The sequence below is a fragment of the Aquarana catesbeiana genome, linkage group LG11 (assembly GCF_042186555.1).
Source record: "Aquarana catesbeiana isolate 2022-GZ linkage group LG11, ASM4218655v1, whole genome shotgun sequence".
Taxonomy (NCBI): Eukaryota; Metazoa; Chordata; class Amphibia; order Anura; family Ranidae; genus Aquarana; species Aquarana catesbeiana.
Genome location: NC_133334.1, coordinates 81,887,784 through 82,031,606, shown reverse-complemented (window position 1 = coordinate 82,031,606; position 143,823 = coordinate 81,887,784). Strand labels below are relative to the sequence as shown.

Below are 143,823 nucleotides of genomic sequence, written 5' to 3'. Positions count from 1 at the left end.
CACAGACAGTGCTGACAGGGGAATCTCTCCTGCTGAGCAATTGTCTTTTCCCAGCAGCCGCCAGCAATATTTGCAAGAGAATCCGGCAGGCTGGTTGTACCCAAGTTGATCGATCAACTTGGTATATTCAGCCTGCCCATTAACAGTTCGAATCTCAGCCGGTTCCTGCTGAACCAGCCAAGATTCGAACCGTGTAATGCTGGCCTAAGGGTTTGGCAGACTTTGAATGCCAAGACTTGCAGGTAGACTGACTTAATGTGGTTGTCAAAGTGGAAGCACAAAAGGGTCAATGCTCTTGTATCTTGATAATGCTGTTAAGAGTTCTTCCAAAGAGTCACTGTCCCTCGAAGGAATGCAGATCAAATGCTTTTTACACAAGTACTCTGTAGTCAATTTGGCCAAAGTTCCCTAAGCATATGTCCTTACTATACATAAGAGAAAATGAGGCTTCCAGGAAATCATCACAGTTTAAATTTAACACTACAGCCATCTGCTCGACTACAAATGAGGGTGAACCACTGTGGATCAGGTAAGTATCGCCTTTTATTGTTCCCCTAGACAAAAACAAGCAATTAACCCTTGCAAAAGTGGGCACAGCCCCACTGCAAGGAATAATATTTTATCTGCCTAGTGTTAGGCTTTAAAGCATAGATTTTAAAGTGTAAAGCTGGCCATATATTATACAATTTTCTTGTACAATTTTCCCTTAGGCTGGGTTCACACTATTGCGAATTGGATGTGGGGATTCACAATATCAGAACATTTTGACCGGCTCTCAATGAAGCCGGTTCACATATCTCAGCTGCGAATTTGCATAGGAGCCCAGTGCATCTTTTGGTCCTTTTCAGGTTTGATTTCAGCCGAAAACTTGGGCTGAAATCAGACCTGAAATGGTGAACAGGGACGCACTGGACCCCTACTGTGGGCTGCATGCAAAGATAGTGTGAACCCAGACTAAGGGTCCTTTCACACTGGGGCGGTTTGCAGGCGCTATTGCGCTAATAATAGCGCCTGCAAACCGACCCGAAAGTGCCGCTGCTTTGTCTCCAGTGTGAAAGCCCCGAGGGCTTTCACACTGGAGCGGTGCGCTAGCAGGACGGGAAAAAAAATCCTGCTAGCAGCATCTTTAGAGCGGTGAAGGAGCGGAGTATATACCGCTACCTTCACTGCTCCTGCCCATTGAAATCAATGGGACAGCGCGGCTATACCGCCAGCAAAGCGCCTCTGCAGAGGCGCTTTGTGGTGGTTTTTAACCCTTTCTCGGCTGCTAGTGGCCGAATACCGACGGTAAAGCGCCGCTTACAATAGCAGCGCTTTACCGCCGATGACGCCCCCGCCCCAGTGTGAAAGGACCTTTAGATTTACCAAAACCATATACTATGAGGTCAAACCTAAACATTCAATTTGTATGTAATCAGGCAGGCCTTTGCACTACATAGTTGAAGGTAAATCTAATAGGAACAGAATAAGAAAATTGTATAATGTATGGCCAGCCTAAGAGATTGTTTAAAAATTAATTCCAATTTAAAGATGTTGGCAATGTACCATATATGAAATAATGTTAAAAAAGGCTTGGTTTTGCATATATCAAGGACTACATTTGGTGGAAAAGCAGCAAGAAGTTATTTGAATCTACAAAATACTGACCTTTTCTAAAGCATATATACATTAGGCTAGTAACATCTGAAAATTCAGTGGTTAAAGAAGACTGTACAACTCTCCATAGCTATTGTCTTAACGCGGGATGCTGCTTTGGCTGAAATTCAGATATAGTGATACAGAAACACAAAGATGTCAGTGCTTGATACATATCATGTTTGGATGGTTACACAGTCTATTACACATACAGTATAACCCTTTCACACCTAAGCCTATTTCTGACATTTGTTGCTTGCAAGTTAAAATCCGTATTTTTTGCTAGAAAATTACTTAGAACCCCCAAACATTATATATATATATATATATATATATATATATATATATATATATATATATATACCGTATTTATCGGCGTATAACACGCACTTTTTTCCCCTTAAAATCAGGGGAAAATCGCGGGTGCGTGTTATACGCCGATCCCCTGCAATCCTGACCTGTCAGAATTAAAAAATCGCTGACCGCGATTTGAAAATGGCGCCGCCGGCGCCGAAATACACAGTGCCGGTCCTCGGCTCTTCTCGGCGGCTTTCGGTTTCACTCGAGCGCCGCCCGAACCTAGCCGAGTATACTCGGCTAGTTTCGGATAGCTCGGATAGCTCCGCTCACCGTCCGAGTGGAACCGAAAGTAAACGAGAGCCGCCGAGAAGAGCCGAGGACCGGCTCTGTGTATTTCGGCGCCGGCGGCGCCATTTTCAAATCGCGTTAGGCGATTTTGAAGCTCACAGGCTTCAGCAAGGCTGGACTGGGGCAAGGCTGGACTGGACACTGGGGAAGGCTGCACTGACATGGCTGCACTGACATGGCTGCACTGACATGGCTGCACTAGCAAGGCTGCACTGACATGGCTGCACTGACATGGCTGCACTAGCAAGGCTGCACTGACATGGCTGCACTGACATGGCTGCACTGACATGGCTGCACTAGCAAGGCTGCACTGACATGGCTGCACTGGCAAGGCTGCACCGGCAAGGCTGCACTGACATGGCTGCACTGACATGGCTGCACTGGCAAGGCTGCACTGACAAGGCTGCACTGGGCAAGGCTGGACTGGGGCAAGGCTGCACTGAGAAGGCTGCAATGATGGGCATTTAAATGTAAGTTTTTTTCCCTTCAACTTCCCTCCTAAAAGTTTTTTTTCCTTAAAATTCCCTCCTAAATTGAGGTGCGTGTTATACGCCGGTGCGTGTTATACGCCGATAAATATGGTATATATATATATATATATATATATATATATATATATATATATTAGCAGAGATCCTAGAGAATAAAATCTCTACAATATTTTATGTTACCCGGTATTTGCGCAGCAGTCTTTCAAGCGCAATTTTTTGGGAAAAAAGACACTTTCATGAAATAAAAAAATAAATACAAAAAAACAGTAAAGTTAGCCCAATTTTTTGTATAATGTAAAAGACGATGTTACGCCGAGTAGATAGATACCTAACATGCCATGCTTTCAAACTGTGCACACTCATGGAATGGCGACAAACTACGGTACCTAAAAATCTCAATATGCGACGCTTTAAAAAAAATTAACGGTTACCAGGTTAGAGTTACAGAGGAGGTCTTTTGCTAGAATTTTTTGCTATTGCTTTCACTCTGATGATTGCGGCGATACCTCACATGTGTGATTTGAACACCTTTTACATTTGCAGGCGCGACTTACGTATGCGTTTTTTTTGGTGCGTGAGCACGCGGGGACGGGGACACTTTTAAATTTGTATTTTTTTTTTCTTATTTATTTTATTTTATTTTTTACATTCACCCTTTAAAAGAAAAATTCTAAACACTTTTTATTGCTGTCACAAGGAATGTAAACATCCCTTGTGACAGTAATAGATGGTGACAGGTACTCTTTATGGAGAGATCGGGGGTCTAAAAGACCCCCAAATCCCTCCTTTGCACTTAAAAGTATTCAGATCGCCGAAATCAGCGATTCTGAATACTGTCATTTTTTTTTACTCGGCGCCATTGGCAGCCGAGTAAATCGGAAGTGATTGTGACGTCAAATCAGGCTTTGTTTGGACCTCAGCCTAGGTGGCGGATGCGCCGGCTGGTGGCTCGAGTTTCCCGGTGGGACGAGAGGCCCAGAGATAGTGGCGGTAGGTAGCGGCAGTGTTAATTTTTATCAGCTAATTTCAATATAGTTTTAGTCTTAGGACTAAAATGGCATTTTAGTTTTAGTCTCATTTTAGTCTTCTGCAATTGTTTTACTTTTACTCATATTTAGTCGACTAAATCTCCAGGACATTTTAGTCATCTAAAATCTAATGGGTGTAGTTAAATTGTAATGCATTATTTAAGCATTTCTCTACAATTTCCAAACTCATTATATACTGCTGGAGTGAAAAGTCTAATATGTTATTATTTATGGTATTGAGGTATGAACATGCAATGCAGACCAGTGTTAATTTTTACATCAAATTTCAATTTAGTTTTAGTCTTAGTCTTTTGACAAAAATTGCATTTTAGTTTTAGTCCCATTTTAGTCTTTTGACTAAAATGCCATTTTAGTTTTAGTCATATTTTAGTCAATCGTTTTAGTTTGTCATATTTTAGTCTACTGAAATGGTATTAAGTTAGTCGACTAAAATGTTTTAGACGCTTTTAACCACATCGGTTGTTATCACTAAGAAGCCAACCGCTGGCTCTAAAAAAAATGGTACCGGGTTGATTCCTGCAGCTGTAGGCATCACGCTGGTTGAACCCCTTCAAGCCATGAATGCAAATTTGCGTACTGTCTGTGTGAAGGGGATAATCGATAATATACAAAGTAGCCAAGGGCCTAATGCAATGGACTTCCAGCATATGGCAGTGGCTAGAACTTCTGCCTAGCAGCACTAGAGTCATTAGTTTGACTCTCAACAGTAGCACTATGTGCACAGAATTTCCATGTTCTCCCTGTGCCTGTGTGTTTTCTCCCATACTCCAAAGACCTGCTGGTAAGTTAATCGGCTCTAGTCTATGTAAGAATGTGAGATAGGGATCTTAGATTGTAAGCACTTGAGGGCAGAGACTGATGTGAATGATATATATATATATATATATATGGATATATATATATATCCACACACACATATACACTCACCAACCACTTTATTAGGTACGTCCTGCTAGTAGCAGGTTGGAGCCCCTTTTGCCTTCAGAACTGCCTTAGATCTTCATGGCATAGATTCAACAAGGTGTTGGAAACATTCCTCAGAGATTTTGACCCATATTGACATGATAGCAACATGTAGTTGCTGCAGATTTGTCAGCTGCACATTCATGATGCGACTTTCCCGTTCCACCACATCCCAAAGGTGTTCTATTGGATTGAGATCTGATGACTGTGGAGGCCATTGGAGTACAGTGAACTCATTGTCCTGATCAAGAAACTAGTTTGAGATGATTTGAGCTTTGTGACATGGTGCATTATCCTGCTGGAAGGAGCCATCAGAAGATGTGTACACTGTAGTCATAAAGGGATGGACGTGGTCAGCAACAATACTCAGGTGGGCCGTGGTGTTTAAGTGATGCTCAGTTGGTACTAAGGGGTCCAAAGTGTGCCAAGAAAATATCCCCCACACCATTACACCACCACCAGCCTGAACCGGTAATACAAGGCAGGATGGATCCATGCTGTTTACACCAAATTCTGACCCTCCCACCTTAATGTTGCAGCTGAAATCAAGACTCATCAGACCAGGCAACATCTTTCCAATCTTCTATTGTCCAATTTTGGTGAGCCTGTGCAAATTGTAGCCTCAGTTTCCTGTTCTTAGCTGACAGGAGTGGTACCCAGTGTGGTCTTCTGCTGCTGTAGCCCATCTGCTTCAAGGTTTGATGTGTTGTGTTTTCAGAGAAGGTATTCTGCATACCTTGGTTCTAACGAGTGGTTATTTGACTTACTGTTGCCTTTCTATCATCGTGAACCAGTCTTCCCATTCTCCTCTGACATTAACAAGGAATTTTCATCCACACAACTGCCGCTCACTGGATATTTTCTTTCTCGGACCATTCTTTGTAAACACTAGAGACGGTTGTGTGGGAAAATCCCAGTAGATCAGCTGTTTTTGAAACACTCAGACCAGCCCATCAGCACCAACAACCATGCCATGTATAAAGTCACTTAAATCCTCTTTCTTCCCCATTCTGATGCTCGGCTTGAACGTCAGCAAGTCATCTTCACCTCGTCTAGATGCCTAAATGCATTGAGTTGCTGCCATGTGATTGGCTGATTAGCAATTTTTGTTACCAAGCAATTAAACAGGTGTACCTAATAAAGTGGTCGGTGAGTGTATATGTAAAGTACTGTGCAAATTGACAGCACAATAAAGTACCTGTAATAAATAAGACAATAGGTCTAGATACATAGCAAGTGCGGTGCTCAGAAAACCTAAAATGATAAGATTAAATAGTAATGAATAATAATCCTATGAATGACAAAGATCTTACCATCCAATGTCTCCCATCCAAGTACTAACCAGGCCCAACCCTGCTTAGCTTCCAAGATCAGGCACATTGAGGGTGGTGTGGCCTTACATGTGACCACTCTTATATGGAGGGTCGCATTATTTGGTAAGCCTGGTGTGTGACCAATGACACCTGGGAGACCTCACATGTGTTTGATGGTGACAGCTTGAGGAGCTCATCTTATTTTCTCATCACGGCTTGTGGGACTCTTTTTATTCTGTCCTACTGTATTCTCTATTGTAAATGACTCTGTGTGAATTCCTGGATTTAAGGACTTTGTTGATTTATGTTTTTGTATATTACCACTATATCTCAGTTTATGGAAATCATTTTGATTACAAATATTGCTGGTAACAATAGATGCCAGTGTAAGCCTTCAGGCCACACCACCCTGAATGTACCTGATCTCATTTGATATCATAAAATAAGCAGTTGGGCATTTTCATTACTATTTAATTATAGTTTTGGGGGTACCGCACTTGTTATATACAGTGAGGGGAAAAAAAATATTTGCTCCCCTGCTGATTTTGTATGTTTGCCCACTGACATAGAAATGATCAGTCTATAATTTTAATGGCTATATGGAATAGGCTGCGCTGCTTAATAAGTAAAAGTAATCGTGACCTATTAGTATGACCATACCAAGAACATTCTTAGTGATAAACAACATTAAAAATAAATTAAAATGAATTGCAAACAAAACAGATGTGTGAATGCTGATAGAACAGTGTAGACTTGAAACCACAGACTGCACGAATCAGATAGTGGATAAATAAAGTAAAAAATCAGAGTCAAAGACCAAATGGTGCTATAAGTCCATACAATCAAACAACAGTCCTTCAGGGAAAAACAACTTTTCTGATAAAGAAAGAAAACACCAATCTTCAGCCAGAGTGAGGCATGCACAGAAATGTCTCCCTGGGGAGCGTGATGGTATAGGGAGTTCCTCCACCTCAGACAAAAACGCCCCTTACCAGATTGTTAGATCTCCTGTCACAGAGATCGTGCAAGCAAGTGGCTGTGTCCCCTGGGTCTCTGTTATGAAGTGTCTCAAGGTCCCCGCTTAGGAGTTCCACAGGATAGGGGTATTAACTCAGATCCTGCAAAGTATAGTACCATGGGCAATAATTTAAAAGGCTAAAAAAAAACAATATGGCTCACGACTAAAGTTGAAAAAGCTTGCATTGGAGAGTAGCTACCAATAGTGATCCCTCTCTTTGGTGACCCAAATCCACAGTCTACAGGGCTTGCAAGGAGCCACGCATTTGGACCCAGTAGGGAAGGTGTAGGGCGAGGCACTTGTTGGTTCTGACCCTTCCTGCATGTGTTGGCAGCCATCCAGGGATCACCATGGCTCCTTGCAAGCCCTGTGGACTGTGGATTTGGGTCACCAAAGAGAGGGATCACTACTGGTAGCTACTCTCCAATGCAAGCTTTTTCAACTTTAGTCGTGAGCCACGTTGTTTTTTTTTAGCCTTTTAAATTATTGCCCATGGTACTATACTTTGCAGGATCTGAGTTAATACCCCTATCCTGTGGAACTCCTAAGCGGGGACCTTGAGACACTTCATAACAGAGACCCAGGGGACACAGCCACTTGCTCGCACGATCTCTGTGACAGGAGATCTAACAATCTGGTAAGGGGCGTTTTTTGTCTGAGGTGGAGGAACTCCCTATACCATCACGCTCCCCAGGGAGACATTTCTGTGCATGCCTCACTCTGGCTCAAGATTGGTGTTTTCTTCCTTTATCAGAAAAGTTGTTTTTCCCTGAAGGACTGTTGTTTGATTGTATGGACTTATAGCACCATTTGGTCTTTGACTCTGATTTTTTTATTTTATTTATCCACTATCTGATTCGTGCAGTCTGTGGTTTCAAGTCTACACTGTTCTATCAGCATTCACACATCTGTTTTGTTTGCAATTCATTTTAATTTATTTTTAATGTTGTTTATCACTAAGAATGTTCTTGGTATGGTCATACTAATAGATCACGATTACTTTTACTTATTAAGCAGCGCAGCCTATTCCATATAGCTATTTGAGGTGGGGGTTGTCTCACATTTGTGGTTGCAGCAGCAAAAATATGTTTTTGTTCTTCACTGACATACTGTTAGAAGATTAGTTTGAGGGATAGCGCAGTATAAATTTTTTGATTTGATATAATTTTAATGGTAGGTTTATTTTAACAGCGGGACACCGAACAACAAAAAACAGAAATCCACATTTCAAAAAAGTTATAAATTGATTTGCATTTGAATGAGTGAAATTAGTAGTTGACCCCTTTGCAAAACATGACTTAGTACTTGGTGGCAAAACCCTTGTTGGCAATCAGAGGTCAGACGTTTCTTGTAGATGGCCACCAGGTTTTCACACATCTCAGGAGGGATTTTGTCCCACTCTTTGCAAATCCTCTCCAAGTCCTTAAGGGTTTGAGGCTGATGTTTGGCAACTCAAACCTTCAGCTTCCTCCACATATTTTCTATGGAATTAAGGTTGGGAGACTGACTAGGCCACTCCAGGACCTTAATGTGCTTCTTCTTGAGCCACTCCTTTGTTGTCTTGGCCATGTGTTTTGGGTCATTGTCATGCTAGAACAACCATCTACGGCCCATTTTTAATGCCCTGGCTGAGGGAAGGAGGTTCTCACCCATGATTTGAGTGTATGGCCCATCCCCATCAACCCTTCAAAGTTGTCCTGACCCCTTAGCAGGAAAAAAAAAAAAAAAAAAACCCAAAGCATGTTTCCACCTCCATATCTGATGGTGTTCTTAGGGTCATAGGCAGCATTCCTCCTCCTCGAAGCACAGCGAGTTGAACTGATGCCAAAGAGCTCAATTTTGGTCTTATCTGACCACAACACTTTCATCCAATACTCATCTGAATCATTCATGTTCATTAGCAAACTTCAGACAGGCCTGAACTTGTGCTTTCTTGAGCAGGCAGACTGCAGGATTTCAGTCCTTCATGGCATAGTGTGTTATCAATTGTTTTCCTGGCGACTATGGTCCCAGCTTCCTTGAGATCATTGACCAGATCCTTCCATGTAGTCCTGGGCTAATTCCTCACCATCATTGAAACTCCATGAAGCGAGATTTTGCATGGAGCCCCAGACCGAGAGATTGAGTTATTTTGTTCCATTTGAAAATAATCCCACCAACTGCTGCCACCCTATCACCAAGCTGCTTGGCGATAGACTTGTAGCCCTTTCCAGCCTTGTGTAGGTCTACAATCTTGTCCCTGACATCCTTGGATAGCTTTTTCATCTTGGCCATGGTGGAGATTGGAATCTGTCTGTGGACAGGGATTTTATACAGGTAAAAGCTGAGATTAGGGAGAACTCCCTTTAAGATAATGCTCCTAATCTCAGCTCATTGCCTTATGACACACCTGGGAGCCAGAAACCTTGCTGACTCATGAGTGAAATAAGTATTTGATACCCTATTAAAATCAATTTATAACTTTTTTTGAAATGCGTTTTTTCTGGATATGTTATTCTGTTTCACTGTTAAACTAAAACCTACCATTAAGAACAGATATTTCACTTATATTTTTTTAGGTCTGCCATGTGAAACCTTGTTACCACAGTGTTTGGAAACGGACCTCCATTTTGAAACCTAGCCTGCAGCGATTTATGGAATCTCAAATGTTGCCATGTACATTTATCCAATATCAGTCTTATTCACACCCACCAGAGCAGTATCGCTTAAAGTGGATGTAAAGCCACTTTGTCTTATTCCTAGAATGCCCTGTGTTAGCTTAAAGTTGTGTGCCCCAGCGTATGCTTTATAAAATATGCAGCTTTCTTATTTCAGGACCCCTCGCGTGACCGCCCCCAATCTGAGAACTACAGCAGGAGGGGCTGCAAATCCCCCGCTGATATAAGCTGGGAGGATGAGGAGAGCGGCAGTTGGTCATGTGAGCACCGAAAGGCGCTCTGAAATTATATAAAGCTGCATTCTTTTTTTTATAAAGCACATAGGATTAATCTAATACAGGGGATTCTAGGAATAAGTTATTTTTCCGGGATTTAATCTAAACAGCAGGAGGTGAAAAGCATATCGGCACTGAGATTTGCTGACAGGCAGCGAGAGCGGTCTGCCGAAGGCACGTAAACTAACCACAGTATCACTGACCAGCAGCCACGATAAATGTGGTCAGTTTACAGAGGGGAGGGCAGCACCAGCACATTTTATATTATAGAAAGGGACAAATTAGACACCGATAGAAAGAATTGATGGACTACCACAGTGCCCTGGTAATTCATTGAAAACCACAAGTCAACCACCAAAGGCTGTCAGTATGTTAAGGGCCAGTCCACACCAGGAATGTGGATTCAGTTTGGTGTGATTGAGCCTGTGCATTTTGAATGGGCTGAATATAGTCCAGTAGGACTGCAGCAAAAGTAGTGTATGCACAGCAGCCAGATCATATGGTACTTCTGTACCATGCAACCTGGTGCAGGCAAATGCACTGCATCTGCATACAGGGTTTCATTACACACCTGTTGCAGATTTCAACTACTGCAAGTTTTGAACACTTCTCCCTCCCTCCCCCCCCCCCCCCAAACACCCCAGATGCTGGCTTCCCACATACTGTTGGTGTGTACAGGCCTAGAAGGAGGGGGGGATTATATATTGCAGCCACAGCATCCATGTAGGGATGCACCAATATAATCGGCTGAAAAAAGTGTTCTGCAGATAATGAGATAATGGCATGCTGCGTCCCATTGACACCAATGCAAAAAAAAAAAAAGTTTGGCAAAATATCCTGAATTTTTAATTACAGTCCAGAATTCATTTTGGTGCACCACTACATCTATGCATTGATAAAGCTAAGATATTTATTGGTGTTTAATATCACTTTAAAAGTTTTAATTAACACATGGCAGGCAAAAGTAAACCATTATGCCAGCGAAAGGAAAACCATGCTGGCCTCCACTGCAGACGTAAAAGGTTACCTGCCTGGCCTCCTTGCTGAGACAATGACTTAATACTTACAGCACTGCTGTATGCTCATTTCAGATAAGCAAGAGACTAGAGGCCAAAACAGCTTCCCACTTCCAAAAACCATGACTGTATGCATCTTTATGGAAGCCACCATGTTAGGACATGCCTTGATCACCTGTGTTGTGTAAAAATGGTTAAACTTACTCCTGCATGAACATGAATCCAGTCATAAAAATATTGGGTGGTTTTAGATAACATTCTGGCTGTAATCCAATAGTTTAGCAACCACTTGTCCTGGCACATAAGCTACTCTCCCATTTTACACAAGAATGTTTGTCAGATTGGAGATGCACTTCAAGAAACTGGAAACTGCAGTCTTTGCAAACATCTTGTTTATTAGCTTTGATAAAAAAATGGTCTTAGCATAGCAGCATGCAAAAAACAGACTATTCATCTAAGAACCTATTGACCAAACTCAGATACCAATAAGTTAGCCACCAATTAATCTTTGAATGCGTTACAGAAGTATGGTCCACCCAGCTGTTCTGCCAGTAGAGTTGTAATGTCCCCATTTAAATCAAAACTAGCTTTGCACATCTAAAATCAGACAATGTGCAAGGTTGTACACAATTCTTACTACCACATATGTACTTCCATAAGAAAAATTATCATGGCCCAAAAATGTATCTGCTGAAGTTAATTCAAGTTTGTCAAAGCCATAAAAACCTGTGTTCAAATCATCCACACAAGATTTAACTTCTGTATACACCATCTAGGGGAATCTGTTTAAGTGTTTAATATTGTACACAATTTCATATTTAAGGGCTGACCATTTTCTGAGGGTAATACGCGAGACCTTCACTGACCTAGTTCATTTATATTTAATAAAGCAGGACCGACAAAGAATTTGTGTATAGCCAAGCACAACTGAGTTGTATCCTACTGCACAGAAAGTTAGGTTTTTTACTAGTCCCTAGTATTATACCCTAAATATCTTCTGCATGAAACAGAAAAACCCCAAGAGCAATGAATACAGAATCCAAGTATATAAACTAAGGCTGGCACCATTTTAGGCCTCCTTGTCAGTGGAAGCACATGTTCCCTTGCTTCAAAAATGTCTATCAAATCCAAGACAACTTACCTCCCAACCCTTACATGTACAGACTCATTATGTAGTCTACACTTATGTATGCATCTCTAGATTACAGTTATCCATACAGACATCATGACCACTACAGGACACCTTGTACAATTTTATTAGTGTCAAAAATATAGCAGAGAAACAGAAATAAAGATTTCACAAATAGAACAGAGGGCAGGAAGCAGGACAAAGCTCAGTCATGGGACTCTCCTAGTGTGTGTTTGTCAAAGAGGTATTCAGCCATGCCATTTTGTGGGGCTCCCATCTTGCGCAGGTTGGTCACATGATCACCAAGCTCCTTTATGGATTTCACTTGCTCATCCAAGTAATGGGTTTCCAAGAAGTCACAAAGCTGCAGGGCAGAAAAACAAAATCACGTTTTACCAGAAACCATTAACAATACTTGAGAACTGAAAGGGAGAAGTTTTAAACAGTGGACTCCCTGAAGCTCTCCTTACAGAAGAGCCATGAGCTTACTTCCTACTTAAATAATGCAAAATATTGCTTGTAGCAGGCACTGTAAATGGCAATGTAGCAAACCCAAAAGCCTGAAAGCCAACAGTTTCAGCTCCCGGGCTTAGTACTAAACCCCAGCCATTACTGACAACCAGCAGTTCTTGCCTCAACACTAGCCAAGACCTGCCAGAGAGTCCCTGTGCCATTTTAAAACACCTGGAAATTGCATGGTGAAATTACGTAATGGCCTGCAATCTACTTTTCTGGCTATGAAAGTGCTGTTTGGAAGATTAGCCCTTACTACAGGCCTACCAAGAACCTTCCCAGCCCTTCTAATTCACCAAGTCAAGTAAAGCAAATACTGAATGTTGCAATTTGTTGGAGGGGATAGGGATTTGTTTGCCTTTATTAACCACTAGGTGCCAGCGCTATAGCTGAAAGACAGCTACAGCACTCAATTGCCAGGAGGACATCCCTGGATGTACTCCTTCCCTGCGCATCAGGGAAAATCTGTGTTGGCTGTGTCCCTTGGACACAATCACAGATCGTGCTAAATGGCCAATCACAGCAGCCATTTAGCACTCGATTGGTGTGTCCAGTGAGAGATGATATCAAGTGTAAACATGAGATAATCTCATATTGCCGGCTCTCCCTCCTCACACAGACCATGTGTGAGGGAGAGCGACTTGTGCTGCAGATCTGAGTGAACACTAAAAACAGTGCCCACAGTACCCATCAGTGCCATCTGTCACCAGTGCCACATGTCATTGTCCTGGTGCTCCAGGGCCTTTAAAAGTGTAATAGGCAGTCAAGTTAGATGTGCAATTTATGCTCCTAGAACACCTGATGGTGCTCCCTGCATGTTAAGCCTGTGGCTAGGCTGTGAAAAAGTCCTACATATCTGGTATCACCATACTCGGGAGGAGTATCCGAATGTATTTTGGGCCATTTGTGGCCTACACATGCCACGTCAGAGAAATAACCTATTACAATGACAAATTTTTTTTTTCCCCCCCACAAAACACAAAAAACCCACATGCGACATTAAAAACCTCACCATCTTACTATACCTTGGAAAGTCCACTTTATAAAAAAAAAAAAAAAATTGGTCATTTGGGGGTATTTGTTCTTTCCTGGCTTGTTTGGGCCTCAAGAAATAGGGCACCAGTACATCAGGTGTGATCTATTTTTGTGATTTGCACCACAGCTTGTAGACTAACTTTCACACAGACCAAATATCCACTAATTTGGGTTATTTTTTACCAAAGATATGTAGCAGTGTAAATTGTGGCCAAAATTAAAAAAAAAAATTTAGCAAATTAACTTCATCACAGAAACTAAAAAAAGCGTTTCAAAATTTTTGGTCTTCTCATTTATAGCACAAATAAAAACCCAGAGGTGATCAAATACCACAAAAAGAAAGCTCCATTTGTATGAAAAGAAAAAAATTTGGGTACAGTATTACATGACTGAGTAATTGTCATTTAAAGTGTGAGTGCTGAAAGCTGAAGATTGGGTGGGTGGGGGGTTTAAGTGCCCAGTAGGCAAGTGGTTAAGTATGGGAAAAACCCACGACAAACATTCATACTCATAGGTGGACACAGCATCAATCCAATGTATGTATGTATGTATGTATGTATGTATGTGTCCCCTGCCAGCTCCAAGACAGAACTGAGTGAGCAAACACAGATGATCACTCAGCTCTGTCTGCAGAGAGCTGGTGACCATCAGTTACTGGCTCCCTGCCGCTCCTGCACTGGTCTGTGCAGGGGCAGAAACTACTGGCTCAGTGACTCACCGAGGCTGGTCCAGGCATCTGGGTGGATCCTGACCATATAAATAAATTATTCAGAGCCTGGACATGTGTTGTCAGCTGAAAACAGGACACAGAAGCACAGAACGAACTACACTCCTGTGATACCCAGAAAAAGTAGGGCCAAAATAGCTTTGGCTATGTCTTTAACATGGTTGCAAATTTAACTACATGCCAAGTATGACAGCAAGTCAGAAATTTAAACATTCAAACTGAATTTGTGTACTCACATGAGGGTCATTGCGTTCTGTAGCCAATTTGTGCACATCCAAAAGGGACTGGTTAACATTTTTCTCCAGCTGCAGAGCACATTCAAGAGCCTCCAAACCACTGCCCCACTCATCACGGTCTGGCTTCTACAATTCAGAAATAAAAGACCCTTTTAGAAAACATTGGTTTAAGCCACTTGTGTCTACAAATTAATAACAGCTACATCTAATAAACTCTAAAGAATTCCTACAGATTCAGGTAAAGTGCCACATCCATCGAATCCGTTTATTATTCATTGCAGATAATAAAAAAAAACTGAACACGTAGAGGTTAAAGTATGTGACAACTGACACGCATCTTCCATTTTGACCTGCTGTAACTACCGTATTTATCGGCATATAACACGCACTTTTTCCCCCTGAAAATCAGGGAAAAATCGTGGGTGCGTGTTATAGGCTGATCCATCACTTTGTTCGGATCGGAGCAATCGTGGCTTTTGCCGCCGATATACACAGCTGTGTGTAAATTCAAATATGGCGCCGAGACTGCAGGGACTCGGCGGAGCGGAGATGCACATACCCGAGAGTCCTCGGCTTTTCTCTGCGTCGCTCATTCCCGCCATTGGACCTGTGTTATGTCCATCATAGGGCGGGACTGGGCGTGACTGAGCGGCACCAAAAAAAAGCCGAGGACTCTCGGGTATGTGCATCTCCGCTCCGCTGAGTCCCTGCAGTCTCGGCGCCATATTTGAATTTACACACGGCTGTATGTCGGCAGGGATTGCGGCGAGCACTGGGGCAAGGCTGCACTGACATGGCTGCACTGGACACTGGGGCAAAGCTGCACTGACAAGGCTGCAGATGGACACTGATAACGCTGCATTGATGGGCATTTTAATGCAAGTTTTTCTTCCTTAAACTTTACTCCTAAAAGTTTTTCCTTAAAATTCCCTAATAAACTTGGGGTGCGTGTTATACGCTGATAAATACGGTATTCTGGAAAGCAGCTACAAAGTGAAAAAAAAAAAAAAAAAAAAAAAAAAGCACTTTGTTCCTGAAAGTCCTGCAGTACATACCTTTGACATTAAACCTTTTGGGTACAAAAAAGGCCAAATCCACCCAAAATGCCATTTCATTACTGCATGCATGGAACATACTGGCTGCTGCTCTAACTGCACCCACGATACACATTCCAGGTAAAACCCACTGCATGCCATAGACGAACAAACATCACAGCAAAATATTGTTGCCAATGAGATAGCTACATCCAATCTGAAGTTTCCAGCATAGATGTAGAAAGGATAATTTGATTGTAAACCCTTAGTTTTTCAAATTTGTTATACTTGCCTGCTGTGCAATCATTTTGCACAAAACAACCCTGATCCTCTTCTTGGGTCCCCCCACAGCACTCCTGGTAAAAAAGCCTTCAGACCCACTTTAAATATCCAGATATATTGTCTGTGAATCTATGCCATCAGTGACCATTAATGTACTGAAATGAACCTCAATCCCCGTACACACAGGCAGAATGTCAGGAGACATTTGCCGTTAAACATTTTGCTGTGTATGTCGGTCTGTCCGTGCATGCTGGAAAACCAGCAGCCAACTGGCACTTGGTCAGTGCTCTCAGCCAATGGCCGAAAGCTCTGATTGGAGGGGGGCCTGTCAGAACAGCTCAGTGGGGGAGATTGCTGGACTAACCTTGCATGGTTAGTACAGCAGCTGACCAGAGAAAAAACACACCCCAATAGTGTGTACCAGGCTTTGAGCAAAATCATAAAACCAACTTAATCGTCAAAAGAAAAACAGTGCAACAGGCAGCCAGCATTATTCCATCAATGCGATAGTTGGTCTCCAACACCACATGACACCAAAAGCCATGAAGTGTACAGCTTCCCAAATCCACTGGGAAGAGTGTCTGCTATAACCTGTGACTAGTATAGACCACAGAATGCATTTATACACTGTATAGGTTTTATGGAAGCCATGGTTAAATGTTTTTTGTACCTGCCTATACTTAAAACCAATTACTTTTGTTGTGATTAGCAATTAGGGCTCTTGTACATGACACTCCTATTTGAGCATCTACATCAGACTTTGTATGCATTTGCACAAGATGTGTGAAAACGTATTCACGTTTTTATTCTGCACAATGTTGGTGGGCATTTGTGCGATATTGCATGCATGAGGTGTAAATTACTAATCAAAAGATAATTTCTATTTTTTAATGTTACAACGCACAGCTCTTGTTTATACTCCTGTGTGCAGACACATTACAATGGGCTGTATTTTAGGAAAAAGAAAAAAAAAAAAAAAGAAAAAAAAAAAAAAAAAAAAAAAAAAAAAAAACTGTACTGAGCTTTAAGCTGCAGTGTGCAAGAGACCTTACAGTTTGTAGTTTCCCTTACAGCACATCTATGACACTTCATTTGCAACGTCAGATTCCTGGAGCCAACACAACTCAGTCAGAAGAGCACAAATTAGATTAGTTGGCATGCTCCTGTAAATCCAGAATGCTAGTTTTCACTGGTGTATGACAAACAGCCAATGTCTAGATAAAGCACCTGTTTTGAGCAACATTGCACTTTAATTACAGTGTTGCAGACTAAAATTTGCTCAGTCACTAAGATTTATGTACCTAAAGGCCATAATTCAGGCTTACAGGTAGTATTTTTAGCCATCTGCTCATTTGTTGCATAATGTTTACTGTGTAATCAAAGGTTGCAGTAAACTCATTTGAGTAAAGTTAGATTGTCGAATGTGTTAAGGCTCGTTTACACTTGCTTCAGCTTCACACATTAACAGCTAGTTTACACTTACTTCAAAACAAGGCTTCGGACAGGCTGTTAAAGCTCTGAACGCTGTCAAATAAAATGGATAGCTTGCAGTCCTGTTTACACCTTACTCCAAAAATTATACCCCATATAGCTTTAGTGGTGCTTCAAAGCCTCAATAGAAGTCTATGGCAAAGCTCACTTGAAGCCCCATGCAAAAGCAGGTGTAAACAGGACTGTAAGCTAACCATTTCATTTAGTGACGGGAGCTTTGACGAAGTGTGTCCGAAGCCACAGTTTGAAGAAAGTGTAAACTAGCCCTTAGGAAGTTTAGACAATTTTTTTTTTTTTTTTTTTTCACAAGAAGTTTATCAACCATTTATTACCTTTTCCAAACTGGAGATTTCCCCCCCTCCATACTAAAGGTCACCCAGACTAGAAAGTCTTGTGTTCACATTGGGGAGGTTTCCGATACACTCAAGTTATTGCCATCTCACTGCCTGGCAAAACAGATACCAGCCTGCATGCTAAAACAGAGGGAGGAGAATGGGGTAAATCGTATGAGCCAATCAGCACTATTGTTCGTGTTATCTAGTGCTCCAAATGGAATAATCCTTAATGTGTATAGTCTGGCTGCAATAGCTGGATTGCGATGCAGCACAAGTTGGGTGGTTGGAAAAGGGGTATTAAGGGTTAAAGAGGCAGGCAGCCATCTTTCAGAGTGTCCAGAACTCTGCAAGACATGGGGGGGGGGGGGGGGTTGAGGAAAAAAAAAAAAAAACCCACACTTACAAGATGATAGAAGATGCATGCTTGTTAAAGTAAAGTGCATTCCTGGCATTCCACATGGCTCTGCAGGTCCCACTGCTGTTCTGGATAGCTGGAAAGGATTGGGCAGCTGGCTGGACCAACTTCATGTTCCACAGTCCACACTGGTCAGTGTGGAGGTTCCTGGAGAAACACTGATCCATTCCAGCCAGCTGCCCAATCTTTTCCAGCTGTCCAGAACAGCAGTGGGACCCGCAGAGCCATGTGAAATGCCAGGACTGCACTTCACTTTGACAAGCATGCATCTATCATCTTGCAAGTGTTTTTAATCTTAAAGTCATCATGCTTTACTCTGCACAGTTTATGAAAGCCATCTTGTTAGAGAACAGGCATTACTTCCTCACATCAGCAAGTAGTCAGCACCCATGAAATTAAATCAAATCTAAGATTAGCAGTTAGACATCATTGCCTTGATCTCACTGCAGATGCACGAAACATTGTATTCACATCTGTCCCAAGCTGTGTGCAGACAACCTTTAGAAGTAGATGCAGCAGCTGGACAATCCCTGTCAATATTTGACAGATGTGTAGGAGCACAGCTTGGACTGCAGTGTGCGTTTGTGGCCACACCCATTTCTGCATGCCTGTCAAGTCTTGATACGTGCAGCTGCTGCATCCACTTGTATAGCTGCTTGCAAGCAGCTCAGGACAGATGCAATGTGAAATACAATTAAAAAGGTCAATCTTCAGGGTACCAATTGAGAACTAACTTTTTTTGGATATTACCTATAACTCAGCAAACTGAGTTCAGGTCTTCTTTAATTGCTTGTTTTACATGGATGGATTGGTTTCTGGTTGAACAGCATAGTGGAGTGGTTTGAAAGACCTTTGCTTGCCAACAAACTTTAAAAGCCTTCTCACCTTCACATCCTGCAAAAATATCCTTCCTCCACGTTGGTTCTGCATCTTCATAAGTTTTTCTGCATGCTCACGTTCTTCATGGGATTGGTGCAGAAAATATTTTGCAAAGTTCCTCAATGCCACATCGTCACGATCAAAGTAATAAGACTGGAGGAAACAGACAAATAGGACAAATGAGTCATGCATGTCAAAGTCTAGCACACAGCCAAAGATAGTGTACAAGTAACACCAATCATAATTAACAAAATTCATCGGGGATCAATGTGTGGCTGTCCCTGTTTGATAGAAGTCAATCACTGAATCTACTGCAAGTTGGAAAATCATCAGCAGCTGCAGATCAGTATTGACAGCAGTGAGCCTCTGTCAGAATGTGTGACACCATGGGGGAATGGTTGTCTCCCTACTATCACATTTGTGTTCCCTCTGGACAATTAAAAAAAAAAAAAAAAAAAAAAAAAAAAAAAGTGTACAGCAAGTGTAAACAGATGCTGCCACAACCAGCAATAGACACCTGCACATACAGGCGCTCAAGGACCCCAGGAGACCTGAAACCTGCACCAATCCATACCGTGACCACAATAGACAGCCAAGCACTAGCCTACCTCTCATACCTCATTAAGAGAAAGGTTACCATGTACCCTGTCTGTAGGCCCTTTTCAACCAAGCACTTTCAAGGAAGTTATATTTGGCCACAACAGAACATTTTCAGAAGTCAGAAATGGCAGCCTCAATTCTTAGCACAGTATATTTGACATGCTTGGATGACCAAGCATGCCTGTTATGCACACCCTTTTTTTAAAGCCTGGTAATTTGCAGGAGGCTTTCCCAATACTGCCATACCTGGAAATTGTTATTTGATGAGGTTTTAATTGGCTACCCAAGCACAGTAGCCTGCTGTGCAGTTCTAAACATTACTTTTAATGTACATTAGTATAGATCAAAGTGGGAATCACAAAAAATAAATAATCATACTGATGGATCATGATGGATGCAGCACTGATCCCAGCTGCAGCTGTCCCCTTCTGCTTCCAAGACTGAGAACTGAGTGATCAAACACTGATTGTTCAGCCAAGTCTTCAGCCTGCAGAGAGCTAGTGACTGTCAGTTACAGATTCTGTGTGCTTTGCCCCTCCAGTGATACCTGGGCTGTGGGAGAGGCTGACTAAGACACAGCAGCTCACTGAGAGGCTGAGCAGGCCAAGTCCAGGGTTATAGGTGGATCCGATCACATGGTCAGGGTCTTTTCAGAGCCTGCACTGGCATCAGCTGACAGACTTTAGCCAAAAAAACTTTGGCCATACTTTAAAAATTTAGCCTCAGACCAGGGTGGATTTGATTTAAATTGCAAATTTTAAAGAGCAAATTGTCATCTGACCCGCTGTTGACTCATTGACAGCCCTAGTCACTTTAATGGGCTTAGAACGCATAAACACTATTTAATTTTCTGCAGATTTACCAAATCCATATAATTTATGAGGTCAAACCTCAAGAGTTTCAATTTGTATGCAGTCAGGCCCTTACACTACATAGTTTTGGTAAATCTGAAGACAAAAACCTGCAGAAAATCTAATAGTGTGTATGGGGCTTTAATGGCTGGTGATGCAGCAGTGACAACAGTGTTCTGTCAAAATAGCCAATCACATCACTTTCGGTTACTGTAAACAATCAGTAATTGGAGACTGACAACTTGGTGCTTTGACACACCCACAACACTGGTAGACGATATTATAAGCAGACATTGTTAGTCCGCTCTGATACTAACCAAAATGGCCGCTTCCTTGAAAACAACCTTTTCCTCCTTACCCGCTATGTGTACTGGAGTGTACATGATTGCTGGTATTGTGTCAAAAAGCAAGTCGTTGAAATCTCCAATTACTGATGCTTTACAGCAGGCATGTCCAAAATCCAGCCCGCAGGCCAAATCGCAGCATGTGTTGCGGCTTCGGACAGCCCGCCTGGTAATTCGGACGTGTGTGTGTGTGTGTGTGTGTGTGTGTGTGTGTGTGTGTGTGTGTGTGTGTGTGTGTGTGTGTGTGTGTGTGTGTGTATGTATCTTTTGTGCCCCCCCCCCAACAAATCCGAGTGCCGGGGGCCACAAAAGATATGCTGGCTGCCAGGGAGGGGACGGGATGAGTGCCATACATACAGGAGTATTTCCTGTTTACACAGCAGCCTCTGTAAAAGGAAGTCCTGTCTCCTGCGCTGCCATTGGAAGACTGTTCTGTCCATCATAGGAGGTGGGACTTTCTATTAAAGAGGCCTCCGAGAAAACAGGAGTTGGCTTTACAGTAACCAGAAGTAAAGTAAATTGGAGATCTCAATGAACTGGCCATTTTAAAACAGCAGCAGGTGAGTGGATGCCGGCTAACAGGCGCTCTTTAAAAGTAAGGACTCATTTTTGCTGGTAGTTAGAATCTTTAATATTTGCATACAAAATTAAGGTTTCCCATTTAGAATAAGGCTGTCAGATTAGTAAAACAGCAATATCAGAACTGATTCAATCATACAGTTTGTAGTGTACAAAGATTTCCAAAACAAAGGGGATAAAAAGGAATATTCCTGAATTTTGTATTTTTTTTTTAATCCAAAGGGGAGGACACAGGTGCACCATCCAAATATGAGACTGACATCTACTGCAGCTAGACAGGGCACCTAGCTGTATAAATGTTTAGCATAGTATGTATCCAGGGACAAATCCCCCAGAACAGACATAATTCACACTGCCCTAAAGGATTTGTACAGCTAGGTGCATTGTGCAGCCACAGCAGCTGTCAGCCTCAGTTTGACAGGCTCCCTGTGCCCTCCACCTACAGCTTAATGCCAGAACCCCATGCACATGGCTAAACACCCAGTGTGCATGGGGCCTGCAAGGAGTCTTGCTGGAAAATACAGATGACTTGTGGCCTGACCCAATCAACTCAGGTCTGGGATTATCTTTGACCAGCATTTAGGCTGATCAGTCAATGCAAGGGGTGTTCTAATACATGAACTGTAAACCTTTGATCAGAAATTAAAAACCTGTTTGCCTTTATTATGTAGGACTTCTGCTCCCAAGCAGCTTTGGGTAAAATTTGTCTTAAAGGCCAATTACACTTAAACCCCAGTTTCAGGTGGACCCAAGTCACTGCAGGAGTTCTTAAAAGGATTGTAAAGTCTTGTCGTCCCCCCCCCCCCCCCCCCCAAAAAAACAAAAAAAACCCACACATGTTATTATACTTACCTGCTCTGTTGCAGTGGATTTGCACAGAGCAGCCCGGATCCTCCTCTTAAGTCCCTCCCTCCTGTTCAGTGCCCCTACAGCAAGCAGCTTACTATGGGGCACTGGAGCCGAGTCACAGCTCCCTGAGTCCAGACATGGAACTCCAATCCAGCCCCCTCTCTGGCAAAGTCAGCTAGCCAATGGCACCGCTGCTGTGTCTCAGCAGGGGGGGGGATGGGTAGCTGGACAGAGGGACAGCCAGTAAGTGGGGCTGATGCACACATGTATTTTATTGCATGGAATACATTAAGATTTAAAGAAGCCTCCTGCCTTCACAACCCCTTTAAGTAACCCAAAGGAAAGACGTCAGCTGTCACAATGCAGTCACTTTAGTGACACCAGGTATCTGTACATACAAATCTTGTATGAATATGGCACCATTTAGTTGTGTAATATTTTAGGGCATGGGTGCGCAACTTGTTGAACTGCATGTCACAGGAGACATTGCAAGCATAAATCCCAAAGGCAGAGGCATGATGGGACTTGTAGTTCTGCCACAGTTGGGGGGCCACAGGTTGAGCAGCCATGTTTTAGGGAATTACATACAAGTGGAGATTTTGGTGGCCAAAAAACAAAAAAAAACCTCAATCAATATTCCCAAAATGGGATCAGATAAAGTGATTATACTTAGTGCAAAATGTTGAGAATTCATGGAAACAAGGCTAAAATGTTTTGCAGTATTGCCAATGTGGGATGTCAGATGGAGAGCAGCATCTAACCATGCAGTCACTGCGTCCTAATTGATAATAGGACTGCCTGCATGGTGATGCAAGAAACACATGTGAATGCCTGTACATGTAAACAGCTCCCCATGGAGGCAAGCTTTAAAAAACAGAAAGTAGCACAAGCAAAATCAGAATGTCATGTTTAACACCAAGTTAAGCTGCACTGACAGGTACACTCACTGATCACATGTAACAAAGTACTCACTGAACCGAAGTATATGTAAATATCGCAACCTTTCAGCCTGACATCCTAAAACCAACAGTTAACCCTTTAACCACTCAAATGTTTACACCAAATATTCACCCACCTATAGAGATTTTAATACTATGTGAAACCAGTCTGAGGACTTTTGAATGCCCAGGTGTAAAAAAAAAACAAAAAAAAAACCTGCTCAGTTATTGCAGGGGATATCCAAATCTGCCAGTAAGGATTCCGACATGTCTGTAAGAGTTCAAACTTGTGTAAATATTTCTAATATAAGCCTTTCAGCAAGACCATGCTGTTACACACTTGCTCACAGCGCTTGTAAGCATTTGGTACGGCATTATGCCCACCAGAGGGCTCTGCAATGAGCAAATATTGCCATCCATGCATCCCACGTGATAGTTGGACCCACCCATCACATACACAAACCTTCTTAGAGGTCAGAGCGTCTTTGTCAGAATCTGCCACGAGGCAGTAAGATCATAGTGTAATCAATACTCTAAACCGCTCAATACCACAATCTTGTCTTTAGCTGGATAGCTATGTATCAAACCTAATTCACTACAAAGCTGGCTGCTTTTGTATTTAATCTTGTGTACCATGGAAGACAATAAGTGATGGACTTGGCCACACTTGATACCCATTCTTATTCCCCATTTGGTAGTGCAGCTTTAAATCTTTAAGCAACAGATGTCCATATTTTAGAAATGTAGACAAATTAGGTTCAATACTTTATGGAATAAACCCAGTCTGACAAGTATTGCCTTGATTTCAGTGCACTTCATCCGTGGGCAATAGTTAATGGCATTTTGTCTGCAGTATACAAGTCCCTGAGGTCCTGTACACCTTGGGCCTTGTATCACTGATGTAAGCCACCCTGAGGTCTAATGCTGACTGCACCATTACTCACTTTCTCTAGGTGTTTGCAAACACTTTAACATGGAAGCTATATTTACAAGTAGCTGAAAGTCATATCAAGTTCATCAAACTGCCTCCTTAACGCAAAGAAATTTTTACTCTCCTGTGCCATTTTATAGCCTTCTGCTGGATGTATTCGATTATGAAACACCCTTTATCTAATCAAGTTCCTTAAATGCCCGTTTGACTAGGATATCACAACGGGCCTCATACTACATCATGCGACTAGGAGATAAGACTTGTTTACTCCGGGAACAAGGTGCAGCATTTGGCTGATCATGGACTCACATATGTACAGTATGTGCATAACATGCTCCCAGAGAAGGGTGGTTATTGGTGTAGAGATGTCAGTGGTATTAAACAATTTGCTTCAAAGGCGAGAATATTCAGACCCCTCAGAGGCAGAATCAATGTGTAAGACATTTCATGATTTTCTATAGGGATACAATTACAATGGAAATCCACATCTTTTCTAGAAGCTGTAGTTCAATTCTACTAAACCAAAAAAGCAGGGCAAGCGATAAGCTTAATGTTTGCATCTAGTGAGCAAATGACATGTACTGATGTTTTCCCCTCCGAGCAGGAAAATACTTTTTTATTAACACATGCTGCAGCACATTGCACTACATCAAATGCAGCATGTTCCATCCCCACTCAGCATGCACCAGCGTAATGCAGTGGTGTGAAGTGGGTATTGGAAACAATTTCTTATTATGTTGAGCCTGCGTCAAGTAATGCATATGGCATGAAAAGATCTATAAAAATGCCTGTCAAACCTCAGCAAAAAGGGACGATAATAAACTGGTGCACATAATCTGGTGCAGTTGTGCATAGTAACCAGCTTCTAACTTCAGCCTGTTCACTTAAGCCAGTGTTTCTCAACTCCAGTCCTCAAGGCACACCAACAGGTCATGTTTTCAGGATTTCCCTCAGATGAAACGGCTGTGGTAATTACTAAGGCAGTAAAACTGATCAAATCACCTGTGCAAAATAGTGGAAATCCTGAAAACATGACCTGTTGGTGCACCTTGAGGACTGGAGTTGAGAAACACTGACTTAAGCTGACAATAAGCCCCCCGTTCACACCGAGGGCAGATATGAAGTCGCACAAGTTTCACTGAAAGACATTTGTGCAGGTTCATGCACAGATGCCCAGTGACATAGCCCCTCTGCGACGCTGCAAAGTCGGCATCACACACATATTTTTGGACGGTGCCGTTGCCGGAAATGGGCTCTGATTTGATATGTCAAATTGGCCCAATGCGAATGGGGGCCAGAACCTGGGAGTGGATCATGGGCAGTTTGCTTTATTGAATAACCAGATATCTAAAGCAGCATTTCTCAACTCCAGTCCATTGGGCCAGCTTCTGTCGATGGAACATGACCAAAAAAGGTCAACCAGTCGCTTCCCAATCAGTGCTCTCAGCCAATGGCTGAGCAGAGTGTTCTGGCAGGGGGTGTCCCCTTGTCAGAACACAATGGCATAGCAGGGGAAATTGCTGTATTAACATCTCCTGAGCTGTCAGTTTTTTCGTTCAGCCCTGCTGGGTTGAAGAAAATACTAGCGCACAGGAGGCTTTAGAAGCTGGCTAGCATAGAACTAGCTGCAGAAAATTCCACCTGGATTGTAAAGCTAGCACAGTGATTACAATCTGATTGTACAATCTCTTGTTCTACCAAATTAAATGCAGGGACCTACTTGACTGAATATAAACTAAGGATTGTTGAAGGCCATCTTACAACATACTTGAGGAATGCAAGGATCATACAATTTAGGTGAGGAATCCAAAGAGGATTGTACAATAAAATGACAGATGTGATCATCCTAAGGGCCAGGCAGGTTGGTAACCAACACTACTATAAAATTATGAAAAAAGCCGAATTTTAGGAAACAAACGAGTCTAGCAGTGGGGCTTCCCTAGCACTCAAGGCTCCAAAGAGGAATAGCTGACACTACCTTCTCCCTCACTTCCCTGGCCCTCTACCTCTCAGATGCTCCCACAGTGTGGGTGGCCCTCATTTACAAAGCAGGACCTCATATGCTCCATTATACAATCTCAGAGCGACCGATGTTGCAGCATCAGGGGACAGCTGTGAAGCTGGGAGGAGGATTGCAGGGCACGGATTCAGGCAAGTATAGGTACTTTAGGTTCTCTATAGGCAAAAGCATTTAATGGAGGAGCCCCATTGCAAGGGTCTTTATCACCTAGAGCTCAGGTGTGGGGTAGAAGAAATGAGCTGTAAGGCTTCTCTTATTCCAGCAGACTACCTACAACCTGTGCTGCTGATTTCAAAAAGCCCTTTCAAGTACAATGCAGGACTAAGTCCTGAATTGTATGCAAAAATGCTGACGGTCCACCCACAACCTTGAGCATCAGATTAGAGTGCCAGGGGAGCAAGGAACATGTCAATTACAGCCTTCCCCTTTACCCCTGAGCTTTAAAGTAGTATGGTCAAAGCTTTTTTTAGGGCCACACTTCTCTTGTGGGTCACAGGGGTGTACTTTTGCTGTGACTGAGTCAGCTGAAGGAGCAGACCCACCCCAGGATCTAGAAGAATCCACCTGGCACCACCTCTGCACAGCCAAAATCCTGAGCCAGCGGCACTCACCCTCTCCTGCTTGGAGCTCCAGGGAGCATTGAAAGGTACAAAGCTGAGAGCAGTGACCGACAGTCACCACTCCTCGCAGACCAAGAACTGAGCGATCAGCACTCATGCAATCACTCAGTTTTCAGTCTTAGCGCTGATGTGGGACAGCTGCATCATCACATAAATGCTGCATAATAGAGAGGCGTATGTCATTTTTTTACCTCAAGCTTAGCCTTTAACCTCTTCACACTGGCGAAACAAATGCGTCATTCCAGCAACCCTGTGCAAGCACTTACAATGCTGAGAGCGCACTCCCAGTACACCAGCCGGGAGTTACCAGAAAGCTCCAGGTGCATACTAGTGATTGGGAGCTTCCCGATAATGCAACAGCCAATCAGTGGCTACATGACCCAAATGCCCAGTCACATCTAAATCCCTTAAATGGCCAGCAGGAAGGGGTTAAGTGGAAGTTCAGGATATAAGACACCCGATTAAATGCACCCTCCCCACCGCCCTTCCTACTGTATACAATTTAGCATAAAACACAAATGAAATACCGTTCTTACCTCATTTTTCTATGTGGACACATGACTGCAGAGCACCATCTATGTGCTTTTCAGCTGATGGGAGAGACCACCCCACCCCCCTCCAAGGACCTTGGCCAGTAGGAATCAATAGGGGACATCAGTGCTTTATGGTAGTCTGTGGTCCACCCTGCACATTACACCAATTGAGCTTTACAGTCAAATGACATCATAGCAAAAATGAGGCAAAAAAGTATTTCAATTATGCTACAGTGTAGGGAAGGGGGGGGGGGGGTGCATTTGGAAGGTGGGTAAAGCTAACCCAAAAGTCCACTTTAATCCTTGTAGGCAAGCCCCACAACAAGGGGGATTATACCCAATAATTCAGCCTTAAAGCCATTGTAACTTTAACATACATGTCATACTACAGTATTGCTCACAGCAGCCATGATCCTCCTCATCTGGTGTCCCCTTCCTCCTCTACGCCACCATATAAATCCACTTCCTATTAGGGGGGCTCCCTCCCAAGCTGGGCTGCATGCATCTATAGACACAGATGGCACAGATCTGCCCCCTCAAAGGATTTGATTGGCAACAGCTGGAACCAATAGGAGCCAAGGCCCATGCAGAGAGCACTGCTGCAGATGCACACAGTGCTGGACTAGGATTCAGGTAAGGGGGAGGGGGAATTCAACTGCCTGGACTACAGGGAATGCATTTCCATTTTAATATGCCCACCCGCCATGCAGTGTAAATAATTTACTTGTGCCATGTGACAGGAGGCCTCCTACACACCTCACGAGGCTGCTGTCACTGCATACAGCCCCCCTCTCCTCCTCCAAGGGCTGCACTGCAGCTGCTGTAGAACTACAAGTCTCAGAACGCCCCCTCCTTGGAGAAGTCCGCTATAACGCGCCCCTGGCACACAATACTCACCATAGAGAGGTACACGTAGGAGGCGTACAGCTCCAGGTTGACCTGCCGGTTGAGGGCGGCCTCGCAGTCCTGGTGGAAATTCTGACGAACCTGGGAGTTCATGGTGTCCAATGGCGGGTTCCGTTCAATCACTGTTGAAGCGCCAACCCAATAATCTTTACAACGAACGAGCACTCTGACTCAGAGGTTCTCTGCCTGCCCCTTATATTACAAGGCGGTCCCGCCCCCTAGCGCGGCAGCAGTCCGCCCACTGGCGGTGACCTGAATGTGAGGGTGGGAGCGGGCAGCCATGTTTGTTAAGGGAAAAAAATGTGTTGTCGCATTGAGTAATATTACCGTAAAACATTTTAGCATTAGACTAAATAGAAGGACAGGCTTGTTAGCATAAAGGCAATTTATTGAAGCATAGCGTCCTCAAGTTGGCGATACCAGAAGTTTAAGTCAAATTGTTCTGCCAGTATCAAAGATGAAGTGCCCAGGTTACAGTCACGTGGTCATGGCTTACAAAACAAACATGTTTTTGTAATACTGATCAGCACGCTGGAGAGTCATTGCATTACATAAATACTGATTGCTTTCGTAATGATAGAGTAGACGTGTTTTCATTATTACAGTTCTACCAACCAGCCACTTTACCTACATTTTAGACACTTGTAATTTATTCATGGTTAGACTACATACACGCGGGGCGTTTTGCCCATGTGCGCCAAATCCTGGCGCTTTCATGCACTCAGGAGGCACATGTGCAGTGTCCAGACCTCCATTCCAGGTATATGTGTCTGGACCCATACAGCCTTAAAGGTTCACACTGAACGTGGGTTTGAAAGAAGTTCAGCTGAACTCACACAATTTCAAACCCGGATTTCAGTGCGAGTTCGGGGGCGATTTGAAAGACATGTGTGGGGGGTTCATGCACAGATGTCTATTAAAATCGACTCAAAGTCGCCAAAAGTAGTGCAGGAACTGCTTTTGGAAATCGGTGCGGTGCCGCAAAGTCGGCATCGCACCAGTTGGGACAGTGCCATTGCCGGCAATAGGCTGCGATTTGACATGGTAAATTGCATGTCAAATAATGCCGATGTGAGTTCCAGCTTGTTTTTTTTTTTTTTCAAAACACCCCCACAATGGTCACAACTAATTCAATACATTATGGAATTAGTAATAAATGTAGGTTTTCTAATTCCTTTTCTATTTTAAAAACTCACTGTGCTCTCCTATCTTCAGTGTGGGCATCTGAAGCACACTCGTTGCTCTTTCTGGGATATGGGGCTACTGGCTACCCAGCATGCACCTGCTGATCTTGCGCATATCGTACAAAGGGCGGCACACTCATTGTGTTGCAGGTTGCCTGGCATTGCGTCATTTCCGGTTTGGAAATACCGTGATGCTACAAGCAGAGGATGCCCACTGACTTCTGGGATTGATGACACTCATATCACAGGAGCCAATAGGCAAGCAGACATGACGTACATCACCGCAGCGAGGTAGCCCGGAAGAGGAAGATCCCGCTTGACATATAAGGTAAACAGCTTTAGGGGAAAAAAAAAAAAGTCCAATGAGTCATTTAGATGTGATCACGAACTCAGGAGGGCAAACTTTAAAAAGTGGACAGAACTCCGCTTGCATACTGGGGCAATCTTTTCATTTTTTGCATACATGTTACCATCAGCATTTTTTGCTAGAAATGACCATAACTCCCCCAAAAAGTATATCATTTCTGAGAGCAGAGGCCCCCGGAGAATAAAATGATAGTGGATGCAATTTTTTTTATGACACACAATATTTGCGAAGTTATTTATCAAACGCAGATTTCATAAAAACATTTTTTAGTGCAGACCCACACAATATAATACCTGATTTTTTGGTAAAATATAAAAGATGGGGTAGCATTAAGTAAATAGATACCAAATATGTCAAGTCTTAAAACTGTGCACACCTATGGGATTGCAAAAAACGATGGTACCCAAAATTTTCAATAGGCAACGCTTTAACCACTTTAGGACCACCCACCTGCATTGTACTGCAGACAGGTGGCTTCTACAGGCGCAGCAATGTACCTGTACGTCGCTGCCCTTTTCTGGGTTCAGGGTGCAAAGCAGGGAGAAAGAACAAATAGATTGTTAATAAAAAGCACCACATAATGCACACATTAACACTTATTGGGCACACACCTAAAATGGGTTTAAAGGCTCAAGGTTTTGCACTTTCATGCATTCTATGTGTGCAGAGCCGCCCCCCCCCCCCACTAAAACTTACCTGAACTGCCTCTCGATCCAGCAATGTGCACGAGAGCTGAGCTTCTCCCGGGTCTCTTATTCCTCATTGGCTGAGGCAACAGTGGGAGCCATTGGCTCCTGCAACTGTCAATCACAGCCCGTGAGCCAATAAGGAGAGAGCAGGGGCAGGGCCGAGCCGAGGCTTTATGTGTCTTATGGGTGCATAGAGCGTGGCTTGGGAGTGAGCACACACCAGTGCCCCCAGAGCAAGCAGCATGCTATAGGGAACATTGGCTGAAGAGGAGGCGCCAGGAGCGTGGGTGAGGGACCCGAAAAGAGGAGAATAGGGGCTGTTCTGTGCATGTGTGTTTGTTATTTTTTATTTTATAAAATTAGCTTTTAATGTCACTTTAACCCCTTGATTACCCCAAGATGGGGCTTCTCAGACAGTGTTTATTAGTACAGTAACAGTGTATAGTATTATCACTGTATTAGTGTCACTGGTGATGTCAGCGTCAGTTAGTCAGTTCCCAAACAGTGTCTGTTAGTGTCAAATTTCTCGCCACACTATCTCAGTCCCACTATAAGTCGCTGATCACTGCTATTACTAGTATAATAAAAAAACGAATAAACATGTCATAGTTTGTAGACTCTATAACTTTCACACAAAATGTGTTATAAATATGATTTGCGTACAGTGTTGCATGACTGCGCATTTACCAGTTAAAATAGTACAGTGCTAAATAGCAAAAAATGGCCTTACCCTTACAGTTCATCAGTTTAGTTAACCATGAACTATGGACCTAGAATTATTGCCGTCACTCCAATGTTAGTGAAGATTTTGTGATAGCATGGGCAATGACAGGTACTCTTTATGGGTCTATTAGACTCCCATTGTCTCACCAACCCTCCAGTCCAACTATTCAAACACAGATCGCTACACTAGCCGAGGAATGGCAGCTGTGACCCCAGAAGTGATGTAATACACGTCACTTCCAGGGTCATTCGTTGCAGGAGAGATTGGGGAACAGAGTTCCAGGAGTTTCTATTGCACTCACTAGGAAAGCGACCAGCTGGGGATGGGACGGGGACGGGGGGGGGGGTGCTCCCCTTTGAGAACCCCATAAAAAGGCTCTAGAGCAGTGGTTCTCAACTCCAGTCCTCAGGACCCACCAACAGGTCAGATTTTAAGTATTACCTTGGGGAGTTGCAGACTAGAATACTGCAATCACTGAGCAGCAAGTGATATCACCTGTGATGTATTTCAGCTATCTTGCAAACCTGGCCTGTTGGTGGGTCCTGAGGACTGGAGTTGAGAACCACTGCTCTAGAGCCACCTAATTATTTTTATCGGAAAACCCTTTGCCAGCTCCTAAAGCCTATATCAATTACACAGCAGCAGCAGCTGTGAGCTTGATTTAACCACTTGTCTACCATGACGTTTATAAACACACATTGGGTAGACAAGTGGTTAAACACAAGTATAGAGTCCAGCTGCCATGCATATTAGCCTAATGCTGGCCATACACTATACAGAAAATCGGCCGAACCCATTTTCGAAAAAAGAACGTTCGACCGTGACCGCAAATGATCGTGCTATCATATAATGACCGATAAATTGTTCAGTGGACATGAATAAATAATTTTTTGTTCGTTTTTTTACATATACCTAGTGCAGACAGTTCGGACGGGAAACACATTAACCTTGCAATTTATCGTACGTTCGGCAGAAATTTTCCAAACTTCCCGTTCGTTTTTTCCCCACAAAAACGTCACAAACGATTATCGATTTGTGCCCATTAACTTGCCGAAAAACGAACGAAGTGTCTATACGAACGATTTTTCGGCCGATTTTTCGTATAGTGTATGGCCAGCATTATTTTGACTGCACCTTATCCTTTCAGGCGCCTGAAAATGTCAGGCTTTGAAGCACAGGAACTAAATGCCCAGTGTACATGAGGCCTGTAGATCAAACTCAATCAGACACATACTGAATCAGCAAAATGCTACAGAAACCAAGAGTGACTATAGACTAGAAGATTATTTATAAAGGTGTCATTTACAATTTAAGTTTCTGATAAAAAGTCTGTTTAAGTGCTCTTTTACATTTGCGATGGAGTGTAGTGCCCTCCGAAGAGCGATTCACATGTAGATCATTTCTCAAAGGGCATTTGACAGGCGGTAGGAAGCGTTCTATAGCCTCCTAATCACCTGATTAAACCTATTCTGCACTACCTTGCCTCAATCACCTATCAAAACTCTTCAAAAATGCCATGGGTGAGGCATGTGTACAGCCTAGTCCGGCTATTATTTGTACAGCTTGGGTAGGTGGCTCAGCCGCTCCTCTTTTCCGCCACCCCACCCAACAGCTCATCTGAAAGAGACCAATTTATTGAATTTTTTTGGAGTGGGTTAGAAATTGCATAATGACTTCTCTGTGCATGCAATACTTAGGTAACTTAGCATGATTCAAATTGGCACAGGTAGCAGATGCCCAGATCAGCTGCCAACATTTCTATTATGAAATAAGTTTTAGTGGGTCATCAGCTGAACGTAAACATACCACCAGCCTGTTGAGGATTTCTTGGCAGTAACCACAATTGACATTTTTCATCATCTGGCAATTACAGCCTGTTGAGAAATTGTCATTTTACGGCTACGGACTGTTGTTGACCCTATAAGTTTTGCCAGGTGGGAGTTTTTGTGGTTTTTTTTTAGTTGCTGCGTGCCATAAAGGTGAATGCAGAGTGATTGTAGCTGGAGAGCTGACATGAAACACTGCTCAAATTTAATCATTGATTGGCCAATTGCTGCCACATGGGTGAGTCAGCTGATGACCCACTAAAACTTATTTTGTAATAGAAATGTTGGCAGCTGATCTGGGCATCTGCTACCTGTGCCAATTTGAATCATGCTAAGTTACCTAAGTATTGCATGCACAGAGAGTCACGTGCTTCTTCCATACTGGGTATTTATACTGAGGCGCATCCATACACAGGGCTGTTTATACCATAATGGAGTTCATGGGCCGACTGCCAAGAGAATAAAAGAAAGCTGTACAAAGCAGAATTAAACGCAAAAACAAAAAAAATATATATTGCACATAAAAACATAAACGTGATGACTTAATTTTTTTCCCCCTTTATTATTACCTAGTGATCTGGCTAGTAACACACTTCCTGTCTAATGTGGGGTACACACTATAAGAAAATAAGGCGAACGATCGTCTGATTTTCCTTGTTGTTTCACAGCAAATCGGAACTGATGAAAGAAACTTCGTATGAAAATTCTCGTATGACAAAGGCTTTTTTTTTGTTGTTTATTGTTTCTGATCATGTACATTTCTGATTTCTCTCGTACAAAAATCATACGAAAACGGTACACATTAAACGAAAATCGTTGGTTCTATTCCATTACGAGAACAATTTTGGAGCTTGCCCCTTCAGAAAATTTTGTTCAGAAGGTCGGAATCGGCTGTAGAAAGTTGTGTACACACTATGCGAAAATCGGACGAAAGTTCTTTGGACGAAAATTCTCGCCCTATTTTCTTCTACAGACGAAACTTATGGAGACGAAACGCATCGGGAAGGTCCCCACTGCTGCCTATTGACTTTGTACAAGCGCTTTTTTATCCAGTACCATGTGAGTGTTTTTCTATATTAAATAAATTTTACTGTATATTACGGAATTACGCTATGTGGTCGTTTTCTACTTTCTCCTCTGCCACCTTTGCCCCTATGGATGTCTGAGAAATCATTCTCCACGTGTCCTCATTAGAGTGTGAACAGGGTATATCCAGCCTACAGAAACCCGCACCACTTCGATCCCTCCACCGCAATACAAGCTTGTTTGACACGCAGAGCGTATGCCCTGGCGTGTTCAAACATTCTGGTAAGCCTCCTCTACTCATGGTGGGGGTTTGATTACAGTCACTAATTCTCACGGATATACACGTTTTCCGTTTGGAACTTTCTGATGCTAGATTCCACTATCCTATTTCCACAGATTTGGATTTCATTCAACTGGAGTTTTTTTGTTATGTGATTTCACATGTATCACTTATATATGGACACTACTTTTTATATCCATTCACTGTGTCAGTTTGCAATAATTTCATTCATATGTGATATTATCTTTAATTACTTCACTTATATCTTATATACATGGACACTATATTTTATATTTATTCACTGTGTTAGTTCGCAATAACTTTATTTTTCATTGATGTTTTTGGGTTTTTGAACCCACCTTTATATAGCGCTACACTTTTATTTCTACGTTTTTTTGCCATTTATCTAATTTGGTGTGTTAGCTGCTGAGTATTTAGAGTAGCGTGAAATTACTTTCTTTAATTTATAGTGTGTACGAGTCTTTAGGCTCAGTTGACATATATGCGAATGGCTGCAGGTGCAGGAATTGCAGCGATTCCCGCACCTGCAACCACCCGCAGTGAAAATGCGCTGCTGCGAGAAAACGCGTGGGTTTGCCATTCATTCCGAATTGTATTCCCATGCATGTAAAATACACAGCGCGTTTGTGGGTGCAGGAACCACAGGGAAATTGCAGGGTCAAAATGACCCTGCGATTTCCCTGCGGGCCACGTTTTGAAAATAGTGCATGCACATTTTTCTGCGGGAAACAGAAGCATGGCAGCCCATTCAAATGAATGGGTTGCTGTGCCCGAGCAAACGGGGCCTGCACACACGCAAAGATGTGAACCAGGCCCTAGAGTGTCTCCACTCTACTGGAGGAGCCATGGAGACACCCTGGTAAAGCAGATTTGCATGGACTTAATTAAAAAATTGAAGTTAAACTCCAGTTCAAATTTTATAAGAAGTTACAGCAACAGTTTTTTTTCTGTTTTGTGATAAATGTTTTACATAAATGAATATTCTGCCTCCACAGTCTAATACCCAGTACACACAACCTGAAAATCGGATTTTCCGTTTTTTTTTTTGCATGTTAGTTGTATATCGAGTGATGTCATGTATTGTAGTGTATTTGTATTGTATTTTCAGACGACAACTGTACTGATTAAACGGAAATTGTACAATCTGGTATCATACGAGAAAAAATATTGTGTTTGGATGTTTCTGTTGATGAACTGTTGTGATCGGCTCTCGAAAGCTCTGTACTAACGATCCGATTATCGTACGATCACGTTGAAAGCTGGATTTTTTGTCTGATTTTCTGATTGCGTGTACGGGCTGTAAGCAATGAACATGTGATCTCTATAACTTATCAAGTTGGGGTGGGATAGCTCAAGTTCAATCTAGTTCAAGAAACATCAACCATCTATTCTTTATTGGCCTGTACAAATAAAAAGTACCTGTCACTATACTGTATATAATAGAACACGCTAGCATTCGTATTTAATAAAACTTCCATGATATAAGGGACAGAGCTTGTATGTAACAATGTCATCATTTATGTGTGCTTAGAACAGAATGTTGGAATAGGACCTTTCACAGGGACTTCTACTGCTGACCTCTCCTCCTGAAAATACTATATGTATTGCTGTCATTCTGACAGTTTTGCTTCAATATTTTGAGTTACTGCCACAGAACAAGTATGTTAAGATTCGAGAAGCACTTCTAACATTTCCTAAAGAGGAACTATACTCACCTCCACTCTGGCAATGCAGTGTCCAGGAGCTCCCAGCCAGCCGCTGACCCCTTTGGCCAGTCTTCTTCTGGATTCCAATCATTGGCCATTTTGAATGGCAAGTCCAAGACGACATCACTCCCACACGTGCGCAAAAGTTCATTCGTCTTGGCAAATTTTAAAATTGTACGTTGTACACAGAGCTGTACGTGGGGAGAAGAGAAACAGTTAATCTGTTCTGTAATAAAAGCCTACCAAATCACAATTTTGTTTTAATTAATTTAATGTAGCACCTTTCTAGATGGGTGCTAGGATTAGGTAAACAGATGTTAGGATTAGGTAAATTTAGTTCTGGCTCACTGTATCCAGTGGAGTTGCATTTCATTGTTAGGAAAATTTAGTTTTGGCTCACTGTAATCAGTGTAGCTATGTTGATTGTTCTGGCCTGTTCTGTTTCAGTGGCTGCAGGATTGACTGCTTCCCCCTGGGAATTTAGCAAGCAGGAAGAGTCTAATCAGTAGCTGAATATTCATACAGCCCTGGCCAATCCCTGGGGAGATGTGCCCAGATGGTGACTGGGAGTCTGTATAAATACTCTGAGACTGAGAGCTGTCTGGTCTTTTTTCCTGAGGAGGAGATCACAGCCTAGGGGTGCTGCTAGCCTCCTAGGCCATTCTGCCATGTGCCTGTGGGGTGTCAAGGCTTCAGTGTGGCTACCTGGGGGTCTGCTGCTGAGAGTTGCTGATATTGGAAGGGGGCAACCAATTTTCCAACAACATCTGTCAGTACAGATTGGTGATAGAGATCCTATAGACTGTGTGCTGTGTCCATTGTTCTTGTGCTGGAGTCAGCGGGTTTAAAGGAGACATTGCATTCTGTGTGTTCTAAAGAGCTTAGTCTATTTATTTCTTAGTGAAAGGACCTTACTTGGACTGTCCAGAGAGGAAGACAAATCTATTCAGGCTGCTACTACAAAGCTTCTTCCACCCTTTATTTGTGCAAGGACTTGGCTCACAGTTCTACAAGAGAACGTTCAGTGTCCTCAAATCGTTAATAAGGGTTATTGGAGTATGCTACCTTTACCCACTATCTATCCAAGTTCCTATTAAACCATCAGAAAAAGCATACCCCTAGACTGGTTAATGAGCCTGAAGTATGGTTGCCACCTCATTCCTTTAAACCCTAACACATATTAATTAAACAGGTTTTGTGGCTGATTAAGGTGGTAATTAAACGCACTTAGTGCCTTATCTGCATTTAATTAGCCTCAGAACCTGTGTAATTCATATGTGTTCAGATTTAAGGGATGAGGTGGCAACTCTAGCCTGAAAAGTGATTGAACTGCGTGTTTTGCTGTGAGGAAACTAGTGGGAAAAGGATCCAGGCAAACTACTTAGTGACTCCTATGGGGGGTAGCTTAACATTAAAGTGGTTCTAAAGGGAGGTTCTGTATGCAGGAGCCCCCCCAGCCCCCCTAATTGTCACCCAAGCCCCATTGCGATCCATCGATGTATAAGAGAGCCTCGGCTCTCCAGGGACTCTCCCTCCTCATTGGCTCCCGCTGCTGTCAATCATAGCCAGTGAGCCAATGAGGGGAGAGAGGGGGTGGGGCTGAGCCGCAGCTCTGTGTGTGAGCTATACAGGTATTGAGCAATTCCTATGAAAGTGAGATGGCCGCGGGATAACGTCAACAGACAAAGCTCCGCCCCTATACACATTACGTCAATAGGCGTGACTTCTTCAGTAGGGGGTCAGAATATAAGGTGAGCGACCAGAGCACACTGGTGGTGGCGAGCACTCGCACATTCAAATGATTTTCTGGCACATCTTGGTGGAGCAACACGTTTGGATGTCTGGATTATTTTTTTGAGGTTTGAGACATTTTCTATGTATGAATACATTTTGATCACTGTATCACGAGATTATTAGTTACTTTGTTTATGAACTATTTTTTGCATGTTTGTGATCATTATCACTATGTCATGATTATTTAGGTATATACTGGTAGCGCAGAACTGTTTTTTCTTTATTGCCTTTAATATCACTTTAATTTAATTAATGTGCATACATTTTTAGCCAGGGGTTCCATCAGTACTGAAGCCAATGGGTTAGCAAAACAGCCAAGCACCTAGTATCTCCAGAAGGAGGTCAGCAACAGCAGCAGCCACACGTGTATATGAACTTTCTTGGAATACACGTGCAGGTCTTTGTATAACTAGTAAGTCACGTTATAAAAGTGTTACTTACACAAGGAATATGGAGAGACAGCTGACTCTGTTGTGTAACTATTGTAATCAAGAACAGAAGCGTGATTGGAGCTGATAGCAAAGGTGTGTTCTAATTGGAGCATAAACGTGTCATCAGTGCACTGGCATCCAGGGAATCCTTGTGACAGGTAACTATACAGTACATAACATACAGATAAGAATTAAAACACACCTCTGTATTTAGTCTCTTTGGAAACATCCACTCCCCAATTAAAATGTTATATATTATGTCTATGACAGCTTGCCTCAGTTAATAATTTAGTGGCACTGCCCAGTGACATACATACAGTACATTAATGCCACATGAGTTGGAGACTATCATCTGGTATAAGAAAGACACTCATGAGTAACAGGTATTTTGAGTTGTGCACAGACTACAAGCTCATACCCTTAGGTTCACACTGATACAGTGCGATTTGAATGAGTTTTCTGGTGTGATTTCAAGGATCATGGCCGGTGCGAGTTCAGCTGCAATTCCAATGCATTTTGCATGCGATTTGGATGCAGCTGCGATTTAGATTTATGGCCTGGGGTCTCTCTCCCCCTCTGTAAAGCAGCTCAGAAACACAGTACAGACTTCTACAAAATGCAGTGGAATCGCATTGTCTTTGAACAGCTATGCGCTTTGTATGTGCTTTACATTCATTTCTTTGGAGCTCAAAATCGCAACGCACCACTCTAAAGACGCACAGGCCCCTTTTTAAAATTTTTGGTCGCATTCAGACTGTATATTTGTGAATGCCCTTCATAGAAGATCATGTTATTTCACTTATCGTGCGATTCCATCCATTCTGGAACGCATCCGAGATCACATCAGTGGGAACCAGGGCTTAGAGGGCTCTAGGGTTGCCACCTCATCCCTTTAAACTCGAACACATAATAATTACACAAGTTCTGACTGATTAAGGTGGTAATTAAACTCACTTGGTGCCTTATCTGCATTAAATTAGCCTCAGAACCTGTGTAATTCATATCTGTTCGGGTTTAAAGGGAAGAGGTGGCAACTCTAGTGGGCTCCTTAAAAGCAGTATTTACCTTTATTCCCGCCCATGTGACCTGCTTTGCGCTCCACAACCTCTTCATGAAAATCTTCACTGTTTCATCCTGCTCCTCCCACAGGTATATGTTGTGATCTCCATTCCACTTACAGTGCCTTGAAAAAGTATTCATACCCCTTAAAATTTTCCACATTTTGTCATGTTATAACCAAAGATATAAATGTATTTTTTGGGAATTTATGTGATAGACAAACTCAAAGTGGCACATAATTGTGAAGTGGAAGGAAAATGATAAATGGTTTTCAAAATGTTTTACAAATAATTATGTGAAAAGTGTGGTGTACATTTGTATTCAGCCCCCCTGAGTTAATACTTTGTAGAATCACCTTTGGCTGCAATTACAGCTGCAAATCTTTTTTGGTATCTAGAGCAGTGTTGCTCAACTCCAGTCATCAAGGCGCCCCAACAGGTCATGTTTTCAGGCTCCCCATTATTTTGCACAGGTGATTTGATCAATTTCACTGCCATAGTAATTACAACAGCCGTTTCATCTGAGGGAAATCCTGAAAACATGACCTATTGGGGCGCCTTGAGGACTGGAGTTGAGAAACACTGATCTAGAGAGTGACATTTTTGACCATTCTTCTTTGCAAAATAGCTCAAGCTCTATCACATTGGATGAACAGCGTCTGTGAACAGCACTTTTCAGGTCTAGCCACAGATTCTCAATTGGATTTAGGTCTGGACTTTGACTGGGCCATTCTAACTCATGAATATGCTTTGATCTAACCCATTCCATTGTAGCTCTGGCTGTATGTTTAGGTTCGTTGTCCTGCTGGAAGGTGAACCTCTGCCCCAGTCTCGCATTATTTGCAGACTCTAAAGCCCCGTGCACACGATCTGACTTTCCGACGGAAAATGTTGGATGTCAGGCTGTTGGCAGTAAGTCCGACCACGTGTATGCTCCATCAGACAATTGTTGTCAGACTTTCCGCCAACAAATGTTGGCTAGCAGGTTCTCAAATTTTCCGCAGACAAATGTGTGTTGTATACAAGTCCGTCGGACAAAAGTCCAAAGTACAAACACGCATGCTCAGAAGCAGAAGCGGTTGGTCTTGTAAACTAGCGTTCGTAATGGAGAATTAACATTCGTGACGTGGCAAATGATGAAATCTCCAAATGCAGCGCACATAAGCCCTACCCTGAAAATAAGACCTACAAGGACTTTAACTAGGGCTTATTTTGGGGGTAGGGCCTTATATTGCAGCCATCACCGACAATCATGCTAGGTCTTATTTTCGGGAAACAGGGTATGTTGGTGTCCCTTGTCAATTTTACATTGAATTTTTTTAAATGTAACTGCCTACTCCCAAACTGTCATTTGAAGTAAAACACATAGCCAAGTATTATTCTCCACAATTTTTTTATTGTGCATTAAAAAAAGAAAACAAATAAAATTAGACATGCTATCTGCCAATAGAACTTAACCAAAAAGTGCATTCTATGCATCCAAAAATATAGAAAATATACCAAATCAAATCATTATTCAACCAAAAAAATAATGTCAAAGCAAGAACTCCAAGGCCAATAATAAATAACATGTTATCCCCTCCGATTCCGCAAAATGTCTGGTTGACGAACGGCCGTTCAGAAAGGAACTGAAAAGTGCAAAATGAAAAGCACGAAAATGAAAAATGCGAAAAGAAAAGCACGAATCAGCACTCACCAAACTTCTACTAACATGAAATTTGCAGAAGGAGCCCAAAGGGTGGTGCTAAAGAGCTGAAAAATCACGTGGTACGTCTAGTATGTCACTACATTCGTAATTGTTGGCCAACATTTGTGTGGCCGTGTGTATGCAAGACAAGTTTGAGCCAACGCCCTTCTGACAAAATTCCACGGTTTTGTTGGTGAACAATCCGATCGTGTGTACGGGGCATAACAGGTTTTCTTTTAAGATTGCCCTGTATTTAGCTCCATCCATTTTCCCATCAACTCCAGTTCCCTGTCCCTGCTGAAGAAATGCATCCCCACAACATGATGTTGCCACCACCATGTTTCACGGTAGGGATGGTGTGTTCAGGGTGATGTGCAGTGTTAGTTTTCCGCCACACATAGCGTTTTGTTTTTAGGCCAAAAAAATTCCATTTTGGTCTCATCTGACCAGAACACCTTCTTCCACATGTTTTCTGTGTCCCCCACATGGCTTCTCGCAAACTGCTAATTGGACTTCTTATGGCTTTCTTTCAACAATGGCTTTCTTCTTGCCACTCTTCCATAAAGGCCAGATTTGTGGAGTGCACAACTAATAGTTGTCCTGTGGACAGATTCTCCCACCTGAGCTGTGGATCTCTGCAGCTCCTCCAGAATTACCATGGGCCTCTTGGCTGCTTCTCTGATTAATGCTCTCCTTGCCCGGCCTGTCAGTTTAGGTGGACAGCCATGTCTTGGTAGGTTTACAGTTGTGCCATACTCTTTCCATTTTCGGATGATAAATTGAACAGTGCTCCGTGAGATATTTAACCACTTCCCACCAGGCCTATAGCAAAATGACGGCTGGGCGGTCATTTTGACACACCTGTCTGGTGTTTTCCTTGGCCTTCATGATGCTGTTTGTTCACTAAGGTTCTATAACAAACCTCTGAGGGCTTCACAGAACAGCTGTATTTATACTGAGAATAAATTACACACAGGTGGACTGTATTTACTAATTAGGTGACTTCTGAAGGCAAACGCACGCCACACTTTTCAGTTGTCAAGTGCAGGAATCAGTACATTTTTGCCTCTGGGATTCACAGTGTCGATAAACGCCCGTGTGAATGAAGCCTTAGCCTATTAACCTCTGACCGTTGTTTAAAGAGACATTTGTACTTTGCCTATTCATGGCAAAAGTGACATGTTTGTAAAGGCTCCAACCCTCTATGTACTGATACTCAATCCACAGCACTCCCAAGCCAACCCTTCTTCCATCACAGGCGGCAACAATACTTGGGGCTTCCAGTTATGGGGAGAGCATGTGACCTCCCCTGTGACAGTACTCAAGTCTAGTCACCAGTTGCTAGGCCCAAGCACTGTCACATGCCCAAGAAGTGACATCATCACTCCACTTAATGTCTGGCACCAGAACAAACAAAAAAAAAAAGTAAAAAAAAAAAAAGCAAAATCAGCAACAAATAGCTAAGGAGGGAAAGAGGAGTTAATCAATTAGGACTAATTAGGGTTAGTCATTTTTAGCTAGGTCATAATGGCAAAAAACACTCACTATAGATAAATCAATAGTGCCTGATGCTACAAGCTGTTATAGTAATCAATGAAGAAGGACCCGAAAGAGGCCCCTGTGCAGTAGGCTGGAAAATTGGTTGTACAACTGACAGCAGGTCGTAGGAGAAGCTCACACAACAAGAAGGGTGGGTGTTGTAGGTCTTAGGACCAGATTCCCCCAGAAATTATGTTGCTGGTGGAAACTAGCCAACAACAACATTACTAAAAGCAGAATGAACCTTCATCTGTCCTTACAGTTAAACTGTATGTAAACACTCGCTTTGTAAAACAACTCTTTCAGTTTAAAATAGAGATGAAAGGCAAAACATTTGTGTATAGATATTAAAAAAATTATAAATACCTTTTTTTCCCTTTTTTATAAGTGGTCAAATACCCTCTGTTCTCAGCTGTAGATGGGGCTGGGGGTGGAGAAACAACAGCACACTGATCTTCCGAGTGAATGGATGTGCAGAGGTGGCATGCCAGCACAAGCCTGATTATTGGGTTAACTCCCAGCACAGCCAGAAAACTGACCATGCTGTGCTCTCATATGTACTGTTGTCAGTTTTTAATAGGAAAGCAAAGGGACTGGCAAGAACACCAGGGATTTCACACAAAGGAAGCAATACAATACAAAGAAAACGGATACTTTTTTATACAAGTACATGGTACAGCAGGCATATCAGGAAAATGAAATGTTGGGTTTAAATACTCTTTAAGCTTCCTTGCCGGAGGCGACCTGCTGGCAGATGTGTGCTCTTTAGTGATACTGTGGCTGGCGAGTTGTCCCCAGCAATAGGATCGCCAATGTGATATGACCCTTAGGTATTCTCTGAGGATTGATTGCAGCCTTGCAGAGCTACCTAGTACACTGTTAGTACACAAGTAGTTAAAGCATATGTCTGCTTCCCTTGTTCCTGCAGAAAGATTTGCCAACTCATCCCTTTAATTACTGACAAACTTATACTGCGCAAGTTATTTGTCTTATTTGATTTAGTCAGTGTCTTATCTATATTTAATTGGGTGCAAAATCTGTATAATAAGTGTGTCAGGAATTGAAGGATGAGTTGGCAACTCACGGGATGCTCTACCCTCTTCCTGACATGCCACCAGGTGACATCATCAGGATTAAAGTGGCAATAAATTATTTTCTTACACGTCCACTACTTAATGGCTATGTAATCTACTTTTCATGAAATGGTTTCTCATGCCGCGTACACACGGGCGGATTTTTCGACCGGACTGATCCGACGGACTTTCGATGGACAAAATAGTGGACAATATAATTTTTACTTTAGCTGTATATTTCTTGCCATTTCCATGATCCACCACCAAAAAAACAATCCTGACATGTACACAGATACCACATATGTGTGCATTATTTGTTGTGTGTACTTTTGCTTTTTTTTTATTTACCTAACACATATTGACACTGACACTAAGGCTGGCCATAAATTATACAATTTTTTTATACAATTTTCTTTCCTTCCAAAATGGGTGGAAGGAAAGAAAATCACTCTATTTCCCCATCAACACTGAGAGTGTTGATGGGGGAATGCCTCCGCTGCGCTATTCTATTCTGCCAGTGAGGGGCACGGAGAGCATTCCCCGCCAGCAAAATACAATGGTTATAGTCACTGGTAGTAACCATATGTAGAAAAATTTGACATTCTGGTTCAACCCAAGGTAATCAATTTATCAACTTGGGTACAATCAGCCTGCCCATATATGGTTCAAATCCTGCTGAACCGGCCGAGATTCAAACCATCTATGGCCGACTTAAGGGTTTGTTTACACATGCGGTTGGGAAGAGGGGGTGGTTAAAAACAACGCCACCCCCAACCATTCCCCCATAAGATGTGGTGGCAAGACTTTAACCCCTTGTTGCATTTGGCAGGCAGTACAGCCTGCCTAAAACAATGAATTCAAGTAAATAGGGTCATGCCGCAACCATGTGCAATTCACACGGTTGCTGCATGGTGGTGTGGGGTAAAACAGGTGGTGAGGAGGCAAAATAACACCTCCTTACTGCTTGTTAAACACCCTCTGAAAAGTTTCAACCAAGGACTGCTCTTTGGAGAGCTAACACTAGTGTAAACTAGCCCTAACACTGATGTGGACACAAAGGGGTCTATTTATGAAACATTTGTTGGATGAATGTTACAAGCATACTTGAAGAGTGTGTGAAGTCTCCCCATGTTTTCTCTAATAAGATGGGGTTGATTTACCAAAACTGGAGAGTGCAAAATCTGGTGCAGCTCTGCGTGGCGGCCAATCAGCTTCTAACTTCAGCTTGTTCAATTAAGCTTTGACAATAAAACCTGGAAGCTGATTGGTATCTATGCAGAGCTGCAGCACTCTCCAGTTTTATCAATCAGGATGATCATCATTGAGGGAAATAATACAGCAGGATGACAACGTTGCTAATGATTGCATGGAAGCGGCTTGGCGTTGTCAGCCTAAAACAGGAAAGGCTGATACTGACAGGATCTCCAGGTAAGACATTTACAGGTAATTTACAAAAATAATTTGGTTACAAAAAAAGTTACTAAAAGATACTAAATATAGAATTTGGGTTTATATACACAGGAAAGGTAAAAATATAGTAACTGGAGTGGTGTTTTTAACTTTCATAAATCTGGGAACTTTCTTTCCACAGAGCAGTGAATGGATTGCACATGTTGTGTTGTTAATGTCTACGAGATGTGACCTAGGTAAATGTAAAGCTCACAGCAAAGACAGATGACGCACTTGTTTGAGCAACCTTAGATTTCAAAAACAAGTCTGAGAAATAGTGGGATTTCCACCAGCCTCTTCCCTTCGTAAATACGTAGATCTGTGGTCTGGACGCTGAACAACTCGGCTGTCACCATTGTAAGTTTAACTCTGTAACATCTACACAATGACTGCATCATTTTTTGGAAGTCTGATGAAACAGCACTTCTCTAATTCAAGAGATTTCTATTAATTCATTATTTTTCAGGGTTTTTTTTTCTTTTGTAACATGATTCTCCTCCGTGGAATAAATAAAGCAGAGTTAGTATTGCCTTTCACATTTATGAGTGAGAAGTGAGGTCATATTTCAGTTTCCATAGCAGCTAGTTTGGAAAATTTCAGCTTTCCTGAGTTACAGCACTCAAGTTTATAGCTTAAAGTGAACCAGTTATCCATTTTCCACTGTGAATGGGCAAACCCAGTGATTTTCTATGAGACCAAAATACAGATCTGCACAGTTCCTTCATTTACAATGCCCTCTGCTGTATACTGTAAATATAAACTGCTTGTCAATGCAAACAAATATGGCTGGATCCGCTACCTTCTACGAAAGGGGTCTCCAAACTCTCTAAACAAAGGGCCAGTTTACTTCAGACTTTAGGGAGGCTGGACTGTGGCCAATGGGAGTATAAAATGTCCAATGTGTCGGTGGGAGTAAATAATGCCTCCAGGTTGGTGGTCAGTGGGAGTGGAAAAATGACATGCACAGTGCCTGTGCTTATTAGAAGGAGATATAGTGCACCATCTTTGGTATCAGTCGGAAGAATAGTGCCCCATCTTTGATATCAGCTGGAAGAATAGTGCCCCATCTTTGGTATCAGCCAGAAGAATAGAGCCCCATCTTTGGTATCAGCAGGAAGAATAGAGCCCCATCTTTGGTATCAGCCAGAAGAATAGTGCCCCATCTTTAGTATCAGCAGGATGAATAGAGCCCCATCTTTGGTATCAGCCAGAAGAATAGTGCCCCATCTTTGGTATCATCAGGAAGAATAGAGCCCCATCTTTGGTACCAGCCAGAAGAATAGTGCCCCATCATTGGTATCAGTGGGAAGAATAATTCCCCATCTTTGGTATCAACCGGAAGAGTAGTGCCCCATCTTTGGTATCAGCAGAAAGAATAGTGCCCCATATTTGGTATCAGCAGGAAGAATAGTGCCCCATCTTTGGTATCAGCTGAAAGAATAGTGTTCCATCTTTGGTATCAGCAGGAGGAATAATGCCCCATCTTTGGTATCAGTGGGAAGAATAGTGCCCCATCATTGGTATCAGCCGGAAGATTAATGCCCCATCTTTGGTATCAGTGGGAAGTGGGAAGAATAGTGCCCCATCTTTGGTATCAGCCGGAAGAAGAGTGTCCCATCATTGGTATCAGCCGGAAGAATAGTGCCCCATGTTTGGTATCAGCCATAAGAATCATGCCTCATCTTTGGTATCAGCAGGAAGAATAGTGCCCCATCTTTGGTATCAGCCAGAAGATTTGTGCCCCATCTTTGGTATCAGTGAGAAGAATAGTGCCCCATCTTTGGTATCAGCAGGAAGAATAGTGCCCCATCTTTGGTATCAGCCAGAAGAATAGTGCCCCATCTTTGGTATCAGTGGGAAGAATAGTGCCACATCTTTGATATCAGCTGTAAGAATAATGACCCAACTTTGGTATCAGCCAGAAGAATAGTGCCCCATCATTGATATCAGCCGGAAGAATAATGCCCCATCTTTGGTATCAGCCAGAAGAATAGTACCCCATCTTTGGTGTTAGTGGGAGGAATGGTGTTCCATCATTTACATCAGTGGTAGGAATTATGCCCCATTGTTCGTGTCAGCGGAAGAAATAGTGTCCCAATGTTGGTGTCAATGGTAGGAATTATTATACCCAACTGTTGGTCTCAGTGAAAGGAATAATGCCTTATTGATGGGGTCAGTGGGAAGAATAGTGCCTTGTATAGGTAGGAGGAATATGCCCCAAGGGCCAGATAAAGGTAATCAGCTCTGCAGTTTGTGGACCACTGTTCTACGACTAGGCTTTCCATTTCACAGTCAAATGATATGTAATCCACCCATGAGGACAGATCCCACCCCAAGAATGATGGGCAGGGTTTTATCTGCATGCCCTCTAACAGTACCAGGGTTCTCTGCAATCATTATCATTTGCTTAAAGAGGCACACATAGGGTGTTTCAGTGATGTTCACCATAGAGTGACAAATTAGGATCAGCAACTTTTTGAACACCTTAACAAATCTCTATATGCTGTAATTAGCACCTTTAATTGCCTTGAGTGCTTGTTCTTGCAAGATGCAGTACAGAAACAGCCCAATAAATGCAATTATAAAAGAGTTTTGCTGGCTTTTATTGAACTGTCTATGAAAAGAGTATGCTCAAAAGAGCATCAGGCTGCCTATGGGTACACTTTGCTGGAAAAAAAAAAGATGGCTTATGAACTGATCATTTATCCAGTGAGAATTTTCTATTTTTTTTTTTTAAATCTCCGAGTGGCCCAACCAATCCCTCCCTATCCTCAATGAGAAGGATGCAGTAAACCACATATGAGCCACTTCAAGTCATTCAAATACAGCAGTGGGCATTCAATGATGTCACCCCAATGAGGATGGAGACAACTACCCTGTTATTGCCAGTCTTTTTACCCTCCACTCTTTGTCATAATTCCTTTACCATAAAAAAAAAAAAAAAAAAAGACTGGAGCCTTGCTAACACAAGCTAAAACGAGAATTGTGCGCACATACCGCAAATTGTACATAGTTTGATCATCAGCTCCATCTAGTGGCCATAATGCAGTATTTTAATGAATTACTTCAACTAGCAAAATACCACATTACGGACACTAGATGGAGCTGGTGATCATAGGAAATAGGCATATTAGGCAAATTATGGCGATTATTTGTGAAGGTTGTGCAAGTGCTTAAGACATTCACACAACATTTTTTTTTTTTTTGTAAACAGACCCCCTTGTGTTATATTACTAGTACTGGTAAACTGTAGTACTGTTATATTACTTACTGGTAAATTGAAAATACTATGATATTCGTACAGGCAAAGCAACACATCTGATCATCAAGCAACAATAATTTTGATAAGATGAAAAGCTTTTTAAAATCTGAATTCCAGGATAAGCAGATATTGTCTAAATACAGGAATCGTGTATTCTCAACAGAATCTTGGTATCCTTTGTGTATTTTTTCATATATAAAATATCTGTACAAATATAAGCATGCTGGGGGGCCCCTTTTGTATAATGAAGTTTGTGTTCTAAAATGCAGTCTCACATATAAATGTTTCTTTCAAATGAGCCTTGAAATATTGTGAGCTGCATATTACCACCTATTGGCCTTCAGTAGTAATGCAGCATTTACATCTCCAACTCCAGTTTACCAAGAAATATCTTCTCGGGAACATTACCAGGTATTATTTTAAAGGCATAGTCCACTTTTAAGACCATTCCTTAATTTAACAACCAAATCTAGGGTGTAACATGAGACACAGTTGCATTCATCATCCCCCGCTCTTGACCCCCATTATACCAAACACACTCGCCTGAATCGCAGGATTCTTCTCCCTGTAGTATCCTAAACTTTTTTTAATGCAGCGCAGCTTTGTGTGGATGTGACCTCACAGTTGCATCATTCATTCACAGGGATCTTTTCAAGGGAAGACTATGGGCCTTTCATATTGCTCCGTTGAAAAAATACTGTAAAAATGCATATGCTTTTTTTTTGCGTTTCCTGTGCGTTTTCTGGTTGCCTGACCCAGCTTGCACCTGTGAAATATGGACATATGACTGTAAAAGGGTACCTTAACCATCTGACCTTGCGACACTGTACCCAAATAAAATGTATGTCCTTTTTCCATACAAATAGAGATTTCTGTTGGTGGTATTTGACTACCACTTCGCTTTTTATTTTTTTGCGCTATAAACAAAAAAAGACCTACAATTTGGAAGAAGAAAAACTTTTTTTTTTTACTTTCTGCTATAAAACATATCAAATTAAGAAATGTAAAAAAATCGAATTTCTTGATAAATGTAGGCCAATATGTATTCTGCTACATGTTTTTGGTAAAAAAAAATCCCATTAAGTGTATATTGATTGGTTTGCACAAGAGTTATATCGTGTACAAACTATGGGATATATCCTGGAAATTTTATTTATTTTACATTTTTTTACTAAGAATGGCGGTGATCAGCGACTTATAGCGGGACTGCGATATTACAGCAGACACTCGGACACTAACTGACACCTTTGACAATTTTTGGGAACCAGTGACACTAATAAAGTGATCGATGCTAAAAATATTTACTGTCACTGTACTAATGACACTGTCTGGGAAGGGGTTAAACATCTAGGGCGATCAAAGGGTTAAATGTGTGCCTAGCCAGTGTTTTAGTGTAAACAGTGTGCTGCTTCCACTAAGGCAAGTAATGGATTTTAGTCCCTGCTTTGAAAATCCATTTCTTCCCTGCTGACAGGACAAGGCTCTGCTTTAGCCTGGGCTCTGTCCTGTGTAAATTCTGGACGATCGGTGGGTGCTGGCGGTAATCCATTGGCCGGCACTAACTGATCGACATCTGCTGTGTTTAATCGCGCACACGCCCCCCATCCAGAAGTGTCAGATCACTTACCTAGTACATGATCTGGCGCAGCATAGACACCTTGCTGCCGTATATCTATGTTATAGGGTCAGCAAGCAGTTAAACACAGCTGCAGCGATTGTTTGATACGTTTTTTATGTGTTTCCTTTCATTTCAATGAGAACATGCATTTTTGGTGGGCTTTAAAAAAGCCCACCAAAGATGCATTATGCAGGAGTTTTCAAATCACACCTGCAGCGGACAAGTGTGCAGAGTACCATAGGATTTAGAGGGGAATATTTTTATTGCATTTTTCTTGCACTTTAAGAAAGGTCAAAGTGCAGTCAGCTCAAACGAGTCAGTGTGAAAGGGCCCTACAAGTCCCACCTGCCACCGTGGCAGAAGGACGCACGAATCATGCCAACGGTAAAGCTGGCCATATATTATGCAATTTTTGTGTTAAATTTCCTTTATATTTACCTTAAACTATGTAGTACAAGGGCCTGCCTGATTTCATACAAATTGAAAGTGTTTAGGTTTGACCTCATATTATAAGGTTTTGGTGAACCTAAAGGAAAGTTGTGGAATGTATGGCCAGCCTAAGGCGGTGATTTCACAATATTTTTAGTTCATAGTCTACTTTTTCCAGCCCCATAACAGAAGGTGCGTACCTCCATATACTCATGGGGCAAGGTGTAGACAATGCAGGAGTCTGTGTATTGTAGCACAATGCATTAAAAAATAAAATAAAGCCGCTTATGTCTGCACTTGTGTTTGATGTATGCTTTCTGTTCTCTTGTCATCTCCATGTAATTTCAATTCCATTCAAATTTCCCTAACCTCTGTTTTTTTTTTTTTTTCATTTTTAGGGTGGCTCTGTTCCCTTGGATGGTCCCCTGGAGCCACTTTATGAGAGTGCCCCTGCCTGGCATTTCAGCCGGATTTGATGACGCTATACATACAGGGCTACACATACACATCACATACTACTCATTCACATGAGCGTTGGTTATTTGGAGCATTTGACAGGTGGTGAGGAGGCATTGTAACGCTTCCTCACCACCTGCCTTAACCCCTTGAAGCCCAAATTAGTGCAAACCATGTGCGTTGCACGTCATTGTGTGGTACTTGCAGTGCAGCCCCATCCACTTGAATAGGTCATGTTCAGGGGGTATGACTCCTGCCACAGCTGTGAAGCTAAGCATCGCTGCTGCAGGATGTGTACACCCCTGGCCTCTGCAGCTAAAGAGGGTAGCGGCGGTAGCGTGGCTCATCTTCAGGGTTTTACCACCCCCCAACCTCACATGTGAGCAGCCCTAAGGCTTGGCTCACATCTATGCAGTTTGCTTTTAATCTGTTTCTGCAGTGTTTTCATGCGTTGCATTTTGTGTTTTTGCTCACGAATCTGCAAAAAGTTTGTTAAAATCCCTGCAATGTACTTACATCGCCTATAGAAGGGATGTTTATTTCTCGTCATGGAGTTACTCTTTATATAATCTTTATTTCAGTTTTCAAAAATAAAGGTTTGACATACAATAGATAAAAAAAAAGGGGGGGGGGACATATAACAAAGGGTAGTGAACCATGCATCACCGGTCTGCAATATTAGATTCAGAAAAGCCTTTGGTACATACAAACATAAGCAGCAGATGATTCCAACTTTTGTAAACCATATAACATGGGGGGTGTTGTAATAAAACCAGAGTACCATATCGGGGTTACGTACCCATGAGCAACTCTAAACATCGTGTGCCGGCTATGACATGGGGAAAGGAGTAAAGGGGGAAATTGGATATAGAAGATATAATAGAAGATATAAGGAGAAGGCAAGAAAGGGGAATAGAAGTGAGAAAAAACAGGGAGTAGAGGGCAAGGGCCCTAAAAACACTGAAAACAGGGGAAGAGACCTCTAGCACTTTGTCTAGATTCATGAATAGTGCTAAAACAAATATTTCGGGGATCCGTAACATGCAGGCCTCTGCCTCTAACTGAATTACATGAGAACATTACCGTTTAGATCTCCGGTACTACTGACCAGGGCATAAAGGATCTAGGGGTAGTTGGCTATGGCACTGATGACATAGTAGAGTTGTAATGTATCCAAGTGGCCCATATACTATAACATTTTTCATATCTATTCTTGCACTTTGCCATCCATTCCTCCGCTACCATGATATTATTAACCATTGGTATCCAGTCAGATCTTCCAGGAACATGAGGCAGCATTTAAAATGTGTGGCAAAACCAATGTACGGTATACGCTAAGAGGCATGGATGGCACGTGAAGTAAAAACTCCAATGGGGAGTCATTCATATCTATGTCCAGTATAACCTTCACCTGAGCTCTGATATCCTGCCAAAAGGGCCTAAGCCGCGGGCACTCCCACCATATATGTAGGTAGGTACCCCGAAGCCCACAGCCTCTCCAACAGGCATCAGAAACTGCTGGGTAAATTTTAGCCAACGCGGCCGGAACTCTGTACCACCTGGTCAAAAACTTAAAGCTATTTTCTTGCATCTTCGAGTCCACAGAGCTCTTGTGGGTAAGGCTATACAGATGTTCCAGTTGTGGTAATGTGAACTTATGCCGCAGGTCTCTCTCCCACTCCTGTATATAAACCAGCCTACTCTGAGACTCAACCGACTGCAGCATCCCATAAACCACTGAGATAGAATGGGGAACAGGTTTCACAGCCATGCATCATTTCTCAAATGGAGTTAGGGAAGACGGGGGCCGGATGGTATGAGTTAAGCTTTGCAGCTCTCTGAAGCTGTCTGTAGCACCACTCCTCCATTCGGAATGGAGTTACTCTTTAAGCTAGGTTCACACTTGCGGATACAGCAGCCCAATTTTTTGAACGGGCTGCTGTATCCATGAGAAACATGGGTAAAGATGTTCTGGAACTTTTTAAAAACAAATGTGCTATACGGAATTGCATGGTGCTGCGGCACCATGCAATTTTGCAGCCTTAAAAGTGCAAGCATTTTGCTGATAAATAGGCCAGTAAGAATAAATGCAGGCCATTTCCTGCAGGCCAGGAACATGCACAAGCATTCACATTCCCATTCCCCAGAAGTGTGAACCTAGCCTTAGGCTAGGCACTGTAGCGGGTCCGGGAACGTGTGTAAATTGCATGCATTACCTGACCTGCAGGCAACCATAGGCAAAACGCGCTGCACTTTTGCAGATGTGCGGGGGTGCCATGAATACTTATGGCACCCCACACACATCAAAAAGGCTTTTTTTAAAAAAGGGTCAGAGACCTTTTCCCTACGTATGACCCGCAACACATAGGACCCTCACAGATATGAGCCTAGCCTAAAGCCCCGTACACACGGGCAGAATGTCGGGAAACAATTGCTGGTACAAAAAATACCAGCTGACATTCTGCCTGTATGTATGCCGGTCTGTCCAATGGCAGAGATCGCTGATCAGAGTGTTCTGGCAGGGAGGCTGTCCCCCTGTCAAAACACAACAGCTCAGTGGGGGAGATCTCTGGACTAACCTCACATGGTTAGTACAGCGGCTCTGACCTAAGCTGTGAGTTTTTTTTCAATACACTGCAGCCCATTGGCTGTGCGTGCTGATCGAGCAAAAATTTTTCAACAAGCCTGTTCATAAAATTAAATCGACAGAACGATTTCACATGAACAGGAACAGCCATACATGGATCGAAACTTGGTCAAACTTGATCCATGTATGGCCAGGTTAATGCCCCGTACACACGATCCGAAAATCGTACAAAAAATGCCGCATTCGAAACGATCGTACGATAATCGGATCGTTAGTACAGAGCTTTCGAGAGCCGATCAGGACAGTTCATCCGATATTATTCTATCGGACATGCACGGAAATTTTTTCCGTACGATGCCCGATCGTACGATTTTCGTTTAATCGGTACAGCTATCGTTCGAAAATGCAATACAAATGCATTGCAACACATGACATCGTTTCCGAATTTTTATTCTGTCGTACGGGAATTTTCGGGACTCATCAGATTCGATGTGAGATTAGCAGGCAAACAAAAACGGACGATCATTCGTCCGATATTCGGATCGTGTGTATGGGGCTTAAGTGTGCCTTCATTCACAGAGCAATCTCCCTATAGTGAAATGTTACAATGTGCGTACATTCCTGAGCTCAGGGCAGAACATATCCTCACTGATACATTGTTATACTTTTTACGTACTGGCCACAGTTCCCCTCATTGTTATTTTTCTACATTTCTGAAATATCGACTTCCGGAACCATGAGACAAATAAGGAATGTGTGGGGTTTTTTGGGGGGCAAATTGACTTTAGGCTCAGTTCACACTGATGCGCTGTGAATTGTTCAGTTTTTTGTCCTGTGTGAGGTGCGAATTTACCGCGATTTTAGTGCGATTTTGCCGTGATTTTACAGCGAATTTCAGGAGTTGGACATAGCTGCGATTGATATTCTAGCCAATGGAATCATAATGTAAAAAAAAAAAAAAAAGGTGTTAACTTCCTGTGTACTTCCTGGTTCTTGTGGAAAGTAGTGTGGTGGAATTCGCACATATGTGAACCATTAATGGGATTCAAGAACGATTTACATTGATGTCTATGGAGACTAAATTCGCAACGCAACGCAATAAACTCGCACAAGACCCTTTTTTTATCGCTTCGCATTCGTAGAGGCATCGCAACACATGTATGTAAATGACCGTCATTGAAAACAATGACTTTAAGGATGACATGCGAATTTAAAGTGTTTTTGCCGCATCACATTCGCTATGAACTCGCATCAGTATGAACCGGGCCTTAAAGTGGTAAAGGTAAAAGATTTTCTGCGTTCTCTGCATTAAGGTAAAAAAAACAACTTTTTAAGATCCCTAGCCCCCCCCCAAATACTCACCTGAGCTCGGTCCAGTGCTATGCACCTCTGCAGCAGCTCCTCTGCCCTCTCCTGGCTCTCACAGGCTTTATGTTGGGTTTTTTTTTACTCCAAGAGTATATCATGAGTTTGGAAATTCTAGAGAAATGCTGAAATAATGCATTACCATTTACCTAAACCCATTAGATTTTAGAGTTCATTCACACTTGTGTGACTTAAAAATCGTGTGGTTTCCACTGCGACCTTACCCTGGGACTTGATGCAACTTTGATGCGATTTTGATGCAACTTTGGATGAGCGCGACTTTGTTACGACTTTGACTTTGACCAATGTGATGGTTTTGTTTGTGTCGTTACAAAGCTGTTAGACATGTGCACCGACCTAGCCACTTCTGTCTACAACACTTCCATTCTAGCCTCACTGGACACACTAGCCCCCCTCACTACTCACAGAATCAGGCCCCGTCCCCTTCAACCCTGACAAACGGATGATACTAGAAGTCTGTGGTGTAAGACAAAGTCCGAGAAAGATTTCAGCCAGTATAAATCTGCCCTCCAAAAATACAATTCCCCCCTCCTCACTGCCAAACAGACCTATTTCATCACTCCCATTAAAAACGTATCATCCCGTCCCCGTCAACTCTTCTCTACCTTCAACTCTCTACTTCGTCCTTCACTGCCTACACCCACTAACTCACTCACTGCCCAGGAGATCGCCAATCACTTCAAACAGAACATTGATACAATTCGCGAGGAGATCTCTACTGTTCAGATACCCTCCATGATTTACACCTCATGCCCACAGGTAGAATCATTACATGCCTCTTTCAACCCCACCATTATAGACGAGGTTGCTAAATTACTTGCTAACCTCCATCTTACCACCTGCCCTCTAGCTCCTGTTCCCTCTCAAATGCTACATTCACCCTCTAGCTCTATTCTACACTCTCGAACCCACATCTTCAATCTCTCCCTCTCTTCTGGCATCTTCCCCAACTCTTTAAAACATGCACTTGTCAGCCCCATACTTAAAGAGCCCGCACTGGACCCATCCAATCTTAGCAACCTACGCTCCATCTCCTTGCTCCCCTTTTTATCCAAACTCCTTGAACGTCTGGTCTACAACCAACTGAGCGACCACCTGGCTGATAATAGCCTTCTTGTTCCCTTTCAGTCTGGATTTCGTCCTCAACATTCCACAGACACTGCTCTCCTAAAACTAACAAACAATCTACTAATGGCCACAACTAAGGGACGCTATTCTGTACTCCTATACTCCTGGACCTCTCTGCTGCCTTAGATATGGTCGACCACCCCCTCCTCAAAAAAAACCTCCACGTCTTTGGTCTCCGTGACTGTACTCTTCGCTGGTTCTCTACCTACTTATCCAACCACACCTTTAACGTTACTTACAATTCTACTTCCTCCTCTCCTCTTCCTTTCTCTGTTGGGGTCTCCCAAGGTTCTGTTCTTGGACCTCTCCTATTTTCAATCTACACCTCCTCCCTGGGTCAGCTGATAGCCTCCCACAGCTTCCAATACCATCTCTACGCTGACACTCAAATCTATTTCTCTACCCCTCAACTCACTCCTTCAGTCTCCTCTCGTATCACTAATTTACTATCCGATATATATCACTCTGGATGTCGCACCACTTCCTCAAACTTAATCTATCCAAAACCGAACTTATCATTTTTCCTCCCCCATGTGCCTCTTCCCCTGTTCTCTCTGTCAAAAGCAATGGTACAACTATCAGCCCATCCCACTTGCCAAGGTCCTAGGAGTAGTCCTGGACTCTGAACTCTTCTTTAAGCCCAACGTCCAATCACTGTCCAAATCTTGTTGCCTCAACCTCCGCAACATCTTCAAAATACGCCCTTTTCTAACCATTGACACAACAAAGCTCTTAATTCACTCCCTGGTCATCTCTCGCTTCGATTACTGCAACCCCCACCTCATTGGCTTACCTCTGCATACTCTATCCCCCCTTCAGTCCATCATAAATGCTGCTGCCAGACTCATCCACCTTACCAACCGCTCTGTCTCTGCTACTCCCAGGGCTTTTTCTCAAACAATAGGTGCTGGAACTCAACCACGACCCCCCAAAACCCATCCACCCACACACACCCTCCAAATCACATCAAATAGTGGGTGTGGTCAGTCAAATTTCACGAACAGGAGGAGGGTCTTAAAGGGGCATTAAATACCAGGATTGCATTACATACAGAGTGCAGAGTTCAGGGGGGTTACACAAAGAGTGCAGAGCTGTCACTTGTAACACACAGAAACCAGACTACTGTGTTTACAAGTGATTGTGATGAAGACTCCCCCAAGGGTCTGAGCCAGAGGTGGTGGAACTGAGTTCCACCAAGTTCCCCCTGAAAAAAAGCCCTGGCTACTCCTCTCTGTCAATCCCTCCACTGGCTTCCGCTCACCCAACAAATTAATTTCAAAATACCATCAACTACCCACAAAGCCATCCACAACTCTGCCCCCAGCTACATCACTGACCTAGTCTCAAAATACCAACCTAATCATTCTCTTCCTTATTCTCAAGACCTCCTGCTCTCTAGCTCTCTCATCACCTCCTCCCATGCTTGTCTCCAGGACTTTTCCAGAGCCTCTCTAAGCCTATGGAACTCCTTACCCCAACCTGTCCGTCTATCTCCTACTATTAGCTTTTAGACGATCCCTGAAAACCCTCCTCTTCAGAGAAGCCTATCCTACAAACATCTAACAACTGTATTTTCATTTTGTCCATCTGATCATCCCCCACAGCTACTACCCTTTGTTCCACTTGACCCTCCCTTCTAGATTGTAAGCTCTAACGAGCAGGGCCATCTGATCCCTCCTGTATTGAATTGTATTGTAATTGTACTGTCTTCCCCGATGTTGTAAAGCGCTTCACAAATTGTTGGCGCTATATAAATCCTGTATAATAATAATAATATTGTGCAGAATGGAAAAATTTGTTTCGTTTCAAAATTCCAAATTTTCTGAATGATCTGAATTTGCATCGGTCGAAAATTGATTGACCAGTTCGAATTCTGTGTGAAGAATAGCTGGTTGTTAAGGAGCAGGCCAGGAAGCCAGCCACCGCGTCCTTAACAACCGATGACTAATCAGCTGTCAGTGGGGTTCTCCACTTACAGCTGAATGTAAAAAAAAGAATGCTGACAATGAAAAATAACTGAAAAAAATGGCATGGGGTCCCCCCAATGCATACCAGGCCCTTCAAGGATTTTGGTGGGGACTCCACACAATTTAGCTTCTTAATTTTTGAGTGCAGCCTGGCAGGCCATGGGGGGGGGGGGGGGGCGACGAGTGAGCGATCCCCCACCCGCACCATACCAGGCCACAAGCCCTTAAAACGGGGGGTGCTTTGAGGCAGGGGGGCTCTGCCCAGCCAAAGCACCTTGTCCCCATGTGGATGGGGACAGGGGCCTCTTCTCCACAACCCTGGCCGGTGGATGTGGGGGGGTCTGTGGACAGGGGGCTTATCAGAATCTGGAAGCCCCCTTTAACAAGGGGGCTCCTAGATCTCACCCCCATGTGAATGAGTACACCTACTCGTTTACCAAAAAAGTAAATAAAAACACAACACAAGTTTTTGACTATTCCTTTAATAAAAGAAAAAAAAAATGTCCCCCATGTAGATCCATCATCAATCATGACGCCCCCAAAAACCCCCAAACCTCCAGTCCTGACAAAGGCTCCCGCTGTCTGCCAGCAAAGCCCTCGCTTGCTTGGATAAGGGCCTGGTATGCATTGGAGGGGATCTCCATGCCATTTTTTTCATTGCCGGCATTCTTTTCACAAGTCACACCCAAATCGCATCTATGTCATGCAGGTGCAACTTTCATGTGAATTTTGAGGGTTTACATTGAGGTCTAAGTTGTCATAGGGAAACACGGGGGGAAGACTTGGCAGGCAACTTTGGGGTCCAAATTTGCATGACAAGTGGCATAAGTGTAAATGGGGCCTTAGGCCAGCCATACACGGTTCCAATTTCACGCAGTTCAGCAGGAAGCGCCGAGATTCAAACTTTTAATGAGCAGGCTGAATGTCCCAAGTTGAGTGATCACTCAACTTGGATACAACCAGTCTCCCAGATTCTTTTACGATTATCGCTGTCTTCTCCTGTCTGGGATGGCTTCCCCCACCCGCCCCTTCGCTGGGAGCAGACAATTGCTTGGCAGGAGGGATTCCTCTGTCAGCACTATACGTGTTGATTGGGAAAATCCTGCAAATTTCTTTTATGCAACCTGTATTTGTGGCTAATGCCGCGTACACACGAGCTGACTTTACGTCAGACTTTGCCCGGCAGACGGGATTTGGTTGGACAATTCGATCGCGTGTGGGCTCCAGCGGACTTTGTTTTCTCAATCGAGTCCGGTCGAAAAGTCCGCCGTCTGTATGCTAGTTCGACGGACAAAAAGCCACGCTAGGGCATCTATTGGCTACTGGCTATGAACTTCCTTGTTTTAGTCCGGTCATCACGTACGAATTTGACGGACTTTGGTGGATTGTGTGTAGGCAAGTCCGTTCATTCAGAAAGTCCGTCGTAAAGTACGTCGAAAAGTCTGCCGGTCAAAGTCTGCCATAAAGTCCGCTCGTGTGTACGCGGCATTAGTCGACTAAAATGTACTGGAGATTTTAGTCAATTAAAATGTAATCCCATTTTAGTCAAAAAACTGTGATTAAAACCAAATTGAAATTGGATGCCAAAATTAATATTTACAACCATTCTCTATCTATGGAAATTAACACAGCCGTATTGTTTTCAATGGAGATATTCACACAGGTGTGTTAACATGCACTGCATTCAGATCTGTAACCAAAAAATCTGATTCTAAGGACATACAGCATGTATACATGTATGTCAGATGCAATTACTGTAAAAAAAAAAAAAAAAAAAAAGGAAATTTTACATAAATATTTACTGATCATTACGGAGGAACTTTTGTGCTAGAAAAGAATGTGTAAGAGGATCAGTAAAGTTTTACGCCCATGTGAATGTAGCATATTTTTTTATTGCCTTTAGGCCTCATTCACACAGCTGTATTTTTTACAGATCTGAACACAGCTGCATTGTTTCCAATTGCTACATTTACACAGGTGCATAAACATGAACTGCGTTTAGATCCATTACCCAGAATCCAAACATTTGCATCCAAGGACATGCCTATACACGTATGCCCTTAATAAAAAAAAATTTAAAAATTAAAAAAGGACTATTTTATGCATTCTATTTACTGATCATTACGCAGGAACTTTTAAAAAAAGGTGAAAAAACTGCGCTATTGTGTAACCTCATGAACAAACTAAATATAAGCAGCAAATCTCTTGTGAGATATAAACACAATACATAAATATTAAGTCTTATGTACTCCTGGTATCATGCTCCACCAACCACCACCTTTAGTGATCTTGTGCATCAATGCCTCCACCAACGGCTAAAAAACTTGCTTACCAGCTCCTGTGGACCCCGTCTGCGCTTTTGGGCTTTTGGGCTCCTGTGGACCCTGTCTGCGCTTTTGGCTTAATACCCAGCCAGGGCCTTTCTCCAGATCCGGTAACATCCTCGTACTGCAACACCCTTTATCTCCGTGTCAAATGGATTAATATCTTCAAAGAAACAAATTGCTCCACATAGTGTAAAAAAGCTTTTCAAAGTTTATTAAGACGTAAAATAAGCCCCTGGACGACATCAACCTATGACGAAACGCATAGAGCGGAGCGACGCGCTGATGTCACCAATTCCTACGTGTCCTGGAAGGACTTGTTTGTTTGTGTGCCGGTCAACACACCAAACTTAAGGCGCATTTAATCAGCAATGCTGTGAGTGCAATATGTTACGTCTTAAAGCGGGGTTCCACCCAAATTTTGAACAATATCTGTATGTATTCTCTTCCTTGCCTAGATGCTGACATGCCGTTTAAAAAAATTTAAATCGCAGTAATTACCTTTTATTTTCTATTCTTCTTTGCACTTCCTTGTTCTCCTCCCATGGGAGTAGGCGTGTTTCTAGCCTCTCCCAGACTCCGCACAGTCTCCTGGGAGCTAGTCTCAGGCTTCCCAGGATGCCACTGAGCATGTGCGGGAACGAGCGGTGAATGCTGGGAGCACAGCATTCACCGCATCCAGGAAATAAATGCTTGTGGGCTTCAAATGCCCACAATGAAGATGGAAACTGCCTGCAGTGAATAATATAAGTTATTCTTTCCGACGAAATCTGACACAGGCGGACATATTACACACAATATAATATTAAAAATTTTCCTTCGCGATGGTAGATGTAAAAATAAATAATAATAGTGACTAAATAATAAAGAGAATGATTCTATCAAAAAGGTGTAAATATTGCAGCAAAATGAGGGTGTTCACACCAACACTTGGTACAGTAGATATTAAAATGAATTTCGCGCAATATTACCAATGCTCAATAAATGTGCGTAAAAGTGTGTAAACATAGACAAAATAAAGACTTTTATATAGTGGTTGCTGCAGCTGTAGGATCAACGATCTCTGTGTTGTAACATATAGCAATTCCCAATGTTTTTCAGTGAAGTGATGGTGCTATAGTAAAGTGAAAACGTGCAGGTATCTATGATAATATTGTGATATAAATGCCATGAATGAAGGCAGGCTAAAATATCATGAATAAATTATCGTGAACTATTACACGCAATATGTGAGTATGTAATGCTGGAAGAAAAGTTTGTGAATGAACTCAAAAAAAAAAAAACGATAGATAGGTGGACCCCCGCTTTAACAAACTTTTAAAAGCTTTTTTACATTATTTTGAGCAATTTGTTTCTTTGGAGATATTCATGCATTTGACACGGAGATAAGGGGTGTTGTAGTGTGAGGAGGTTACCTGATCTGGGGAAAGGCCCTGGCTGGGTATTAAGCCATAAGCGTAGACGACCCCTTGTAAAGAGAGTTCCACATGAGCTGGTTAGCACGTTTTTTAGCCATTGGTGGAGGCATTGACGCACAAGATCACTAAAGGTGGTGGTTGGTGGAGTCCGAGACTTATTATCACAACACTTGTGGACTGTTTTTTGCAATTTTAATTTGACTATTATTGTCATTTGTTTGATTTAGCGCAATTCTATATATTTTTTATGCAGGAACTTTTGTTCCTGAAAAGTGAATGTTTATGGCAATGTTACGGATTGTATTTTGGGATCAGCATTTCGACACATGAAAAAAAACCAAAAAACTCCCAAACCTGCATTAGGAGAAGAACTTATGAGCATAGTTTACAAGCGTAAACACGCATAAACGCGCACTTATGCATGTTAATTTATCCTAGTGGCTGGAATATTGGAAAAAGCTGTAAATTAATTTACGCTTATACACTGCTAAATGTCATACGCCTGTAAACACATACAAACGTGTATAAACGTGCGTAAAAACACAACATTAGAGGCAACTTCTGGCAGCATAATTGGAGCATAAATTCATACGCATCTAAACGCAATATACGCATATGTACACAGGTATACATACTTTAACCACTTCAGCTCCGGAAGGTTTTATCCCCTTCATGACCAAGCCATTTTTTGCTATTCGGCACTGCGCTAGTTTAAGTTTTAATTCTGTGGTCATGTGTTTTAATTGTGTGTTTCAAATCGTATCCCATTCGCACCAAAATGGTGCAGGACCCTTCTTTTGGTCCGCACTGGAATCAAATCACATTGGATGTTCACGCCTATGCAATCAGATTCCTGCTCCATTTCACAGTTCGCACTGCGATCTGCGAAACCATCTGGGAGTGTTATTAACTTTACATTGACACCCCCAGTGGTTCGCAGATCCCAGTGTGAACCACTGTGAGTTTTAGGTGTGATGTGAAAACCCGCACTGGATTCGCACCAGTGTGAATCGGTACTTATATGTGTAAAGTGTGCTGGTTTTACAGGGATAAGAAACACAGAGATTGCTCCCTGTGTACAGAGCTCTGTGTTGTTTGTCAACACAGCCATGTACACAGCCGATCAGCAGATCCCGGTCGTGAATTATTGGCCTGGATTTTCTGACAGGTTCCCTCTGTGTACAATCACAGCGGGTGCTGGCAGGGGGGTGCATGCATGCGTGTGCCATAAACCCAGAAGTAAGCAACCGCTCGTCCGCAGCACATCTTCTGTCAGCATATTTGGGGCATGAATTCATACACCCGTGTGCATGAGGCCTAACATGTTAAAGCGGTAGTAAACTGCTGCAGAATAAAGAAATTAAAAAACACCTGTAAGACAACTACATTGCATACTAGAACATTATGATACCGCTTTAAGAGCTCATGCACATGAGCAGAAAAATGCCACTGCTAGGTACGTCTGGCGTTTTTTTTGTATGCCTCAGAAAACATCTCTAGGTTATTGAATATGTACAGTATCTCAAAGAAGTGAGTACATCCCTCACATTTTTGTAAATATTTTATTATATCTTTTCATCTGACAACACTGAAGAAATGAAACTTTGCTACAATGTAAAGTAGTGAGTGTACAGCTCATATAACAGTGTAAATTTGCTGTCCCCTCAAAATAACTCAACACACAGCCATTAATGTCTAAACCGCTGGCAACAAAAGTGAGTACACCCCTAAGTGAAAATGTTCAAATTGGGCCCAAAGTGCCGATATTTTGTGTGGCCACCATTATTTTCCAGCACTGCCTTAACCCTCTTGGGCATGGAGTTCCCCAGAGCTTCACAGGTTGCCACTGAAGTCCTCTTCTACTCCACCATGACGACATCATGGAGCTGGTGGATGTTAGAGACCTTGCGCTCCTCCACCTTCTGTTTGGGGATGCCCCACAGATGCTCAATAGGGTTTAGGTCTGGAGACATGCTTGGCTAGTCCATCACCTTTACCCTCAGCTTCTTTAGCAAGGCAGTGGTCATCTTGGAGGTGTGTTTGGGGTCGTTATCATGTTGGAATACTGCCCTGCAGCCCAGTCTCCGAAGGGAGGGGATCATGCTTTGCTTTAGTATGTCACAGTACATGTTGCCATTCATGGTTCCCTCAATGGACTGAAGCTCCCCAGTGCTGGCAGCACTCATGTAGCCCCAGACCATGACACTCCCACCAAAATGCTTGACTGTAGGTAAGACACACTTGTCTTTGTACTCCTCACTTGGTTGCCGCCAAAAAGCGTCTGGGCGCACACTAGAGCTGCAGGATTTTGGATAAAATAAGAATAACAATTTTTTTGCTTAGACTAAAGATCATGATTCTCGGCGTAACATCATCTTTCACATTATATTAAAAAACTGGACCAATTTTACTGTTTTTTTAAAAAAAATTAATTGAAGTGTATTTTTTTCCCAAAAAATTGCGTTTGAAAGACCGCAGCGCAATAACAGTGTGACATAAAATATTGCAATGACCGCCATTTTATTCTCTAGGGTCTCTGCTAATATATATAGATATATATATATATATATCTATATATATATATATATATATATATAGATATATTCATAATGTTTGGGGGTTCTTTTGGGGGTTATTTTCTAGCAAAAAATACTGATTTTAACTTGTAAGCAACAAGTGTCAGAAAAAGGCTTATGCCGTGTACACGGGCGGACTTTTCAGCATCAAAGGTCCAACGGTCTTTCTGACGGACTTTTGACGGACTTCCGACGGACTTTCGAACGAACGGACTTGCCTACACATTATCACACCAAAGTCCGACGGATTCGTACATGATGACATACGAGCGGACTAAAATAAGGAAGTTGATAGCCAGTAGCCAATAGCTGCCTTAGCGTCGGTTTTCCTCCATCGGACTTGCATACAGACGAAGGGATATTTCGACCGGACTCGAGTCCGTCAGAAAGATTTGAAACATGTTCCAAATCTAAAGTCCGTCTGATTTTCGACCGAAAAAGTCCGCTGCAGGTCTAAAGAAGCCCACACACAGTCGGATTGTCCGACGGATTCGTCCCGTCGGACCAGTCCGGTTAAAAAGTCTGCCCGTGTGTACATTTTATTTACGAAAGGCAAATCCACTTTGCACTGCAAGTGCACTTAGAAGTGCAGTCGCTCTAAATCTAAGGGTTAAGATCTGAAATGAGTGGAAGCTCAGCTGATTTTATCATCCAATCATGTGCAAACTAAAATGCGTTTTTTTATTTTCCTTCCATCTCCCCCTCGGATCTACAGTGACTTTGAAGTGCACTTGCAGTGCAAAGTGGATTAGCCTTTAGTAAATAACCCCCTTAGCAACGTTCCACTCAGTTTTGTGTTTATTTAAAGTCAGCAGCTACAAAAAGTATAGCTGCTCACTTTTAATAAACATTAAACTTGTGACTCGCGCTATTGACAAACACAGTAAATATAATATGAAGGTGGTGAAACATCACCTTGAACAAAATACAAATTTTTGTTTGTCAATAGCGCGAGTCACAAGTTTATTAATGTTCAAGTTGTGTGTTTGTGTCACATATAGGATTTTGCAGCTTTTTTTATATTAATTTTATTTTATTGATGCGCAGTTATTCTCCACGTTTCTTTTGACTTTTAATAAACACACATTCTTCATATTATTGATAATTCATATTATTGATAATAGTTTGAATAGTATTTTCGTGAATACCTTATGCTGAATATGCTGTAATGCTGATTTGTTTATTAACCACTTCAGCCCTGGAAGGATTTACCCCCTTCCTGACCAGAGCACTTTTTACAATTTAGCACTGCGTCCCTTTAACTGGTAATTGCGCCATCATGCAATGTTGTACCCAAACGAAATTTGCGTCCTTTTTTTCCCCACAAATAGAGCATTCTTTTGGTACTATTTGATCACCTCTGCGGTTTTTATTTTTTGCGCTATACACAAAAAAAGAGCGACAATTTTGAAAAAAAAAAACAATATTTTTTACTTTTTGCTATAATAAATATCCCCAAAAATTTTTTTAAAAAACAAATTTCTTCATCAGTTTAGGCCAACATATATTCTTCTACATATTTTGGTAAAAAAAATCACAATAACTGTATATTGATTGGTTTACGCAAAAGTTATAGCGTCTACAAACTATGGGAAAGATTTATGGCATTTTTGTGATTTTTTTTTTTTTTTACTAGTAATGGCAGTGATCTGCAATTTTTAGCGGTATTGCGACATGCGACTGACAGATTGGACACTTTTGACACATTTTTGGGACTATTGACATTTATACAGCGATCAGTGCTAAAAAAATGAACGAATTACTGTGTAAATGACACTGGTAGGGAAGGGGTTAACACTAGAGGCGATCAAGGGGTTAAATAAATGTGTGTTCCCTCAGTGTGTTCTAACTGTATGGGGATAGGACTGAGTAGGAGAGGAGACGTTTTGCTGTTCCTACTTACTAGGAACAAACAACATGTCTCCTCTCCTCTGACAGCATAAGGATTTGTGTGTTTACACACACAAATCTCTGTGCTGGCGCTCGTGCACGTGATCGCGCATGGCCGGCGGCGATCGCGGCCTCTGGCGGCTCTTAAAGGAAACCCGTAAGGGGTTTTTCGCGCAGGGGAACCCCCATAAAAAGATGTGAGCCGGTTGGGAACTGGTTAAACTTTTCTGTTAAAAAAAGTGACACTTACCTGTCCCATGGTCCAGCGATGTGGCCGCCTGAACACTCGCTTCTCTTTCTTGGTTCTCTCCGGCGCCGGCATCACAAGTGTGGGTACTTGTAACTTCACAGCTGGGTGTGCACTGTGCATGCGCAAGTCGCGCTGTGTCTTCTCAATGGCCCGGCAATCTCCTGGGACCTGTGACATGTCCCAGAAGATTGCAGGGAGGGAGGGGGAGAGGAGAACTTCCACTCGAGTCGCCTAGGTGGCACGAGCAGAAGTGGGAGCTAGGAACCTGTCAAAACTAGGTACCTGCCCCCCCTCCAACACCAATAACATCCCAAATGTGGCATGTCAGGGGGTTAAGAGTCCTTAAAGCGGAAGTTCCACTTTTGGATAGAACTCCGCTTTAAGTGGATAAACTGACCTCATTTGTAGACCGAAGTTCATCCCTTTGATCTAAGGCCCCTTTCACACATGCAGACTGTTCAGATCTGCCTGTCAGTTTTTTCAGGCGGATATGAACGGTCGCTGCATACAGCTCTATGGAGCGTCGGATGTCAGCGGTGACATGTCCGCTGACATCCGATCCACCGCGCAAAATCCAGACAGATGGATGTCCTATTTTCCATCCGTCTGGCGGATCGGATGAAAACGGACAGCTGGCCTGTAATCATCCGATCCCCCCCATAGTGGAGAGTGGACTCTCTGACAGGTCCATCCCTGCACAGGGTACAGAGACGGACTTGTCATCCGCCGGCTCAGCGGGGATCAATGGAGTGATCCCCGCTGAGCAAGCGGAGTAGTGAAAACGGACGTGCCCTGTGTGAAAGGGGCCTAAAAGAACCAAATGACCCCCAATGTTTCTTTTTTTTCTCTCAGCCCTGAGCAATGTTGTGATAAACTTTGCCAGCTGCTTTTTTTTTTTTTTTTGTGACAGTTGTGAGCAGAGAACTGCTCTGCACTTGATATGCCTGTGTGTATGAGAATTTGGTGACTGGGTTTACAACTACTCAGTTTAGAACTATTGTGATGTTTTTATTTTTCATATATATATAAATGTTACTGTGCTTGTACTACTTGGAATGATATAATGGTTGTATGAGAATTCAGTGACTGATTTTACAAATACTCCTAAGTTTGAAACTATTGTAATGATTTTTTCTTTATATATATATATATATATATATATATATATAGCTAGATGTGTGTGTGTGTATATATATATATATATAGTGTACTGTGCTTGTACTACTTGGAATAACGTTGTATGAGAATTCAGTGACCGGGATAACAAGGGCTTTCCAGTTTGGAACTATTGTAGCATAGAACACATCAGCCCAACCAACAGCGTTCCATTCCTTTGTTGCGTCTCGCGAGTCCTCCAGCGCCCGGAAGGCGGGGCTCTTCTATCCTTACCCCGGCTTCCTCTATGGTCTCCGGCTCCGCCCTCTGACGTCGCGCCGTCTGGCTTGCAGCCGTTTGGATTTGAACAATTTGAACGGTTTGAGCGGGAGAGGAAGGAGCTCCTGTGACGGGGGAGCCAGAGCTATAGAACAACAACACCGGGGACACGGAAACTCGGGAGACAGGGGCACGGGACAGGTGAGCGCCGTCCTCCATTAACCCTTGTATGGAGAGTTAGTCACAGTATAGCCGGGCGGTGACTTGTCACAGGCGCCGGTCAGGGGTCTTTAATCCTGGGTGAGCCCAGCATGGCCGCCTCTGTCATCACCAGTGTCCTGCCCGGGCCCTGCAGTGTGAGGAGGGGTCAGCTGACCTCATTCCAAGCATAGGCCGGGGCTGTGTGCTTCTATCTGTTCATGGAAGTGTCCCTGATCTTCACAGTGTGTGCGGAGGATTATTATTCTGCATGATCTTCTCATCTGTTACTGTGGGTGTTATTATTTACTAAATAAATACTGACATGATAACAGTGGTGTGTGTGGTTGGGTGGTTGCAGACAGTTCTGAAGGATTCAGGTTTATCTCACTGTTATAAAATCCTGTGTTGTTGTTGTGGAGGATGATGATGATGATAATATTGTTTCTCCTAAAGAGGTTTTCTTATTCCTGTTAGGCCAGTTATGTGATACCATGAAAATCGCACACCTTCCCACTGACCAGACGAGGTGATTCTTTGCAGACGGATAGGGGGCATTCTTAATAGTACCCCCTTGCTTCGGTGTCTTCAAGTGCATAAAACGTCATGGCGCAAAAGCACACTGCTGTTTGCATGCAGTTGCGCTGTAGAGAAGACGCAGGGATCAAAGGAATGAGCTGCTATGCCCATGCAAACGTGGCATGCACAAGACGCTATAGTGTTACCCTAGGTTTGTCTTGTTTCCTGGGCTGTCCTCTAAAATACACCCAGGCTCATTTAGATATGTGGTTGGGGGTTGTTAAAGTGTAAGTAGAGTCCACTATCATTATTTTTTTTTTTTTTTGGCACCCCAGGTGGGTTATGCCATAATGTGCTAGTATGCACAGTGTATTAGTACATTATGGCAGACCTGCCTGTCATATGGTGTCCTCGGCGCACCGCTGGGACCGATTCAGCGGGGACACTGGCACTTTTAGTTTTGCCTGGTCTTCCTTCTGGGTCCCGTCCCTTTCAGCCACTTGATAGGCCAGGCTGTTTTAACGCCACTCCCATGCATGTGCGCGACTCAGTGAGCATGACAGCTGACAAGCAGACAGATGCATTTGTGGCAGAAGAGACCTATAGGGTCATTAATACCCTGCCTGTCAGCCATGTGTTGATAAACCAGCTGTACTTCCACTTTTAAGCCCAGGTTCACACTGACTGCGGGAATTAAATCATGCACGTTCAGCTGAACTCGCACAATTTCGTTCCCGCATGTTAGTCCCGACTTCGGGGGCGATTTCAGAGATATCTGTGCTGGTTTCTGCACAGACGTCAATGGAAATCGCACCTTGAAATCACCAGAAGTAGTGCAGAAACAACTTTTGGGACAAATGCGACGGCAAACTGATTCAGACACTGCCATTGCCGCCAATTTGACATGCCAAATCGCATCAATGTGAACCAGGGCTAAAGGCATGTGGTTGAGCTGGGTTTTTTTGTTTGTTTTTTTTTTAGCATGCACGACTTAAAGCAGTAGTTAACAGCAAGAAAAAAAAGTTTGAGTATAATGTGCTACTACGCTTTGCATATTAGCACATTCTGAAAGACTTCCCTTAAAACCAATCTCTCCAGCTATATGCTTTCACCCCTGACAGGGCTTCCATCTTCACGCAGGTTTGTGGGGTCTGGCCATTCATGCCTGCATTAGTGATGACTGCAGCACAGCTCATGCCGTCCATTGAGAGCGTAGTGTGCATGTGCTACTAAAGTAAATATCTCCTAAACACCATTTGTAGGAGATAGTAACTGTACCTACAGGTAAGCCACCTTATTGTCTTACCTGTAGATAGTAGAAGTCCACTTTTTTTTTTTTTTTTTTTTTTTTTTTTATCGCTTTAAGCTGGTTTGGTAGGGACAGCCTGAATTCCACTCTGTGTAGCCCTCCTGGTTTGACAGAAGACAGTTGTTAGTTTCTGTCAAACAGTCCTGCTGGAAAACCTCCTTCAATCAGAGGCTTGCAGCCAGTTGGCTGCAGAGCTGATTAGTGTACTCTGACAGTGGAGGATTCCCTGCTGTAAAAATACAATGGCACAGGAACTATTCAATCCTTGTGTGGATTTAGGAATCTGTTAAACTTTTTTTTTTATCACAAAATAATGCCCTGTACACACGGTCGGACATTCCGACAACAAAATCCATGGATTTTTTTCTGACGGATGTTGACTCAAACTTTTCTTGCATACACACCGTGACACAAAGTTGTCGGAAAATCCAATCGTTCTGAACGCGGTGACGTAAAACACGTACTTCAGGATTATAAACGGGGCAGTAGCCAATCGCTTTTGTCTCTTAATTTATTCTGAGCATGCGTGGCACTTTGTGCGTCAGATTTTTGTACACACGATCGGAATTTCCGACAACGGATTTTGTTGTCGGAAAATTTTATAGCAAGCTCTCAAACTTTGTGTGTCGGAAATTCCGATGGAAAATGTGTGATGGAGCCTACACACGGTCGGAATTTCCGACAACAAGGTCCTATCACACATTTTCCATCGGAAAATCCGACCGTGTGTACGGGGCATTAGTGTGTACCCAGCTTTAGCCATACTGATCCCATCAGTGCAGCTCTGGTGTAGTCAGCTGCAGGATGCTGGGTGCTATGCTGACATTTTAGGTATGTCATCGGGGAAGGGGGCAGTTGTCTCTTCTGGTTTGTTGCATTCAGCCCACTCATGTGTGGCAGCTAATGTGTGTTTTTAAATTGCCCCTGGTACACACCTGTAGGTTTTTAATTTTCATTCAATCCAGTGGGCTGAACGAAAAACTGAAGAGCTTAGGAGGGCTTCTGTACAAACTATGCAATGTTAGTACAGCAATCTCCCCTGCTGTGCTATTGTGTTCTGGCAGGGGGACTACCTCTGTCAGAATACACCAGTCGGCATTTTCAGCCATTGGCTGAGAGCGCTGATCAGATGCCGATCAGCAGACCTTTTTTTGGTCATGCCCAGCTGGACCGGCTGCTGCACACACAGGCTGAATGTCGGCTGGTTTCTATTGAACCGGCCAATGCTGCCTGATATTTGGCCGGTGTACGGCCTCCTATGTCATTTTAGTATCTGCAGTTTCTTGAAAGAAGGGCAAGAAGCAACATTGTTTGAAGGATAAGAGCCCCTAACCTCCGCCCCCTTCCGGCCATGTAAACTTCTGTGGTGTAAACATCCCTGGAAGTGACAGCTGTCAGATCTCGGTGAAGCATGTATCTGAAGGGGGTAGGATGGAATCGGTTATTTTGTAAATAGTTTATACGTCCATGGTCTTGACTTGGGTACACTATAAAGGTCCACTATTTTGCACAAAGCAGCCTAGATCCTCCTGTTGAATGCCCCCACAGCAAGCCACAGCACCATGTGTCCATTTAAACACTGAGCTGTCGCCTCTCCTCAATGGCTCACGGACTTTGACAGCAGCGGGAGCCAATGGCACTCTGCTTCCAATGAGGGGGGAGAGTCTCCGGACAGCCGAGTGTCTCATGCAACATAACTGGATTGAGATGGATTCAGGTAAGTATGAAGGGGGCTGCTGCACACAGATGGGTTTTTTCTAATCTTAATGCATTAAGATAACTTATTGCCTTTACATGTTAGTTGACTAAATTAACACTATTTTAGTCAACTAAAATGGCATTTTAGTCAAGACTGACTAAAACTAAATCAAAATTTAACCTCAATTACCACTGCACTACCACATAAGAATAAGTAGGGGCATCTACAACACTGCTGAAAGGGGGGGGGGACTTTTTTTTTTCTTAATATTTAAAGGGGTTGTAAAGTCAGGTGTGTTTTATCCTAATGCATTCTATGCAAATATGTGCTTTGAGTTATACTTTTAATCGAAAGAACAAGGTTTATTAAAGGTGATTTTGAACCCAAGAACAGAATTGTGCTATTGCAGCTCAACAGTCCTTCAATGTGGCACATTTGATTTTTCTTGTCGGGTTATAATTTATCAAGTACAGAAAGTAGTGGTTGATCCTGCTAGAAATGCTGTCCTTGTCCCTTCCTGTGGATTGAAGTCACAAACATTGGGGTTGATTTACTAAGACTGGAGAGTGCAAAATCTGGTGCAGCTGTACATGGTAGCCAATCGGCTTCTAACTTCCACTTGTTCAAGGAGTCTGAACCAGAAAAACAAAAACCTGGAAGCTGATTTTTATGCAGAGCTGCATCGGACCTGAAATGTTGAACAGGGACGCACCAGACCCCCTGCTGTGAGCAGCTCTGCACGGCAGTGTGAACCCACCCTTAATCCATGGTCATGCAATATGCAACATCTCGAGTCCATCATCTTCACAGCAGAGGAGGTAGGGTCCTTCTCCCCTCCCCATAACCCCCACCCCCCAAGCTTTAGGCTCAGCTCGCATACGTCTGGCTGTGGTTTAATTGTAAATTTTAAAAGGAGTCTGGTACAGTTTCATTCACCGGTTCAGGTGCAAATTTTTACTTGAAATTACACCTGAACCAGACTGAAAAATGTACAGTACTTTATAAAATCGCAATGGTGCCAGCCAGGCCTGAACCATCTCCATAGAAAGCCGGTTCGGTTCACATGTCCTGTGAATCGGATGCGGTTCAAACCGCACCCAATTCACATATGTGAACTGAGCCTTAAGTTTTATTTAGCGTAACATCACTTGTGGTGTTTAATAAAGCCATTAGTACAAAGCTCAAAAAGTGCATTTCCAATGTCAAGTACCATTCAAATGTACTTGTGTACATGTAAAAGGGAAAATAAAGGCAAATCCAAAGAAGGTGGGGGGGGGGCCGCATTTCAAATACTTATATAGCACTCTTTCAACATTATTTTGAATGAGCTTTATTATTTGAGTGCCTTTTTTTCCAGAGGCCACATCTGGCGACTGCCACCCTGGCACTAGAAACCATTCACCAACTTCATATAGATGCAGGAGATGGTGTTGCTATTCAACAAGTCCTAACTGGGTAGTGAATAGCATGGAGACAGCCGTGTTTTTCATTGTGGTATAATTTTTTTATGTTTTTGAAGCAGTTTGAAAAAAAAATAACGTGGGATTAAGGTTCCATGCAGTGAAATGCTTGTTCGTTTTTCTCTATACGAAAGGGAGTTGTAAAAGGGAAAAGGAATTTTCTCAATTGGTGCAATGTCCAACAACAGGGCTGATGTTGGTTGTTCAATTCCACAGCTGCCCCTCAGTTCTTGTTTCCTGCATCCTGGAGGCACTACCACGACATCTCCAGTTTAGGAGATATTCTAGGGAGCAGCAGCCAGGTGACCTCACCGGCACATGTGCTCTGAAGGAACCCATGCTGTTGCTTCAGAGTTCCATGCTGCTGGAGTGATGTCATCGCAGCTCAGCCATTCAAGTGGCCGTGAACCCGGACGCAAGACCAGGTGAAGGTGTAAGCCTCTGCAGGGCTTCTTTTCCAATGTAAGTCTTTATGCAATGCATTTTTTTTTTTTTTAACCTTTTCTACCGCTTTAAGGTGGGTGAACTGAACAGGAGCCCCTGGTTGGTTATGGTGGTACTGCATTGAAGCCGATGTTGACTAGGTAAAGATGCCGGTGGCTGGGCAGGGTGGGCTGCCCAGCCAGCGCTCGGATTTGGTTGTAGCATTTTTTTTGATGGAGGTAACAATGACCGGCTGAGAATAAAGGTCTGTCACCTAGCAAAGGTTACAAAGTTGTTCCAAATAAAAACCTAATATATTTAAAGTTAATAATCTTATGGTAAATGGCAAGGAGCACTTCTAGGTTTCCTCTATTACCATAAAGATGTCTAAACAGGGAGGTAGAGGTATGTAGATTTCTTGCTTCCTCAGTCTTTTCATACACAAGCAACTTGAGAAATGTATACGACTACTATATTAATGAAAAAGGTTTTTTTTTTTTTTTTTTTTTTAAATAGGTGTCACCATGAATGAGCCGGAAAGCCTTTCCAATCTTCTGCAAGTATGTGCCCGCAAAACAGAAGATTTTGTGCGGCATCTGGACAGCAAGCACATGGTATGGCTGATGGAGATAGAGGAGGCAGCCAGGAAGATGTTCAGCAAGTGAGTATAGCGGGATCAGCAACTTATCTCAAGCTGCAAATGTTTTTATTATTGCAAAGTTGTCTACATGTTGATTGTAATTCAAACATTGATGGAAATGTCCTCCAAAACTCGCTTCTCCTTTGTACAGCAACAGTCCCATACCTTTTCCAGGTGTTCGTTCAATAAACGTGTGTTTGTGTTTTTTTTTTTTTTTTTTTTTTTTTTTTTCCTGTTTTGTGCAATCAGTGGGTTTGCTGTCTGCATAATATTTACAGCTGTCTACTTTGCCAACAGTGACTTCACTGCTGAGCCAGAACTGATGCCAAAGACACCGTCTCAGAAGAGACGCAGAAAGAAAAGAACCTCTATTGTGCCAGATGAAAATAGGGACCCGAGTGGGCGCAGGTAACTACTGCAGCAGTAATGATGCTATGGATTATTTACGCACAACTTTCTGTTTCTTTGCCTCACTGTGCTACTGATAACCATGTCTAAAGTGCCACAACAGCTGTGCTTTACAATGATATTGTGAACACTTTAGGTCTTCAAACTAATAATACTGACACATATGCGGGCACCTTGTGGCGATAGCATTTATATTTCACTTCAACTAGTTTTCTTAGAGCCTGGGAAGTGCCTAAATCCCAGGCTATTACTACAGCCTGGTGCTAATAGTAAGCCCGGTCTTGCCAGCCTACATGTGGAAGCCCTTATAGTCAAGGTGCTTATATTGGATCTTTGAACAGCAGAGAGATTATATCTGTGGTGGACTGAGCTCATCAATCACTACAGACAAAAGTAAAGTGTGGGTCTTAAATCAGAGGGTTGCCCAGGAGGAGAAAAAAAGTACCTTATGACTAAGCAGTTTGTGCCACTTGCTCACTTAAATCTTCAGCCGTGCAAGCATTGTTGACACATTCATGTGATGTAGTTGTGTTGTAGCAAGAAGAGGCAAGGTTGGGGGTGCCTTGGTATACTTTGCTTAGTGAAGGTGATGTCCAGTCTCCCTTGCAGCAGCAAGAAATTGTTTTCTTAGCGTAGGTAAGGGTTTACAAGCTTGTACAGTTATCACCGAGTTTCTTTATTTTGACACTAGAAATATAAGCACCTGGTAAATTCATTTTTAAAGCTCTATACCCAGCTCAGAAAATAGTGTTTTAGTGAGGCTCCATTTTATAGAGATGCTCTGTTCCATGCTTAAAGTGGAGTTCCACCTGGGGAAACAAAAATTACGTCGACAGCTACAAATCCTGCAGCTGCTGACTTTTAATACATGGACACCTGTCCAGGGAGCCTGTGATGTCTACACTCGAAGCCGACTCACGGGTGCTGCCGTCGCCATTCCTGGTAAGAGAACCAGGAAGCGAAGACTTTTGGCTTCACTCCTGGCTTCTTACTGCGCATGCTTGAGTCGTGCTGTGCATTCTAAATGGCCCCTGATGTCTTCTGGGACCTGTCTCCCAGAAGGACATGACGTAGTTTGCAGCAGAAAGTGCCGCAATCTATGCCCGGAAGTGGGAGCAAATGCCTGGATTTGACAGATATCTGGTTCCTGCTTTAATTTTTTTTTTTTTTTCGCAACCTTTTAGAAACACCTTAATGCAGTGCTTTGGCTTTTAGTTCAGGGGGAAAAAAAAGCATCCACTGCTGGTTTCCCAAAGTCTTTCTGTGCAAATGATGGGTGGCTTAATGTCTTAATTTATTTTGACATAATGGTAAAAGTGTTTGCTGACCTGGGATGAGCATTGGTAGAACAAAGCACTGAGGAACCATCTCCTGTAGTTTGATGTGCTTATTGCATTTTTTTTTTTTTTTAAGAAATTGCACATATCCTTAAACGTTTTATTATAGTTGTATAATGTGTATCACATGCACAGTTCAAAGCAATGGTTGTTTTTTGCAGGATATCCAGGAGACTAAGCAGTGCCAGCTGGAGCTCATCTGTGCGCAGGCTCTCCACCAAACAAATTAATAAACCACTTAATGAATCTATTCAGGAAGATGCTGACCAGCCCAAGAGAATGACCCGGGCACGGAAACAAGCCAGCACAGCATGCATTCCAGTATCGGAGAAACCACTGCAAGATCTTGTTAATGCATCCAATGATCGCATCTTGCAGGTGAAGATCAGTGCTGAAGAACGCCGTAGTGCAGAACAGCGCTGCGAAGAGATGATTGCACTGGGCTCAGTGAAAAAAGAGAATCCAGAAACTATTGTCCCAACTGTGCCAGAGTCTCCTCCTGCAGTGACCAAGGCACAACCCCTCGATCCTATCACCCCTGAAAAAAATGGCCGCACAGCAGCCAAGTTAAAGATTGCAGACAGCTCCACACCTAAGGTTGCTTATAAAGAAATGATAGATTTGACAAGTGAAATGCCCCAGCGTGTTGAAGAAGCCGCTAAAACACTGTCATTAGAATTGTCAAGTCACAGCACAACACCTACAGGCTCTAAGTCAGACCGACGCTCAGTGCGTCGCAGCATTGTGGGTCGCAAGTCGGTCAGCTGTCGTCCTTCCTTGGCTAACCAGTTCTCCCTAGCCAAGAAGCGTGAAAGCATGACTCGAGAAGCTGTTCGGCAATCCATTCGTCGCTCAATGTCGAAAAAGAGAGCTACAGAGAATTCTGCTTCTAGCTACAAGAGTTGTAAGTACTCCTCTTTTGCCTCCCCCCCCCCCCCAATTTTGAGGTACTGAAGCCCTACTTATCTTTCCAACTCTGTTGTATTTATAATGCACCAAAGATTGGGCTGGCACCAGCATCATTTTGTTGTACTCACTTTGGTCTTGACAAAAGAGAAAATGCTTGAGTGATTGGAGCATGAAGGATTCCAAATCTTTATTACATACGGAAATCGCCACAGCTTTTCTGAATTTACGTGTAGCATGTTCCTTGCTTTATAAACCTGGTACATTATTGCTGTGGTTCCAACTCTGACTCCAAACATTTGCCTCTATCCTACAACCACTGCGCACATTTTAACTGAACTGTAGGGGTGAGGTCTGATCTCACTTCACTGCTACCAGTCTCAATTGCTATATGAAAAGAGATGAAACGTTGCAGAGGCACTGTGTTGTGTCCGAAGAGAATGTGAAGTACCGTGGAACCTTGGATTATGGCAGAATCCGTTTAAGGAGAATGCTTGTAATCAAAAGCACTCGCATATCAAAGCGAGTTTCCCCATAGAAGTCAATGGAAACAAAGATAATTTGTTTCGCATTAACTTCTATTGCATGCAATACCGCATGTGGTCAGAGGTGGGGGGGGGCGCCGGAGAGCCTCAGAAATACTCGGGGACAGCTCAGCTGAACTCGGAAAGGTTCGGGAACGGAGTGTTTCCGAGTGGCTCCCGACACCCCCGCACCTCTGGCCAAATGCGGTACTGCACACCCCATTAGCTTGAATTCTGCTCGTTTTGCGAAACGTCACTCGCAAACGGAGTCAGAATTTTAAAAAAGTTGCTAGTCTTTCAAAACGCTCGTTAACCGCGTTACTTGTTAACCAAGGTTCCACTGTAGCATATTTTCTTTTTTTTTTTTTTTTTTTTGGAATACTATAAGCACCCCACCTAATCTCAGGACTGCTGCTGAAAACGACAGTTCTCAGACGGTTATCGTTTGATATGTGACTTTTCCTTAAAGCGTAAAAAAAACCCCCTTTAAAGCAGTGGTTATCAACCCTGTCCTCAGGCCCACTAACAGGCCAGGTTTTAAGTATTACCTTGGGGAGATGCAGACTAGAATACTGCAATCACTGAGCAGCAAATTATATCACCTGTGATTATTTCGGTTATCTTGCAAACCTGGTCTGTTAGTGGGCCCTGAGGACAGGGTTGATGACTACTGCTCTAAAGAACCTGTCATACTTACCTGCTTTGTGCAGTGGTTTTTTACAGAGCAGCCCTGATCCTTCTCTTTTTAACCACTTGATGGAAGAAGAAAAAAAAAAGTTCTTTAGCCTGGAAAATACATTCTGTTTTTATTATGCTACCAAAATTAGTGTGTGCTGTAAATTGCCTCCAGCATTGTAGCATTGTTTCTTCTTGCCAGAGATTGCCATTTTGCTGAAGCCCACAGCCCCTGAACAACAGTAAATCGTAGAGCATAATTAACCGCTTGCCGACCAGCGCACGCCGATTTACGGCAGAATGGCACTGGTAGACAAAAGGGCGTACGGGTACGTCCACTTTAAGAAGCTTTAACAAAGCATTTCCCCGTTCTGCCTAGTGACAGGACAGAGATCACTGCTCTGTCATCGAGAGCAGTGATCACTGTCCTGCGTGTTGAAGCCCAGCCGCCTCACAGTTAGAATCACTCCCTAGGACATATATATATATATATATATATATATTTTTTTTTTTTTGGTGATATTTATTATAAAAGAAAAAAAATTGGGTGTTTTTTTTTTTTTTTTTTTTTTTTTGATTTTTGTTTTGTTTTATAGAGCAAAACATAAAAACCGCAGAAGCGATCAAATACCACCAAAAGAAAGCTCTATTTGTGGGAAGAAAAGAACATCAATTTTGGGTACAACGTCGCATGACCGCGCAAGTGTCAGTTAAAGCATTGACGCAGTGCCAAATCGCAAAAAGTGCTCTGGTCAGGAAGGGGGTAAAATCCTCCGGGGCTGAAGTGGTTAATCTTTTAATGGTTTCAAAAAAAGGTTACATTCCTGGAAAGCTGGGATTGCTATCACAATGGGTCCTCAACCAAACTGTCAAATCATCAAATGGCTGGTGTCATAGCTGATCACATGTGCAGCACCAAACAGAAGCAGCTTCCTTGGCTGTAAAGGATAGGAGGGTTTTTTAGCAGAGACCCTAGAGAAAACAATGGCGATCATTGCAACTTTTTATCTCGCACGGTATTTGCGCAGCAATTTTTACATACGCTTTTTTTTGGAAAAAATTTTTTAATGCTTTAAAAAAAAACAGTAAAGTTAGCCCAATTTTTTTGTGCATAATGTGAAGGATGAAGTTGCACTGAGTAAATAGAAACCTAACCTGTCAGGCTTCAAAACTGCACACACTCGTGGAATGGCGCCAAACTTCGGTACTTAAAAATCCCCATAAGTGATGCTTTAAAAAATTTTACTGGTTACATGTTTTGAGTTACAGAGGAGGTCTAGGGCTAGAATTATTGCTCTCATGCGAACGTTCACGCCGACACCTCACTTGTGTAGTTTCAGCATCGTTTTCATATGTGGGCGGGACTTACGTATGTGTTCACTTGTGCGGGCACAGGGGCACTTTAAAATTTTTTTTTTTTTTGTTCGTTTTACATTTAAATTTTTAATTTTGATACTTTAAAAAAAAAAAATTCCTTTTACAAGGAATGTAAACATCCCTTGTAATAGGAATACGACATGATCGGACCTCTTTACAGTGAGATATGGGGTCAATAAGACCCCACATCTCACCTCCTAGGTTTGGAAGCCTAAAATAAAAAACTAAAAAAACTATCATGGCTTCCCAGCTGAGGGTGTGTTGTGTGTTTGTTTTTTTTTTTTTTTTTTTTTTTAATGCAGAGGCCGAGCGTGACGTCATAACATCGCGCACGGCCTCAGACGATCATAGAGACTCTGGCGACCAACTGGTCCGCCGAAAATCACTATGGTGGACATATGGGGCAGGCGGATCCATTCTCCGACTCGCCGATCTCAGCGGTGAGTCGGTAGAAGCACCGGAGGGCAGCGGGAGGGGGGGGGGGGGGGCGGGTGTCCCCTCTCGCTGCCCGTAAGAACGATCAAGCGGCTGACCCGCCGCTATGATCGCTCTTGTGGTGTAGGAGTTTCCGGCTGAAAACGGCAATATCTGAATGATGCCTCTAGCTGCAGGCATCATTCAGATATATCCCCACAAACCCAAGACGTCCCATGGTCAGCAAGTGGTTAATGTTAGTTTTTATATAGCTATACATGCAAAAGGGGCCTGAAGTCATTAATTTTTTGATTTAAAGTTCCATTTTAATTCTGCTTTAATGTGTTCCTTTTTTTTTTTCAGACCAGAGCTCTGTTGAAATAGTGGATGAAGAGGTCACTGTTCAACTTAGGTGAGAATGATTGTGAGATTAGTTTGAATAGTTGACAGTTTTCTTAGTTGTGTAAAGTTTTCTTATTTTATATATTTCAATCAGCCAGCAGGCTGATTGAAATAAGTAACAGATTCCTCCATCCACATGTGAGGTGTGGCTTGCTGCTTTCCTAGTTATTGAAGATCAGTGAACTTAATGGAGGCAAACCGGGCTACCATGCCGCCTTCTGGTCGTCCGTGTGAGCTCCCTCCTTATCTCTGTTACAATCCAGAACTCCAAAGGGCATATGCTTTAGGGGCTTTGCCCCTTTTTCAAAGCCCCCAACATATTCTCGCCCACTACTCACTGTGGTTCTGGCTTGCAGCGCAGAGATGGAGGGAGCTCACAAAGATGTCAATAGTGGCATGGTACATGGCGGCCCGGCTCGCCTCCATTCAGCTCAGTGATCTTTGATACCCTGTGGCTTGCTGCTGTCCTAGTTGGTGATCACCCTGTCCTAGGAGCTGCTTCCTCAGTACCTTAGTGTAAGTTTGGATATGGGTTTGTGTGCGTTTTTTATTTTATCCCCCCCCCCCCCCCCCCCCAAAAAAGGACCAGTGCCTTAGCTGTTGTTTCTTTTAATTACTCTTATTATATGCTTATCACCAGTTGTACTTGAATCCGCTGCTCCTCTGGGTGACTTCATTGGTTGTATGACCAGGTTAAGGATTGTACTTGCAACTAGTCTTTTTATATATAATGGTTGTATTTAAAAAAATTAACGGAAATCATAAGTGGTATAATGACTGGTGCCAGATTTTTCAGACTTAAATGTATTCATTAAATCTGCAGGGCCGAAGCTGCAGAACCTGCTGAGGAGGTAAGAAACAAATTGCTTATGTTTGTCCTTTAACTAGAATTGATCATTTGTAGTAATATGTGGCCTTTTTTTTTTTTTTTTTTGTTTTGTTTTTTATACTCATTCTGTGCCATGTCCATTTAGAACTTGATTAGGCTGCTGTTAATCCTGCAGACTACTGCATGTGAATCAGAAGTGGAGATGAGTGGCTTGCAGAATGCAATTGCGTGGTTCCAGAATGCCAGGTTGGCAACCATTGGTGTATACAGTGACTTGAAAAAGTATTCATACCCCTTGCAATTTTACACGCTTTGTCATGTTACAACCAAAAACGTAAATGTATTCTTTTTTTCTTTTTTTTTTTTTTTTTTCAATTTTCAAGTCTTGCCACAGATTCTCAGTGGATTTAGGTCTGGACTTGGACTTTGGTCCATTCTAACACATGATTATGCTTTGATCTAAACCACTCTATTGTAACTCTGGCTGTAAGTTTAGGGCCGTTCTGCTGGAAGGTGAACCACCGCCTCAGTCAAGTCTTTTGCAGACTCTTAACAGGTTTTCTTCTAAGATTGCCCTGTATCTGGCTGTAACCAGCTTCCCTGTCCCTGCTGAAGAAAAGCATCCCCACAATATGATGCTGTCCCCACCATGTTTCACGGTGGGGATGGTGTGTTTAGGGTGATGTGCAGTGTTCGTTTTCCGCCACACATAGCATTTTGCTTTTAGGCCAAAAAGTTCAGTTTTGGTCTCCTCTGACCAGAGCACCTTCTTCCACATGTTTGCTCTGTCCCCCACATGGCTTCTCGCAAACAGGACTTCTTTTGACGTTCTTTCAACAATGCAGTTCTTCCATAAAGGCCAGGTTTGTGGAGTGCACAACTAATTGTTGTCTTGTGGACAGATTCTCCTACCTGAGCTGTGGATCTCTGCAGCTCCTCCAGTTACCATGGGCCTCTTGGCTGCTTCTCGATTAATGCTCTCCTTGCCCGGCCTGTCCGTTTTGGGTGGACGGCCATGTCTTGGTAGGTTTGCAGTTGTGCCATATTCAATCCATCATCTGAAATTGGAAAGAACAGTGCTCTGTGAGATGTACAAAGCTTGGGATATTCTTTTTATAACCTATCACTGCTTTAAACTCCTCCACACATTTATCTCTGACCTGTCTGGTGTGTTCCTTGGCCTTCATGATGCGGTTTGTTCACTAAGGTTCTCTAACAAACCTGAGGGCTTCACAGAACAACTGTATTTTATACTGAGATTCAATTGCACACAGGTGGACTCTTTATTGATTGGGTGACTTCTGAAAGCAATTGATTCTACTAGATTTTAGTTAGGGGTATCGGTAAAGAAAAAGTGAAAAACATTTTTATCATTTTCCTTCCACTTCACAATTATGTGCCATTTTGTGTTGGTCTATCACATAAAATCCCAATTAATTGTATGTTTTTGGTTGTAACATGACAAAGTAAAAATTTCAAGCAGTTTGAATACCTTTTTTAAAGGCACTGTACAAAATTAATGACAAGACTTAGTCTAAAGTAGAATAACTTTCTATTGCGTATCCCTATAAATTGTCTAACAAATTTGTCTATTCTTTAGGCTCCTTCTGCTGAGAGTCCCAGGCCTTCTCTTCGGGTGCGCACTTGTAAAAAGATTCCTATTAGCAACCCACCAGACTCTGAGCCACAGAGGATGCCGACGCGACAGTCATCGACATCAAATGGTGGTAGGATTACTGTTAACTTTTTTAAATTTTGGTGACATTCTTGACAGGTGATCTCCATAGGACTTGGAATGAAAATGGCTAATCTGACACTATAAGCTCTAACCACTTGCCGACCGCGCTAGCAGAATGACGGCTACAGTGCTGTCGTTTAGTTCTAGGAGGGCATCTGTTGACGACCTCCAAGATGTGTGCTCTGTGATCGCTAATCACAGCGGCCCTTTACCACATGATCAGCTGTGTCCATACACAGCTGATCAAGATATAAACGCACTTCCCAGTTATCAGCATTCATTATAATTTTTTTAACTTTTTTTAAGGAGAGCGCGTGACCGACAAGTGTGAAAGGGGACAGCTACACTAATTAGGGCACTGATCGGTGATTTTCAAATTTTTTTTGTTCTTTGTTCAGCAAAAAATAAAACCTAGTGGTGACTAAATACCATCAAAAGAAAGCTCTAGTGTGGGGGAGAAAAAATGTCATATGGGTATAATGCTGCATGCCTGCGCAGTTGTCAAAGTGTGACAGTGTTGAAAGCTGAAAATTTTGGCCTGGTCAGGAAGGGGGTGAAAGTGCCCGTTAAACAAGTCAAATATGTAAAGTGTGATGTAAACTTGTATTCAGTCCCCTTTACTCTGATACCCTCTAACTAAAATCTAGTGGAACCAATTGTCGTCGGAAGTCACCTAATTAGTAAATAGAGTTTACCTGTGTGCACTTTAATCTCAGTATAAATACAGCTGTTCTGTGAAGCCCTCAGAGGTTTGTTAGAGAACCTTTGTGAACAAACAGCATCATGAAGGCCAAGGAACACACCAGACGGGTCAGAGATAAAGTTGTGGAGATGTTTAAAACAGGGTTGGGTTATAAAATAAATAAATAAATCCCAAGCTTTGAACATCTCACAGAGCACTGTCCAATCCATCATCCGGAAATGTAAAGAGTATGGCACAACTGCAAACCTACCAAGACATGGCCGTCCACCTAAACTGATAGGCCAGGCAAGGAGAGCGTTAATTATTAATCAGAAGCGGCCAAGAGGCCCATGGTAACTCTGGAGGAGCTGCAGAGATCCACAGCTCAGGTGGGAGAATCTGTCCACATGACACTATGATGCCCCATACACACGATCAGAAATTCTGCCAGCAAAAGTCGGATATGAGCTTTTGGTCAGAAATTTCAACAGTGTTTATGCTCCATTGGACTTTTGCTGGCAGAATTCCAGCAAGCAAAAGATTGTGAGCAGGTTCTCTATTTTTCGGTCAGGTAAAGTTCCTATCCGAAAATGCGTTAGTCTGTATGCAATTCAGATGCGCAAAAAATCACGCATGCTCGGAAGCATTGAACTTCATTTTCTCAGCTCGTCGTAGTGTTGTACGTCAACGCGTTCTTGATAGTCGAATGTTCGGTGAACTTTTGTGTGACCGTATGTAAGCAAGGCAAGCTTGGATGGTTTTTCCGACAGAATTCCGCTCAAGTTTTTTTCTGACGGAAGTTCTGATCGTGTGTATGGGGCATGAGTCTAGCACTCCACAAATCTGGCCTTTATGGAAGAGTGGCAGAAAGAAAGCCATAAGAAGTCCCATTTGCAGTTGTGAGAAGCCATGTGTGGGACACAGCAAACATGTGGAAGAAGGTGCTCTGGTCAGATGAGACCAAAATTTAACATTGTTGGCCTAAAAGCAAAATGTTATGTGTGATGGGAAAACCAATGGCATGTCACGCTGAACACGCCAGCAGGGACAGGGAAGCTGGTCAGAGTTGATGGGAAGATGTATGGAGCCAAATACAGGGCAATCTTAGAAGAAAACCTGTTAGAATCTGCAAAAGACTTGAGACTGAGGCGGAGGTTCACCTTCCAGCAGGACAACCCTAAACCTAAATACAACCAGAGCTACAATTGAATGTTTTAGATCAAAGCATATAACAATATGTGTTGGAATGGTCCAGTCAAGGACAAGACATAAATCCAATTGAAAATCTGTGGCAAGATTTGAAAATTGCTGTTCAGATGCTCTCCATCCAATCTGACAGAGCTTAAACTATCTTGCAAAGAATGGGCAAAAACTTTACTCTGCATGTGCAAAGCTGGTAGAGACATACCCAAAAAGACTTGCATCTGTAATTGCAGTGAAAGGTGGTTCTACAAAGTATTGTCTCTGGGGCTGAATACAAATGCTCGCCACACTTTTCAGATATTTGTAAAAAAAAAATTTGAAAACCATTTTCCTTCCACTTAATAATTATGTGCCACTTTGTGGTGTTATATCAAATAAAATACATTTACGTTTTTGGTTGTGCCAAGCCAAAATGTGGAAAATGTCAAGGGGTATGAATACTTTTTCAAGGTACTCTATAAACAGCTGTACTATTCTTTGAGATAAAATGACATGATGGGTGATTTGGAAGGGGCTTTTAAGGACCCAACACAATCAGTTAATGTATTTAAAAGTTTCCGGGGGCGTGGCCTGGACATGGCTGTGTGAAGATGTATATTCTGTGAGCTTCTGGCTTCCCCCTGCCTAAGCTTGGCAAAATCACCAATCTTAACCGTTTATTGATCCGGCATGCTAGCCGCGAATCGCTCCCATGTCTCTCCAGGAGATTTACACCGTTTTTTTCCAGAACTGCACCACACCTCTCCAGGTGCCATAGTGGTGGCACCTCGTGGCTCGGACTTAAGACATCACCCGATGCCAGATTCACCAGCCTCACTTGGCTTTGCCTCCATGTCGGACCCCCTGCCAGTGACCCCTGTGGTCTTCTGCCCGGACATGTCGGATGTTACCAACTCCCCCACCCGGAGAGAGAGCTCCTCCGTGCCTCCCGGAAACTACAGGCACGGAGGACCTTTCCGCCACGGTGTATGCCATTTTCCCGAAGGTTTTGGCCTCCCCACAGGCCAAAGTGGAATTGGATAGAGCACACAGGGCTCTAGGCCCTAAGCCTACTGACCCCTACAGGCCTCAGGATGTGGTTTGTCGCCTACACTGCTACCCCCAGAAGAAGTTGATATTTCGCAGTGCCTGGGAGAGTGGAGATGTGGACTTTGACGGTGCCCTCATCAAAGTCCTCCTGGATCTATCTAAGGCGACGCTCCAGCGCAGGGCCCGCTTGCACCCTCTCCTAGCATGGGCACAAGGCTGCACATACCGATGGGGCTATCCGCTAAGGGTTACCTTTCGGAAAGCCACCGCTTAATTCGTCTTGCATATGCCAGCGGATCTACTGGATTTGTTTACTTTCCTGGAAGTGGGACCCCATTCAGGTACCGAACTGGCTACAACTACTCCTCCGACAAATGGGTCACCCTGGCCCTACCGGTCCCCGGGGATCCTCTCAAGCACATCAGCAGAGGTCACAACCGAGCTCCCTCTGGAGAGCAATCCCGGGAATCCTAATTGGCAGGTACCTTACATCTTCTGCTTGTAGTACAGTGTATGGCGGCTAGATTACTGATGGACGTTCTTAACAGTCCCCGTCAAGTGACTACAGTTGCTATGCTGTGCTCTTTTCTGCACTTTCCGGATAGACCTGCTGGATTGATGGCAGACATTCTTAGTAGTCCCCGCTATTTGACTACAGCTGGAAGGATGTGTTCTTTCCCGCATCTGCCTTCCTGAGGGGGTCCCTGTGGGCCGCTACCTGCATTTGTCCCATGCTGAAGGCAAGTGAAACCAAGGCCCCATGAGATTTTCTGCAGGGCCATAACGCCCATGTGTTCTCCAGGGTCTTTGTGCTTCAATGTTTATGCTTCATGGTTGCCATCTAGCAGTTACTTTAGAGACTCGCAGTGTGCTTCATAGTCGAGGTCTTTTGAGCCTTAATGTTTGTATACCAAGTTCCTTACGATTATATGTCTGCCTAAGGTGCCTTATGCCCCTCGTGTAGTTACTTGGTGCCTAAGTGATCCCTGTGCTATGCTTACTGGTAAGGTGAATCGCGCTATGCAGTTTATGTTCAGTCTATATACCAAGGACATTGCTCCTTACTGATTGCATGCCCTTACAATCCATGTGTCCTTGCTAGCATGATTACTAATGAATGTTTTCCATCCTTATGTACAATAGCCACTGCAGACAATATTGCCTTACCGTCCTTATTCAGGTACTATTGTACCTATGCACCCGGGGATCAAACCCCTCATGATGGATATAGATCCCTGTGCCATGGCATGATCTAAGAAGTGTCAACCCCCACTTCTCACCCCGGGGAAAACCCGAAGTGATATTTGGGTCAGCCACTGACTGTGAGCATGCTGCCATACACCTGCTGAGGGTGGAGCGAACCGGGTATCCCTCTTTTGGAGGGAGACCAATGGCTCCCCTTTCCCACTGGGGGCATATGGTACTCCCAGGCCCTTGATTGAACCTTCGGAGAGAGAGCCTCATGCTCCTGCGACAACTCCATCTGCTGCCCTGAGAAGCACTGCTCTCCATTTTGTTTGAATCTATCTGCTGTATGTTTTCTGTGATATGTTGATCACCCACATGCTGTTGCATATTTTTGTACATGTTAACTGCAATGTTTTGGTTATCAGTCTTACTGTTTTTTCATTACCCGACAAATGGGATGGGTAGGGAAAGCTTGAAGCTCTATTCCCAGTTATGTATCCAAACCACCACCTAGGCTATCGCTCAACTCCCAGCTTTATACTGGTGAGTGTATTGGCAATACCTTGCTACCTACTTAGCAGAGCAAAGTAACAAGAAAAGAGTTACTCATCTTTTTATCCTTTACCCACCCACTTAGCCCCCGTTTTTTTTTTTTTAAATTTTCCAATTTTTCTCCCCCCGATTTCCCTCTGACACCTCCATCGGGTCTCTCCTCCGTCCCTCCTGGCTCCCGCAAACTTATCACGCAAGCCCTACATAAGGCCCAACTAGTAGACATATGGCGTATTCTCCACCTCACCAAAAGGGACTTTACTTTTTACTCTCTACCTCACAAGGTATACACGCGCATCGACTGCTTCTTGGTACCTCATACACAGCTACACGCAGTGCGAACCTCCACTATGGGCTCCATTACGTAGTCGGACCTTTGCTTCGATATCCATGTCCTATGCCCTTACTGATACCCTCGCATCAAAGATCAAATGCTGCAGGCTAAATGAAAGTCTCCTGCAAGACAAAGAGGTGCTTACGGATGTCACTAAGGAACTAGGGTTCTACTTCCGCACAAATGTCATGACAAACTGCGATCCCGGTATTGTTTGGAAGGAACACAGGGCGGTTATTGGTGGTGTGCTTATTTAAACATGGCTCGAGGATCAAAAAAGAATGTACCAAACAGTTAATTTCACTATTAGCGGACCTACGAGTCCTAGAAGCGTGACATAAACCGACGCCATCTTCCTCCTTTGAGACTGAACTCCTTACCCGATGCTCTCAAATTAATGACTTGTTGCAATTTAAAGCCAAGGCAGCACTACAGATTTGTAGGAAAATATCATATGAATGTGGTAAAATGCTCGCTAGATTCCTTAGGGAACAGACTGGCGACCTATATACCGCTTCCGCTGACATCTGGAGGGACTTTGCCACACGTTAAAGCCAGGGAATTTCAGAAATTCTGTGTTTCCCTGTATAATCTGGCCAGTACACCCCCATCGCAGGAACTCGTACAATCCTACATAACTTCCTCCCTTATGCCACAACTACTAACGTGCTGGAAGTCATGGAAGCTCCTATTACGTTAGAGGAACTTCAACAAGCCATAGGGGCAACCAAACCTAGGAAAGCACCAGGTCACGATGGTTTCACCATCCACCATCCATTACAAGGCCCTTTTTCCCTCCCTTGGCACATTTGGCATGTCATTTTTTGGGGGGAGAGCGGATTCCCTCTTTTTAGAGGGTCCCAGCTCCCACTTCCTCCTGCGGCACCGGAAGGGAGATCACATCCCCTCCCTCTCAGAAATCATCTGGGACACGTCACAGGTCCCAGATGCCGGCGCCGCTCGCCCATGCGTAGTGGGTGCCCAGCTGTGAAGCCACAGCTGGGCGCCCACAGTTACAATGCCGGTGCCGCAGAGAGGAGGGGGAGAAGAGCGGGGCTTTGTTCCCCTGCATCGCTGGACCCTGGGACAGGTAAGTGTCTGCTTTTTATTAAGTCAGCAGCTGCAGTATTTGTAGCTGCTGACTTTTTTTTTTTTTTTTAAGCAGAACTCTGCTTTAAATATCGACCTCAAACTATTCACCAAGGTCTTAGCGACTAAAATCCAACAACACTTGCTGCAAGTAATTCACTTGGATCAAGTAGGGTTCGTACCTACCTTGGATGTGAGGGACAATACCACCTAGGTCCTACTACAAATAGTCAACAAATCCTGAGCCAAGTGTGTTTTTCTGGGCACAGACGCAAAAAAACCTTTTACAGGGTGAACTGGGACTTCATGCTCTTGGTCCTAGGGGGTATATAGGATTCGGCACAAACATGCTTCAGTGGATTTCATCAGTTTATTCACGCCCCACAGCCAGAGTTTGAACCAATGGGGTCCAGACATAACCTTTCAAAATTATTAATGGGACACAACAGGGCTGTCCACTGTCACTCCTCTTCGCCGTGTCATTGGAACCCTTTTAGTGCACCATACAAATGAACCCAGATGTCACTGGCATAAAGGTCGGGGAAACCCTATGCCGATGACATGTTTTCCCTTACGAACCCAGTGATTTCACTCCCATACCTTTTTTTTTTTTTTTTTTTTTTTTTTTTTTAAGGAACTTGAGAAATATGGTGCTCTCTCCAGTCTCAAAATAACTTTATTAAATCTGAAGCGATGGCACTGAATCTTCCACAGCCACTTCTCTCACAACTCCAGATGAAATTAAAACTAAAATGGAACAACTCTGCACTGACCTACTTGGGCACAATCATCCCCTCCCACATATCCAAGATATTCAAATTTCCCCCCACTACTGTGAAGAGTCCGTACTCTCCTAGACTAATGGAATACGGGTCTTTACTCGTGGTTTGGCCGTTGCAATATTCTCAAAATGTAGTATCCTTCCTAAATTTCTGTACCTCCTGCAGGCTCTACCGATTTTTATATTCCATCCAATTATTTCAAACAGATTCAGAAAGTATTCTTTGAATCTTTACATGGGCCCATAAACACCCCCCCCCCCCCCCGTTTAAAGAGGAGTCAGCTCACCCTGCCCAAGCAATATGGGGGATTAGCGGTACCAGATGTCAGTAAGTACTATCAGGCAGTTCATCTCAGTATACTTATTGACTGGAATAGATATCAAGACCTTAATCTGTGGGTTCAGTTGAAAAAAGATAAGAGTGCAATACCTCTTTGTAGAGCACCCTAGTGCTATGACTCATTACCCAAGGAAGTGAGAACCTATCCACTCCTGGGCCAGACCACCAACTTCTGCTCACTCCTCCTGTTCACACAAGTGTCTTCCCCAACGTCACCATTATTTCCAATATTTTGGAATCCACGCTTTTCCCTGGGTTACCAAGATTTGACCTTCAAAACGCTGAAGTCTGGTTACTTGCAGGCCTCCCACTTTCTAAATAATAGATCGTGGCCTTCGATCCCTGACCTCATAAAACCCTCGGGCTCCTTCCGCCTGCAATTTTGGAGAGCTCCAACTTGCTATTTTTTTCAGATCCCTCCCACACCCCTGAGCAACTTCTGCCAACCTCTTACAACTCTGGAGGAATACTGTTCAGCGGAGGGGGTGATGCCACATGCCCTCTCGACTACTTACAATCTACTGATCACACCCCCAGAACCTCACCCCCTTCGTTGCCTTAGTGACTGGGAACGAGACCTGAACCGCACCTTTAGCCCACAACAGAGGCACCATATCCTTCGATTTACATACCAATTGTCCATATGCACGAAAATGCAAGAAACTAACTTTAAAATCTTAACCAGGAGGTACAGGACCCCGGGGAGGTTACAAAAAAAATTTTCTGAGACCTCCAGAATGTTGTTCGAGATGCCAGGAGGAACTGGGCACACTCCTACACCCTTTTTTTGGACCTGCCCCAAAACAAAACCGTTCTGGATTGAAGTCAAAAGCATTGCCAAAAAATTTATGGAACGTCCGATTCCGGAAGAACCAGCCTTTTTCCTCCATGCCTCCAGTACCCCTGGAAAGACCTACAAAAAAAATTGATCATTCGCCATCTCCTTGACGCTGCCAAAGCATACATTTCTCTCAAATGGAAATCTCCACAGCCTGCGACCATCGGGATGTTGCTCAGAAAATTTGAGGAAATCAACAAACTGGAAGTCCTTGTCCTAGCTGCACGCAATCAACAAGAACGCTATTCCAGAACTTGGTCGCAATGATAAATGTTAATCTTTTCTGATGAGGGTTGCGCCCTTTTTGAATACGACAGACTAAACTTGCTCTGGTATGATTCTAGACACTTGCGGTACCCCGGAGATGCCGACAATACCATTCGATAATTGTGTATGTGATTTGCAATTTCACATGCCACCTATCCCCTCCCTCCTCCTCTTCTCCTTTCTTCCTTCACCCTTCTGCTATTCTTCACCCTGCTCTCGCATTTCGTTTTCCTTCTTTCTACTCTCAATATATTCTCCTCCTTCCTTTGTTCCTTGTCTCCACGGATCATGGGTACCTTTCTTGCTATAAAAGTTTGAAAATGATTTGGGCTGGTTACATGGAACAGTTTATTCCTTGGTTACATGGAACAGTTTATTCCTTGGTTATACCTGCCCTGGCCCGGTCCAGTTTTTAAGGGTTTCCTTCCCTGTGCCATGCCAGGAGCATCTAAGACATCTCGGATATCAGTGTCATTTGTATTTAATGTTCGAGTTTTTGTAACGACAATGTGCTGTACTCTAAAGTATAACGTTATGTTTATGCAATGTTATCTGTCCTTTGACTAAATAAAAGATTTGAAAAAAAGTTTAATTTACAATGCACAATACGTTAATTACAAGGACATCCTATATTTTAATACTGTATCAAACATCTGTACAACTCCCTTTAACTTTTGCCACTACCTTCTATACAGTGAAGGGGAAAGTATTTGATCCCCTGCTGATTTTGTACGTTTGCTCACTGACAAAGATCAGTATAATTTTTATGGTTTATTTTAACAGTAAGACAGAATAACAAATCCAGAAAAACGCATTTCAAAAAAGTTATAAATTGATTTAATGTGTGAAATAAGTATTCCCCTATCAACAAGGTTTCTGGCTCACAGGTTTCTTCTATACAGGTAATGAGCTGAGATTAGGTGCACTCTTAAAGGGAGTGCTCATCTCAGCTTGTTATCTGTATAAGACACCTGTCCACAGAAGCAATCCATCAGATTACAATCTCTCCACCATAACCAAGACCAAAGAGCTGTTCAAGGATGTCAGGGACAAGGTTGTAGCCCTACACAAGGCTGGAATGGAGTACAAGACCATCGCTAAGCAGCTTGGTGAGGGGGTGATAAGTTGATTCGATTATTCGCAAATGAAAAACACAAAATAACTGTCAATCTCTCTTGGTCTGGAGCTCCATGCAAGATCTCATCTCGTAGAGTTTCACTGATCATGAGAACGGTGAGGAATCGGCCCAGAACTGCACATGGGAGAATCTTGTCAATGATTTCAAGGCAGCTGGGACCATAGTCGCTAAGAAAACAATTGGTAACATACTACGCCGTGAAGGACTGAAATCCTGCAGTGCCCCCGAAAGGTCCCACAGCTCAAAGCACGTACAAGGCCCGTCAAGTTTTGCTAAGGAACATCTGATTCAGAGGGGAACTGGGTAAAAGTCTTGTGGTCAGATGTGAACAAAATCAAGCTCTTTGGCATCAACTCAACTCGCCGTGTTTGGAGGAGGAATGCTGCCTATGACCCCAAGAACACCATCAAACATGAAGGTGGAATCCTTTTGCTTTGGGAGGCTTTTTCTGCTGAGGGGACAGGGCAACTTCACTGCATCAAAGGGACGATGGATGGGGCCATGTACCGTCAAATCTTGGGTGAGAACCTCCTCCCGTCAGCCAGGGCATTTGAAAATTGGATTGTGAATGTGTATTCCAGCATGACAATGACCCAAAACACACAGCCACACAAAGGCAACAAAGGAGTGGCTCAAGATGGAAATTAAGGTCCTGGAGTGGCCTAGCCAGTCTCCAGACCTTGATCCCATAGAAAACGTCGAGGGAGCTGAAGGTTTAAGTTAGCAAACATCAGCCTCAACCCTAATGAATAGCAAGGATCTGCAAAGAGTAGTGGGACAAAATCCCTCCTGTGTGCAAACCTGGTGGCCAACTAAAAGAAACGTCTGACCTCTGTGATTGCCAACAAGGGTTTTGCCACCACGTACTAAGTCAAATACTTATTTTACTCATTAAAATGCAAATCAATTTAACCTTTTTGACATACGGTATGTTTTTCTGGATGTTTTTGTTATGTCTCAGTTAAAATAAACCTACAATTTAAAATTAGACTGATCATTTCTTTGTCAGTGGGCAAATGTACAAAATCAGCAGGGGATCAAATACTTTTTTCAAAGATGGAGATGGTGTCTCAACGTACTTCAAACTAAGCATCAGTAAGATGGAGGTAATCTGACATTATATGCCCTGTATACATGATCGCACATTCCGACAACAAAATCCATCGGATTTTTTCAGACGGATGTTGGCTCAAACTTGTCTTGCATACACACGGTCGCACAAAGTTGGTCGGAAAATCCGAACGTATATGAAGCATTAAAAATAATCCTATGTGACATGACACACAGGACCCATACTGGTGTGTAATCTGAATCCCTGTGTACAGTTATCAGTGTAAAAAGGGATGTAACTTCTATACTGTTCTGATCAGTCTTTATGGTGGATTTGTGTATACCAAGTTAACTGTAATTTGTGAAAAAAATGTTAGTGCTGTAACAGTGTTTTTCTATCCCATGGTGTTCTAGTGCTATGTTAATATGTTCCATCCTTTTATTTTACAGAAACCTGTGAGACAACTGATGATCAAACAAGAAGGTGCTTCTTTTTTTGTATTTATACAAAAAACTGGCAGCTAGTTTAAAACTTGACCTTTTCTAGAATAATTTCTGTTTTTGCTGCAGTCCTGTTTTAACCACTTAAGCCCTGGACCATTTGGCTGGCCAAAGCCCAGAGCACTTTTTGCGATTCGGCACTGCGTCGCTTTAACTGACAATTGCGCGGTCGTGCTACGTAGCCCCCAAACGTGACATCTTTTTTTCCCACAAATAGAGCTTGCTTTTGGTGGTATTTGATCACCTCTGCGGTTTATTTTTTTGCGCTATAAATAAAAAAACGGCAACAATTTTGAAATAAACGCAGTTTGTTTTTTTACTTTTTGCTATAATATCCCCAATAAATATATAAACATTTTTTTTCCTCAGTTTAGGTTGATACGTATTCTTCTACATATTTTTGGTAAAAAAAAACACGCAATAAGCATTTTATTGATTAAGTTATAGCGTCTACAAAATGGGGGATAGTTTTATGACATTTTTAATATATATTATTTGGGGGGATATTTTAGTTAAAAATATTGCGTTTTTCAAAATTGTTGCACTTTTTTTCTTGTCTCTAGCGCAAAAAATAAAAACCGTAGAGGTGATCAAATACCACCAAAAAAAGCCCTATTTGTGAGGGGGAAAAAAAAGGACGTCAGTTTTGTTTGGGTGCAACGTCGCACAACTGCGCAATTATCAGTTAAAGCGACGCAGTGCCGTATCGCATAAAAGGGCTTGGTCAGGAAAGGGGTAAATCACTTCAGCCCCGAAAGGGTTACATTTTGGTGTTATCGCGCTTTCTTTCATATACTGGTCACTGGAAGTTCAACATGGCACCTCCATGGCAAAGAACTCTCTGAGAATCTGAAAAAAAAATTTGTTGCTCTATATAAAGATGGTCTAGGCTATAAGAGTGCCAAGACCCTGAAACTGAGCTGCAGCACGGTGGCCAAGACCATACAGTGATTTAACAGGACAGGTTCCACTCAGAACAGGCCTCACCATGGTTGACCAAAGAATTTGAGTGCATGTGCTTAGTTGTCAGTTAAAGCGACACAGTGCCGTATCGCAAAAAGTGCTCTGGTCAGGAAGGGGGTAAATTCTTCCAGTGCTGAAGTGGTTAATGCATGCTCTTCATTAAGGTAAACTTTTAATAGTATCCATAACACTCCCCCCAAAAATACTCGCACTAGCCCGATCTCGGTCCACCACTATGTACGTCTGAAGCAGCTCTTCTCCCCTCTTGTGCCTCTCAGTCAAAATCTGTGAGAGGGGGTGTAGGGCCAAGACGGCCTGTGTGTCTCAATAGACAAGAACGAAGCTGATGCTGTCGGTCACAGGCTGTGTGCTGGAACTCCCTCGCCTGTCACCTTTTTGGTGTCAGGAAAACTGCTCAGAGCTTACTCGTGCAGCTAGCAGAGGAACAAGGCAGCAAACAAAAGGACACTTACGGGGAGATTTACTAAAACTGGTGCACACAGACACTGGTGCAGCTGTGCATAGTAACTATCAGCTTCTAACTTCAGTTAAGCTTTGACAAATTTTTTATATGTAGAAGCTGATTGGTTACTATGCACAACTGCACCAGATTCTGTGTGTGCCAGTTTTAGTAAATTTTATTGCTCTTGAGTACGCACTATAGAGGGAAATTCTTTACTTGTATTTCTTGCTAGAGGTTTACAACCACTTTAAATCTCTCCTGAAGGTTTAACATGTCCCTATTTTTATATTGGTGTGTGTGTGTGTGTGTGTATGGCTAGAGATATCTATATCTTCTGATACATGGGCGGACCTTTCAAAGCCCTTTAATTTTTAGCTCTAGACAGAAATGTAATCTTGAGGTCTCTGACAGGAGAAAGAGTTACAAACGAGCAGTAGATGAACTGTCTGATGATGACCAGCCAGATGAGCAAATACACTCTCCTCCACGGAAGAAGACACTCTCTCCACCTTGTCCCCCCAGCAAAGTAAGCTCTTAATTGGTTGAGAACAGGTATCTGCTCTTGACTTGGTCTTGTGAATTTAAACCAATTTCTTTCTCAGGTTGTGAAGCCACTTCCTCATATGAAAACTTTCCTGCATACCGTGCAGAAAAATCAACTGCTGATGATGACTCCAGGATCTATCAGCAAAACTCTAATGATGAAATCTTTTATAAAGCGCAATACGCCCCTGAAGACAGACCCCAAGGTATGTGTAAAACATTTAAAAAAAAAAAAAAAGCAGATTTATTTTTTATTTTTTTTAACATGTACCTAGCGTTACACAATTTTTAAAGTTCACAAGTTTAAATCTCATGTTTTGTAGCGTCCCTTTTTATATATTTGTTCGTTGGCACTAAAGTGTACCCTTTCACTTTTTAAAGGATTTGTTAACTTTTTATAAATACCCTCTATGTAATCACACCACACCTTAGCAGCACCCTATGCTGATCAGATTTTACAACCGTGCCCTCTCCACTGGTGTTCTCTCTCTCTCTCGCCTGTCGCAGCTGCTGAGCTCATCCAACCTGATTGGAGAGAGTGCACTGCACCCTCAGGAAAAGGACAGCACTTAGCCTAACGGCTTGTGGAGCCATGTAAAGCAGTGGCAGTTTTTCAGGCAAATGGCCCACAGGTATGCTAACAGAGGGGAGACTTGGTTGTCAGATCTGAACAGCATAGGGTGCTGCTATGGTTTGTGTGTGTTTGTCGCCTTCAAAGTAGTGAAGCGCCGCACTTGTCTAAGATTACTGTGCCGGAAACATTTCTGAAATGTTGTGCAGTATCTCTGCCGTGGCGTGCTGGATGTCCAGAATGTTCTCAAATCTTTGTCCTTAACGCGCTTTTTTTTTTTTTTTTTTTTAACGCCCAAAAGTTGCAGGGTGCTAAGTTAGAGGAGTAAGGTGGTTTTTGGACTGGATTCCTGGGCGAGGAATTCTTGAACATTTAATGCATCATGTGCAGCGGTGTCACCAGGGTTCGTTAAAATGTGGTGTCATTCCCACCCCCCATTTTAGCCCAGCGTTGGATAAAGCCTGCAGGTAGTATTCAGGCTAGGGGATAATTGGTTAGGCAGTTACTACCCAGTGAGCCCTCCAGCTGGACGTTTGCTTGCTCTGGTTTGCCCTGGTGACTCTGGTCAGTATTGTAACACGTCTGTACGCTGGCAGTGGCTCAGTCTTTCGCTCTCTGGTGGTGCTGGGCAGCAGCGTGGCTTGTTCTCTGGTGGTGCCCCCTGAGTTTTTTTTTTTTTCCCCCTGGGTTCCAGCCTCTCTCCCCAAGCAGGTTGCATGTTGGGGGCTGTATCCTGCTCCCTGTGGACAACAATGGGTCTGCCAGTCTTTTGGGACATGTCCCATGATGCTCTCCTAGCATCTTCTGATTGGCTCTCTGCTGTGGCCTATGGGGAGGGATAGAGGCAGCTGGGCGGCAAACCTGATGAGAGGCACTCTCTTCTCCCGCACTGCTGACCAGAGGCACTCTCTTCTCCCGCACTGCTGACCAGAGAAAGGGAGGGGACGAGCGTGGGAAACTGACAGCCTGCAACTCATTTCTTCCTTGTCACGGCGCCGCTGCCTGAGTTCTCTGGCAGACTGGGCAGGGGAAAAGAGCCCGCTGTCACCGTTTCACTCATGCGACTGCTTCCTTCATGGTCTGCATCATTCTGGACATCTTCCTGTCCCTTTCTTAAACCACCTATGTAATTAAAAAAAAAAAACTTGCTTTCTTTAGTGGAATTTTCACCATAAGGCCCCTTTCACATTGGCTGCCAGCGGATTCACCCGCTCAGCAGGGGATCTCTCTCGCAAAAGTTTCACATTCAGCAGATCGTGAGGCTTGCCAGAGCCGCTCAGTGTAAGCAGCTCTTTTTATTAATGCCACTTTTTAGTATAATAGGTAATCGCCACACTACTATTTACAATAAATTGCTAGAGGTAAAATTTAAAGTTTCAGTGAAAGACCTGCCGCTAAGCGGTAGGAGGAGGTTTACCCATAGTTCTACTTCAATAAACACAGATGAGCTAAAGCAGTGGGTTTCAGAGGTCATTGTGGAGTTTGGCGGTGTGTTTTTACTTTAGCTTTCTTGCCTTACTCCACTTTTAACATGGCAAAGTTGCTCTACACTTCTTTTTTTTTTTTTTTTTTTTTGCTTGCAGAGTGTATGACTAGAGTTGATGTAAAAAAGTATCACTAACAAATGCGGTGTCCTGTACTAATTCATGCAGACTTACAATGTATCCTTCTTCCCCCTTTTTTTTTTTTTTTTTTGCTTCATTCCCTTTCAGACAGAAGTAAGTAACTTGGTTTTGTTGCGTTCTCACTGGTGGTTCTTGGTTTTAAGGCAAGCAACGGTCTGGTTATTTGGGTTTCTTTTTCTTCACTTGGTGGGGCTCATTTTGTACTGTTTTAGCTAAGTTTAGGTTGTCCCACTTGTGAATGAAGTTCAATGAGATTTCTGTATTTACCTATGTTCTTCATATAACTATTTCATAGGAAAAGGAGCGTCAGCGTTTAGAAGCCTTGCGCAAAAAGGAGGAAACTGAACTACAGCGAAAGCAAAAAATAGAGGAAGGCAAGAAACGCAAGCAGGAGGAACTAAAACTGTGAGTTTATTATGGGTGGTGTGTGTAAAAAGGGGGGGGGGGGGAGATTGCAATTCGGCACTGCGAAGCTTTAACTGACAATTGCACCCAAACAAAATTTACATCTTTATTTTTAATTTTTTCCCCACAAATAGAGCTTTCTTTTGGTAGTATTTGATCATCTCTGCAGTTCATTTTTTGCGCTGTAAACAAAAAAGAGCGACAATTTTGAAAGAAACACTATTTTGTACTTTTTGCTATAATATCCCCAAATTTAAAAAAATAAATTTTTATACAGTAATCAATGCAATTTTATAGCACGGATCGCTGTATAAATGTGAATGGTCAGATGTGTCCGCCATAATGTCACAGTCACGAAAAAAAATCGCGATTGCTGCTATTACTAGTAAAAAAAAATTAATTATTTTTTTTTAAAAATGCCATAAATCTATTCCCTATTTTGTAGACGCTATAACTTTTGCGCAAACCAATCAATATACGCTTATTGCGAATTATTTATTTATTTTTTTTAACCAAAAATAGGTAGAAGAATACGTATCGTCCGAAACTGAGGAAATTTTTTTTTTTTTTTTAAATTGAGATATTTATTATTGCAAAAAGTAAAAAATATTGTCGCTCTTTTGTTTATAGCACAAAAAATAAAAACCGCAGAGGTGATCAAATACCACCAAAAGAAAGCTCTGTTTGTGGGAAAAAAATGATGTCAATTTTGTTTGGTTACAAAGTCGCGCGACCGTGCAATTGTCGTTTAAAGTGCGACAGCGCTGAAAACTAAAAATTTGGTCTGGGAAGGAAGGGGGTGAAAATGCCCTGTATTGAACCGGTTAAAGCAAATTTTTTCCTTAGTTTAGGCTGATATGTATTCTACATATGTTATCCTACAAAAATCGCAATAAGCGTATATTGATTGGTTTGCGCAAACGTTAGTGTCTACAAAATAGGGGATAGATTTATAGCATTTTTATTATAAATTTTTTTTTTTTTTTTTTTTATCGGGACTGCGACATGGCAGACACATCGGACACATTTTTGGGACCATTGGCATTTATACAGCGATCAGTGCTATAAAAATGCACTGATTACTGTATAAATGTCACTGGCAGGGAAGGGGTTAACGCTAGGGGGCGATCAAGGGGTTAAATGTGTTCCCTAGTGTGTTCTCTAACTGAGGGGGGGGGTGATGGGACTGTCTAGGGGAGATGACAGATCGCTGTCCATACTTTGTATGAATACACGATCTGTCTCTTCTCCCCTCAGACAACCGGGATCTGTGTGTTTACTCACACACTTTCCGGTTCTCGCTGTGTCACGAGCGATCGTGGGAGCCCGGCCGTCGTCGCGCCCGCCGGGCACTCGCATCGGCGGTGAGCAGCGGGCGCGCACCCCTAGTGGCCACAGGGCGAAGTGACGTAACATAATGTCGTTCTGCTGTAAACCTGCGGCTTTTCGGCCAGTGGTTCATCAGGTTGTTTTAAAATGGCTGAGAGGATAACTTTAACTTCCCGACCGGCTCACGCAGATATACTGCGGCAGAATGGCTGTCCTGGGCAAAATCCCGTGTGTGTGTATGTGTGTATATGTGTGTGTATGTATGTATGTATGTATATATATATATATATATATATATATATATATATATATATATATATATATATATATATATATATATATATATATAATCTTCGCCCAAGAGAGCCACCAGAGGGTGTGTGAGTGACACCGGAGGCGCAAGCGCATGCCCCCTGTATGGCAGGCAACCCGATGCATGTGGCTGGTGGGCTCGATCGTCGCCGGCCGCGTGCAGGAGCACAGAGGATTGTGTGTGTAAACACGCAAAACCCCATGCTGTCTGAGAAGAGAAGGACAGGTTGTGTCTTTCTACAAAGTAGAAAACGCGATCTTTCATCTCCTATAGTAAGTCCCCATTCCCCCACAGTTAGAACACACAATAGGGAACAGTTAACCCCTTGATCATCCCCTAGTATTAACTTTTTCCCTGCCAGTGACATTTACATAGTAATCTTTGCATATTTATAGCACTGATCGCTCTGTAAATGTGAATGGTCCCAAAAATGTGTCAAGTGTCCGACCTGTCCTCCGTCGCAATACCGCAAAAAATATCCACGTCCTCTCCCCCACTGTAATATCCACGTCCTCTCCCCCACTGTAATATCCACGTCCTCTCCCCCACTGTAATATCCACGTCCTCTCCCCCACTGTAATATCCACGTCCTCTCCCCCACTGTAATATCCACGTCCTCTCCCCCACTGTAATAGCCACCTCCTCTCCCCCACTGTAATAGCCACCTCCTCTCCCCCACTGTAATAGCCACCTCCTCTCCCCCACTGTAATAGCCACCTCCTCTCCCCCACTGTAATAGCCACCTCCTCTCCCCCACTGTAATAGCCACCTCCTCTCCCCCACTGTAATAGCCACCCCATCTCCCCCACTGTAATAGCCACCCCATCTCCCCCACTGTAATAGCCACCCCATCTCCCCCACTGTAATAGCCACCCCATCTCCCCCACTGTAATAGCCACCCCATCTCCCCCACTGTAATAGCCACCCCATCTCCCCCACTGTAATAGCCACCCCATCTCCCCCACTGTAATAGCCACCCCATCTCCCCCACTGTAATAGCCACCCCATCTCCCCCACTGTAATAGCCACCCCATCTCCCCCACTGTAATAGCCACCCCATCTCCCCCACTGTAATAGCCACCCCATCTCCCCCACTGTAATAGCCACCCCATCTCCCCCACTGTAATAATATATTGGCAGGGCATTGCACAGTATTGGCACTGCTGCCATCTGATCTCTCCCCTCCACTGTACAGATCAGTACACAGAGGGGAGAGAGGAACCGGCGTCATAACATGATGCCGGTTTGTTTACAAGTGACCGCTCCGTAAACGGGCGCGGGGTGTACCAAGGTGGCCACCGCTCTGGAGCTAGGCCGAAGCCGCAGCCTTTCCTAAGGCCGAGGCGGCGGCGCGCTCCGCGGAGCGCATGTGTGCCGATCCGAACAGGCTGAACCGTTCGGATCACGGATCGATGGGTCTGATTTTGCATCCTGCTTTTACAGTCGCTGGCTTGCCTTTTAAAGCCCAAGTCCTGATGTATAAGGGTGTTTTTGACTGTAATTCCTACCCTCCTCAAGACAAGAGAGCCAACCTCCAGGAATGTGTACCATCGTACATGGAAGGCTTATTTCACTTGGTGTGAGGCTCATCATTTTATTCTCTGTCCGTATGTCATGGCATGCATTTTTAGGTTTTCTGAAGTCTGATGTGGCTGTCCTGTCATAAAGACCTATTGTATCTCATTCCTTGTATCTCAAGCCCTCTGTGGAGGGTATCACATGGATTGATCTGCCTGCGTGGCTCCCTCCTTAATATGGTCTTGACTGTATTGCAGTCTTAGTTTGAGTCTGATGTTCCCTTGTCCCTTTTTGTGCAAGGTTGTCCTTTTTTGGTTGCCATTACTTCAATGTGTAGAGTCCTGGCGTTGGCTGTGCTATCCTGCATTGAATCTTCCCTAGTTCTTTAACAGGCTAAGATGTATTTGTTTTGTATTTTGATCATCCCATCCCACCAGGAGTATCAGTGATTCAAGTTCAAGCTTCTATTGTAGTTTTTGGGCATGGGGGCCTTATTTCTGGGTTGCCCACCCTCCATGTTATGTGTTTGGGACATCCCAAGTTGTCATGAATGTGAAGTACCCTGTGTCCTTTGAAAGATTAAGAATTTAATTTTTTTTTTTTTTTTTTTTTTTTACCTGTAAAGGGGGATCAGGAATCCCTCCCCTCTCTGTAACCTCATTACTTGCTGCAAAACTGAGGTTTAGCTGAACGGGAAGGTGCTCTGTCCTGCACTAGATGTTGGGCGAGCCTGAAAGTGATCCTCTGGCACAGGACTCCTTGTATGTGCTTTTTCAGTCTACTTCTGAACTAGATTGGTTTAACTTGACTGCTAAGCCTTGTCCCTGAAAACTTGCTTAGTGAATAGGCCATTGGCGCCAGACACTGGAATCTCCCAGTAAACTTCTCAATGTTGGGGAATGCTTAACATGTGCCCCCGATACTGGTGTTTTGTAAATTGCTCCTGTGCTGCCACTTAAATGCACAAAACAAATAACTGTCCCTTAAAGTGGTGTTTCGCCCAAAAAAAGAAAAAAGAAAAATTAAAAGCCAGCAGCTGCACATACTGCAGCTGCTGGCTTTTAACAATAGGACACTTACCTGTCCTGGAGTCCCGCGATGTCTGCACCACAGCTGATGTTTCCATCAGCTGTCGTGTGCATGCCGCCTCCATTGCGAGTAAGGGAACCCGGCAGTGTAGCCTTACGGCTTCACGCCGGGGACCCTACTGCGCATGCGCAAGGCCCCGCTCCTCTCCCAGCCTCTGGACCCGCGACAGGGAGAGGAGGAGGGAGCCCCGTGGTGGTGTCACGGACCGTGGCCCGGACTCCCGGATGAAAGAAAGGTGCCAATTGTGGCACTGGAGGGGGGGGTGACAAATGAGCGGACGTTACACTTTTGGGTGCTTTACATTGCTCCTAAACTACCAATCAAGTGACTAAAGTGCTCAAACTCAACCATCAATCAGTGAGCTGACACCTGCTATGTGTTCCCGCATCCTATAGTAAAATGTAGATAAGTGTTGGAGTGCTGCTCAGAATATTCACCATTTTAATAAAATAAACGTTATAGTTGTTTACAGTGCTAATGTGAACACCAGTATATCAAACTTTAAGAAAAAAAAAAAACCTCAGTGGGAAGGTCCTTGTAGTCCATCCACAATATGATGCAAAGTAAACCAATCAACCCTATCAAACCAATGTTCAATATATTTAATGACACTTTCACTACGGATTGATTTTTTTTTTTTTTTTTTTTTTTTTTTAGTGCTTCACAGCGCAGTCATGAACATCATGCTCCACCTCGGTAACGATTATGCCCTTGCCTTAATATTTGGACCTATATATTACCATGCGTCTACCCCACATAACCACCCCTTTTTATGGGGAAGATTGGTATGCAGTCATTTCCACAAATTCTGCAAAGTGTTAGTGTACCCTTTTGCCTTTTTAAGAGGCTGGATGCTTCTTTCTGTCCACCACTTTAGCATATAGCGGAAATGTGCTCAGATGGAATAAAGAGCTGCCATAGTGCAGTATTTAAAAATCAGAAAAAACACTTTATTAAATAACAATTGGGCCCTCACATACTGGTGCAGTCAACAGGTTCTACACTGGGTATTACAGGCATCACTCAAGCGTCGCACTTCCAGTTTCCTAGTCTGTCACCCTGCTCCTCCCAACACATTGCATCATTGGTCACATGACTTAATCAGGAGATGGGGCAGGGTGACTCAAGCAAGGTTATAAGAGCGCTCCGTTTTACATGTTGCTATAGTTATTACCTCATTTGCCTGCGTAATCCTATCTTATACACAGTATATACTGGGACTGGAATCCACCCTATTTGCACAGTTTTTGTGTAACAACAAATACTATTCTTAATAAAATCCAGCCCATAAAGGAAATCCTTAAAAGCAACACATAACTCTAACACATCCCTGTGTTTTGAAGAGCTCTGCACCTTGGATGATCAAACTTTGCAAGTAATTAGAGGAGAAAATGAATGCTTTTTTGCAGAAGGTGGAATGCAGTAGGACTAGTAAAATAAAGTATTTTCCATAACAATTCATTGCATTTAATTATGCCACAATATCAGATTAGTCCTTAGTAGGTGCTGAAGGTGAAATGTCCGATGCTGTAGTAGCACTATGAAAAAAATCAAACCTCCAATGCTATTTTCTGGAGGAATTCCATCTAGATCAGTGATGTTATTCCCTTGATGTGTGTTCCTTGTTTCTCTCTTCCCTTGTTTTAAAGTCTTCCTTCTTTGTCAGAGGATTCGCCAATCAATTTGGGTCTAATGGCAGATTGTTAGGAGCAGAGTGAGGAGGATACTTCTAGAGACCTTTTTTTAGCTGGATTTAAATTTTGAAGCTTTGTAGCACTATACAAGAAGCTTCCATCTTAACACAAAAAAAAAAAATTTTCTGTAAATGTATTTGTTACTGACAATCTCAACCTTCCAACTTTTAGGAGAAGGGAAGAACGTTTGCGCAAGGTTCTGCAGGCACGTGAGAGAGTGGAGCAATTGGAAGAGGAGAAAAAGAAGAAAATAGAACAGAAATTTGCACACATAGATGAGAAAAGTGAAAAAGTAAATTTTTTTTTTTTTGTAGTGCATGCATATCTTTGTGGCTATTGATTAGGATCTAAAGCTTCATGAACATGCTGTCTTATATCGATGATGCCTTTTCAGGTTCGGGAAGATCGTATGGCTGAAGAAAAAGCCAAAAAGAAAGTCACAGCAAAAAAACAGGAGGAACTAGAAAGCAGAAGGCGACAGGAAGAGGAAGCACGCAAACTTAAAACAAAACAACTGGTATGTGTGAACAACACATGTTAAACTGTTTGAAGTCTAATAAAATTCCCCCTCTCTCCCTCCCTTCTAAGCTACTAGCCAGGCCTTAAGGCCCCTTTCACACTGGAGCGGTGGGGGCGTCGGCGGTAAAACAGCGCTATTTTTAGCGCTGTTTTACCGTCGTTTTTGCAGCTGTATTCGGCCGCTAGCGGTGCGGTTTTAACCCCCGCTGGTGGCCGAAAAAGGGTTAAACCCGCTCGTACAGCGAGGCTATAGCCGCGGTATAGCTGCGCTGTCCCATTGATTTCAATGGGCAGGAGCGGTTCCTTCACCGCTCCAAAGATGCGGCTCGCAGGACTTTTTTACCGTCCTGCCAGGCGGCTTTCACACTGAACAAACAGCGGAGGCTGTTTAGGGGCGGTTTGCAGGTGGTATTTTTAGCGCAATAACGCCTGCAAACCGCCCCAGTGTGAAAGGGGCCTAAGGGTCTCTCTTCACCATTTGCCCCTAAACATGCCATAAATCATCTCATAAAATGTCTCCGCCTCCTGATCTGGACACAGAACACGTCCACACCGGCGTTCTGTCTGACAGGCGCTGGGTCAGGAGGCGGGACTGTGTGACCGCGAGCGGGGTCAATTTAAATGTAAGATGTTACAGCTGGCAATCCCTGCTCTGTGAAACGCCCAGCTCTCATCTTCCTCCACGCTCTCTTCCCCTGTGATGATCCGGCCGCCCCCTCTCTACCGCCACGCTCCTTTCCCTGGGCGAACGGCTCCCATTCAACACTGCCTACCAGCGATGCTCGCCCCTTCGCTCCCAGGCAGTCCATGCTCGCCAGCCATTATTTTCCACTGCATTTTGCGAGTGGAAAATTTTGAGGTACACACACTGCAGCCCTAAACTTCCTCCTTTTCTCGTGTCCCCCATCAGCTCAGCCCTATCCCCAGAACATGGGTTGTCTTGAGACACAAGCCTGAGTGTAAATCTGCAAAAATCCTTGCAAGACAATTTAACCAAAGTGAGGGGGACTGCCTATCTGTTTTCATCCGATCCACCAGACGGATGGAAAATAGGACATCCATCCGTCTGGATTTTGCGGATCGCATGTCAGTGGACATGTCACCGCTGACATCCGACGCTCCATAGAGCTGTATGGAGCGACCGTTCAGATCCGCCTGAAAAAACTGACAGGTGGATCTGAACGGTCTGCACATGTGAAAGGGGCCTTAGTTTTGTTTTGACCTTTTCCCTCACTTATGTCAAACAGTTGTTGCCAGGCTGATAAGTGAGGGTAAGCCTAGGTAGCACACTACTTTTTAGGGCTACTCTATTGTGTGGTGGCTTATGGAATCTCTTAAAACCACCACTTCATTAAACCTCCCGCATGCTTCCAACCTGTAACGCTCAAAATTAGTGTTATCAATATCAGTGCTGATACTAACCATTTGCACGAGTACTTATGCAAATGTTCCGATACCTAGAACCAATACATTTTCCGTGTGATCTGAGACTCATACAAAATGAATGGGCTTAAATTGCACTGCAAAGAATTGCATGCAATGTGAACAGGAATGCGATGCAAATCCTGTCCGAATCTCTTGCGGTTTCCCTCGCCGCTCCTGTGTGAATCCAGGCTTGTCATAGTGACTTCACTATGGCTGTCCTGCTTCACTGCAGATTGATAGCAGGGGCCTTTGGCTGTCAAATTCTTTGAAGAGGAAGCGATAGGCAGGGCCCAGTCACCCTGTATGTTAATGGACTCAGACAAGGCGGCTCGGGAGCGAGCTCCCATAGGAAGCAGCTTTCTATGGGGGCATTCGCCAAAGAGGAGCTAGGAGTGCCAATGGGGAATGTAAAAAGGATTGTGGTTGTAGGTAAGTATGCTTTGTTAAAGAAAAAATAAGTGAATCTTTTAATGTATAACAGTGATTTTCTTTTTCCAAAGAAAAAAGTTATAACTGGACTTGCACTTTAAATTAATGCAGTTCAACTTCTATCCTCCCAGAGGGTGTTTATTTTGTAAAGAAAATAAAAAATCTACAGGCTTATATTTCTAATTCTTGAAATTCTGCACCTGTTGTGTGTTCTGGCTTTGTAAGGTCTTTCAGAGTAATTAGATGGTCCAGTATATAAGATCGCTGTTGATTTTATAACGTAGGATGAAGAAGAGCGCCGGCACCAGGAGCTCCTCCAGAAGAAGCGAGAGGAGGAAGAGCAAGAGAGGCAAAAAAAGCTTGCAGAGGCAAAGAAGTTGGCAGAAATACGTCAGGCAGAACAAGAACGTGAGAGGCAACGACAGCTGCAGGCTGCAGCTGAAAAAGAGCAAGAGCGTCTTCGAGCAGAACGGTGAGGATTGATCTTTCTAAAACCCATTGAATGATGTAGAAACCACTTCCCGATATTTTCTTTGAGAAAACCTACCTTTTGATGCATTACCTTTTTACAAACCACCTTTGGGGGACAAACGTGATCGATTTGGTTACATATAAACAGTCTTTTAATTCCCTCTACAAAAAAAAAAAAAAAAACCTTACTTTACTTTTCTTTCCTTAGATTGTCTTCTTTCCATAGTAGCACTGGCAACTACAGTGTATCCGGAAAGTATTCACAGCGCTTCACTTTTTCCACATTTTATGTTACAGCCCTATTCCAAAATGGATTAAATTCATAATTTTCCTCGATTTGATTGTAGCCGTATTAGTGCAGTTAAATTAGTGTTAAATTAGTGACAGAGAAAATTGAGTACTGTCCGTGATACTTTTTTTATTTGCACTAACATACAATTTTTCAGGACAAGCTAAAGGGGACATACCCCGAAAGCTTGTCCTGAAAAATTGTATGTTAGTGCAAATAAAAAAAGTATCACGGACAGTACTCAATTTTCTCTATCATTTTCCTCAAAATTCGACAAACAATACTCCATTATGACAACATGAAATACCGTATATACTCAAGTATAAGCCGACCCTAATTTTACCACAAACTGGGAAAACGTATTGACTGGAGTATATGCCCAGGGTGAGAAATGTGCAGCTACTGTAAGTAGAAAAGAGGGTCAACAATGCCCATTTGCAGTCTCACTGTGCCCATTTGCATGTCTCACTGTGCTCATTTGCAGCCATAGGTACCCCGAACTTCAAACTCTGTAGTTAAGGGTTCCTAGATGCCCCCTAGCTACAGCCAAAATTTGGGGTCTCTGGACCCAAAGGGTCCCGAAATGACATTGCTGCAGATGGACACAGTTGACCGACTTTGGGGCTCCGTATCTCGGGGCCACTTGGTGCTAAGAACCCCAAATTTGGTGTGCAAACCCAGTGGTACTAGCACTACAACATATCCAAGCTGGGGTTCCTAGCACCAAGTGGCCCGGAGATACGGGGCCCCAAAGTTGGTTCGGAAAATGTCAAGCACTTTTCTGCAGCAGAGAAAGACATTTTCCGAACTGACTTTGGGGCTCCCGTATCTCGGGGCCACTTGGTGCTAAGAACCCCAGCTTTGGATATGTTGTAGTGCTAGTTCCACTGGGTTTGCACACCAAATTTGGGGTTCCTAGATTAGAGTATAAGCCGAGGGAGGCATTTTCATCACAAAAAAAGTGCTAAAAAACTTGGCCTATACTCTTGTATATACGGTAAGCTTGTTTTGAAATCTTAGCAAATTTATTAAAACAAAAAATCCCATGTACATAAGTATTCATGCCCTTTGCCCTGACACTCAAAATTGGGGGGGGGGGGGGGGGGGGGGTCAGGGGCATCGTGTTTCCACTGATCATCCTTGATGTTTCTACAACTTGATTGGAGTCCACCTGTGGTAAATTGATTGGACATGATTGGAAAGGTGTGCACACACCTGTCCATATAAGGTCCCACAGTTAACCGTGCATGTCGGAGCACAAACCAAGCCATGAAGTCCAAGGTCTGTAGACCTCCGTGACAGGATTGTATGGCGGCACAGATCTGGGGAAGGGTACAGAAAAATTTCTGCAGCATTGTGAAGCTTCCAATGAGCACAGTTTGGAAGCACCAGGACTCTTCCTAGAGTGGGCTGCCTGGCCAAACAAGCAATCGGGGGAGAAGGGCCTTAGTCAGGGAGGTGTCAAAGAAACATGATGGTCACTCTGACAGCTCCAGCATTTCTTGGTGGAAAGAGGAGAACCTTCTAGAATAACTACCATCTCTGCAGCACTCCACCAATTGGGCTGTATGGTAGAGTTGACAGATGGAGCCGCCACTCAGTTAAGGCACATTACAGCCCATCTGGAGTTTGCTAGAAGGACTCTCAGACCATAAGAAACAAAATTCTCTGGTCTGATGAAACAGATTGTACTCTTTGGCCTGAATGGCAAGCATCATGTCTGGAGGAAACCAGGCACTGCTCAGCACCTGGCCAATACCACCCCTATAGTGATGAATAGTGGTGGCAGCATCATGCTGTGGGGATATTTTTCAGTGGCAGGAACTGGGAGACGAGTCAGGATTGAGGGAAAGATGAATGCAGCAATGTACAGAGACATTCTTGATGAAAACCTACTCCAGAGTACTCGGGACCTCATACTGGAGCGATGGTTCATCTTCCAACAAGACAACGACCCTAAGCACACAGCCAAGATAAAGGAGTGGCTATGGGACAACTCTGAATGTCCTTGTGTGGCCCAGCCACAGCCTAGACTTTAACCCGATTGAATATCTCTGGAGATATCCGGAAATTGCTGTGCACCAATGCTCCCCATCCAAACTGCCCAAAAATAGGTTTGCCAAGCTTGTAGCATCATACTCAAAAAGACTTTAGGCAGTAATTGGTGCCAAAGTTGCTTTAACAAAGTATTGAGCAAAGGCTGTGAATACTTATGTGTTTTCTTTAATCGTTCATCACGGGACACAGAGCCATAGTAATTACTATGTGGGTTATAGTCCACCTTCAGGTACTGGACACTGGCACACCCTAAACAGGAAGTTGCCTCCCTATATAACCCCTCCCATACCAGGAGTACCTCAGTTTTTTTCGGCAGTGTCTAAGATGTTGGTCACGAGTGAAGATGTGCTGTGCTCCACTGGAGCAATCCTTGCTGGGGCTAGCTATGCAGCCGGATCCATTCAAAGTGTCTCTTAGGCCGAATTGAATGGTACCCGGGCCTCGTATCCGAAGAAACTAGGTTTTGCTTGTAACGCTTCTGTTTTTAGAGAGCCGGACCCCGGGATCCAGTACTTTGGTATTTTAAGCCATAAAGTTTTACTGGCAGGGTGCTATTACAGGTCCAGGATTGTGGGTTCCCCGAGGGTCCCCAGTTCCTGAAGGTTTAACGGAACCCACCGTGAAGGGTGAAGATTGGGTCTGTTGGTTTTACCACAGAAAACCCTGTGGCGGGAAAGGCAAGTGGAGTTTTTCTAAGGAATTTTTAATTTTCTTATGAAATGTCTCCTTTTAAAAAAAAAAAGTAAATGTTGTCATGCCCAAGTGTCATCACTGGGGGCTGTATCGAGCACGTAGCTTCTCATACTTTGCTCCGAGATCATGCTGTGTCACAGAAGCAGCAGGCTTTTCTCCTCTGGCTAGCAGCAGACCTCCGGTAAGTTTAGGGGGTTTTGCTTCCACAGACACCCCCACTTGGGTTGAACTCTCCCCCTCTTCACGAGGCTGAGCATTAGGGAGAGCTAAACAATCGGCGATGCAGTTTTATTTCACCACCCCTACAAGGCGGCAACTTTCAGGTCTCCTCCACGCCATCCCTCCCTCACACACAAGCCGATCCCGACGGCTCCACGCTCGTGCGGGAAAACTCTTTTTTGAAAGAAAGGAGGAGGGGTGGAGCTTAGCACAGCGTTGGCGTCCTCCAACGCAGCAGTGTGTTTAAAAAAAAAAAAAAAAAAAAACACTCCATTTGTGCTGGCTGCAAAATTGTCGGAAGGGCATGAAAGAGGTTGGTGACACAGGCATTTCCTATTTGACACTTACTATTTGCATCAGGCTGAGCATTAATAGCAGCTGCTGTGGCTGGACTATTGCTCAAGCAGTGGATGCAATTTCTTCTGGTAGTACCTCTGCTTTGTTCATCGGGCTAAGGTCAGAAGGGGGGGTTGAAACACCCCCAAAAAGATAAAAGGGTCTCGCTCAAGCTCTGGAAAGCCTACTCATCTCCACAAATGACATCCTCCCCTGAGAGGGGGTGGCTGGTCAGAATGAGCATTGGAGCCATGAAATAACGCTGCAGCCCCTGTTTGTCACTAAAAATCTTTTTTCCTCAGCCATGATAAGATTGAAAAAAAAAAAAAGTTAGCGGCTTTAATCGCATCCCAGTGTGGGACAAGATGCAACAGGTTCTCTTCCATTACTCAGGACCCTCAAACTGGTGAACTAGGGGCAGGAGAAGATGAATTCCCTCAGGGGACCATGGTGAGGCTGATGACTCTTCTGAGGTGTCAAATGTGGTTGGATCCGCTTTCACAATCTGTAAGATTGATGGTGCAATTTCTTGCTGAATGGTCCGCTCCACATTTATGTACCCTTAACTAATTGGGTTCGCTAAAGCCTCCTAAAGCTGCATGCCTTTTCCTGTCCATTCATTGCTGGAAAAGTTTTTTTGTATCTGAGTGGATCACCTAGATAAGCATTATTTTCCCTCCTTTAAAAGTTTTCACACTTTATCCTAGGGTGGAGAAAATTCACTAGGGTATTCCAGCAAATTAACGCTGCTATATCCTCCTCTAAATAAGAGTTTGACTTGTCCGGCAGACAATGCTCAAATGCTTAGGGATCCAACAGATAAAAAGTTAGAATTCCTATTAAAAAAACAAAAACTTTTTTTCTCTGCAGATTGTGTCTCAGCCTGCGCTGACAGCAATTGGTTAATCGTTGAGAGACCAGTTTAAACAGTTGTTCAAGGTTATCCTGCTCAGCCTGCCCAGGATCTGGCAGCTTTGTTTGCAATAGTTGCTATGAGAGATTCTATCCTTCAGGCCTTGCGCCCATCGCTAAGAGCCATGCAAGAAGCTCCTGGCTAGTGTTCCTTTTTGCAGTGAAACAGCTATTTGGGGATGTTTTGGATAATACATCCAAAGAAATTCTAGTGGAAAAAGGAGTAAATGTATTTTCGTTTTAAAGCTCCTTCTCCTGTACCAGGGGCATCAGCCTCCAGGCAGTCACGACGGCTTCCGCCGTCAGGTTCAAAAGGTAATCCTCAGGGTTAACCCCAGGGACTGAAGAGGTCTTGGGGTAGGAAACCTACAAGATACTGAAGCCTCCTTATGAGGAGGTGCCCCCGCTCGCCCGAATAGGGGAAATTCTTCTGCAATTCTCAAGAATTTGGCAGGAAGAGTGTGGAGACGAATGAGGGACTTCCTCAATAGCTCCAAGGTACAAACTGGAGTTCCAAGAGTTCCTGTCTCCTCGTTTTCTCCTAAGGATACAGAGGAAAAAAGTCTCTTTCAAGCTTTGAAACATCTTTTGGCAAAAAGTGATCATGGTGGCCCACATGTAAAAGCATTAGGTTGGGGTTTGGGTCAAACCCTTTTTTTTTTTTTTTTTTTTCACGGTGCCAAATCCGGATGGACTATCTGGATCTCAAAAATCTCAATTCAATTCCTGAATATAATCACCTTTTTTTTTTTTTTTTTTTTTTTTTTTTTTTTTTTCCCACATGGAGTCAATTAAATCAGTTTTCTCCATCCTACAAGGAGAACTTCTGGCGTCAATCGACATCAAAGATGCATACCTCCATATGCCCATTTCCTAGCTCACTAGTAATATCTATTTTTCAAGGTGGAAAATCTTCGTTTTCAGTGTGTAGCTCTGCTTTCTGGTCTAGCTACTGCACCTTGAGTGTTCACAAAGGTTCTGGCCCCTCTTCTAGCCAGATTAGGGCCCAAAGTATAACGATTATGGTTTACCTACACTATCTGTTCTTGATAGAGCAGTTGGTAGCCAGCTTAGACCAAAGTATGGTCACCACATTCAACTTGGAATATCTAGATCGGATTCTCAACCTAGGAGAAATCTTTAAAACCATGAAGTAGGCTAAAATATTTGGGTCTGATCATAGGTACACCCAGAAAAGGGTATTCTTGCCCCAGGCAAAGATCAGCGCCATAAAGAAACTGATTTAGGTGGTTGAAGCAAGATTAATTCTTTTATTTAACTTTGCATGAGGTTTTTGCGAAAGATGGTGGCTTCATTCAAGGCCGTTCCTTATGCTAGGTTTCATTCGAGACTGCTACAAAACAGTATCCTATCGGCTTGGAACAAAGGGTTCAAGCTCTAGATTCCCAATGTGTCTGACTCCAAAGCCTACGGCCACATCATCCTGAGAGCTCCCGATCTCTTCTGATCTTGGAGGCTAAGCAGGGTCGGGCCTGGTTAGTACCTGGATGGGAGACCAACTGGTAATACCAGGTGCTGTAGGCTGGGTGCACCGGAGCCTCAGTTTATGGTAATATCCAAAAATCTGCAAAGGGGAAAATCCTTCCTTCAGTTACCTGGGAAGTATTTCTTGGTATTTAAAATTTGTTGTTTGTGCTGGTTGATTCTATTTTATTCAACAACATATGCCAACCTTTTTTTTGGGTTGAGGAGCAGTCCTGGAAGAGGCAACTGTTAAAGAGAAGTGGCCCAAATCAGAAATGGCCTTGCCCATTAACATTCTAGAGATTCAGGCAGAGCACTTGGTTCTGAGCGCCTGAACGTTCCATTTACGGTATTGTCCTGCCAGGATTCAATCCGACAGTGCCACAGCAATGGCCTATATTAATCACCAAGGGGGCACAAGAAGTTGTGCGGCCCGGAGAAAGGTGAATCGTATCCTATTTTTGGCAGAAAACAATGTACTTTGCCTATCGCCAGCAGTTGTTCCTGGGAGAATGGTTCCTTCTCCCTGATATCTTCCTGTCAAAGATGGGGGATCCCAGACATAGATCTGTTTGCGTTCAGGTTCAACAAAGAAATCGACAACTTTGTGTCAAGAACAAAGGATCCGTTAGCATGCCGAACAGATGCCTTGCTATTCCTGTGGAATCGGTTCTCACTGATTTATGCATTCCCTCCTATTCTGCCTGCGTCCATGACTTCTTCGCAGGATAAAGCAGTAAGGGAAGTCCGTGATTCTTGTGGCCTCCAGCGGGGCCCAGGAAATCTTGGTGTACAGAGATCGTAAAGATAGCAGTAGGGGACCCATGGACCCTACCGCCACGGCCAGACCTTCTCTCGCAAGGTCTGGTATTCCATCCTACTTTATAAACACTAAATTTAACAGTTTGGCTATTGAGACTCACACGCTAAAGAAATGTGGGCTGTGTCAGGTTCAGTGGTTTCTACCTTGGGTTAATGTAAGGGAGCCGGCCTCCACAATTATAGATTATGGAATCTAGGAAGTATATATCTCCTGGTGTGAAACCAGGGGTTGCACCCCAGGAAATAACTCAAAGGTAGAATCCTTGACTTTCTGCAGATGGGGTGAGAAATAAAGCTGGCCTTGAGTGCTTTCTAAGGACAGGCCTTGGCCTTTATCGGTATTATTTCGACCACTTGCTTCGCATTCTTTGGTTCGTAACTTTATTCAGGGGTAACACGGCTTAATCTCCGGTTAGGTCACCCCTGAACCCTTGGGACTTGAATTTTAGTTTTTGTCGGCATTACAAAACAGCCTTTTTTGGGGCCGATACGACATATTCCCTTGGTCCTTTTTTCCAAGGAAACAATTTTTTTTTTCTGGTAACCATATCTGCTGCAAGAAGGGTATCAGAATTGGCTGCTCTGTCTTGTAAAGAGCCATATTATTATTATTATTATTATTATTATTATTATTATTCACAAGGATAAGGTAGTATTGCGTCCTCATCCTAACTTTTTACCAAAGGTAGTATCAGGTTTTTATCTAAACCAGGATATTGTGCTACCTTCATTTTTTCCAGAACCTTGTTCTATGCTAGAAAAATCACTACATTCTTTTGATGTGGTGAGAGCAGTTAAAGTCTACTTAAAGGCGACTGCTCAGATTTGGAAAACGGATGTTTTGTTCGTGTTGCCTGAAGGTCCTAAAAGGACAGGCAGCATCGAAATCTACTGTTTCTAAATGGACTCGACAAGTAATCGTTCAAGCTTATGGTTTTAAAGAGGTTGTTTCTACCCTCTCAAATCAAAGGGCACTCCTCTAGGGCTGTTAGTGCTTCGTAGCAGTGCATCACCAAGCCTCCATGGCTCAAATCTGCTAGACCACAACTTGGTCTTCAATCCATATATTTACCAGATACTATTAGGTGGATGTAAAAAGACAAGACAGGAGGATGTCGCCTTTGGGTGCAGTGTACTGCAGGCAGCAGGATAAGTCCTCTGATCTCATGGTGCCCTACTTTGGTTGTGTCTCCCTGCCCTCAGTTAGCATTGCTCTGGGACATCCCACATAGTAATGACTATGGCTCTGTGTCCCGTGATGTACGATTAAAGAAAATAGGATTTTTGTAACAGCTTACCTGTAAAATCCTTTTCTTTTGAAGTACATCACGGGACACAGAGGTCCTGCCCTTTCTAGTATACACGTGTATTGCTTTGCTACAAAACTGGGGCACTCCCGGTATGGGAGGGGTTATATAGGATGTCAACTTCCTGTTTAGGGTGTGCCAGTGTCCAGTACCTGAAGGTGGACTATATAACCCACATAGTTATTACTCTGTGTCCCGTGATGTACTTCAAAAGAAAAGGATTTTACAGGTAGACTGTTATAAAAAAACTTTTTTTTTTTGTTTTTTTTGTTTTTTTTTTTGTTTGCAAAGATTTCAAACAACTTCTTTCACATTGTCATTATGAGGTATTTGTGTAGTTTTGAGGAAAATAATGAATTTAATCAATTTTGGAATAAGGCTGTAACATAACAAAATGTAGGAAAAAATGAAGCACTGTGAATACTTTCTGGATTCACTGTACATATAAAGGAGCCTAGACTTGGGCATCCTTATCCTTTTAGGCTCCTTGTACACTGGACTTAAAAAAAAAATGTTGATTCTACATGCGTTTGACGTTTTTTTTTTTTTTTTCTCCTGCCTCTAGAAGCACTTCTATTGTGTTCTATGTGTCTTTGCACATTATCACTACTACAGGCGTTTTCTGTCAGGGACGTTCAGAGGCAGGAAAAAAAAACCCTTCTCTATCGCGTTTTCTGGAGTAGTTTAGGAGCTGTCAGTCTCTCCTAAACTCGTCTTATCTCTTCTGAATGTCAAGTTTCAACGCTTTTTTTTTTACTAAAAAAAAAGTGTGTTGTCACTTTACATAATTTCCTGGCTTTTGCAGAGGGCGTGTAGTGCAAAAAAACGCCTATAAAGGAAATACTCTCGACTCCCAGACTCGCCTAAACTTTGTACAATATGCTTTCAATTTATGCCACCTTTTTAAAAACGAATGAGAAAAATAATGCAGCGCTAAACATAAAAAACAGGATTGGGTGACCCGCACAATGTGACTAACACCCGTGCAGCATGATGATGTATGATCAAGTGTAAAACAACAATAATGGAAACAAAACAATTGCAATGTTATAGTGAGTCCATGGCCAAATCAATGACCAATAACGTGGACATGATGTTCATATATTGTTCACCTTTGTTGGACATTTATAAGTGTTAGATGAATAAAAAGGTTCTTAAAGGTGCTACGTGGTTCACAGAAGTGATGTTCCAGTGCTCAATATCCACAGCCAAAAAATATATAGAGCAAATACGCTTACCGGAACAGGTGGACACGTTTTGCCATATGGCTAGGTGTCATACAGGCTTGAGGATCGATCAATCCAAATAGGTGCTTTAGTGAAGAGGCGTATATGGCAGGTTCCACTGGTTCCTTCGCAACAAAGGTAAGCGACCTGAAGACAGCAGATGTTCAAAGTCCAGTTACAGGTACTTCTCCAACAGGTGTATATCGGGAAGATACACCCTTTCCATAGCCACCATAGGGACCTAGTTAATCCATATCTGCGGCAAGGCAAGGTACTTTTGTGCCCAAAGTGAATCTTGAAAATGTGCCCCTATGGAGAGAGTGTCTTTCAAACAGCTGCTTCTGTCTTCTGCCCTCTGCTAAAGCAGTGTGGAGGAGGGGGGAGAAAAAACAGCTGATCTGAGAGATAGCAGTAGCCGGCTATAGCGTGCAAATAGTTTCTTTCAGCATGAGGGCCGCTTCAGTCTGATCCCAAGATCCGTGGTGAACAGCACTTGGAGGGGACTATAGTTGTAGGGTCCCGGTAGCTGATCTCCTAGTGTTTTGTCGATATCGCCAAGCACCACAGCCATACGGCGTTACACAGTGGACAACACTAGCTGCATGCAGTTAAACCGAGACATTCCGCAAGTCAGTTCGGCTTGATGTATAGGTAGTGAGGTTGTAAAGTCTCAGACAGGATCACAGCTGGGAAGGGCGTGGAGAATCACAGGGTCAGGGTCAGGAGTGCGCAGACCACGCTTTTCCCCATATGAAGCGGCTGGCTATGGTGGACTTAAGAAGAGGCGCCAAGATTGCCACCTGAGAAGAGGAGGATCAGGGCCACTCTGTGCAATACCACTGCACAAGGCAGGTAAGTATAACACGTTTTAATAAAAAAAAAATCTGTAATAGTGGAATTGAAAGAAAATGCCCCCTTTCCGATACCTGTAGGAAAACTGTTTGGTAAACTAAAGATTCCATAGACTTCCCTGCTATACAGAATCTCAATGCCATCTTTTTAAAGGGCCTCTTGCATTCTTCAATTCTCATCCATAGAGGAACACAGGAACCTTTTGTGTTATTCCTGCCACCTATAGGAGGAATTGACACTCTTTAACTTTAAACCAGCCCGAGATATTCCCTCCTACAACCAGCAAGCCAGTGTTTGGTTTTTTTTTGTTTTTTTTTTTTTTGTTTGTTTTTTGCTAGTGTCCTAGGAGCGCTGATGGGAAGTCTAACCTATTGTTACTATATAGGTAGATTGATAGATCCATGCAAAAGATTTAGGCAGGTGTGAAAAAAAAAATATTTTAAGAATACTTTCAGAAATAAGTTTTATTTTTTTTTATCGGTTAACAAAATTGAAACTAAAGGAACAAAGGAGAAATCCAAATCAATTCAATATTTGGTGTGACCACCCATTGCCTTTTTAAAACGGCATCAATTCTTCTAGGTACATTTGCACAGTTTTTGAAGGACCTTGGTAGGTAGTTAAAACATCTTGAACTAACCACAGATCTTCTGTGGATGTAGGCTGCCTCAAATCCTCTTTTCTCTTCATGTAATCCCAGACAGATGTTGATCATTACTTCCAGGACTCCTTGTTCTTTATGCTGAAGATGGTTCTTAATGGCATTGGCTGTATTTTTGCGGTCATCCTGCTGCAGAATAAATGAGGCAAATCTCACTCCACCCTGATGGTATGGCGTGATGGTAAAGTGCCTGTATTTCTCAGCCTTGAGGATTCAGTTGATCCTGACCAAATCTGCATTTGCAGAAATGCAGCCCCAAACTTGCAAGGTACCTCCATGCTTCCCTGTTGCCTGCAGGCACTCATTGTACCGGTCTCCAGTCCTTCATGAACAAACTGCCTCCTGCTACAGCCAAATATTTCACATTTTGGCTCATCAGTCCAGAGCACCTGCTGCCATTTTTCTGCTTCCTATGTTTTCGTGCATAGGACATGGAAACAAGGTTAAGTGATTCAACCATGCAGGAGTTTTCAAAAACTGCAAGTTTTTATATAGAAGAATTAATGCTTTTTTGAAGGCAATTGATGGTCCCACCAAATATTGAATTGATTTGGATTTTTCTTCTGTTTTCCTTCTGTCCTTTTCATTGATAATAAAAAAAAAAAAAAAAAAAAAAAAAATCTATTCTTGAAAGCATTCTTTACAGCATTTTTTTCACATCTGCCTAAAACCTCAACACAGTCTGTGTGTGTCTGTCAGGTGTGGCTTTCTTCTGACCTCTTGGCTGATGACTTTACCACAGTCATTGTGCGTGGCTTTATGGCCCAAATCACCCAGTTACTAGCAGACTCTGACCGTAGAGGTTACAAGTACACTCTTGTGCCTTACCCCTGTGGATTCTGCAGTGCTCTTATGCCCCGTACACACGGTCGGAATTTCCGACAGAAAAAGTCTGATGGGAACTTTTGGTCGGATATTCCGACCATGTGTATGCCCCATCGGACTTTTTCTGTCGGCATTTCCGACGGACTTAGAGAACGTGTTCTAAATTTTTCCGTCGAAAATGCCGACGGAGGTTATCCCGTTGGCCAGTCCAACCGTGTGTACACGGCATTAGACATCAGTTTGCCTCTGAGAAGTTGTAGACTTTTGCCATTACTTCCAAATTAAGAGACTGTTTCCGCACTTACTGGTGCGGTACGCAACACTTTGACACTAGAGAATCAGCTTGTTGCTTTTACAAGTACTATTTCCACTGACTGGCTTCTGGAGGTTTCCCATCTCCTTTCCCGCATGACTCTCCCATCAGTATGTTTAGATGACCATGTGATTAAAAGTTTTTGCCTGCAAAATCCACCATGTCTGTCATCACCACCCTTAACAGAGGGACTTCTGGCTTTTGTGAACATCAGACACTAACCTACGTGTCCCCATCTTTCCAGCGCACTCGTGTTTCCTATGCTTTGCTGCTGGTTCTCTGCACTCTTAGTTCCTGGACCTGCCATTCGACCTCTGGTCTGCAACTTGAGTGTTCACCAAGTTGTTAACAGCTGTATTAACTCTGATATGCTCTTGTTGTATCCCCATTATAAGATAATTAGAGGACTCCCCTTTTTGAGGTAAAAGTTTATGCAGTCTCTGTTGGACAATGTATCTTTGACTGTTCAGACATGACAACAGTTTGGCTGGTACCTGAACCTTCAGAAATCAATGCCAGAGGAGACTTATTTTGGAATGTTTGGTCAAGTGATCAAACAGTCATATGAATCTCTACTTTTCCATGAGTTCTGGGTCTGATGGTAGCTCATTTGTGAGTTTCACTCCAGGCCCTTACAAAGCCATATTCTGTCATGGACAGACCAACTTGTTTGACACTGAGTACCAGGTTGTCCTTGACCTGATTTCTCAGGAGCCTGGCTCTGGAATGGGAAGTCTTTTCTTCCCATCCTTTGTAAGAACCACATGACAGATGCTAGCCTGTTGGACTGGGCAGGAGACTTGGGTAGCCCGCAGTGCAGGGAAGTTGGTCGTCGGAATTCCATCTTCTGCTCAACAGCCTGGAGTTTTGCGAAGTCTGGACCAATGCAGCATTAATCCATCCTAAAGGAGAGTCGCTAAATTCAGAATAAGACCGGAAAAACAGTGGTATAACTCGGCCATCAGGAAAGTGGTGAGCATCCGTTTCTCAACCACTGCTGCTTTCAGAAAGACAGGCTGACTGTCTTCTCATATGGCCCCTTAAGGGGTGCAACAGCTTCTAGTTCCACCATCTCTAGGTGAAGTTTATAGGCCATCAATTCTGGTGGTGCTTGGACTTTTTGGCTTCAGACAGCTGTTTCCCCAAATATGCAAGGCTGCCACCTAGTCCTCTGTTCACATATTCCCTAAGTTCTACTAGATGGCAGCTTTGGGAGTCCAACAGGTGGCTTTAAACTGTAGGTGGTCCCCAGTTCTGTGAGTGGTTGGTGTGGTTTTTTTTTTTTTTTTTTTTTTTTTTCCCTGCCTGTTGAAGTTTGCTGTGGTGTTCATCCCTCAGCTGGACTACTTTTGGACGTCCTAAAAATGGAAGACTTATGTGTCCCTCAATGGAAGAGAAACTGGATTTTTGTACCTACAATAAAAACCTGTGTGGAGTGTTTGTGTTTTTTTTTTTTCGCTGTTAAATTCTCTTCTTCTAGAACCCAGCTTCTTGTGTTCCTCCGAAAGGATTTTATGCTGTGTCCAAAAATTGTATTTTCCCCTAAAGAAAACATAATTTTTCAACAACCTGTAAATACACTATTCTAGCATGTAAGGTGTAATATAAACTTTACCTATGCTTTTTCCTCCTTTCTGCATCACAAGTTCAAAGTAGAGCTAAAGACGGAACTTAATTTTGGATAGTGTAAGGGAGGATTAAAACTGTCGGATTATCCCATGGCCAAAGCAGGAAGTGAGTAAGTAGTTTGAAAAATAGGGAATTGCTCATCACCAGAACTAGTGTCTGCATTGCCAGATTTCTCCTCTATTCCTGTTCTGGGGGGACCTCCAAAACTTTGGATTTTCATTTACTTTCACTTTTGGTGATAGTAAGTGGGATAATTAGAGTGTGAATCTCACCGAGTGCAGACAGCAACAAAACTTTGACAGGTGTTTTAACCTCCCTGGCGGGCTGATTATGTCAGTATTTTTAAATGTGAAAGCGGTACATTGTTTTGCATGGAAATTTTGTTTTATACTGTAGGCCTGTAAATCTTAGGAATGTCTTAAATCTGTCTAAACAAGAGTCTAGTAGACATCCCAGGTATGATAAAGTTTGAAATAGATGTCTTGCGAGCTACCAATGAAGAGTGTCCAAAGAATGTTTTAAACATAAGAGAACCAATCCACAGCTGCTAAGCATATTCACACTTCCATAATCTGTGTATAAAATATTAAAAATAAACAAATGCAGAGCTATGTGTGAGTCATATCACATGGTGGTGCATTTGTTTTGTTTTTTATATAGTTTCACACCCAAAATAATAAATATAAAAAAACATAATTTGATTCAGTGTAATCAAACCAAAAACACTGAGGGTCGGTTCACACTAGGACGACTTGGGATCCAACTTGTAAGCCCTCAAGTCGCCCCAAGTCGCTTTACTGTGAGATTTGCATTACAGTGAATGAGAGCGTCTTAATTGACACTACTGAAGTTGCTCCGACTTCAGAGCGTACTACTTGTACTACTTGGATCCGACTTCTAGGCGACCTGTACCCATAGAATTCAATGGAAGTCGCCTCCAAGTCGGATCTCCATCTATATTGAAGCGACTTTACCGTTAAAAAAAATTAGTTTGCCCAGGCAAACCCCTCCCTCCCAGAGAGCTGATTATTCTGTGATTGGCCACAGCCAAAGTCGCCTGTCCTGGAGGCGACTTGAAGTCGCGTTGTAAATTGCTTAAAGTCGCGCTGAAGTCGAGTTGAAGCCACGTTGAAGTCGCCTTGCAGAGTCGCGCTGAAGTCGTATTGCCCCTGTGTGAATCGAGCCTGAGGGTGCAATATTACTAGTCACTGCATATTGGTTTAGTATATATACCGGGTATGAAAAATTTTGAAACCTGGGACTGCACAAAGTCCAACGTCACAATCGGGACAATGGAACTTTTTTTTTTTTTCTTTCCACTGTCATGCTTCGAGCAGCAAACCACGCACATCCTTGTAGGTGCTGACTTTTTCTCTGTTGGTGGGATGTAGTCCATGAAGTGATGACCAGGGTTGACAACGCCAACAGCACGAAGTCCAGCTCTATTCACAGCCATTGATGGTGTTTCGTGGTTTACAGAGATACGTTTGGCAACTTTCCAAATGAAGTAGGAATAAATCGCAGGCTTGTCACTTTTTTGAGCAGTATGTAGGCATTCCACAAGCATTACTCAATAAGCCAGATTATCTTCTTGTAGTTATTTTTTTGCTGTTTCCTCATTGCTGGGTAGAATGTCATTGCTTGGTCTGCTCTGTGGACACCTCCCTTGGTGTTATTGTAGTCTTATTAATTGTGACTTTATGATTTCTTTCCCACCTTTCGTGCGTATCATAGCAGTGGAGGTGTTGTGAACTGTACGCATTAGGTACACCTCTTTCTTGTCACGCCATCGCAGTGCCATTTTGCCTTTCTGCCAGGCAACCGTTTCTCCAGTCTTCAGCTTCTTATTGGCAAACATTGGCGGCGTGTCGCACCGGTTAGCCCTAAGGGTTCCATAGACATCTGTTTTGATTTGCAGAAGAAACCCATAAAGTTCAGGAGACTTATAAAAGTTGTTACGCAATAGCCCTGATTTTAGCAATGGTTCAATGAGTGAAAGGACTGAAAATGTTGCCATTCCATAGTTGCTGTATTTTGGATTGATTTTTTTGTTCCTTTTCCAGTGTAATAGGACAATTCCAAATGTAGCCCGTTGACAATTCACATAGCATGTAGGATTTTACGCCAAATCGTGCTCTTTGATACAATGTATTGTGCCAAGCTGAGCCTTCCCTTGTAGGTCATCACTTTCATCTATGCTGATCTCTCTTTGTGGCACATGGCTCCGGTAGAAATTCTTTAGAATCATTTGAGATACTTCTAAAATTTTCTTTAGTTTTGGAGCAGTACGAGTAGTTTCATTAAATCCATTTTTTTTTAAATGTAAATATTTCATGATCAGAGAATCTGTACTCTGACATGACCATGCCAAAGAATGGAGTGGCAGGTAATTTATTAGTTGTCCAATACCACTTCTGCAGGATTTTCCCCACCACTCCCTGAAGTATTATAAGGCCCAGAAATTTCCAAATGTCATCTTTGGTCACTGGTTCCCACTTTCTGCTTCTTGGAAACTTCTGATGCGTAGTAGCTACTGGTTTGTCTCGGTAACTATTTCTCGATCACCTCATCGGTCAGAAGTTAAGTATGCCAAGGGGTTGTCGTGTTCAATGTCTACTTTCATACCAGATGCTCCAGTAAGTGTAAATTGTGGGGGTGCTGCCTGATCCATACCCGTCAATAGAGCACCAAGTTGGCATATCATTGAGCTCAGTTGCAGAGTTGTCGCTGTTGTCACTTTCAGTGTCTGACGAATTACCCCACTAATTACTTTCGCTCAATTCTGCAAGTGATTCTAATTCTCTATCGCTGTTTTCTAACTAGTCTAAAACCTCTTTTGACCTAAAGGGATGCTTTTTGGATGCCATGGACGTTCTCAGGTTTCCAGGCATAAAGAACAGTAAAAGTGCAGGCAGGGCACTGGACAGAGCGCTAGGGACAAAATTGAGGTGAAATGGTTTGATACAGTAATGTAATCCTACAATGTATTGTGTGTTATGTTTTGAATTTCCTGCTGGCTCTGCCCCCCATGCGGTGCTCACAGGGAACAGAACCCGGTCGACAGATGCATCACCAGGAGGACTCGGCCGGAGGACATTGGGGGATCATAGGGACATGGTAAGTAACAATAGAGGGATACTATGGCGTAACCCTGAGTGTGGCTCAGGGTTACCACTTTTGGTACTGAAAATTAACCCAGAGCCAGGGAGGTTAATCTCTCTCCACTTTATCCAAAGCTAAAGTTTTTTTGCCTTTAGTAATATTGGCATCCTGCTGTGAAGGGTTGGAATATTGTGTGTTGTGAATCACAATGGGGGTTAATTTACTAAAATTGGACAGTGCAAAATCTGGTGCATCTCTGCATAGGAACCAATCCGCTTTCAGTTTTTTTTTTTGTTTTTGTTTTTTTGTCAAAGCTGAATTGAACAAGCTGAAGTTAAAAGCTGATTGGCTACCATGTACTACTGTACCAGATTTAGACTTCTGTAGTTTTAGTAAATCGACCCCATTTTGATTTTCTTTTTTTTCTTTTTTTAAGATTTAAAAAACAAATTGATATTTCAGGGAAAGGGAGCGACTAGAGCGTGAAAGGGCTCTTCAGCTGCAAAAAGAACTTGAAAGGGCAGCACTGGACAGAGAGCAACAGCGCAAGGAGGCTGAAGAACGCAAGAAGAGAGTGAGTTGATATTCTACTTTGTAGCATTCTAATTTGTTTCAGAATACTTCAGAGCAATAGCATAGTTTGAGAAGTCTGTACTATTACAGTGAGGTGTGTGTGTGTGGCATTGTTGGTGAGAAGTTTGTGGCAATCAATTATATCTACTGCTGGTGGAACAAACATGATGGACTTTGTATGGTGTTCCTTTTTATAATCCAAAAACCTACAGTAGAGCCAGAGTTTGAGACTGACTGCATATTGTGAGCTCCACTGATGTGAATTCTCTCTATATAGCTATGTAATTATCAATAAGATAAATGCATTCACATACAAGTATGACGAAAACCTGCTATATGTGCAATTTCAGGAGCAGCAGGAAAGGCTAGAACAGGAGAGGTTACGTAAAGAAATGGAGGCAAAGAGACGCCAAGAACTAGAGGCACAGAGGCTGCGTGAGGAGCAGGAGAGAATCACTAAGGAGCAGATGTTGGCCGCCAACACTCCAGTGCTAAATGTCACTGTAGAAATGCAGGTAAGGTAGTTTAAACAGGGACATTGGAACAGGAAAGGTATTTTGTGTCTTGCTGCCTATTTGCTAAGACTGTGGGTAAATGGTTCCCTGTGTTTTCAGAACTCTTCCTCCTGCGAATCTTATGACATGACTCCTAAAGGATACAAACCCCACCCACCTAAATTCAATCCAGATGATTACGGCATGGACTTAAACAGTGATGACTCCACAGATGATGACAGCAAGCCTCGCAAGCCTGTCCCAACTTGGGCATGTGGTGAGTGTCTTATCACCCTAGAGGTGACTTCACATGCCTGCAGTGTCCTATAATCTCACTGCTACATTGAGAATAGGAGAGACTATAATCGGCCTAAAATCTGGGACTTATAGCAGTTGACGTTTACCTGTCCCATCCTTTTTTATGCACGTTGCTAGTGGGGCAGTCTATTGTATGTATGTGCTTTTCTCTGATAAAAATGCTATTTCAGGTTGCTACTAATGCTGGTTATGAGACTAAGCATGTTCATTTGGCTATGGTTTTGACATGAGGAACACCACTTTTTGATCGTGCCTCTTAGCAGTGATCACCTTTTTATGTTTTTTGTTTTGTTTTTGTTTGTTTTTTTTTTACTCCACATAACCTGAAACAGGGAGAGTAATGCAATTGTCTGTAAGCTCCATCATATGGCACCTTACACTATTGTTTTAGTTTGAATGTTCATTCCCCATCAGTATTAAAGTAATTGTAAACTATCACCTTGTAAAACAGCCCATTCAGTTTAAGGCTGATCAGTGGAGGAGAGCAGGCTTAGTTTCCAGAGAGAACTGACCCTGCTGTGCTCTCCTGATTGTTGTGGTCAGTTTTTAATTGGAAAGCAAAGGGACTAGCAGGATTACCAGGGATTTCGCATAAATGAAGCAATACAAAGAGAACAGGTTACTTTCTCATACAAGTACATGCTACAGCAGGCACATATCAGGAATATGAAGTGTTGGGGTAACAAATGCTTTAAGTAATGCCTATGTATTCCTTCCTTTAATTTTTGTCCACAGGAAACGAGTTTGCTCAAGCCGTGCACCAACAGTACTATCGCCCCATAAATCTCGACAAAATATTTGGCACAATTGACAGCCCAAAACTGGAGGACTTGTTTTATAAGAAAAAGCCCCGCTACTACAAGCGCACTAGCTCTGCAGTATGGCACTCACCACCACTAAACAGCAACAGGCAGCATCTTGCTGTGGGCTACAGTCTGAAGAAATTCTAAGCAATGGCACTGCAGGCTTTGCAGCCCATATCCCAGACTACTGCACACTGCTCCATACCTGTCTGTTTTATCTGTAATATTTTTAAACTGGTTACCTTTATATATTTGTATGGTAGGGATGTCTTGTTATAAAAATAAAGATTCTTTAAAGATTTAGTTCATTTTCTGCATTGTATAACTGCAGGGTGTTGCAAATGTTCTTGTGCAAGGTAAGTTTAGAGAAGAGATGGTGATTTTGAAAGGTATTGACTGGCTTTGTCTAAGTAGAAATGTTATTACTGAGGTAGCTATTACATTGGTGATTTTATTTGTGTCCATGCTTATGACATCTAAAAACCATTGGCTGGTCCAGTTCATTGAAGTGTGAGTGTGTAATTCCATTTCCAGCAGCTATTCTGTATGTTTGTTTTTTTTTTTTTAAACTGAAATATATATATATATATGTATGTATGTTTGTACTTGTCTGGTTAATTTATACACAAATGGGTACTGACTGTATGAAAGGATAGCAGTTTTCACTACATTAATGACATGGAAGGACTGCAGAATCTTTATTTTGCAACCATAATGAAGAATGTTATGTTAGCAAACATGCCACCAGGCTTGGTGTAGTGTGTGACCAAAGTACTTCATAAAATGTACTTCACTTTTGCCTTTTATTCCTAAAAACAAAATACAAATTTCTTTAGAAAAAAGCCAGAGATTTTATGTACTGCCTTTTTGGAGAGTTTTATGCTATAGTTCTTTTTTTTTTTTTTTTTTTTTTTTTTTTTCCTACTTGGTAGAGCTGCACGATTCTGGCTTTTTTTTGCTTAGAAGATAGATAACGATTCTCACGGCGTAACCTCTTTCACATTAGACAAAATAATTGGGCTAACTTTACTGTTTTTTTTTTTGTTTTTTTTTTTTGTTTTTTTATTCGTTGAAGTGTATTACTCCAAAAAAATTGCGTTTGAAAGACCACTGTGCAAATACAGTGTGACATAAAATATTGCAACAATCGCCATTTTATTCCCTAGGGTCTCTGCTAAAAAAATATATATAATGTTTGGGGGTTCCAAGTAATTTTATAGCAAAAAAAAAAAATCTGATTTTAACTAAGTAACAAGTGTCAGAAAAAGGTTTAGACTTTAAGTGGTTAAACTTCCTGCATATTCACACACAAGTTTTATCCCTTTGATCTAAGAGGGAAGAGTTACAATGTTAAAAACTTGGCAGACTGCCAGAGTGAGCAGAGAACTCTCTCTATACTTGTTACATGAAAGAATCAGGAAACTCTGCAATACAGTCAGGGGTGTTGAATCAAGATCGCAATATTTTAACGATTAATTGTGCAGCTCTACTGCTTAGTTTTCCACACATCCCACCATGACCTGAGTTGTACAGCCAGCAGAGACGAAGCCCCAAAAAAGTATTCAATTATTAAAAGGTGTTTTGTTTTTTTTTATTTTTTAATAGTGACACTGTACTAGTCTGGGGATGTGTGCGCACCATACTCGGATCCAGCTGAAATGATGAAAGATGCTTGACCAACCTGTAACATTGTCTTGGGCACTGGATTCTGCATTTAGTGCTCCTCCATTGTGCAGTTTGTGGAATTAACTGCAGGGTGCTATACAGATCTAGGGCAGTGGTAAATCATTCTGGTGTGACCCCAGATCCTGAAGACTTCTGGGATATGATCTTGTGAAGCGGGGGAGCCACATTCCGTATTAAATATTGTAGTCCTATTCTGGTTGGTAAACAGGGCGCCTGTCCTCTTTTTAACTACTGGCCAGCTGTATGTATAACAGATATACAGCAGCTCTGCTGCACCACATCACGTATTAGGTATGTGATCTGTCCCTGTCGGGTAGGGGGCATGCTCTGCTGGTGACCTGGCTGTGCTGTGACTATTAACAAGCAGATGTTAATCAGTGGGTGCCGCCCAATGGATTACCACCGTCACCCTCCAAGTGTCATGAATTTACACAGTACAGAGCCCTGCCTATGTAAACAAGGCAGAGTCCTGTCAGCAGGGAAGTAATGGATTTTCTTTCCCCGCAAACCAGGGAATAATTTCCATTACTTCCCTTAGTATATGCACCTAACACAGTACACCCAAATACTGGCTCATCACACATTTTAACCCTTTGATTGCCCTAGATGTTTAACCCCTTCCCAGCCAGTGTCATTAGTACAGTGCTTATTTTTTTTTTTTTTTTTTAGTACTGATCACGGTTTGACACTTTTTGGGAACCAGTGACACAATGTTCACTACAATATTGCAGTCCCGCTAGAAGGCGCTGATCGCCGCCATTACTTGTAAAAATAAATACAAATTCCAGTATATATTCCATAGTTTGTAGGTGCCATAACTTTTGCACAGACAAATTAATATGTTTATTGGAATTTTTTATTTTACCAAAAAACATATCAGAATCCATATTTGCCTAAATGTATCAATTTTTTTTTTTTTTTACGGCTTATGGTTTTTGTAGCTGAAAGTAATAAAAAATTATATATAATGTATGTTGTGCTCATAAGTTTTACATACCCTTGCAGAATTTATGATTTCTTGGCAATTTTTCAGAGCATATGAATAACACAAACTTTTCTTTCATTCATGTTTGGTGTTTGATAATAAATGGCTTCAGCCAATCATTTGTTTACTCTTTTTAAATCATAATGACAACAGAAGCTACCCTAATGACCCCAATCAAAAGTTTACATACCCTGGTGTTTTTGGCCTGATAACATGCACACAAGTTGACACAAAGGAGTTTGAATGGCTATTAAAGGTAACCATCCTCACCTGTGGTCTGTTTTCTTGTAATTAGCGTGTAAAAGGTCAATGAGTTTCTGGACTCCTGACAGACCCTTGCATCTTTCATCCAGTGCTGCACTGATCTTTCTGAGTCATGGGGAAAGCAAAAGAATTGTCAAAGGATCTGTGGGAAAAGGTAGATGAACTGTATAAAACAGGAAAGGGATATAACAAGATATCCAAGGAAGTGAGAATGTCGATCAGCAGTGTTCAAACTCTAATCAAGAAGTGGGAAATGAGGGGTTCTGTTGAAACCAAACCACGGTCAGGTAGACCAACTAAAATTTCAGCCACAACTGCCAGGAAAATTGTTCGGGATGCAGAGAAAAACCCACAAATAACTTCAGGTGAAATACAGGACTCTCTGAAAATGTGGTGTGGCTGTTTCAAGATGCACAATAAGGAGGCACTTGAAGAAAGATGGGCTGCATCTTCGAGTTGCCAGAAGAAAGCAATTACTACGCAAATGCCACAAAGTATCCGCTTACAATATGCCAAACAGCACAGAGACAAGCCTCAAACCTTCTAGCACAAAGTCATTTGGAGTGATGATACCAAAATTGAGGTTTTTGCCCACAACCATAAATGCTACATTTGGAGAGGAGTCAACAAGGCCTATGATGAAAGGTACACACCATTCCTACTGTGAAACACGGAGGTGGATCGCTGATGTTTTGGGGATGTGTGAGCTACAAAGGCACAGGAGATTTGGTCAAAATTAATGGCAAGATGAATGCAGTAAGTTATCAAAAAATACTGGAGGAACATTTGCATTCATCAGCCAGGAAGCTGCACATGATCCAAAACACAAGGCCAAGTCGACCTGTCATTGGCTACAGCAGAATAAAGTGAAGGTTCTGGAGTGGCCATCTCAGTCTCCTGACCTCAATATCATTGAACCACTCTGGGGAGATCTCAAATGTGCAGTTCATGCAAGACAGCCCAAGAATTTACAGGAACTGGAGGCTTTTTGGCAAGAGGAATGGGTCGCTTTACCATCTGAGAAGATAGAGCCTCATCCACAAATACCACAAGAGACTTCAAGCTGTCATTGATGTTAAAGGGGGCAATACACGGTATTAAGAACTGGGGTATGTAAACTTTTTGATCAGGGTCATTTGGGTAGTTTCTGTTGTCATTCTGATTTAAAAAGAGTAAACACAGTTGATTCATAATAAATGTCTTCAGCCAAACACTAACCATGAGTGAAAGAAGAGTTTGTGTTATCATTTCATATTCTCTGACAAATGGCCAAAAAAATCAAATTCTGCCAGGGTATGTAAACCTATGAGCACAACTGTGTGTGTGTGTGTATATGTATATAATATATATATATATATATATATATATATATACACACACAATTTTTTTTCTCTCCTCAAGTTGTCCAGTCTTTTTTTTTTTGCACAAACATAAAAACCACAGTGTTGATCAAATGCCACCAAAAATAAATCTTCATTTGTGTGGGGGGAGACAAACATTTTGTTTGGGTACAGTGTTGCATGACCACGCAATTGTAAGTTAAAAATAATGCAGGGCCGTAGCGCAAAAAATGGCCTATTCATTGGGGGGGGGGGGGGTGTAAATCCCCTGGAGGTCAAGTTCAATCTGCCCCCTTCATGTCCCCTTGGCCATATCTATCCTATGTAGGCATATGTATTTTTTTTCCTCTTCTCTTAGCTAAAATGAATATAAAACAGGTCATACAGGGAGGAGGAGGAAGTATTAAAGAAGGAAGAGGGTGCAGTTTGTTCTCAATTGGGGATTCTATGGAAGAAGGGGCCAGTTCAGTTTCTGAAGAAATCCCTGTGTGTTTCTCTGTGCCCATGTTAGAAAGTGATTCTAAGACCCCTTTCACACTGAAGCGCTGATAAAACAGCTGTTAAAGCGCTGGTTGTTTTAGCGGTGCTTTTTGGGCGCTAGCGGGTCGAAATTTTTTTTTTTTTTTTTTTTTTTTTTTTAGGTCCCGTATCGACGTGACCTTTAAAAAAAACCCCAAAAAAAGACCAGTTTTGCGGCGTTTTGGAAGCGCTGCCCACTCATTTTAATGGGCGGGGGCATTTTTGGAGCACTTTTTACAGCTCTCCAAATGCCCCAAAGATGCTGCTTGCAGGACTTTTTGTACTGCACCACCCCAGTGTGAAAGCACCAATTTAAAAAAATGGGAGGCAATTTTTAGGTGCTATTTTTAGAGCTAAAATTCCCAAAAACAGCCTCGGTGTGAAAGGGGTCTTATGGGAGTGGTTTCATAATTATCAATCAGCTGTGGCAACTGCAGGGCTCTAATGAGGAACCCTTTAGACATGTTCCTATTGGGAGTATCTCACCAAAAATTGATGCCTGAAATCTGATTTGTATCTTAGTGCAGATTTCTGGGAAAATCAGCTAGCCAATCACACAAGCAGGAAATTATGTTTCTGTTGCGTGATATTGGGGAAACCAGTCAGGGACCAGCATTTCTGGAGCAGAGTGATGCCCCTAGCTGGCAGGGGAAAAACTCCTCCAGTGAGGGGGGGGGGGTAAAGCCAAGGGAAAATAAAGACAGATTATGGTGGTAGGGGACTCAATTATTAGAAGGGCAGAGAGGGTAATCTGTCACAAAGACCTGAGGCTCCGAACTGTATGTTGTTTACCGGGCGCTTGGGTTCGGCACATTACGGATCTGGTGGACAGATTACTGGGAGGATCTGGGGGAGACCCAGCTGTCATGGTGCACATTGGCACCAATGACAAAGTCAGAGGAAGATAGAGTGTCCTAAAAAAACGATTTTATGGACTTAGGTGCTAAATTGAGGGATAGGATCTCCATGGTAGTATTCTCAAAAATACTACCGGTACTTCGAGCCACACCAGAAAGGCAAAGGGAGATTAGGGAAGTAAACAAGTGGCTGAGGAGCTGATGTAGAAAGGAGGGGTTTGGGTTCCTGGAGGACTGAGCTGACTTCTCAGTCAGTTACCGGCTCTTTAGCAGGGACGAACTGCACCTAAGTGGGGAGGGTGCAGCTCGGCTGGGAGAGAAGATGGCTAAAAAGTTAGAGGGGCTTTTAAACTATGCGACGGGGGAGGGTCCAGACAAAGATAGCCAGCGTGTAACAAATTTCAGAGGGTAGTATTGGGGGCATTAGTGGTAGGTTGACTAAAGCACCTAAACCCGAGGTAAGTAAATTAACAAAAAGGGGGAGGGGTATGCCTGTATATCATTTAAAATAAAACATGCGGCGCTCCTTACGCCCACAAGGTATGGATCAAAATAAACGATAAGTAAAATGAAAATAAAATGCAAAAATATTGATAATACAATCCAAAAACCTCATATAAAGTGCAATGCGACTCCACAAAAATGCATGGAAGTGTGCAAATAATCATACGAGCCCGGGACTCACATAAAAAAAGTGATCAAAGTGATTCACACATAAAAATGATAAATGTATATAAATAACATTCAATTGTGCATAAATATCAAACATATTAAAATGGATTGAATACTAATCAAAATAAATTCATAAATGGTGAAGTGCAATTTCACTAAAGTACATAGGTGTGCAAAAAGTTCATATAAATCCGTGAATCACAAATAAGTGTATTAAATGTCCAAATAATTAATAGGTGGTAGTAAAAGAGAAGAGAAGGCTCCATAGTGTAGTAGTTAAGGTTTATTAATAAAAAACAAGTAGTAACAAGTAGTTACTCAAAGGGTCGAAAGTCACGTGTGTTGTGACGCAACGCGTCAGAGAGGAGCCAGGTGCCGCTCCTGCCGGGTACGGCCAAACCCGGTAGCTTTTGATTCTACAGCTGTTATTACTGATTCTTTCATGTAAGTTACTACTTGTTTTTTATTAATAAACCTTAACTACTACACTATGGAGCCTTCTCTTCTCTTTTACTACCTATCTGCCTACATCTACTGAACGGGGGGAGTGTAATTGCTGGCTGGATACTATATGTCCCCAAAAGCTGTGACTACCACCGGAAGCTGCTGTGCCTGTGGAGATCTGTGCCGCCTGCCGGCTTACGCTCGACTTGGCCCACTGGGGCCGCTGCTACAGGTGAGAGGCTGGGGGAAACAGGTGTCGCACCCCAGAGCCCGACTGAAAGCGCACATCCACTTTGGTCACTTCTTGCCACAATTGTCCACTGCACTTGCACTTTCCTGTATGATCAGAAGATTTGTCTTTGCTGCTATTAGGCGTTACATTGCATGAAGTCGGGACCCCATTTTTTCACCTATTAATTATTTGGACATTTAAAACACTTATTTGTGATTCACGGATTTATATGAACTTTTTGCACACCTATGTACTTTAGTGAATTGCACTTCACCATTTATGAATTCATTTTGATTAGTATTCAATCCATTTAATATGTTTGATATTTATGCACAATTGAATGTTATTTATATACATTTATCATTTTTATGTGTGAATCACTTTCATCACTTTTTTTATGTGAGTCACGGGCTCGTATGATTATTTGCACACTTCCATGCGTTTTGGTGGAGTCGCATTGCACTTTATATGAGGTTTTTGGATTGTATTATCAATATTTTTGCATTTTTTTATTTTCTATTTTCACTTTACTTATTGTTTATTTTGATCCATACCTTGTGGGTGTAAGGAGCGCCGCATATGTTTTATTTTAATTGTTTGGTTCGGTTCACGTGAGGACACTCTTTTATGCTGGCAGCTCTTTTCTAGCCTGTTGGTCATTGTTGGTTTGCGCATTAGTTTACTCACTGTATGCCTGTATATCAAGAATGATGTACAAGAGAATGTGAGGGACGACATTACTGATGGAGCATGGGAGGAGGTGGAATCCTTATGGAATCCTTATGGGTAGAGCTTCAAAGGAAGGAAACCAAGGAGAAAGTAATATATAGGCCCCCTAACCAGAGGGGGAGGCGGACCTCCTATCACAGTTTGGAATGGTGGCAAGGATAAGCAGTGTCATTATAATGGGGGATTTTAATTATCCAGACTGGGCAGAAGGAACCGTGACTTCCTCTAAGGCTCGCCATTTCCTAAATGTCTTGCAGGACGATTTCATGGGTCAGATGGTACAAGCACCAACAAGAAACAAAGCGTTACTAGACCTACTGATTACTAACAATACAGACCTGATGTGGAAATACGGGGCAATTTAGTAAACAGCAATCACAGGTCAATTCGTTTCAGCATAAATAACACAAATAGGAGACACAAAGATACTGAATTTCAAAAGAGCAAACTTCCCTAAACTGCGCTCCTTGCTAAAAGATATTAAATGGGATAAAATCCTAGGAACTAAGAACACAGAGGAAAAATGTGAGTACTTTAACTGCATTGCGACCAGCCGCCGCAGTTGTACTGCAAGAACATGGCTCGGCTGCGCGAATCGCCGTCTTGTTATGTCGGTAACATAGACGGCCACTAGGGGTCGCGGCCGGAGGCTATGCGAGTGCCTGGCGGTCTCGATCACCGCTGGGCTCCCACGATCGCTCGGGGCGCACCGAGAACCGGGATCTGTGTGTGTAAACACAGTTTCCGGTTCTCTGAGGGGAGAACAGACAGCTTGTCTGTTCATACAGAGTATGAACAGACGATCTGTCATCTCCCCTGCACAGTCCCATCCCCCCTTCAGTTAGAATACACAATAGGACACACTTAACCCCTTCACTGCCAGGGACATTTTTACAGTAATCAATGCAATTTTATAGCACTGATCGCTGTAGAAATGCCAATGGTCCCAAAAATGTGTCAAAATTGTCCGACGTGTTCGCCATAATGTTGCAGTCCCGATAAAAATCGCAGATTGCCGCCATTACTAGTAAAAAATAATAATAAAAATGCTATAAATATATCCCCTATTTTGTAGATGCTATAACTTTTGCGCAAACCAATGAATATACGCTTATTGCGATTTTTTTTTTACCAAAAATATGTAGAAGAATACATATCGGCCTAAACTGAGGAAAAAAAATGTTTTTTTTAATAAATTTTTTGGGGGGGATATTTATTATAGCAAAAAGTAAAATTATTGCGTTTTTTTGAAAATTGTCACTGTTTTTTGTTTATAGCTCAAAAAATGAAAACCGCAGAGGCGATCAAATACCACCAAAAGAAAAGCTCTATTTGTGGGGAAAAAAAGGACGTCAACTTTGTTTGGGAGCCACGTTGCACGGCCACGCAATTGTCAGTTAAAATGACGGAGTGCTGAATCGCAAAAAGTGCATATTAAAGGGGTTGTAAAGGTTTGCGTTTTTTCACCTTAATGCATCCTATGCATTAAGGTGAAAAAACGTCTGACAATACCGCCCCCCCCCCCCCCCCATTTTACTTACCTGAGCCCCTAAACCTGCTGAGCTCTCCCCTGATGTCCTCTTCACCACTCAGTCTGGCCGTTGATTGGCTAGAGTGGATGGACTGAAAGCAGCGCAGCCATTGGCTCACGCTGCTGTCAATCACATCCAATGACGCGGCGTGTCGGGGGCCGAGTAATACAGTGAGCGGCTATAGCCGCCGGCTGTATCACGGGAGTGCGCCCGCAAGAACTCGCCACCATGCGAGAGAGCTCGCATGAAGGTGGTTAGTTCTTGCGGGGAGGAGCTGAGACAGCCGCCGAGGGACCCCAGAAGAGCGGGTTCAGGGCCACTCTGTGCAAAACGAGCTGCACAGTGGAGGTAAGTATAACATGTTTGTTATTTAAAAAAAAAATTTCCTTTACAACCCCTTTAAATAAAGGTATTGGCAAGTGCATCTCAATGGGAAATACATTTGAAAGAGCTAACAAAAGTCCTGGGTGGCTTAACTCCAACTATCAGGGAAGAAACCGGAGAAGAACTGCAGAATGACGGCAGGGTGGTGCAGCTCTTGTTCTGGGACACCGTCATATGATGGTGGCCCAGAACGGCTGCTCTCGCTTGCCTGCGGGGGCGCGCGGCGATCGCGCCATGTTGTTAGGACATGGCGCGACCCCGATCTGTGTAAAGAGCCGCGTTTGCGGCTCTTTAACCATGTGATCGGCTGTGTCCAATCACAGCCGGTCACATGTAAACACGGAGATGCTGGTAATCGGCTCTCCTCGCCTTACACTGACAGAGTGTGAGGAGAGGAGAGCTGATCAGCGGCATCTCCTCACAGGGGGACATCTAGGGATGTAATCAGGGCACTGATGATCAGAGCCCTGATCATCAGTCCCCTGATTGCAATAAAGAAATAAAGTGTAACAATAAATGCCCACCAATGCCAGCATTTAGTGCCCACCAGTGGCAGCAATCAGTGCCCACCACTGCCCACAAGTGCCACAAATCAGTGCCCATTAGCCATGCAAGTCAGTGCTGGCAATCAGTGCCGCCCATCACTGCTGTCGATCAATGCCCATCAGTGTCGCCCAGCAGTGCCCATGTGTACCGCCTATTCATACCGCCACTGCCACCTATCAGTGCCCACCAGTGCCGCCTATCAGTGCCACCTAACAGTGCTCATCAGTGCCCATAAGTGCGGCATATCAGTGCCCATCGGTGCCGCCTCATCAGTGCACATCAGTGAAGGTGAAAAATTACTTAGTTACAAAATTTACTGACAGAAAAAAAGTTAAAAAATTTTTTTTTCCAAAATTTTTGGTCTTTTTTTTGTAAAAAATAAAAAACCCAGCAGTGATTAAAGAACCCCATGATTAAATGTTTATGATGAAACATGTCGGGGCGTAGCTACATGGCGATATCACACGAGTGCTAGAGGAGGGAGTGAAGGGGGACAGAGCGGAGCTCCAGTGAAGGGACGAGTGCTGCGGACGGGTGAGATGAACGTGAGCACACACACCTCCTGGGTCTGCCGTGGCCTGCCTGTTGTTATTTCAGTTGCTATTGCTTGCTGTGCTGTGGGAGTTCTCCATTTGCCATGAAGTGACTTGCCTGTTATTTTATTTTAAATGTGAGTTCATTACAAGTTGTTTTATATGTGATTAAATCTTTTAAACGAGATTACACTATTGGAGCTTCTTTTATTTTTATGTCATACTACCAACCTGAGAAAAGCGGTGTTCCTATGGAGCAGTGGAGGTGTATGCTCGCATGTTAACCCCCATGTAAGTGGGTTAGAGGCTCTGTCAGGCCAAACACGAGAGTGAGAGGCCTTAACAGCTGGTGAGTTTGAATTTCAGCAGGGAGTGGATTCACGTCACAGAGGTGTGGTGGATGTTTGAAAACACAGCTGAGCAGTTTTGGAGTCACCCTCACTCTTTTTTTGGACTTTCTTCAAATATTTTCACGATTATTTTTCACGATTGATTGGTTTCTGGACTTTATAGACATTTACTGTGTTCAATTTTTATTATATATTTTGTCTTGGATTTATATATTTGTATATCACTTTCACTGAGTGTTATAATTTATATTAGCTCATATTGAATTTATTGAATAATTTATTTTATTTAATATTAATTTTTACTTCCCCCACCTTCTCCCACCTGGGGATTAGCGCCACTATTTCATCCATAATTTTCTTTCGGTGAATTCGGTTTATATAGTGATTAAAGACCACCAAAAGAAAGCTCTATTTGTGTGAATAAAATGATAAAAAATTTGTTTGGGTACGGTGTAGCTTGACCGCGCAATTGTTATTCAAAGTGCGACAGCGCTGAAAGCTGAAAAATGGCTTGGGCAGGAAGGGGGTGTTAGTGCCTGGTAGGCAAGTGGTTAAGGAACTCAGTCAAGTGATTGCCAGACCATTGTTCCTAATTTCTACGAACAGTCTACTGACTAACATGGTACCAGCTGATTGGAGAAAAGCCAATGTAGCAACAATATTTAAAAAAAAATGGCCAAGATATATCCCAGGGAACCACAGACCAGTTAGCCTAACATCAATAGTTTGCAAGCTCTTAGAGGGGATAATAAGGGACTATATTCAAGATTTTAGTAATAAAAATGGTATTATTAGCAGTAATCAGAATGGATTCATGAAGAATCGTTCTTGCCAAACTAACCTATTAACCTTCTACGAGGAGGTGAACTGCCATCTAGATAAAGGAAGGCCTGTAGATGTGGTGTATCTGGATTTTGAAAAGGCGTTCGATACAGTTCCCCATAAATGTTTACTGTACAAACTAAGGTCTGTCGGCATGTACCAAAGGGTAAGTACATGGATTGAAAACTGGCTATGGGGGCGAGTCCAGAGGGTGGTGATAAATGGGGAGGACTCTGAATGGTCTGATGTGAAAAGCAGGGTCCCCCAGGGTTCTGTCCTGGGGCCAATCCTATTAAATGTATTCATAAACAATCTGGAGGATGGGATAAACAGCTCAATCTCAGTATTTGCGGACGATACTAAGCTAAGCAGGGCAATAACTTCTATGCGGGATGTGGAAACCAAATTAATGGGGTGGGCAACTATATGGCAAATGAGGTTTAATGTTGAAAAATGTAAAATAATGTATTTGGGTGCCAAAAATATGAATGCAGTCTACTCACTAGGGGGAGAACCTCTGGGGGCATACCGCTGACTACTGTCTTTTCACTGTGACAGCTCATACACTCTCTTTTACCGCAAAGCACACTCCATGCATTCCTCATATACTCTCCTATATCCCATAGCACACTCCATGCATCCCCCATTCACACTCCTATACCCCATAGCACACTCCACACATGCTTCATACACTCCTATGCCCCATAGCACACTCCATGCGTACCCATACACTCTCCAATACCCCAAAGCACACTCCATGAATCCCTCATACACTCTCATATACCCCATAGTACACTCCATGTGTCTCCCATACATTGTCCTACAACCTATAGCACACGCCATACGTTTCCCACGTATTTTCCAGTACCCCATACCACACTCCATGCATGCCCCATACACTCTCCTATATCCCATAGAACACTCCATGCATCCCTCATACTTTCCTATACCGCAAAGCACACTCCATGCATCCCTCATACACTCTCCTATATACCCCATAGCACACTGCATGTATCCCTCATACACTCTCCAATACCACATAGCGCACTCAATGGATACCCCATACACTCTCCTATACCCTATAGCGCACTCCATGCATTCCGCGTGCACACTCCATGCATGCCCCATACACTCTCCTATACCCCATAGCCCACTCCATGTGTCCCCATACACTCTCCTATACCTCATAGCGCACTCCATGTATCTCCTATATACTCTCCTATATCAAATAGCACACTCCATGTGTCTCCTATACCAAATAGCACACTCCATGTGTCTCCTATATACTCTCCTATACCCCATAGCACACTCCATGCATCCCCATACTCTCCTGTATCCCATGCACTCTCCTATACCCCATAGCACACTCCATGCGTCTCCCATATACTCTCCTATATCCCATAGCGCACTCTGCGCATGCCCCATGCACTCTTCTATACCACATAGCACACTCCATGCATCTCCCACACACTCTCCTATACTCCATAGCACACTCCATGCGTCCCTCATATACTCTCCTATATCCCATATCGCACTTAGAGCATGTCCCATCCACTCTTCTATACCACATAGCACACTCCATATGTAAGGTTGCCACCTGTCCGGTATTCACCCAGACAGTTCAGGTTTTGAACCATGTGCCCAGGTCTCAGTCTGCCTGACATTGTTCACACCGGACTGTGGCTCTAAGCTCCATCTGCTCAGCTCCAGGGGCGGGGGGAAGGAACAGGACTAGGGTACCAGCGGTCTGGAGCACTTCCAACAGATTCCTCTTCTACAGCAATCCGCCAGGGCATATAATTCCCGGGAACCGCAGCACAAGCATTACTCCTCTTCTTCCTGAAAATCATCAAATAGTCCCAGCCCCCTCTTCTATACCACTCCGCCGGGAGCCGCAGCACAAGGATTACTCCGCCGGGACTATTTGATGGTTTTCGGGGGAAGAAAAGGAGTAATCCTAGTGCTGCGGCTCCCGGCAATTTCAAAGCCCAGGCGGAGTGGTATAGAAGAGGGGGCCGGCACTTTAGTTTAATTGGCAGAGCCGCACCACAAGGAACACTCCGCCAGGAATATTTGATGATTTTAGGGCAGAGGAGGAGTAATGTTTGTCCGTGACCCCACCCCCGCCGCCACCGCTACGAGCGAGAGTTTCAGCAACCTGGAGGACAGAGCGAGGAGTAGAAGCAGCAGTGACAGCCCGCCAAGAGCTCCATCACAGCCATCTGAACTGTGCGGGGGGATTTCTTCCTCCTTCTCTGCTAGTCCCCCCTCCCGGGTACAGACCTCTGGATGTCTTCACTCCCTACACACCATTCACCTTATTAGGAGGGAGGACGGGGCAGCTGTTTGTATTCTTCCTGACCAGTGATTTCTTTCTACTAGAGGGGGGAGAGAATGAAGGGGAGTCTCTATATCCCTGAATGGGGGTCCCCCTTATCACCCCCCCTACAGTCCTCCTAGTGGGAGGTCTTCTTTATCTGGAGGGGGGGGGGATTCCTGTATTCCCATTTTATCACCCGCCTGTAGTCCTCCTAGCTGTGAGTCTTCCTTATCTAGCGGGGGGAGGGAATTCCTGTATTCCCATTTTATCACCCGCCTGTAGTCCTCCTAGCTGTGAGTCTTCCTTATCTAGCGGGGGGAGGGATGGGAGTTCCTGTATTCCTGGGTGGGGGTTCCATTCTGATCACCCCCCCGCAGTCATATTATCCAGGGGTCTCCTATAACTGGAGGGAGGGGGGTTCCTGTATACTGTCATCACCACCCTGTGGTCCTCCTGGTCAAGGGGTCTCTTTTAACTAGAAGGGGTTTCTGTGTTCCTTGATGGGCCTTTTCCTGAATTTGTTTGTATTCCTGGATGGGTGGGAGGGAGTTCCTTCTAATCACCCCCATGAACTCCTCTTGTCAAGGGGTCTCCTTCTCCTGGAGAGGGATCAGTACACCTTGAAGTGTGTGTGGGGGGGGATTCCTGACTCCAGTTGGGGTTCTCATATTAATCCTTGCACTTCTGGATGGGGGTCCCTGATTACTCCTTCATTATGGGTGCCTCTAAAATACTGAGCTCTCTGATTAGTGTTCCTGGGCTGTTGTACAGAGTCCTCCCTGCCCCTTTCACACCAACCTCTGTTAGCATTAGCTGACCTGGAAAGGATGTATTGGGGACAGACTGATCTGGGGGGATTATACTAGGGGACAGACTGACCCGGGGGAATGTACGTGAGTATAGAATGTTCTAGGGGGCATAATACTGGGAAATAGATTGACTTGAGGTGATGTACTGGGCGAAAGACTGACCTGGGAGGATTATATTGGGGGACAGACTAACCTAAGTGGATTGTACTGGGGGACAGACTGACCTTTTGACCACCCCCACTGTTCAGCACCGCATTACTGCTCTTCTTGGGCACCCAAAGGTGTCCCAAGTCTTTTATAATCCTATAGTGTACTGGAAATTAAAAAAATTGCAGTGCTCCGCTAAAGTGTTCGGGTTTGGCTTGATGAAAAGGTGGCAACCCTATCCATGCGTCTCCTATACCCCATACACACTCCATGTGTCTCCCATATGCCATACACACTCCATGCATGCCCCATACACTCTCCTATACCCCATACACACTCCATGCATGCCCCATACACTCTCCAATACCTCATAGCGCACTGTATACATGCCTCCATACACTCTCCTATACCCCAGAGCACACTCCATGCATGCCCCATACACTCTCCTATTCCCCATACACACACTATGCGTCCCCCATACACACTCCATGCATGCCCCATACACTCTCCTACACCCCATACACACTCCAGTACCCCATAGCGCACCCCATGCATGCCCCATACACTCTCCTATACCCCATAGCACATTCCAGTACCCCATAGCGCACCCCATGCACTATCCTATACCCCATAGCACACTCCATGCATGCCCCATACACTCTCCTATACCCCATAGCACACTCCATGCATGCCCCATACACTCTCCTATACCCCATAGCACACTCCATGCATGCCCCATACACTCTCCTATACCCCATAGCACACTCCATGCGTCTCCCATACCCCATACACACTCCATGCATGCCCCATAAACTCTCTTATACCCTATAGCACACTCCATGCATGCCTCATACACTCTCCTATACTCCATAACACACTCCATGCATGGCCCATACACTCTCCTATACCCCATACACATTCCATGCATGCCCCATACATTCTCCAATATCCCATAGCGCACTCCATACATGCCTCCATACACTCTCCAATACCCCATAGCACACTCCATGCATGCCCCATACACTCTCCTATACCCCATAGCACACTCCATGCATGCCCCATACACTCTCCTATACCCCATAGCACACTCCATGCGTCTCCCATACCCCATACACACTCCATGCATGCCCCATAAACTCTCTTATACCCTATAGCACACTCCATGCATGCCTCATACACTCTCCTATACTCCATAACACACTCCATGCATGGCCCATACACTCTCCTATACCCCATACACATTCCATGCATGCCCCATACATTCTCCAATATCCCATAGCGCACTCCATACATGCCTCCATACACTCTCCAATACCCCATAGCACACTCCATGCATGCCCAATACACTCTCCTATAACCCATACACACACCATGCGTCCCCCATACACATTCCATGCATGCCCCATACATTCTCCTATAACCCATAACGCACTCCATACATGCCCCATACATTCTCCTATACCCCATACACACTCCATGCGTCCCCATACACACTCCATGCGTCCCCATACACACTCCATGCATGCCCCATTCACTTTCCTATACCCCATACACACACCATACGTCCCCCAAAACACACTCCAGGCATGCCCCATACATTCTCCTATACCCCATAGCACACTCCATACCTGCCCCATGCACTCTCCTATACCCCATAGCATACTCCATGTGTCCCCATATACTCTCCTATATCCCATGCACTTCCCTATACCCCATAGCACACTACATTTGTCTCCTATATACTCTCCTATACCCCATAGCACTCTCCTATATACCCCATAGCACTCTCCTATATACCCCATAGCACACTCCATGTGTTCCCCTATACACTCTCCTATATCCCATGCACTCTGCAATATCCCATAACACACTCCATTTGTCTCCTATATATATATATATATATATATATATATATATATATATCCTATACCCCATAGCACATTCCATGCGTCTCTCATACACTTTCCTATACCCCATAGCACTCTCCTGTATCCCATGCATAGTTGTGTGCAGGGGGTATGCCAGGTGTGCCTGGGCACACCCTAATCACTACGTGCATTGCAGTGTAGATTCCCCATACTGCCCAGGCTTCCCCTGTATTGCCCCCACCTGCCCCGCAGTGCTGCTGGCTTCCCTCCTCTCCTCCCAGCTGCTGCGGGGGATGTTTCAGGATGGAGAGGGGGAGGAAAGGGCTAGTAAACATGTAATTTACCAGCCCCTTCCTTTTCTAAATGAACACACTCACTGTGTTCATTCATAACTAACACACTCACTGTGTTCATTCATAACTGAAGCATAGTAAACTGTGTTTACTATGCTTCAGTTTGTAAATGAACAGGAAGCCGCTCAGCACAGAGCACTTCCCATTCATTCACTGTCCAGTGGTGTTGAGGCTGCAGAGAAAGGCATGTGTGTTTGAGCTTTGGGGTGCACACCCTAATGCAATGGGCTGCGCACACCTATGATCCCATGCACTCTGCTATACCCCATAGCACACTCTATGCGTCTCCCATATACTCTCCTATACCCCATAGCACACTTCATGTGTCTCCCATATACTCTCCTATACCCCATATCGCACTCAAAGCATGCCCCATGCACTCTCCTTTACCCTATAGCACACTCCATGCATGCCCCATACACTCTCCTATACTCCATAACACACTCCATGCATGGCCCATACACTCTCCTATATCC

General features: G+C 43.2%; 2 protein-coding genes and 1 pseudogene across 3 annotated transcripts; 2 read left to right on the top strand and 1 right to left on the bottom strand.

Moving 5' to 3' along the window:
* Positions 1-12,305: 12,305 nt before the first annotated feature.
* FTH1 (ferritin heavy chain 1) lies at positions 12,306-28,531 on the bottom strand. Its single transcript, XM_073604605.1, has 4 exons — positions 28,304-28,531; positions 19,148-19,294; positions 14,706-14,831; positions 12,306-12,558 (listed from the first exon to the last, which is right to left on the bottom strand). Exons 1-4 carry the CDS (start codon positions 28,403-28,405, stop codon positions 12,400-12,402), a joined length of 534 nt encoding a protein of 177 aa, XP_073460706.1. The 5' UTR covers positions 28,406-28,531; the 3' UTR covers positions 12,306-12,399.
* Positions 28,532-67,871: 39,340 nt separating this feature from the next.
* On the top strand, positions 67,872-126,258 carry INCENP (inner centromere protein). 2 transcript variants are annotated; one of them, XM_073604603.1, is made up of 18 exons: positions 67,872-68,032; positions 73,956-74,100; positions 74,377-74,487; positions 75,986-76,728; positions 80,084-80,132; positions 80,946-80,973; positions 82,552-82,678; positions 93,631-93,664; positions 95,483-95,633; positions 95,710-95,856; positions 98,142-98,251; positions 104,366-104,486; positions 104,589-104,711; positions 106,852-107,039; positions 124,230-124,341; positions 124,691-124,855; positions 124,955-125,111; positions 125,888-126,258. In XM_073604603.1, the coding sequence occupies exons 2-18, from the start codon at positions 73,964-73,966 to the stop codon at positions 126,100-126,102; spliced, it is 2,718 nt and encodes a 905-aa protein (XP_073460704.1). In that variant the 5' UTR covers positions 67,872-68,032; positions 73,956-73,963; the 3' UTR covers positions 126,103-126,258. The 2 variants fall into 2 exon arrangements, with proteins under 2 accessions (XP_073460704.1, XP_073460705.1); XM_073604604.1 differs by having other exon boundaries at positions 67,873-68,032; positions 95,519-95,633.
* Positions 112,972-113,090, top strand: LOC141113129 (5S ribosomal RNA; annotated as a pseudogene).
* Positions 126,259-143,823: the final 17,565 nt, after the last annotated feature.

Bases quoted from the DNA above. Each gene is read 5' to 3' on its own strand.
- FTH1 (XM_073604605.1), bottom strand. From the start codon at position 28,405: ATGAACTCCCAGGTTCGTCAGAATTTCCACCAGGACTGCGAGGCCGCC. The intron at 19,295-28,303 runs GTGAGTATTGTG...TGTTTCCTCCAG, and splicing joins CCTACGTGTACCTCTCTATG to TCTTATTACTTTGATCGTGA. The intron at 14,832-19,147 runs GTGAGAAGGCTT...TCTGAATTGTAG, and splicing joins TATTTTTGCAGGATGTGAAG to AAGCCAGACCGTGATGAGTG.
- INCENP (XM_073604603.1), top strand. From the start codon at position 73,964: ATGAATGAGCCGGAAAGCCTTTCCAATCTTCTGCAAGTATGTGCCCGC. The intron at 76,729-80,083 runs GTAAGTACTCCT...TTTTTTTTTCAG, and splicing joins TGCTTCTAGCTACAAGAGTT to ACCAGAGCTCTGTTGAAATA. The intron at 98,252-104,365 runs GTGAGTTTATTA...TCCAACTTTTAG, and splicing joins AAGCAGGAGGAACTAAAACT to GAGAAGGGAAGAACGTTTGC.